The sequence below is a fragment of the Dermacentor andersoni genome, chromosome 1 (genome assembly GCF_023375885.2).
Source record: "Dermacentor andersoni chromosome 1, qqDerAnde1_hic_scaffold, whole genome shotgun sequence".
NCBI lineage: Eukaryota > Metazoa > Arthropoda > Arachnida > Ixodida > Ixodidae > Dermacentor > Dermacentor andersoni.
In genome coordinates this window covers 229,664,053-229,808,231 of record NC_092814.1, presented here as the reverse complement: position 1 = coordinate 229,808,231, position 144,179 = coordinate 229,664,053, and the positions used below count along the sequence as shown (strand labels likewise).

General features: G+C 47.9%; 2 long non-coding RNA genes and 1 other non-coding gene across 3 annotated transcripts in view; 2 read left to right on the top strand and 1 right to left on the bottom strand.

Annotated features, from left to right (window-relative positions):
* LOC129380990 (uncharacterized) overlaps nucleotides 1–38,047 on the bottom strand; it is an 85,108-nt gene extending 47,061 nt beyond the window's left edge. Inside the window, exon 1 of the long non-coding RNA XR_008609222.1 lies at nucleotides 37,920–38,047. This is a non-coding gene — a long non-coding RNA (uncharacterized lncRNA). The remainder of the gene's footprint in view (nucleotides 1–37,919) is intronic.
* A 26,804-nt stretch (nucleotides 38,048–64,851) lies between these two features.
* On the top strand, nucleotides 64,852–131,634 carry LOC126547633 (uncharacterized). Its single transcript, XR_008609221.1, has 2 exons — nucleotides 64,852–65,805; nucleotides 131,302–131,634. It is a non-coding gene; the product is annotated as an uncharacterized lncRNA (long non-coding RNA).
* On the top strand, nucleotides 116,274–116,359 carry TRNAY-GUA (transfer RNA tyrosine (anticodon GUA)). The gene is given in 2 exon segments: nucleotides 116,274–116,310; nucleotides 116,324–116,359. It is a non-coding gene; the product is annotated as a tRNA-Tyr (tRNA).
* Nucleotides 131,635–144,179: the final 12,545 nt, after the last annotated feature.

Below are 144,179 nucleotides of genomic sequence, written 5' to 3'. Positions count from 1 at the left end.
CTGCAGAAGGCTGTCACACAATGGTATTCCTACCTGCTTATGAAAGGCCTAGAATTATCCTCAGAAAAGTGCAGATTAGTCGCATTTACACGCAGAACCATGCCTACATATGCTATACGCATAAGTGGACAAGTAATTGCTTACGAAACAAAGCACCGTTTCCTTGGAATCATCATCGATCGTGAATTGTCTCGGATGCCCCATATTTCATAAATGAAGAAGAGGTTGACTGCGATAGCACATAGATTTAAATTTGTCACCGGAAAGTCTTTGGGCACATCTGTGCAAGCGATATTGTATCTGTACCATGCATCACTTATGGGCTTCCTAAGATACAGCCTGCCCGTGCTGGGAAGCACAAGTAAAACGAACCTTCGCGCACTTAACAGTATACAAGCCTAAATTCTAAGGACGTGCATCGGCCTCCCTAATTGTGCATCCACAACAGCCACAATCGCCATCGCGCGTGACCGTTCTATAACAACATACATTGCATTCGACGCTCTACGAGTGCACATTCTAGATGTCGCAAGGACACCATTTCCCCATCTTGCTTGCCTGACAACAACTAGGCCTCATACGAGTTTCAGCCGTCTCGTGACTACTCACGGAGTATCGCTACCATCGAATTACTTCTAAGCAGCATGGCCTTCGTTGCCGGTGTGGCATCAGCATTCACCTCGAGTACGACTTACCATTCCAGGTATCAAGAAGAAGGCATAAATGCCGTCAGCAGCATTGAAGCAAGCAGCATTATTACTCTTACATGAAGTCCATAGTGACCGTTTACATGTTTACACCAATGGGTCGGTCATGCACTCTAGTTCAGCAGTTGCAATATTTGTCCCAGTAAAATCTACAGGGATAAAATTCAGGACATCGCACTTGACATCAACGAAGGCTGTCGAACTTGCAGCTCTACTTGCAGCATTTCAATTGGTCAGTCAGGAAACGCCCCAGAAATAGTCCATCTTCTGCGATTCCAAGGTCGCCCTCCAGGGCTTGCTCTCCGCAATACGCCGTGGAACCCACAAGCGCGTGTGCTAAAAGCGAGTGTGCTTTTTAAAAGAAACGGGACTCAATGAACAACTATAGAATGTGCGTCCTTTTTTTTCTTTAATCTTCTCTTGTTTTCTAATCTTCTCTGCGCTTACCGAATCCTCCTGTGCAGAGTAGCCAACTGGACACTTAATTCGGTTAACCTCCCTGCCTTTCACCTCCTGCTTTCCCTCCTCCTGAACGGAATGACTAATGTAAGCATTGCCTGCAATGCCTGTGGCTGCGAAAAGACCGTCATCAATTTTTCTTTTTTGCGTCAGATCCCGACATAATATATCCCACTGATCCTTCTTCATTGTTTTCAATAGTCAGATGAGCACCATCTGTCTTTAAAAAAAAAAAGAAAAACAAGAGGTATATTGACATGCACCTAGGAGGGCTCTGAAAGTGGTAAATACATTGCCGCGATCTCGGAGGTCACAGCGCGAACAGAAACTCAGGACCATGAATGCTAGTCTGGCAAGTATCAAATTGCACCATGTCGTCTAATTCCGAGATGTTTGAGTTTTGAGCCAATTAGAGAGGTGTAGCAGCACTGTGAGCGAATCAGAGCTGAGAATGTGCCAATTTCCACAATATGGCTGAATTTCAGAATCCCCAAAGTACTATTCCTACTGCCCCGCCCGTGAACTGGCTTCCGGATTCGAATAAGGTTTACGTGAACTCGTACACCTCCTGGTCGAGTTGCCTCATCGGCATGGACACTGGTGGCCGGGTTCATGTAAATGCTAGAGCGTAGCGTTGAGCGAATGGGCAGGTGTAGGGCTGGTCAACGCGCTGATTTAATCGCTTTGCCTCGAGTAGATGTGATTGCGGAACTGGTAGAGTTGGGCCAGCGTGGAGAGAGAGAGAGAGCAGCTTTTTAATATTCGCTTTGTTTCATTCCACACGCACACATGCACACATGCACAGAAAAGGAGAAGGGGTGCGTCAGTCACCCTTTTGTTTTCCTCTTTTCCAAACAGATGCGGTTTTGTGAGGCGTGTATCATCGACGTTGGCGCCTTTTATTTCCCTTTTCCATTTTAGATCGAAACAGCCGCGCATGCGGGTACCAAATTCCCATATATTTTATGACGTCGTTATAGAATAAATTGTTGAGAGTACCACAATAACCTTGTCCGCTTTTTTCCGCAAGGATGGGGCGGTCTGTCCCAACGCGAGATGCCAATTGCTGTCAGATTGTGAAATCGGGTTCGTTTAAACGTGAGAAGGGACGAGTCAGGACGACTAACGCTGGAACCGACATATGAAACCGGTATGGTCAATCTTCTGTGACTCCAAGGCAGCCCTACAGAGTCTCAGCACTGCGCCATGCATCACATGAGCAGCTCGTCGCAGAGATCAGAGATCATCACATAGTTGACGAAGGACACGGGATAATATATCAGTGGTTGCCTAGTCAATGTGGCATACATGGCAATGATCGAGCAGACGCAGCTGCCCGATCTGCCCGTGACGGCGTCAACTGCGTTGCCATTCCTCTTTCGAGAGCCGACGCAGCGAAAAAACTTTCCGCAAGTGCGCGTGAATTAACACTAACTCAATGGAATTCATCCGAATTGACAAGTGCACGCCTTCATACCCTGGACCCTAATGTACTGCTCCGTATTCCGCCCAACCTTCCACGCCGTAACTGCACCCTTCTAGTCCGTCTATGGCTTGGAGTAGCATTGTCGAATGCGTACTCCTTGCTTATCGGAATGACTAACGGCCCACTTTGTGACTTCTGCAGGTGCAACAAACAATCGCACACCTTCTTTGTGAGTGCGCTCGTTTCAACCCGCAAAGAACAGTCCTCTTAACCACCCTAGACAAACTGGACAAGCACCCACTAACGGAAAACAACATCCGGGGAAATTGGCCTACGCGAACATCAGCGCGATCCGCTATGAAGGCACTGCTGTGTTATTTAAACGAGACTTTGTGACAAATTCTGACTGCACACTGTGTGACGTAAAATTGGACGGTGACACTGCGTAACACTAGGAACGCCTTCGCAGACTGCGTGACAGTGCCCACAGGAACAGTTCTGTGTCGTGTATATGTGTATGTGTATGTTTTTTTAATTCTTTTTCTCTCTCTCATCTATCGCATCCCTTTGCCCCTCCCCCGGTATAGGGTAGCCAACCGGAGATATTCTCTGGTTAACCTCCCTGTCTTTCCTTTACCTTTTCTCTCTCTCTCTCTGAATCTGACGGCTGATTCCGCCCCTACACGAAGCGATCATGGGTCATCTGTCCCTTTGAAGACGAATTGGTCTAATCCGCCGACACATTTTCCACTCGGTAGCGTTTATATCAAAGTGACCTTCTCCGACCCTATGAGGCCCAACCGAATTCCCAGTCGTGTCACGTAAAATCTACTTTACTTTTCTGGTGGTGCTGTTGTTGATGCTGGTGTACACTCTCCCCCCTCCCCCCCCCAGCCCTCCCCCTCGATGAATCCTTGTCTTTCAAAACAATTATTTCTGGCTGTTCCTGTTCGCCAGTGCAGAAAAGAAAACCGTGTGCTTTTCTCTGTAATGCCCCGCTCTGCGGAGTTTCTTGAAATCCGCCAGCCTCTGTACCGTTCGTGACTCAACCACGAAGTCCTCCTTTTACTATTTTTCTCCTTTTTTCCATTGCCGAATAGCCAAATGTGTTCAGCCTACTTAATTAAACCTCCCTGCGACCTTGTCTTTTGTTTTGGGTCTCCAGACCTTGCTTCTTCTTATTTAGTTTTCCCATCTTTTACTTTGAACTACAATAAAAATTTTGTCCGCAGTATGGCAGGATGAAATCGTCGAAGGCGGAGCGATGCTGAACGTGCTGGACCCCAATGTTTGCTTTATCCCGCGTATAGCGCTGCATAAAACATAAGCGCGTCGGTTGAGCAATTGGTAAAGCTGGTTGACAAAATACAAAAAATAAATAAAGATCGAATTCCAGTTCGTATTAGTGACAGTCAACTTAACGCTTTAGATCACGCCTTATAACTCTTAAAAAAAAAAAGCATCAGCAACTGAAATTCAGTTCCTCATATTCCCTTTATCCGAGTTGGTTGTATAAAGTGAAAGCAGTTAGCGTAACGTCATTTGATCAGCCGGGATGTGCTTAACTTAGCTCCTATTTTATTACTATTTATCTAATAAAGTTTTGTTTATGGCTCTTACTGTAGTTCCAACTTATTGACGTTACTTGTTTTCATTAAGCCTTATTTTTCAGTTTTCTTTTTATTTCTTTACACATATTATGGAACTATGGCAGAGTAGATATTATGTGTTCATGCAAGTTTTCAGATATCCAAGGCCACTCAAGCGTAGTTCACGTAAGCAAAAACAATCACCGTGCCACATTTGCCTTGGCTATGGATACCTTGGCTTTTCCCAGCGGTCGAGCGAGGTCAAGACGAAACATCGCATTGGTGATGCCATGAACTGCCTCGCATACTGAAACACAGGCGGCCGGCATCTCTGCCGCGCTTCGCGACACCGGCATTGCCGACGACGCGAGTGTCAAACACACATCGGGCGTGGCCACCGCACGTTCCGCGAGGCCCCCTTCTTTTACCTCGTGCCCTCTTCCCACAACACGCAACAGCTGGTAGACGGGCTCGGTCCGGACGATGTACGCGCATCAGCGCATGCAGCGAGCTCTAAATCTCCCGTAAAAACGCAACGGGGAAGGGAGGGGGACCACGACGGCGCCATCGATGCAGCTCTTTAGGAAAAAGGCGCTTTGGAGTGCGAGGCTGTCCTCCTTTGTTGAGCGTATGCGTGCGGCTGTCACGGCGAATTTGTGCTCCAGGCGATACGACTGGGCGAGGTGTTCCTTTTGTCTTCGAGCGGCAGCAGTAGAGCCTTGTCTCACTTCGCGGCGTAGAGCGTTAGGGAAGGAAGGACGAGGTGGGAGGGGGTGTAGCAAAAGGAAGAGGAGGAAGGGTGTAGCCCTCCTATTTCCCGGCCGCCCTAAGTCTGTGTATATATACTCGCGAAGACGACGCGAAGAATGCACCTCAGCGACGGGGCCGCACCTCCTCAGGCCGTAACGGCGCAAATGATGGCTGTTCGTGCCAAGCAGGTTTATGTACCTTTTATCCGGCCCCGACGTATTTACGGTCGCCGTTATAAATATATTTTATTATTACCCTCTATAAAAAATACGCGATCATAAAGCGGGGTTTTATACGCTCTCTCTCCGTGAGAAGGCGCGGCGCGGGACGACGACTGCTGCCAAAGAGAGGCGAAGCGTTCGTACATGGCGCCGTCTTGCCGCTAGTTCTGTGCAGCGGAATTACACTACATAAAAAAAGAGCGCCTCAGATATATCCAGGGAACATGGGGAGCCCCTGTCATGTGCAATCGAACATATTAGGCATGCTCAACAAGAAATTAGATGTAAATGAGGAATGAATGTCGAACTACAATTTTCGTGCGCCGAAAACACCCTACTGCGTTAAGGTTACCCAAGCTGCATGGAACAACCAAGTCCGTTGTATAGGATATATCTGGGTGATTCGCATTGCGGTGGTACTGTTGATACATTGGTTAAGCAAGCTGATCCCTCCTCTACGCAAAGTACTCTTGCATATCACACGCATCGATACCTATCACCGTACTTAGTTCAGTGTTGATTAGGCGGCAGTAGATTTCAGAGTAAGTGATTCGGTATCAGAACTTCTTGGGCCTCCCATATAGATCAGCGGGCTGATGCGCTCATATCGGTGCTGCACCGAATTAGTGAAACCATATAGGCGTTCTTGCCGCAAAAAACGTCGCCGTGCTCTTCAGCGGAGGTATCACACAGAGGAGGAAAGAGGCCGCCGAAAAGAGGGAGGCCGAGTGCAGGAAAATACTGGAAGAACGGGCAACACGTGATCTACTCCGGGCCTCGAAATTCGGGCCCCGACCCTCGGCGGCGGAGGCGGCAGCGGCGGCCATTACGCGGGACACGTTAACAACTTCGAGATTTACAGCCTGCCCTACCGCTGCCGTTTTTGCTGCTCCTCCTGCTGCTGCTACTGCTGCTGCTGTAAGTGGTAGCGGTAGTGGTGGCGCATCGCCCACGGAATTTTTTTTTTTTGCCCCCACCCCCTTCCGCATCTCTCTCTCTCCCTCTCTCTTCGCTTGGCCACCACGTTATATGTATAGCGATGCTGCTGCTGCTTCCGCCACGAGCTCCTGCTTCTGTCGCTCTTTCGGCGAAACGGCCTACGTTCGGTAAAGCATGCGGCGTCCATAAATTCTTCGCACGCTGCAGCACCCACCGCCGCCGCCACTGCTGCTGCGGCTGGCGCATGTGAAGCGGCGAACCAGAAACCGGCCCCCACCAGGAAAAGGCGCCCTCAACACACGAGGAGACAACTTCCTAGCAGCGTCTCCTCCCGACACTTCACGGGCTACCCGACTCCACTCCTCACGCCTCCGCTCAACGACCAACAAGAGCAAGCCTAGGGCGGCAATAAAGTAGACCGCATAGCGACTTTAACGACGCCTCAATCCACCATCACGGCGTGCCATGCGTGATGTGCTTCGGGCCACCGAGAGCAGCGCGCGCAGTTATACAAGGAGCCGCATATTCCACTGACGTCAAGGTCACGACATCGTTTCCCAGGCTATACAAAATAGCCCGTTCGCACCGTGTGTATTCTTGCAGTACGCGGTCATGTCCCAGTGTGGTTCGGCCGGAGAGAGGTACGCGTGACATATGTTCTTACGGCGTGTTCTGTAAATGAGGCTTCAGGGGCCTGAATGGACTTAAGTAGATCTATCCAACGAGGCTCAGAAATCAGACGTCCAGGCCAGTGAAGGGAAGGCGACCCCGTGCTACGTGTTCTTAAATAACACCTTTCTGGGATTCTGCACATGTAAGGCTATGAAATAAACATGAACTACAACTGCGCCAGCGACATATCCAGTTCATGCAAACCTTTAGCAACAATTTCTGAAAGCACAGTATTTCGTTGTCTCCAAACGCAGGCAAAACGTTACGAAACTCAGAGTCGTGAATTCAAACTGCTGTTGTAGATCGGGATCCACAAAGCCACGTGAGCCATCATGCGTGCTCGAAAACCCGAAATATTTAATATAGACCATTTCTATGTCGTTCACTGGTGGCGCTGTGGGTTTTGCGGTGCTGAGGGAGAGGCATTACTAAGTATACCGCAAATCCTCTTGCCAAACAATCCCCGCGTTGTGATAAGGCGTTTTACGTCAGTGGCCAAGCAAAAAACCAGAACTCTTCCAAAATTGTGTCAAGGCATTAGCCCTGACACGATGACAACATCGACCAACTGCGAGCACTAGGCTTGTTGTGGTTCATGCCTCAGTGCACGAGACAGGCTTATACAGGTTGTCCCACATAACCTGAGCCAAAGCTTTAAAAATGAAAGGCGCTCCGGACCCGAATTGAACCGAATGCATAATGTTGGCACTGGCCTAGAGTTGCTCAGGATGTTTTTCTTTTTATTTTCCCCTTAACTAACAGATTAGTTATGTTTAATTAATGAACTTTTGAAGTATTGGCTGCACAGCCCAAGTGTGATACGCAATGTTGTAGAGCACCTTGTGAAACCTCTCAATAAATTGTTTCCAACACGATATATCTCACGTGGTCCTTTTTTCCGCGTTCCAAAGAAAGCCCGTGAAATATGAAATACCACGTGACGGGGCACTTGCGCACTGTTGTTGTGCTGCTGTCAAGCGAGAGATGGAAGAACAAGGGCGGCTGCAGCGAGATTGGCCCGCGACAGGGCATTTGCACCGTCATGCGATAAGCACCCCGTCACGTGATGTTTGTTATATTTCGCGCGCTTTCTTTAGAACGCGGGAAAGAAAGGACACGTATGTGTGTGCATGTGTGTGTGAGTGTGTGTGAGAGTGTGTGCGTACGTGCGTGCGTGTGTGCGTGCGTGCGTGTGTGTGTGTGTGTGCGTGTGTGTGTGTGTGCGTGTGTGCGTGTGTGCATGCGTGCGTGCGTGTGTGCGTGTGTGTGTGTGTGTGCGTGCGTGCGTGTGTGTGTGTGTGTGTGTGTGTGTGTGTGTGTGTGTGTGTGTGTGTGTGTGTGTGTGTGTGTGTGTGTGTGTGTGTCGCGGGATCGAATGCCGGCCACGGCGGCCGCATTTCGATGGGGGCGAAATGCGAAAACACCCGTGTGCTTAGATTTAGCTGCACGTTAAAGAACCCCAGGTGGTCCAAATTTCCGGAGTCCTCCACTACTGTGTGCCTCATAATCAGAAAATGGTTTTGGCACGTAAAACCCCATAATTTTATTAAAGCAGGTATCCCATCGCTGCAACGCCGTGGAAATGAAAATATCTAACTCGTCGTCATTTTCTTCCGAATATGTGACGTCTTGCCACTCTATGAATTTCTCCTTCGCCGCCACTCCCCTCCTGGCCAATGCGCTTCCCCTTGTGGATAGGCTGGGCCACTGTCAAGGTCGTCACGCATCCTGCATTTGAACGGCTGAGCGCAAAGCTGACCTCAAGTGGAGCGCAGACGGGCGCGCCGGTGGCCATTTGTACCCTTTTTTCCGTAGACTAAGTTAACGTAGTACATACACTAATTGCTGGTTTAATCGCTTCGGTATGGGCGGCAATATTTATTGTCTACTGTTTCGTGAAGTTGATGATGGCATACCCGGGCCTACATTACGGGCCTGAATGAACACTTTGCTCCACCAGAGCCGGAAGCTCCTAGGCAGAGCCCCTGACCGGGGTCCACGTCAAATCTCGCTTACCCGGGCCGAACTCGAGCCTGGCTTTCGGGTAAGCCCGAGGCCGTGCAGTGCTCTCCCCTACCCCTCCTATATGAAAAACGAAACGAGACAGTAACGGCTGCCGAAGGCACCACTGTTTTACTTTTCGTGATACGGCAGCGCAGAGACTGCACTATCTGAGCCTTGGTCCATGCCCGAGCACGATGGGGGAGGGGAATAATAATAGAAACGAGGTTAACGTATTCTCCATTAAAATTAAAAAGAGGAGGCAGCACCACTCAGTAATTAGTGGATAAATCGGCGCTAGTGGTGCACTAATTGGAGGACCATTCGCTTACCACGCTCCCGTTCGAAATCCAATAATGTTCTTGCGCAACGCATGAGCTGCTGTCGTTTTATGTTCCCCCTGCTTCTTTCACTTCTGACATTTTATTTCTTGTCTTCTCGTATGGTGTGGCAAGCGTAGAAGCGCCTTACCTGCAGGAAAAAACATCAGGTCTGTTTGCAATTTTTCTGCTTCTGCGACGGCTGATACGAACCAGGGTCGCATGCTTGTTGTGCCGCTCTTTGCGAGCGCGCACTCGTGTGGTGCTACGAGATTTTGAAAACGCAATCTGGCTCTTCTTTCGCCCGAGCCTTCTGCACGGCAGCCGATACGCACGTGAGGATTGCGCGTGTTTATTAACGCCAATTACTGTCAGTGCATTCCTGCACTGCGAGGCAACTTCGCCATTCGGAATCAAATTAGTCGGCAGCCCAACTTCCCGATTACCTCACACGCTGGGCAACCCAACTTCCCGATTAGCTTATCGCAACGCAATGGTTTGCTCTTCGTCTCGATTTTCCAATTAATAAATTGTAAAGGAACTACAAGAAAGCTCTGAGTGGCTGCCGTAAAGCGATAAGGTGTGTTCTATTAAATTTACGAGCTCGAGGTTTTTTGTTCGTGAATCGTTCTTGGTCAACTTTCGCTGGGGATAGTTCTGGTGTCAGATTATGCACCTGGAAAGAAATGAGATTGGCGCGCAGGAAGCGGCGGACGTAATCATGTTTTCAACTACGCGGTGGGCTCGGTAATCTTTCTCAGCGTTAGGCTATATCAGCGTTTCTGCATATACCAATATGCGGGGTATACATAACCTGTCGTCCATGGCTTGGCGCCAACGTGTTACCGACCCCATGGAAGAAAGGAAATCAGACGGATAATGCTACGTCTTACTATAGCGCCCGTATATCTGCCGCCTCTAGTATACGCAACACACATTGCCGCATTGATCGCTTGCACGAATCTTGTGACACAAAGCAGCAACATCGCAATGCTGTCAAGACCAAGTGGTCACCTTCTTTGTTTCGAAGTTTCAATCCCGGCCATTTGTTTACACAATACTCCGACAGTTACATCGGAGGTTTCGGTGTCCACTGCGACGCCACCTGCAAGAAATGAACCGTGGCAGCTCTCCTTAAACGGACAATAAATAGGAAAACGTATTTCAGCTGTATTAGTAAACCACCCTTCTACAATACTAAAATGCCATGGCACTCTTACCGTGAGAAGTGTGTTTGTAAGCCGGAAAAGAGGGGAAAACAAAAGAGGGACGGCGAGGCCGCATTGAAGTTACCGCACTAGGTCCTCATGACGTAATAGGTATGGACGGCGTCTGCTGGGGCCTTGTTCATTTTTTTGTAGGTAAAAATGTACTATATATTGCATTGTATTGTATACATTGTATTCTATAGGCACCGAAGACTAAACTTAACCAGTTTCAAGAACATTTTACTGAGCCTGCACAACCCAAATTTGAAAAAGAAAAGCAAAACTCTTTGAAATAATTTGACGTCACTCCGACGTGCCGGCCCGGAGGTTTCGGTGCGAAATTAAAGAGGGAGAGAGAGAGATAGAGAGAGATTTGACCTACGTTTTGTCTCCTAATATTCATCCTATTGGACCGAAATTAACGGAAATAGAGCTTTCAAAGAATATCTTTTTCAGTCTAAATGAATATATATAGTGTATCTCTTTACTGTCCCTTTAAGCAGAGCACTAAAGGAACAAAATTCCCCTGCACCGCCCGAACCGTCTTCCATGGAGAAACCTGTGACGTTCCTGCACGGAAGACGACCTGTGCTCGCCAGGTCCTCGGGGCCGAAAACAGCTCCATTGGGCCGCATATTGAATTTCGGTCCCCTACTTTCGGCGATATTCGGACTTGCGCGGGAGCTATCGTGTAGCGTCATGTCTCAATACTGTGTGCCGTGGATACTTGGCGCTTCGGCGTTTCTGCCACTGGCCTTTTAGCCTGATCTGTGCCTGCAGACGACGGGATGGTAACACTTCACTGCAAAATGTGACTAGCTAAATGTTTCGTTCATACCCTTGAGCACCTCTGGTCCACTGCCTTGGCCACTTGGCGGGTATTGGCTGCGAACTCCACCACTGGAAAAGTTGGCGCCAGTGTCGGCGTGACGTGCTAGTAGGGATCACGTGGACATAGCGGCCGCGTCGGCTGCTTCGGGAGCGCCGAAGCGAGCTGGAAACGAGAGTTTAAATTCCCTCGTACGCTGCGGTCCTCTTTTAGTGGCGAGATTTTCCCGCTTCGAGTGTCTCCTTTACAACGATTGAAAGCACTAATAGGTAGTGGCTGCCTTTGAAGGCGCGCAACATGGTAGGCTACTGCTCGGTGCCGCAGTGCCGGACGTACGCAACGGAGCCCGGTGTCAGCCTTATTCATACGTAGCCGCAGGACAAGAAGCTGCGTGAAGCTTGGCTCGCGAAACATAAAAACGGCAGTCATCGGCTACAACTCGGATATGCAGCAAGCATAGACGCGAGGACGATTTCTGCTACGGCGCCGGGTCAGCGATGTTCGGAAAACCTTTCAGCTCCGCTCAGCCCGCATGCGAAGCCCGCGGCACTACGCGCGGTAGTCCACCACCCACGCTGAGCGGACGCTGCTCCGCGGTGACGTCAATCTTCGAGCGGCCCCAGTGCGCCGCGTGACGTGCACAACGCGCGCACGCGGGACCCGCTGCGTGGGGCGGCCCGGTCCACGGGCCGGAGGTGGCGGCCCCGCTCGCCTGCCACCGGGCTCTGCGGGGAACGTGTCGGCCTGCCGCCGAGAGAAACGAATGTCTCGCTGCGCGCACCCTGCTTAACCCCCGTCATCTTTCCTTCCCGCCGCGGTGCGCGCGTGGCCCGAGACAGCCTCTCCCGCGGAGACTCGCATACGGGCGGCTGCGGTGAGCACACACACGTGTACAGCGCGCGGGAACCGCCGCAGCATTAGTGGCCGGCCGCGCATCAAGTTGACCCGCGCCTGACCCGCTTCGTTTTTCAAACCCGGGGAAGCCCACGCACGCACGCAGCGCCTGCGTGCATGCGGGCTGTCCGCCGCCTGACGCCAGCGCGATGCATCCTCGCGCGCCCTTCGACGCTTTCTTCGCGTCAGCCGCCGGGAGACAGCCGCAATCAGTTTGGCGCTCGGCGTGGCCGCGCAGCTGCCCTGCGCGCGCGTATGAATTAGCGCCGTATGCGGTGCACGCGCTCTGGCAATTTTTCATCGATGTTCTGGAGGTAGACGTGTATATCTTGCACGCGAGTGCGTTTGGAATCCCTGTTGGTGCGTGTGCGCTTTGGAAAGGTGGGAACGAACTCGCATAATTATTCGGGTGTTCTGGATACATTTGTTACTTGCACTATTGGGACCATCGGTCTCTCCTCTGCATACCTATGCAGTGTTTTCTTTTAATTATTATTTCTTTTACTTTCTGTTTGCTTTCGTTTGAGCATATTCTTTCAGGAATCGCATGGAGCATACAGATAAATTCGGCTCGTTCAGGTGGATTAAGCGGACATTTCTTACACGACGAGTACCTAATTAAAGATATTCACTAATTAACCTTGCAATTATGCCCTTTCGGATACATAGACATTGCGAACTTGCAGCCTTGTTCACTTGCAGGAATTACAAGAATAGGACGACTAATGTCCTCCCTTAAAATGTGCTACAAGATAGTCATTCCAGCTGCCTCTCTCTAGCAATTTGGGACGTTTGTCAATGCATTTTTAGCAGACTTTCGGGACGTATATCTTTAAAGTAATGCTGGCCTTCAGATTTCTGTTCTGTTCTGTAATAAATAGATTATTATCGAGAGACTCAGATAGAAAGTGCGTCGTCTGCTCCGTTTCTGCAAGTTCTAGAGCAAGAATAAATAAATAAATAAATAAATAAATAAATAAATAAATAAATAAATAAATAAATAAATAAATTCACGCTGCTCAGACTTCTGGATTCATGGTACCGTAAGTGGAAGCAACACAAGGATAATGTTTACTATTCCAAACAATTTAAGAATCTGCGCAATAGATCCGTGTCGATGATGAGGGCCCGAAAAAAAGCATATTACATGCGTCTCGTTGAACAGGCTTCTGGCAATTCACAAAAGGTCTGGAAAATAATAAACGAAGTTGCTGGCAAAGCCAGTTTCCGCCGTGTTCTCCCAGAAGAAATAGATCACAATACTACAGAAAGATTTAATTCCTTTTTCACCAATATCGGCCCATCATTAGCTGCTCAACTTCCCGAATCACAACAAAATGCTGCATCCAATACAGTTCTCAATACTTTTGTAATGTTTGAAATCGAACCCCAGGAAATTACATCCATTATTCTCAGCTTACCAGGCAATAAATCTGCCGGACTGGACGGTATTTACCCACGCATACTTAAGGAAAACACTGATATCTTGGTCCCCATCTTATGCAAACTTTTTAATCATTCATTAAAATGTGCAAAGTACCCCTCTGTACTAAAGATTGCCAAAGTTGTCCCAGTATACAAAGATGGAGACCGATCCAACCCGTCAAGCTACAGACCCATTTCTGTCCTAAGTGTTATTAATAATATTTACGAAAAGATTTTATCCAGTAATATTTGCAAATTCTTAGAAAAATATAACCTACTCTGTCAACAGCAACATGGATTTCGAAAACATCATTCAACGGCATCTGCAGTCCTAAGCCTGACTCAATTAATTAACACAGCATTACATGAAAACAAACTGGCCGCTGTTGTATTTGTTGATTTAAAGAAAGCGTTTGATACTGTGGATCACGCTATTATGCTCAACAAATTAAACCACTATGGATTTCGCGGTGAAGCCTACAGCTTACTTTCCAGTTACATCGAAAACCGTCAACAAGCTGTAGTTATCAATAACATCATATCATCACTTAAATATTTACAGACCGGGGTTCCTCAAGGATCCGTTTTAGGGCCCATGTTATTTTCGTTATACTTGAATGATTTGCCGAAGGTCCTAAGTTGCTGTGATATTTTAATGTATGCTGATGACACTGCGATCATAGTGACAGCAGACAACCATGAGGATCTAGAAGCAAAGACAAACGCTGAATTGGAAAAAATTACACGCTGGTTTTTTACCAACAAGCTAACGATTAATTCAAGCAAAACCAAATATATGGTATTTAGTTCACGAGCAAAAGTCATTGACAGCTTCCAAATTGACATTTTCATTAACGGCCACTCACTAGAGCGAACACACTCATTTAAGTATCTTGGTGTCATTCTAGATGAACATCTTCACTGGAAAAATCAGATTAGCGCAGTCTGTTCAAAGTTGGCTTCTGGCTGTTATGCCTTATTACAGGCCCGTGATTATTTTAACACACATACACTGCGTACCCTTTATTTTACCCTTATTAACAGTCATCTAACATACTGTGTAGAATCATGGGGTTTAACATACAACACTTACCTTGATCCTATCCGGCGATTACAAAAACGGGCTGTCCGAATTATAACACAAAGCAAGTATACTGAACCAAGTAAACCAATTTTCCAGTTATTAAATATCCTTCCTTTCGATCTTTTGCGGTCTTTAAAGATAGCGCTGTGTGTAAACAACATAGTAAAATATAACCAACCTTTCAATGCCTCCCTGTTTCGCTCTCCTTCTCGACTCACGAGAAACCTCACACATAGTAACTTTAATCTGCCACCGAATAATAACATCTACAGTGAAAGATTGGTGCAGTTTTCAGGAGCCAAGGTTTGGAATACTTTACCCCCAGAAATAAAACAGTCCCACGAAACTAATAAAGCATTAAGAACATACTTTTTGAGCCTTATTTGATAGTCGTTCGCGGTTTGTGTTTGTTGTACAGTGTTGTTCATTACAGATCTTTATTCATTCTCCTGTAAAATGCATATTGTATTATTTTCTCCTCATTGTATAGTGTACTCTGGTCTTTCGCCGTGATTTTGGGCTTTCTATTTTACACAAGTGTTGTGTCATTGCCATCGTGTATTTTTGTATCTGAACCCCACACTAGCCTCTGGCTATGGGTTCAGTCAGTGTCTGATAATTTGTATGGCAAGAATAGAAATAAAACAACAACAACAACAAGCTGCTATTTGACAAGACGTACCAACCAGCGCAAATGTACACGCTGCTAAAAGCAAGGTTGTGTACGTACGTTCGTGTGGTATGTATGTATGTATGTATGTATGTATGTATGTATGTATGTATGTATGTATGTATGTATGTATGTATGTATGTATGCATGCATGTATGCATGCATGTATGCATGCATGTATGCATGTATGCATGCATGTATGCATGTATGCATGTATGTATGTATGTATGTATGCATGTATGTATGTTGCATGTATGTATGTATGCATGTATGTGTGCATGTATGTATGTATGTAGAGCGCTTTTTTAGACTATACAATGTTTTTAATAAAACGGCTGTGAGCGTAGGCAACGTGGCGTTCTTGCAGATGCTTTAGGGCTGAGCGGACATACTTTGCCGCTAATAACGTAATAATGTGTAATGAGCATTTGTTAATATTTTATTAGACCTTTGGTGGCAGTTGCTTATATGGTAAGTTTGGAGGCAGTCATTTCACTGCCATTCCCAATTTAAAAACAAACTTGAAAGTCGCACCTAATACGAGTTATTCACCGTTGAATTTCAAGGCTCCATCCAGGCAATACTAAAATCGAGCGCACCGGTAGTGCAGGACAGGCAGCCCACCTATTACGTCAGACGGAAATGCCCCGTGACGAAGGGCGTGACGAAGTTTTATTGATGGCATGTTGCGGCAAAATTGATACGCCACTCCACGGCCGTGTGAATCCTCATCGTGCGTAACCTTATTGTGCGTAAGGTGAATGAAAATGAGAGAGAGAGCTGAAGTTGAATTTATTTTCATCAGTAGTACAAACAGTAGTACGAACATGTGAAGTATAATTGGACAATCGGAGGTCTCGAAGTAAAAACCATCGGGAGGGGACCTCCTAAAAGGAACAAATGGGGGTCAGTACAATTGTGGCAACAGTAGCACGCTACATCATGAAAAGGTTGTGTTTGACAGCAATAATAAAAACAAAAGAAAACTGGATAAAAAGAAGAAGAAAAGAAAAAAAAACAGAGCTTTGGATACAAAAGTGTGGTATAGTAGTGTGTGGAACATGCAACGCGGAAAAGTCTTCATCGGGAAGAAAGAAAAGAAACAGTGTTTTAATGCAGAATTAGGTGGTGGTAGCATGGGGAACAAGCAATGCTGTAAAGTATTGACAGGGACAGAAAACAAATAAAAAGGTATAAGAAGGAAATTATGGGAGAATAAAGAAAATTAGAGAAGAATATAGGAAGGCAGTTGGTCCCCCCCCCCCCCCCCCCCCTGCCTTCCTATATTCTTCTCTAATTTTCTTTATTCTGCAATGCAACTGCAACCAACTGCAATGCATGCTCACTGACCTGGAGAGGCAGAGCAGAAGGGTGGGACTAAAAATTAATCTGCAGAAAACTAAAGTAATGTTTAACAGTCTCGGAAGGCAACAGCAGTTTACGATAGGTAGCGAGGCACTGGAAGTGGTAAGGGAATATATCTACTTAGGACAGGTAGTGACTGCTGATCCGGATCATGAGAGTGAAATAACCAGAAGAATAAGAATGGGCTGGGGTGCGTTTGGCAGGCATTCTGAGATCATGAACAGCAGGTTGCCATTATCTCTCAAAAGAAAAGCTTATAACAGCTGTGTCTTACCAGTACTCACGTACGGGGCAGAAACCTGGAGGCTTACGAAAAGTGTTCTACTTAAATTGAGGACGACGCAACGAGCTATGGAAAGAAGAATGATAAGCGTAACATTAAGGGATAAGAAAAGAGCAGATTGGGTGAGGGAACAAACGCGCGTTAATGACATCTTAGTTGAAATCAAGAAAAAGAAATGGGCATGGGCAGGACATGTAATGAGGAGGGAAGATAACCGATGGTCAATAAGGGTTACGGACTGGATTCCGAGGGAAGGGAAGCGTAGCAGGGGGCGACAGAAAGTTAGGTGGGCAGATGAGATTAGGAGGTTTGGAGGGTCAACATGGCCACAATTAGTACATGACCGGGGCAGTTGGAGAAGTATGGGAGAGGCCTTTGCCCTGCAGTGGGCGTAACCAGGATGATGATGATGATGATGATGATGATGATGATGATGATGATGATGATGATAGGAAGGCAGAGATGTTAACCAGTCAAGGGTCTGGTTGGCTACCCAACGCTGGGGGAATTTCCTCACTGGCTTCACTGCCGGTTATTTGTATGGTTGTGACTAACAAAATATCGAACGCCTCGGATCACCTTGTTCTAAATAATTGGGAGCTTTACGTGCCGAAACCACGATCTTATTATGAGGTACGCCGCAGTGGCGGGACTCCAGAATAATTTGCACCACTTGGAGTTCTTCAACGAGCACCTAAATCTAAGTACACGGGTGTTTTCGCATTTCGCCCTAACCGAAATGCGGCCGGCGTGGCCGGGATTCGATCCCGCGACCTCGTGTTGAACAGCCCAACTCCATAGCCACTAAGCAACCTCGTTCTTCTCGCTCATAAAGCAGAATGCATAAACGGGCCGCTCACAGTCGCAAGGGTACCAGCGTTGTGTCTCCACAATAAAAAAAGAAGAGAATGGTGCAAAATGAAAAGCAATGATTTTCTGCTGCTGAATAGCCAAATTTAAAATGTAGACCTGTGTGATGATTCGCGCTACACCGCTTGCGCTGCATTATTACTGCCACCTTTTTCAGCGCGGACAGCTTCGCATTCAGCCGCACTTTCTTTTTTTTTTTTTTTTTAATTTGAAGTATGATAAATAAGTTGCCCGAGAGAGGTCAACGTTGCAGAGCAACAATGCGTGCCGCGTGCAAGTGAGCACGCTATACAAATGAGCACTACACATTGAACATGCGTTAGTTTTACATTTGACAATGGACAAAAGAAGCACCGTACGTACTCGGGTTGCCGTGTTTGATCCTGCTAGAATGAATGAGGAGTGTTGCGATTATGAAAAAAAAAAAACAGAGAGAAGAAAATTAACAAAACGGGCAGCGCAGCAACGATCTTTACGTATGTCCGAACCAAGCCTGTTCCTTTTCTTGGTCTCCTTTTTTGATGCATCCCTGAAAAAGAAACTGCAGCGGGGAAGTGGAAAGCTCCTGATTAAATTTGGCCGCCCGACTTTTTTCAACTTGTGCCTAAATTCAAATGCGCAATTGTATTTGAAAAATCAAACCCGTGACCTCGAGCTCAGCACTTGACGCGCTCCTCATCGTCTTAGAAACGTACCTTTAGTAACTGAGCTATTATAGGAAGCCAGAGAACAGCTCTCCAAACGTTATTTGAACTTCACCTTGTGGCAGCTTCTTCATACAACTATAGTTGTGCTGGTTTCTCGCTCGATAAGAACTGAAGGGCTCTCTCTTCTGATAAAGCTACAGCTCACTTCCACTATGTCACTTTTATGTAACCTACAGCCGCGTCTTCAACACGGTGACAACATTAGCACAAAACTGTTGAATCACCTGAGACATACGTTATGAGCAACTGCTCTATACCCAAGGATAACCGTCCATGTCAAGGGAGGGCTTTCCGGCAGGACCGAATCTATTTCGGTACTTATCGCAAATGGTGATCAGGGAGGTGATGACAACTATGGAGTCGCTTATTGAGGTTTCCATTGACAAGATTGTCCGTGGTTGCAGAACCCTATAAGCTCCGCCAACACAGAAGTCAACACTTGAGCCTTCGAATTGAAAGCGTGCGCTATGACCTACCTCTGCAGTATTTCTGGCAGCTGTATTAAATAAAGATGACCTATAGAAGTTGCGATACGCAATATTGTTAAGATATCATTCTTTCTTTTATTTCCAGGGATGTGGATGAAAGCATTCTATTGTCCGGCTGCCATCATACATACAAAGTGCGCACTGCTGCGTGCCGACAAAGCAGTTAACGTCTCGGGGCAAAGCCCGGCAACGTTAATGGGTATACTTACGGCCACGCTAAACGTGCGATTCTATTGGTCATCTGGAAAGTTCGTTCCATTGAAGGGCACCTCAAATGAGAAGGGTTGCTAATTCAGCAGTGTTTCTGTGTGGTGCTTCGCAACCTGCTGAGAAGTTGCATGATTGCTTTCTTTCAAAGTTCTTGAGATTTCTGCTGAAAAGAAACTGAAAATGATACACTAGGCTATAAAAGACCAGGAAGTTTCCGCAATTAAGAGAATTTTTTTAGTGTCTGGAAGAATCGGGTGAGTCCTCAAAAAGGGCGGTGTCTGGGGAAAGTCGGTGAGTGAGCCAAACTGTACCCCCTAAGCTCTAGCAACGTTTTACAACTTGGTCAAGGATGCGGGTGGTCGAGCATTGTCGTGATGGAAAATGAAGCCCTTCCAAATCGACAATGCCGCATTGTCCTTAACTGCTACACTGAACGCATCCACTTGAGTACAGTACCTACCTGAATAGACGGCGTCATTGCTCTTACCGCGTTTTAAACATGAATGTGACAGCAGCGCATCGCCCTAGAGAGAGACAAAATGGGAGCAAAGACAGGGAGGTTAGCCAGTGTAAGTACTGTGGCTGGCTACCCTGTGCTGAGGAAAGGGTTAAAGGAAATACAAGGACACAGAAGAGAAGAAGGTTTAGAAAAATTCACACAGGAACGCGATGCTACGCGCTACAACATTCAAAGGCGGTCGCACAATTCATAAGCCCTTAAAAATTTGAACAGAGCCCTTAAGGCCTTGAGTGCCGAAACCCATCTGGACCAGCGTTCAAAACTTTTTCTTCTGCGAAGGGCTGATTGTCCAGTTTTTCGAGCGCGGTCGCGAGCCCTTCTTTTGACACATTGTGACGGCGACAGTCACAGAGGAGGTGCTCGATTGTCTCCTCGCAGCCGAAGGTGTCGCAAGTAGGGCTGTCGGCCATTCCAATGCTGAAGGAATAGGCATTCGTGAATGCCACGCCGAGCCACAGGCGGCACAGAAGTGTTGCTTCCGCTCGTGGTAACCTTGGTGGAAGGCGGAGTTGTAGACGTGGATCCAATCTGCGGAGGCGTGCGTTCGTGAATTCACTGGTGTTCCACCAAGTCTGCGTAAGCTGGCGTGCGAGGGAGCGAAGACTTGTGGCTGCGTCTGTTCTTGACAATGGTATTGGCATAATATGGGCACCATCGTGGGCCGTTCGGGCAGCGTCATACGCACTGTGATTTCCCGAAATTCCGTAGTGACCCGGTATCCACTGGTGGATGATGTTGTGCCCCTTGTAGACTGCGTGATGGTGGAGTAGTCGGATGTATGCGACTAATTGCACTTTGGGTCCGTGGCTGAAAGGGGACAGCAGATACTGGAGAGCTACCTTCACCCCAGCGCATTACTCAATAGTGTGCGAGTCATTGTAAGTGATCCCCGAACACATCCAGTAGTAACTCTAGCTGAAACCTATTTCCGGCGAGTGCGTTTTCCCGGTGAGTGGTGGAGAGCACAGGAACGCCGCATGTCTCGCTTTTCATATATTTCCCCCTTGACGCGGGGCGCCGTATGCAACGCGTCAGACAACTCATGCCATTCCCGATCTGCTCTCGTGTGACGCGTCAATGTGATTCGCCTTGCTAGCTCGTCGCTTACTGTTTGCGTGGTTATACGATGCGATGAGGCACTGTCGTGTTCATATATAAGTGTTTCAACGGTAAATATTTCCCTTGCAATGCCACCAAACGCAAACTAACACAGTTTGGATGTGAAGATCGTCTTTGGGCGCATTTCTTATACGCATGTCACATGTCTCTAAGCCGATGTTGTTTCTTGAATCGTTGAATGACACCTATTTTTTTTTATTTCTAATTTCTATCCGTTTCTCTATCAAGAGCTTGCTCTCTGCTCATGAGCAGGGAGTCATATGGCTATGCATGTAGCGCATCAGGTTGCCTTCTTTCGACTGGTCTGGTGATACGCTTTGCAGCTCATATGGTCCGCGGATTTTAATGCATCCGATGGTTCAGCTGTCTCTCGTGTTGTGTAGTGCGCACGACTTCTTTCAACTGTCCAGCTTATCTTGTCGTCAACAGCAGACGATGGCCGGACAGTTCTTCTTGAAGAGAAGAGTCTCCACCAGGAAATTTGTGGCACCAATTCTGGACACTGCTTTCAGAAAGGTCGCTCCTCCATCGCAACTGCACATACGCGTAGCTCTTTTGTAGTTGTTGGCGCACTTACCCCTTTGTTAAAAAACAAAGAACAAAAATTCTTTGAGCGCCTATATAAAGTCGCCCTTTCTGTCATTCATATATGTTCGTGCTGCTCCATACAGGCACGTATTAAAGAAATTAGCAGGAATAGTGAAGCTAGTAGCTGACGTGAGGATAATCCTTCCAACTTTGTGCTACTAGCCGGCCATAATAGCTTTATGCCATTATGCCTTGTTCCGTTTAATCATTCACTGCAATAAAAGCATGAACGTTCTGGACGGCCTATATTTTGTACCCAACAGCAAACGTCATAATTATTCCGCTGACACCCACTGTAGCCATAAGTAATCATGTTCCAGGTAAAACTGTATTCATTATACCCATTTGTCATCTGATAGTGTCAATCAAGGTAATGCTAAAATTTAGAAATATCAAAACGCACACATTTATTCACTATTATGAAAACGCTTGACTGTAGGAAATTTTGGTCCTCGGCGAAGTAAAAATCTATTGCACTCTCGTAGTCATACCTTGCATCCTGAAACGATAGTTTCAGTCTGAAGCGGCCGTTTAGCCTGAAGAGATGGCGCTAGCATATTTTTCTACGCTGTTCGCGGCACGTCGTGTTTAGATAATGTAAATGAAAATTACAGATGCTTGTTAAAGCTGCATACTTGTGGTTAAGGGCTCAACGCCCTAACCACAAGCATGGCCGTACCATAATTTTTCATGGGCAACATACTTAAATCATTTGTGAATAAGGGAATAAAAGAATATATTTTTTACTTATGATGCGCCGCTTACCTGTCTCCCCGATACGGACTAAACTAAGCCTATAACTTGAAGGAAGTCACAAAGAAAACAAGCAATATAAATAAATAAATAAATAAATAAATAAATAAATAAATAAATAAATAAAGTAGTTTAATGCTAGGGTGCGTTTTCAGACAGCTGGTATAAACAAAAAGGAAAGCGTGCGCAGAGACGCAAAAGCAGCTTATATGCACCGCATGGTGCTTTTGAAGCTGTCCTTTCTTGCCCATTTCTCTCTCCTGCTGCGCTGCCCACACGCTCTTTTCACCAGGGAACGGTCTCTTCTGACGACGAGTGTTTGCGTTACCTTCCCGGGCAATTTCGAAAGATCGTTTGAGCAGCTTCACTTGCCGACAGCGTACCTCCAAAGCGCTCCTGTCAGTCGCTACGCAAACACGCTTCGAAAAAGAAGAGGAACGTGCGACATTCACACACAGATAGACGGCCAAGAGAAGAGAGAGAGAGAAAGCGAGTTAGGAGAGGCTTTGGCGAGACGTTTATGAAAGGGCCCGAGCGCAATTTGGTACCCGGACGCCGCGGCTCCGCCACCGCTTCCATTCAAGCTGTCTAAGATGTCAGCCGCACACGTTTCTGCGTAAGCGCCGGCTCGCGTGTTGCCTTCGTCGTCGCCGTTGGCGTGCGGGGGCCGATCCGGCGCATTTGCATGTGAAACGCGTAAAACACGCGTAAAACACGCTTTCCCGCAGGTCGTCAGTTTCCAGTCATTCCCGGCTGCACCGCAGTCTCTCGCTAGCAGCCGCCGTCGCTCTGCGCTTCCAGGTTTTCCTTTTGGCCGCCCTTCTGTTTTCTTCACAATGCGTTCTTTTTCTCTCCTTCCGTGCTTTCTTCTTTTCACTGTTGCCCCGCGGCCATCGACGAAGCGCGCGCCTGCGCCTGATGCAAAGCGTCATCACGCGCCGAGAGTTGCCCTGCGGGACACGTGGCACTCGCGACGACGACAACTGAAGCGGCGCGGCAGACGCCCCGCGCTGCCGCCGAGAGAAACAAAAACGGCCGACACGAGAAGAGCGCGCTCCTCGTCGCCAGAAAGAAGCCGTCAAGACGTGGGAACGGAGCGCAAGAGGGGAGGACCTCCAGCGGCGATTGCGGCACTCAAATCACTTCAAATTGAACGAAACAGTTTTGCCTCCCCGGGCGCGGAACGTTTGACAGCTCTCAAACGGTCGCAGCGGGGCGTCAAGCCGCGTCCGTCTTCTCCCCCAGCGAGCGAACGAAGGCGCCAAATGAAGCGGCTCTTGTTTGTTCCCCTCGCTGCGTGGGCCGACCGACACCCATGCGGCGACGGAAGGAGGGAACGGCGTTTTTGCGCGCCCTGTTATTGTACCAGCACGCCAACTGGCTCTGCCGCAGCCAAGCTTCTGGTAGCCTGGGAAGACGCGGACCTCGGGGTGCGCGTATAGCTGCGTCTGTTCGTACGCGGCCGCTGTTCCGAGCCTTTCGCGTGACTCGCTTTTGTTGGCCTAAACAAAAGGAGCTAGCCGAACAGGCTTCGCTTCTATTCGTGTACGAAACCCAACAGCGTGTTGCGCGCGCGCTCCTTCATTGTGCGTCGCCGCCTTGTGTTGTGTGCGGGTTCCCGGTGCGGAACGCACATACTTATCGCCCCGGAAGGTCCACTGTTCTTTTTGCAATTCCTTGAGGCGGCTATTGTTTCGCTTTCGAGTTCTGATGCGCGTGCGATGACTGACGGCAGGAGGGCGGGAGCGTCCACGCGGACGGCTCCCGTCGACTCGTCGCAACCTTCATTGTGGGCAGCATTTAAAGCAGTGGCACCGCATGTTTGACGTCGTTATTAGCCATTGTGTTCACGCAAAATCCCGTTTCTCGTTACTGTCAGCTTCGATCCACCTGAATGGACGTCATGCAGGAGCCCCAGTCTGACGGAGGAAAGCAGTCGGCCTAGCAGGACGTCAAGAAATAGAGGGAAAGGACGGGTAGCGCCTATTGCGAATCAAAGCTGTTGAGCACATCCTTAGACGACAGAGTGCTTCGACTGCAAATCAAAGCACTCTGTTGTGGAAGTGAGGGTCGACTCGTTTTATTCGCTTGCACTAGGGACGAGCTTTTAATTATTTCTTCATTTCTTTTTCAAGGTGAGCTGGAGCGGTGCATTGAGCGACTCACTGTTTGTTCAAAGGCGGGGGCTAGCGGGTGCTTTCTCTGTGAGACATTCTCCATGAATGGTGCACGATAGATGAGTGGCGGCGCCTCTGATAAATCATTTCGGAGAATGTTCGCGCTCGGGTGCGCGCGTGAGCGATTCACGGTATAGTGTGTGCACACTCTTGGTAATGGCACGCCCGAACCGGATGTCCACTGAACAGTGCTGACATAAAATTTTCGGCATGCCACTTTTTTGCACTAAATGAAAGGCCGAGTCCTCGAAATTTTAGGAAGAATGGTGGGAAATTAACTAAGACTCACAGCTGAGCGAGTTCCTATGAATCATGTGTTTGTGTCGTTCAGTATCTTCCTGTGTCCATCTCCTAACTTTTGCACTGTTTTTCCACCATGAACACTGTGAGACCCACGAATAATTCGCTATGATCACTTTCCCTATATGAGCTAGTTTCGGTTCCGGTACACCAGGAGATGGATGCGTCATGCCGTCATGACACAGAAGTTTACGTTATGTCATGAGCGACTGCCGAAACAACACGATTTTCTGCGAGTAAATGAACTTCTCTGTCATTACATTATGGCACAGAATTTTACGTTCTCGCACAAAATCGAGATGTTTCACCAGTCGCTGTGTCGTCTGAGTACCGCCGCTGCCATTGCGCGGCTTCCAATTCCTTTTAATCGCTTCGTGCTCGGACACGTCTGTGCGCCATCTCAGGAACTGATTGTTCGTTTCGGTATATATGCGGCTCGCTGTATTATTTTGCCAGAAAAGCGTTCCACTCACTCACAGCAATAAATAGCCAGATAACAAGTTCTTGTTTCCCAATACTAAAACTCTTACGCTGGAACTGCTCGTAAGAGAAAAATTGAGCCAATCCTGATGCTGTATGCATTATTAGCGAAGGCGTCCGACCAATGGCAAAAAGCACTTACGAACGAAAAACTTTTTTAATACGGTACCTTGTGAAAAGGTAGACAAAACACCGGGCACTACGCCGACCCAAAAAAATTTTAAACGAAAAGAAGACGTTTCGGTTCCCACACGGAGCCGAAAGTTTTTTACCTGTGAACGAGGCTCCCGTGTGAGAGCCGAAACGTTTTCTTTTCTTTTAAATTTTACTTTGGTCAACCTTTTCACCATGTTCTATCCCGACCAGACCATCATCATCATCATCAGCCTGGTTATGCCCACTGCAGGGCAAAGGCCTCTCCCATACTTCTCCAGCTACCCCGGTCATGTACTAATTGTGGCCATGTTGTCCCTGCAAACTTCTTAATCTCATCCGCCCACCTAACTTTCTGCCGCCCTCTGCTAAGCTTTCCTTCCCTTGGAATCCATTGCGTAACTCTTAATGACCATCGGTTATCTTCCCTCCTCATTACGTGTCCTGCCCATGCCCATTTCTTTTTCTTGATTTCAACTAAGATATCATTAACTCGCGTTTGTTCCCTCACCCAATCTGCTCTTTTCTTATCCCTTAACGTTACACCTATCATTCTTCTTTCCATAGCTCGTTGCGTCGTCCTCAATTTAAGTAGAACCCTTTTCGTAAGCCTCCAGGTTTCTGCCCCGTACGTGAGTACTGGTAAGACACAGCTGTTATAAGCTTTTCTCTTGAGGGATAATGGCAGCCTGCTGTTCATGATCTGAGAATGCTTGCCAAACGCACCCCAGCCCATTCTTATTCTTCTGATTATTTCAGTCTCATGATCCGGATCCGTAGTCACTACCTGTCCTAAGTAGATGTATTCCCTTACCACTTCCAGTGCCTCACTACCTATTGTAAACTGCTGTTCCCTTCCGAGACTGTTGAACATTACTTTAGTTTTCTGCAAATTAATTTTTAGACCCACCCTTCGGCTTTGCCTCTCCAGATCACTGAGCATGCATTGCAGTTGGTCCCCTGAGTTACTAAGCAAGGCAATATCATCAGCGAATCGCAAGTTACTAAGGTATTCTCCATTAACTCTTGGAGAATTAACTCTTGGAGTGCCCGACCAGACCGGCTTCCGTCAAACACTGAACTTAATATGGTCCCTGATTTGCAGAGTTGACAGTTTCTTCAATAAGTGGCTATCAACATCTCAGCGCCAAAGTGGTGCTGTCGTTTTCTTTGCGCATACAGCCACCGCTCGTCATCCGCTTGCCATATCGTGGAAATATCGCCTCACTGACATCAAGAAACGCCGCAACGGAGAAAACTGCGCTACTTTGCGTGACTTTGCGTGTATTTAAAGCGTGGCTATTTCTGACGAGAGCCTGTACAAATGATTGAACCCCTTCGAAGACTGTTTTCCCAGAGCTCATCATTTAAAGGGAAGCTGAAGGGTTTTCCAGAAAAAATGAACGAAGAGCTGTACGTAATGGTTTTCAACCCTCCGCATTCGAATATCGCATCGAAATTGAGCGAAAAAAGCGCAAACAGATTTTATTTCGACAAAAACTGTAGCAGCAGACTCGGGGCAGCTCGCGCGCCTCGTTTCCACCTGTCTTTGGTCCGGCGCCTCGTGACGTCAACAATGGTGTTCTTCCGGACCGACCGCTGCCGCTACATATGAAGCACGGGGCAAGGTGGTTTGGCGCTGTTGTTTTGCTGGGACGATAATGGTAAATTTCGAGAGCTTACGTTTCTCTGAGGAGTTCGGCGTTGCTCCCTATATACATGTACGAGCCCATTGCGAGGAGCCGGCCTCTCGAAGAAGCAAGAGATGCTGGTAGCAAGCAGTGCTTTCGACGCGAACGAAAGCGAAATGTTAGTATCTCCTCGTATTAGAAATGTTCTTTGGAGAGTAAGTTTTTTGCAAAGCTGCTTTCAGCGATCCAATGTGTTCGTTGCCGGTGAAACAGTTGTAACGGTTATGTTCCTGCATGTCTCCTCGTGGAACGTAAGCGGGGATGCGAGCGTCGACATTTGCGCGCTTCCCCAAACCTGTCGGCAATACACACAGACGGTTTAAATGCCAGAAACGTTTTCTGGCTCTTGTAGCACGTGTAGTGACCTTCATAAGTGCGCCATCCGCACGCTACTCGTAACTTGAGCCGGAATTCCGTCGGTTACGTGCAGTGGCGTAGCAACGGGGGGGGGGGTCATATACGTCTGAAGACACCCTGAAATTGTTGGTATCCTCGCCTTCCTCGACTACACCCGGTGGGGGGGGGGGGGGAGGGGGTGACACAAGACCTATGGGCCCCGGGTGCCAGACGACCTAGCTACGCCACTGGTTACGTGAGACGACCGGTTTCTCTCTGTGCGGGAGGGAAGGGGGAGCACAGCGTCCTGGCGTGCGCCGGCTTTCATACACATGCAAACTTTACACTTGCACTGCGCTATGGTAGCTGCATGTAGGGTGTTTCACAACACACGTGTGAATAGAAAATTAACGGCGATTTGCGACGAAACCTACGTCAAGGGTGGGAGATAAACATGCACCTTCCGTTCAGCGTGCTAACACGAAGGGGCTGGCAGCAAATCAAAATCCAGGCTTGGACGAGTTCGTGTATTAATAAGGTCTTCCAAGACCAGTTACCATCCTTCCGCCCGCATTCGTCCCATCTTTGTGCATTCGGTGCCCCGACCTTTTCGCGCTGCGTTTAGAAAGCCTGCTAGCAGCAATTCGTACTCTCACTCATTCACGCATTATTGACAAATTCTGGTAGTAATCGTCGTCACGGAAGTGGTTAAAGCACCGCACTGTTGTTCTTGGGCGCTCGTAATTCTTCCGATTGACAGCAGCCTCCCACTTAGCCGAAAGCTTCTTGTCTCGCGGGAAGTAATGGAACATCGAAACATCGTCGCGGCCGCTGGTGTGCGAGCAACCGTAGGCTGCACAGAAAGCCGGCAGGATCGGCCCACTACTTCACTTGATGCTGCGCAAGTCAACTACCGCTCTACACACACACAAACAAAGGAATGCAGGGTCGAGCGAAGCAGATTATGAGGGCACGCACGCAGAAACAAGCACGGTCAGGCACGGTCACGGAGACTGCGAAGGAGCGGAACACCAGTGCTGACGTCACTACGCCGCGGTTTCCGGTCTCCGCTCGCATCGTCAGCGTCAGCAGCAGCGCGCGGCGCTCGACGGGGGGCGGAGCGACAGCGCAATTTTAACCGACGATTACGTCCCTCCTAAGTGAAAAATCCCCCCCAAAATTTTACCTTCATGGTTTATAACGTTCTCGCATCCGTATATGATCGTCTTATTGAATTTGACAGACCCTTCAGCTTCCCTTTAATAATAAAACAACATAGACCGGAGGGACGTCGCACAAGCTGTTGCTGACGATTTGGGCAGTTGGTGTTAGCGCTTCGTTCTCTTCGTCAAGCACACAGCTTGTGTATTCGTTAAGGATATACAGGGAGTTTCAGTGAACACTTTCAAATGTTTTAAAAAATCGCCTGTGGTAGATAGCGCAATTCTACTTCATGAGCTGGTGTACTCGAAGAGGTGGACAATACTTGCGCAAAAAATTGAGATGCATAATCGACCAATTAGCAAAAATGCACTCATCATCATCATCATCATCATCATCATCATCATCATCATCGTCGCCGTCGTCGTCGTCGTCGTCATCATCATCATCTTTTATGTCTACTGCAGGACGAAGACCTCTCCCTGCAATCTCCAATTACCTCTGTCCTGCGCCAACCGATTCTAACTAGCACCCGCGAATTTCTTAATTTCATCGCCCCACCTAGTCTTCTGCCGTCCTCGACTGCGCTTCTCTTCTCTTGGTACCCATTCTGTAGCCCTAATGGTCTATCGGTTATGTAAACTACACATTACATGCCCTGCCCAGCTCCATTTCCTTCTTTTAATGTCAATTAGGATATCGACTACACCCGTTTGCTCTCTGATCCAAACCGCTCTCTTTCTGGCTCTTAACGTTATGCCTAGCATTCTTCGTTCCATCGCTCTTGGCGCGGTCCTTAACTTGTTCTCAAGCTTCTTTGCCAGTCTCCAAGTCTCTGCCCCATATGTCAGCACCGGCAAAATGCACTGATTATACACCTTCCTTTTCAGTGATAATGGTGAGCTTTCACTCAGGAGCTGACAATGTCTGCCGTATGCAATCCAAGCGATTTTTATTCTTCTATGAATTTCCTTCTCATGGTCAGGGTTCCCTATGATTAGTTTACCTAGGTAAACGTACTCCGTCACAGACTCTAGAGGCTGACTGGCGATCCTAAACTCTTGTTCCTTTGCCCGGCTATTCATCATTATCTTTGTCTTCTGCATATTAATCTTAACCCCTCTCTTGCTCTCTCTCTGTTAAGGTCCTCAATCATTTGTTGTAACTCGTCTGCAGTATTGCTGAATAGAAGAATGTCATCGGCAAACCGAAGGTTGCTGGGATATTCGCCGTAAATCCTTAATCTTAGGCCTTCCCAGTTTAATAGCTTGAATATTTCTTCCAAGCACGCAGTGAGCAGCATTGGAGAGATGTGTCTCCTTGTCTGACCCCTTTCCTTACAGGTATCTTCCTACTTTTCTTGTGCAGAATTAGGTTAGCTGTGGGATCTCTGTAGATAATTTCCAACATATTTAGGTAAGTGACCTGTACTACTTGATTACGTAATGCCTCTGATGACTGCTGTTATCTCTACTGAATCAAATGCCTTTTCGTAATCTATGAAAGCCACATAAAGAGGCTGATTGTACTCTGCGGATATCTCGATTATTTGATTAATGACATGGATGTTATCCATTGCAGAGTATCCCTTCCTGAAGCCAGCCTGTTCCCTTGGTTGCCTAAAGTCCAGGGTTGTCCTTATTCTATTGCAAATTATCTTGGTGAATGTTTTACATACTACTGGGAGTAAACTAATGGGCCTATAATTTTTCCATTCTTTACCGTGTCCGTTTTTTGTGGATTAGTATAATGTTTGCATTCTTCCAGTTTTCTGGGACCCTTGCAGTCAATAGACACATCGTACAAAGAGCCGCCAGTTTTCGAAGCATTATGTCTCCTCCATCTTTGATTAAATCGACTGTTATTCCATCTTCTTCTGCTGCTCTTCCCCGTTTTATGTCTTGCAAGGCCCTTCTGACCTCATCGCTAGTTATAGGAGGAGTTTCTGTATCATGTTCATTACTACTTCGAATGGAGGCATCCTGGCTCCTCTGGGTACTATACAGGTCAGTATAGAATTCGTCCGCTGCGGTTACTATACCTTCGAGTTTGCTGATGATATTACCCTGCTTATCTTTCAGTGCATACGTTTGTCCGATGCCAAGTTTCCTTCTCACTGATTTCAGGCTGCGTCCATCTTTTACGGCTTCTTCAGTCTTTTTCACGTTATAATTTCGAATATCCCTTATTTTCGCCTTGTTGATCAGCTTTCACAGTTCTGTGAATTCTATCTTATCTATAATAAAAATATAACACACTAAACATAACTAACCGTAAAATGAAGGCATTGGTAGAATTTCAATTTGCGGTTACGCATGTCTGACATTGTACGAAGGAGCTATGCGAAAAATTGCGTGATGCAAACGAATCGACATATAGATTCACAGCTTGCTAGCTGAACTAAACCAAAAATCCATTCTTGAGAACGTATATCATGGCGTATAAAGCATGTACAAGCTCACGTTGAGGGCCACTGGAATCAACGCTCAAGGACCACCCCAAGCAGCTGCGGCTGTTCCGAAGACGACAACTACAGTGGCACGAACATGATTGCAGCACGACGCCACGAGAATGAGAAAGAGGACAATGAAAATAACGCTGACTGCGATGTCGATGACGGCGCTGGGTATGACGCGACAACAACACAGACGATACCGACCATGATGAATATTACGACAAGAACGGGTGGAAAACGAAGGCGAGACGATGAAGGCATGAGGGCATAACGAAGGCACGACGGTGACGAATAATACGCGAAAGTCACATTGCTTTTGTAAAACACTGACGTGTAAATCGGTGCATGGTCACTATAACCAACTACGTTGCTCAGAAAAAGCTTACTAAATAACCTTAATAATTACTTGGATACGTGATTTTTATAAATGTTGCGTTCTTGCGAAGAAGAACGCCAGCGCCTAACTTCCTTGCAGTCACGAACATCGAGCTTACGGGAATGACAGCGTCGGTATAAGAGAGAGAAACTGACGCGTCCGAGTTTGCGGCAAGTTGTTTTTTCATCCACTTCCATTTCGATTAATTTATCGTTTCTTTATTTCATTTATTAAGCACAAGTAATTTCCCCTATGTTGTTCTTTGTGTTCAGTGTTTGTTGGCTTCTTATGATATGACTAATAAAAATCGGGCCCCTCGGTTAACTCCCTTTCTTCTCGTTTATTACATAACGACGGTCTCGAATCCGGCAACATTGATGCCTTCAGGTAGCATGTGTGGGTTTATTGACCGGTTGCCTTCACCGAAAAAGATCACGTTCTCGTGACGCCTGCGGCAGAAAAGGATGTTCCACATCCGCCGCCAAGGTCTGTGAGTGGTGGCGCTGGCTAACACTCCCAGGGTTCTGCTAGGAAACAAATACCCAAGAAAGTGGATGGGGAAACGGCGCCGCGGTAGCTCAATTGGTAGAACATCGCACGCGAAATGCGAAGGTTGTGGGTTCGGTCCCCGCCTGCGGCACGTTGTTTTGTCATTCTCTTGTATTTCCATTAATTTATCGCATCTTTATTTCATTTATCAAGCGCAAGTAATTTCCCCTATGTTGTCCTTTGTGTTCAGTGTTTGTTGGCTTCTTATGATATGACTACTTGGGGCGTAGGGAATTCACACTGCCACGCGTAAAGTTGAACAGGGCTCAGGCAGTCACGCTACATTTACTGCAAACCGGAACGTACCCAACTCCGTATTTCGTAATTGAAATTCACCCCGAATAAGAAATTAGGGAAGAATGTAACGTGTGCGATGGCATCATTGACATCAGACACATGCTGGCGGGCTGCCCCGCGACTCTCGCCGACCCCGAAGAACAATGGCTTTACTGGCACAAGATTATATCAAGCTCTTCATATCAAGATCAACTACGGGCTGTCCATGAGGGTCCACGATGGCGCCATAAGGCTCGGCCTGACGGTGCCGACGTGGACGCGGCCCGCCTCGGTCTGAAAAGACCGGGCTTCAGGACTCTAATAAAGTGTTGTGAATGAATGAATGAATGAAACAAAAAAAAATACACGCAGCCATAGATATATGCAGCTTCGCTGTAAAAAAGAATACGGGTGCAGTAAATATTGGTTGTCGGTCTTTAAAGTTCCAGTAAAAATTATCTGGTTGTTATTAGCACGACATCGTTCGCAGAGAGAAACAGCTTCTATAAGGTTGGAACTGATCTTATAGCTGCATGAAATAAAACTATACTATAAATAATTTGCTCGGGCCAGTTCAACGCTCTAATTAAATTAAATTATGGGATTTTACGTGCCGAAAGCACTTTCTGATTATGAGGCACGCAGTAGTGGAGGACTCCGGAAATTTAGGCCACCTGGGGTTCTTTAACGTGCACCGAAATCTAAGCACACGGGTGTTTTCGCATTTCACCCCCATCGGAATGCGGCAGCCGTGGCCGGGATTCGATCCCACGACCTCGTGCTCAGCAACCCAACACCATAGCCACTGAGCAACCACGGCGGGTAGTTCAACGCTCTCTATAGTACACATTATGGGCTATTATTTGGCGTCCCCAGGATTCAAAAGGCGTGCATAGCCAAACGTATTTAGTCTCCATGTTGTTGTGGGGAAATAAACGTCGTTTATTCAATAGCCCTAAGCCTTGCGTGCTGTTCCCTCGATATTAAGCTTTGGACACGTTAATTGCAGAAATACTCAACCCACTTGCGACGTGTGGTTTCAACTAAAATGTTAAAGTATACGAAGGACACATCGCAATCGTGTAGCGAACTTAGGCAGCTGCGTGCAACTTAAATCCTGTTGAATATGTTTACGCGGCACTAGTCATCACTGGTATTAAAATCAGGATGCGCTTATGTGATTACACAGAGAGAAATGGGAGTACGGGCTGAGGCAGTCAGTGTGCGGGTGCTTCCAGCCTTATAAACGTGTGAATATGGCCAAATGTTTAAGGCATGTTGCACTAAGTCCAGCAGGTACCTTATTGCCATTTCCTAAATGGCAACAGATAGCAGAAAACGCTTCCTAGACATTATTAATTAACTTTAGATATGAGTTAACGTTGTTATCAGGGCCAAGGAAACAAACGTATTAAGACCGAACACGCAAAGTACAGTGATCGATCCCTTTATAGATTCTTGTGTTTAGTAAGTTACACTGCATAATTCGATGGCCAGAAATAATTTCTCTAGTACGATTTATGAGGGGCACGTGCACAATGGCGTCCATCTTTGCTTGATTTTGAAATCTGTTAAGCTCGTCGATTGTTGAAACCAAATATGCGCAGATGGCAGACAGTATAGACCAAGAGTACACGATACGCGGATTTTCTTGCTTAAAAGCAAGTGCGCCATAAAGCAGGTCATTTCTCTAAACACATTTTTCATGAGAGCAACAGAACGACGTATATATATGTATATATATGCTAAAGAAAATTCACGCGACAGGAACAACTCGCATGTGACTTTAAGAATGCATGATGGTCGAAGCTTTATTGTCATTGTATAAATAAACATCACGTTCATCCTTTCCTCTATAGCCGTCCAATCTCTAGACAATTTTCAATTTATTTTCTGCGAGTCTCTCTCTTTTCGTAGTACTGAGGCACTCGGCAGGACAGACAGACCTGGAGCCGTATTAAGTTATTACAGACTATTTTAAGCGCTGGTGTCAGTCAATGGTGATGGTGGCCATGTTATTAGGGAAGGCGGCTGGACAATGGCAAACAGTCTTTGTGAAGTAAAAGCTTTGTGAATCCGGCCCTTGTTAAGGAATATAATATTCTCAAACGATTGCTCAATACTGACTCCTTCAGCAGCTTAGAATTAGTGCCTGTTTAGACACGTGCTTTCTTTATCTTAATTATACAACTTCCTCATTCTACTACTGTCGACACAGGAACCTCAGGGCCCGTATTCACCAAGAAGTTATTGTCATAGAATGTTCGCAAGAGCATAAGCTAGCCAAACGTTATGTCGCATATATTATTACCGAAAGCTGCCGGCTAATAACACCCGCTGTGGTTGCTTAGTGGCTGTAGTGTTGGGCTGCTAAGCACGAGGTCGCGGGATCGAATCCCAGCCACTGCGGCAGCATTTCGATGGGGTCGCAATGCAGAAACACCCGCGTACTTAGATTTAGGTGCACGTTAATGAACCCCGGGTGGTCCAAATTTTCAGAGTCCCCCACTACGGCGGGCCTCATAACCAGAAAGTGGTTTTGGCACGCAAAACCCCATGGCGTTTTTTTTTTTTTTTTGCCGGCTAATAACGTCAAGCAACATTTAGGAACAAAAGGCTTTGTGAATTCGGCCCCAGATAGTGAGCATAATATCTTCTCATTTATGTCCACTTCTTGTATGGGCGCTGTCTTCGGTGAGTTTCTTCCATTTTACCATATATATTGGTTATCTCACAGCTTCACGGTCCTGAAATGTCTTTCTAAATATTGTATTTAAGCCTACTCTTAGGCAAACTTGTTTCTTCTTACCAACCAGGTGCCGAATTCCCAAGGCTATTCGTTCGCAAGTGTTCTTTGCCATTATTCGGTCGCCTGAAGTTTTCTCTTAATAAAAACTCCAGCGTAAGAGCTTTTTGTGAATATAGGCCCAGAACTGCATACCTCTGATCACCTTCCCTGCCTTTCTCTAGATCCGATCTCTTCTCTTGCCACCAAAGTAAATTGCCATTATAATGCCTTTTTGCAATAGCTCTGTCTATTGTCACTAAGCTGCCAAATCACCTCAAACTTTCCTTTTGAACACTTGCTTATGGCGACCAGACGTCGCGTTTTAGGGTGGTCCTGGGCTCGTATTCACAAAAAACCCCTTTGAAAGTATTGTTCGTAAGAGCCAATCGTGATCCTGGACACCAAATAACGAAGGCGATCGGTCAATGGTAAAGAACCCTTACGAACGAAACATTTTTGTATGTTCGGATCCTGGGGCCGAATTCACAAACATCTTTTGTACATATGTGCTCGTTGCCATTGGCTGGTATTCTTCGCTAATATGTCCATCGTCAAGATATTCTGGAATTTGCTTTTACGAAAAATTCTAGTGTAAGAGCTGTTTGTGAATACGGGCCCGGTTTCTTAGCTTCATTTGTCCTGTGCCGTATTTCTGTCAAAAGGAGGGCGAATCCTAAGTAAACTAAAAGCTAGTGGCTGGTATGCTGAGCGCCAAATGGGCCCTTGTAAAATGAGCCCGCTGCAGAATGGCCGTGTGCGTGGTCTGAGCTGGGCCGGTATTCCAGCTCCGGTCGACAGACACAGCCAGAGTTGTAAACCCTGGCCATGTATATAGCACAACGTGAACCTGTAATTTCCATTGTCTCCGATTACTTCCTGCGTCTTAGAGTTAGGTTGTGTTAGTCATGTTGCCTTAACAGACCAAATTTGTGAAACCACCTAGTGAACCTTCGTTTCAGCACTTTCGTCGTTCCGCAGAGCACGCTGTCACCTGCATGGGCAGATTGTGTTTCAAGGAGCATTCTGTACAATGCGCTCTTAAAACATCAATGAGAGGTTTAAACAGGAAAGCGACCACTGTTAGGCAGGCTTCGAGGAACCCCATTGTCATCTAGGGCGCTATAACGTAAAACTATTCCAAACTTTTCTATTCCAATTCTGCTATCAGCCCTCCACGATTGGTCAAAAACTTTTTTCGACCATCCCCACTTCACCTGTCTGTCACGCGACGTCACGAAAACCGCGATACCTCCCCATCTGATATGATGTGCACACACTGATTATGCATGATTATGCATGATTTGACAGAAAAAAGAAAATCCGTTATTTCTGATTCGACCCCTTTTAGCCATTAGCCCTCGGCTATTGGTAAAAAATTTTCGGGCTGCACCCACTTCACCTGCCTGTCACGCCACGTCACAAAACCGCAAGAACTCACCCCGTCAAAGTGACGTCTACCCGATAAAGATGCATTAATATGCCGAACAAAACTGAATTTTCTTCGGAATAACCGCAGGCTGCCCCGTTCCGAAAGGAATAGAAGATGGTTGCCACCGATCGGTCAGACGCTGGCTACTCGCACCTGCCGGAGAGCGTGGGTGTATTTGCGTATAATAAAGCTTCTTGCGTGGCCGTGTAACGTTTTCGAGCACTTTCAGCAAGTTTACCCCCTCATTCTGCCAACTCTTCTTTGCTGAGGGTCCGTTTTAGCGTCATTCTTGAGCTTCCGTTGCATGCCGCCGCGATTTTCGACCAGCCACCGCTAGGAGCTTGCAGCTTCAACGAGACATCTACTAGCAATCACAGCGACACTTTAGCTCCCGAAAAATTCCTCGATCCCTCTCACATGCTTCTTTTCCATATTGTTTCTGTGGGGTTTCCACATACTCGCTCTTTGAGAGTGTGTCATACATGTATTCAAACTGTCAGGACCAGACATATAAATTTTCTTGCAAGTTTCTGACTACGATCAGTTCGAAGATGTTCATGCCCATCATCTTGATCGAGCTCTAGTTTGTCAAACGAGCGAGATCTCATCGTACTGACTACTGCGTTCTGTAAGAGTCAAGTCACTGATAACGTTTCCTTCCGTGAATATTGGTTAGCGATGTTTATTTCCGAAGAAGTTACTTATTTCTTTCAAGTTATCGCAGTCGTTGATTCCCCTCCTTTCCTTGTAGGGGGCGACAAATGGATCGTGTCGGTTCATTTGGGATCAACAAGTTCTCACGAACGGTGCACGGAAAGAAGCACAGACAAAATGATAACCGGCAGCTAAGATTTGTTGAAGTTGCGCATTTAATAGCATGACAGAAAACAGACAAGAAAGTTCAAAAGGCAAAAGAATACAAAACCGAAGACAGACAGCTTGCTGATGTCGTCTCGCACTTTGGCTGGGTTGTATGAGCTTCACATATTTCACACCTGCTCAAATGCCGTGCCTTTTCAGACCACAAGTCCTATCGAACGCAAGGCCGCAGCCGCAAGAACGACAGTGTGGCAAAATGTAGCCGGCGTGTACAAGAATGGAGAACACATAGCTTACAGTTGCGTACTCACTGGCGACAAGTGTCTACGAATTCCCCTTTGTTGCGATAAAATATGGCAGCATGCAGCTGTCCGACTATAGTACAAGCGAATGCAATTCCAATGCGGAGTTTGTTTCTGTCTTCTTTATGTTGGTTTCGTTCTTTTCGCCCTATTATTATTCTTATTGTAAACTTTGCGAAACATGCTATCGCACGCTGACATCTTAATGGCCCAGGCTTCGGTTTGCAAATCACCACGCGATCTCTTTACGCAGTCCGAAATGCCAGGTATGGCTTCTCTCGCGACTCCTCTCTTCTACAGTGCCCTGAAATGAAAAGCTTGACCATTGTTGCGAATCCTCGCGCCATATTACTCGCAGCGCCTCCTACAGCCCCTTGAGATCACGGACCCCGCAGCTTCCCATGGAATCGTCCGATGGGCGTACAACCAGCATCGCCGAGAGAGGGACGCCAGCAGCTGCTCGACCGCTCTGCGTGTGTTCGGATCTGGCGCTTAATCCCGGCAGCGGAAAAACGAGAAAAGCCGCTCACCCCGGCAGAGCCTCGCGGTTGGTGTGCGCCCTCCACCGGCGAGGCTCGCAAAGCGGCTGAGGGGAAATGCCGCTCTCTCCCCGCTTTTGCGCGCTTGACGCGCCGCTTGTATCTTGCGCCGACGCTGCAGTTGCTGCTCCCACCGCGTTATTCGGCGCGTAGACCGATAAAATAATAAAGGGGGGCGCGCAAGCGCTGCAAAGAGGTGCCGGATGGGGGGCTCACACTCATTAGCATATCCCAGAACTCATCGCGTCGTCGACGTCACCGGTCAGGACCACGCCTTCGAAAGCCCGATTGGAGGGCGCTTGCCGAAAGAGGCGGGTCCGCTCCCCCACACGCCGTGAGGGCACCTCAGGCGCGCGGCCGTCTCCGGCGGTCTTTTCTCCGACGCCCGCTATTCTCCGATTCCATCGCTCGAGGTGGCAGCGAACCTGAGGAGAGAAACCCACCGGTTGGAGCATCGCCGCTGTTGATTTTTGTAAACCAAGACGATGGCCCGCTCAGGACGACAGACTGGTGGCGGGCTTTTGTTTCGCACCTTTTGTTGAAAAAAAGAAGGAAAAGAACAGCAAGTGGCGGGAAGTTCTAGATTCTTTCATCGTAGGCACATGTATTGCTGGAGATCCTGTTGAGGAAAATGCATTGAAGTGAAGTTGTAATCACGTAAGCAGCCGATGCAAGCAAAGGCTATCGAATCAACTTGCTTTTCGTGTGAATACGTCACAATTTTTTACGTCACTTAATACGTTGTTAGAGCACCGCTTCAATAACACCTCTGTTGCTTGTGCCCGATGGTCACGGCATGTCATTTTCTGGAACAGCCCGCGCTTTCTAAAATTGTCGCGAAACTCAGATATATGAAACGTACCATGTTCTTGCAGCAATTACAAGGTACAGACCTTCCTTGGAGCGTAGTACATCAACAGTACTTCCGAAATATGAAGACGCAGTTAGTCTATATGAAACTGACAGGGCAGTTATGAGTGTGTAACGCGAATGTTTGAGCGGTAGCTGTGGCCGTCTCGGGTTATAGGCGTGTTTAATCCCGCACTCGAGCTCGGCGAATCGCTTGGCGGTCTGAAGTTTCTGCTTCCTCCATGGCGTGTATTTTAGTGTGGAAAGGATGTTTTATAGCGTTCTCGTTTTAAACTACTACGCTCCTCTCCGATGCTCGAGTGTCGCCGGTTTTCTAAACGTACACTGGCGCAGCCAAGTGCGCAGCAGCTCGCCGAGCGAGGCACCGTCGCCGTTGTCATGCCATCGTCGTCGTACAATCCTTGTCATATCGTCGTCGTGATGTCGTCGTGGTCATTTCAGCTTTGGCATCCGACTTTCGACATGCTGTCGTCGTCACACTGTCGTCGTGCCATCCTCAACATTTCAGGAACGTCATCCCATTGTCGTCCTACCGCCTTAATCGTACCCCCATCGACGTCATTCCATAGTATTCATGCTGTCATCATTCACTCGTGATCATGCCGCCGTTGTCATGCCACCGTCGTCATTGCCGCTACCGCGACGCGTTAAAACTTCCACGATACTGGGGGATTGCGGGCGTAGTGGTGCGTAGAGTCACTGGAAAAAATTTCAGAGTACCGCATTCGTTTTCCCCGCGCCGCCGGCGCGTTCATTGGCCCAACCGTGCCACGTGACCTCTGGGGCGCCATACACCTTCCAAGCGCCGGGCGGGCCGGCTGAGTTAGAGCGCAGGCAGCGCAGGTTCCCTACGTTTTTTTGTGTTCCGATTGTCGCGCTCGCATTTGGTTGCAAGGAAATCGTGCCTGGCTGCTGCGCCTTCGGATGCAGCTACCGAACTGAGTCTGGAAAGACTTTTTTTTCTAGATTCCGGCCGGGAAAAATGACCGAGAGCGTCGTTCTGCGTGGTGACACAGAACCGGCCGGGAGAATGTCAAGCCTACAACAAACACCCGCGTGTGCGAGGTATAAGTATACCTTGCTTGTGCTTTTCGGCACTGTTTTAGAAGACACTTAAGCGAAGATCACGCGGTGTTAGTGATGCTACGAAAATAGGAGTTCATTGTAGGGATCGTTCGCGTATTGCACGCTTGACGCGTGTACACGTGTACGCGTTTGTTGCTCAACACACGCGGTTATTCCGTGCTCGTGGCACGCGAAGGCACACTTGTCGCGCGAGAATTCCACGTCCTCACGTGCACCAGGTACTCGCATGATTTCTCCGCGCGCTCTCGCCTCGAGTCACTCGACCCATATCGCACTTGTTTTTCGCAGATCGTGACGATCGCAGTCAATAAAAACCTGGTCAATACGAGGCCCATGATACTTCCTTTTTTCCACTTATCCTTTGCTCATTTATACATACGCATTTCGAGCTTGAGACCAATGGCCAGGTGGTATTCACAACACATGCTTCAAATTTTGAGCTTGTAAGCCGAGCACATGCAATAACTCAAGTTAGCATACATATTATGTTTTATGTTGAAATGCTACGGTATATGCCCAAATACTGTTGTGCTTGATGCATAACAAGAAATACAAAACAACAGAACACCCAGTAGCTTTAGTTTCACTCTGTCACTATGCATGTTACATAAACCGCTCTGAAAGCACAAGAATTTTATACATCGCCTATGTAATTTATAAAAAAAAAGTGCTGCGTCACCAGCCGGCGTTCCTGCTTTTTTTTTACACAGGCAGCATATCTTGGCAGTCTAAGAAAACAGTCATAAATAAGTTAAGAGTAGCCGCTCATGGACGCACTAGACAGCCGCGTTCATAAATTGCAATGTAGCAAACTCTCGCGCATTATCAGTGTACAGAAGTACATATACGTTGCTGTAATAACGCAAATGGCTCATATTGACCTTCCACAAGATTTAGTGTGCAAAATGGTAATCGAAGTTGGTTTTTACGCCTGCTGCGCACAGATCGTCTTATGATAACGGCCAAACACCGGTGCGCACACGGCAGTCGCAGTGTGTCGTGCGTATACGGCGGACGAAGTCGCCGGGCAGAGTCGAGAACGCGCGGTATCCGATTACAAACTAAATAAATGTATCCGATTTAGCTTGTGAAATTATACAATGAACGTACGTGCCGATGCCACTGTCAGGTGTTAGTTTCGTCCTGCTTGGAAACATTCAATGGAAGCCGACGGCGGTCCACGATGTTCATGCCCAAAAGCACAAGCTTGCCTCATTCCGGCTCGAAGTGACGAAATGTTTCCTACGTAGCTCGCTCCTCGGAAGGGAAAAAAAAACGCGTGCATAAGCTCCCGATAGCAGCGCTAAGCTGCTGCCCACAATCATAGCACAGTTCCAGCAGTAAACACGATCGGAGTGCAAAACAACCGCCGGCTGCATTACTTCGCACAAAATAACGTTTACTTTTCGTTCTTAGCAACCATTATCTCCGAGCACAAAGTATTTGTACTTCATTAAACACTCAACCCGATGTGTCACTGAATATCAAGCTCTTCCAACACGGCGGCCTCCACGCGACGCAGTCGGCTTGGAAGGTATATGGCGGTGGCCGCTCAGTGTTGCCAGTCAAATCCCGACCTTTGCGGTACTCTGAAATTTTTTCCAGTGACTCTAGTGGTGCGCGGACGGTAACACCATCTGGTGGTGTTACAGGGAGCTGAGTTTTAAGCCGCGTCTCCTGACACTTTTTTTTTATCATACTGAAGTACTGAACTACTACTTTCATCATAAATGGGGGCCAATGGCATTGTGGTCAGTGCGCCATGCAGTTTTTTTTTATTTTTATACATTTTGTTAACGCCGAACTTAAACATTTAATTTCCTGATCTTGCAACGTTCATTGTTCAGACTTTCCAAAAACTATTACGCTTAAAGCAGTTCTTTCCCTTCAAGCTTTTATTGTAGGATGCTGGTAATTTGTCGGGTGATATTGATTATTGTGTTTGTGTCTCGGTATTATTGTTGTAGATTTATTTTTCTCGATGCATTTCTCTTTCTTTGGATTTCGCGCTAAAACTGATCTCGAATTGCGAATGCCATGCATTTTTGTAAGCTGTCGCGACCGCTTGACTAACGAAGGCCAAGGATTCATTACATGGCAGTACTGCCATGCAATGGACCCTTGGCCTTCGTTAGTCAAGCTGTTGAGACAGCTTTTTTGCCAAGCTATAGGTGTCCCTTCAGTCCACTTCTTGTCCTGGAAAAATAAAATTTGAACGGAAAACCACCCGCCAGAATGGTCTCAGGCGCAGATCGAGTCGATTTGTGAGTTGAAAACAAGCGCACTCCATGAAGGAAGAAATAGTCCCGGGCGCTGTCGTTCTCTGCAAACTCCTTTGGGGGATATTGCGTAGTCTAATCAACTTGGAATATACCTTAGGCGTGTGCACTAGAGCACCACATTTGTCGCTTTTGGCTACGTTTTAAACACTTTGCTGACGTTCACAACTTGTATGACATAATCCGGGTCTGAATGTACCTAGGTTACTACTGCGACACCGCTGGAGGGTGCTTCACTACCTCTGCGGCATAGCGAGCCTCCCGAGTACGACGGCAATACATAGCACGATCATTTATAGCACATGCGACACGTAATATCTGCAGGTTGTACGCCATCCTATATAGACGAGACGGCTCCCAGGGTATGCGGCGTGCAGGTGTGGCTGCAGGTTGCAGCATAACAGGGTCGTGCACGCGTGATAAATGTGGCCGATGCTTACGGGACAGGAGGGAAGGCCGTGCTGCTTGATTACTCGCTCGTCGTCGCCCCGCTACTGGGCTGACGGAAGAGGGCGCGCGAAGCCGACACGGCCTTTATGCTTCACATGACCACGTTTGTTGATTTGTTTTTCACTTTTCGTGCCTTCCTTTATTGAAATCAATAAGAGAGGCTGGTGCCTTTATAGCGGCACCGGCTACTCCATGTCATTTAGCGAAGGAAACAAATATGCGCAAAAAGAGAGAATAATGTCACAAAATATGGCACTCGGTAAAACAACAGATGTAGAAAAGCTGTACAGCCCAACAGTACATGAATCGCAAAGTAGTCTGCATTATTTCAGTGAACGTAGCACATATAAAGTCAAATATTTGGAATAACCAAACACAGAGCACAAGCAATTATACTGCAATGCACAGAACACAATTACACATAGCGTAAATATCACGATCACCACAACAATCAATTTTGAACTCAGAAGAGCATTTATATAACTCATTTAGCATATTAGGATAAACTGAAATTGAATGTTTCGCGAAAATGTTTGCGCCCTCGAAAAACATTTTCAAAGCACGAAGCGCTCTTTTCTGAAGGCCCGCTGGTGGCCATGGACCAAGTATCTTTTTTTTTTTTTTTTTTAAGGAGTGAATGGTCTTCTATTTAAAAGCAACAAATTTGCTTGCGATACCCTTCGTTGTCAATCCTATTTAGTGCACTAGGGGAGGAGATGATGCACATCTTCTCCTGGATGGCCACAAGAACACTGCGGACTAGACGCACGTTTTATCCTGTATGGAGAGTGTCGCGTAAATGCAGCACCAAGCCGCAGGCGGTGCACTAATGTTTCTAAATTTCTGTTCTCTCTCAGATTTCACGGAATTGAGAAGTTTATACATGGGTCTATAAAGTATAACTCCGAGTTGTTAGATTGCTTATCAAAGGAGGTAGTTTTGCGGAGGCGACAGGCTATCTTTCTCAGGAGCAGACTGTCTTCACTGCGCGAAAGAGGAAGATTGATTATCTCTGCGTTAATGTGCGCCCAATTCGCAGCTGCGGCCGCTGCAGTGTTACCAGGAATATTGCAGTGCCCGAGTATCCACTGAAATGCAATTACGCGATTCATTGCGCTTGCTTTTGTGTGTTCTTTGAGCGTCTCATACATTAGCAAAGTGTTCAAAGAATTTTTCTTATTGCTTTGTAGTAATGTGAGAGCGGCTTGCGAATCGCTAAAAATAACCCATTTTTGCGAATGCTTTTCTGATGTTATGAAATGCAAAGCATGCACACAGGATTGCAAACAGTTCTGTCATGGTAGAAGGTGTCTGTAGGGATAATTTAAATGTTTGCACTAGCACGAAATGAGGAATGACAAATGCTGAAGCCGAGGAATTTTTATAATATGAGCCGTCTGTATACACGTGGATGTACTGGGGATATTATGAGTAAATTTGGAAAAGTGCCAGTTGCTGTGCGGCTACCATGAACATGTCTCTCTTATAAGAGAGACATGTTCATGGTAGCCGCACAGCAACTGATATAAATCCCGTCGACAGATAATTCTATTTTAGGACTTGTTAACATCCAAGGAGGGTAACTGACATCCACTCGGCATAATTTAAATCTTGGTAATAATGATCTATGTTGTTGAATAGCATCGTGAATTTTGCTCTTGCTTCGTTCGCGAAGCGCGAGTTTTAATAGATGCTTCTCGTGTTGAGATAAAATGCGATAAATACGTCGGCATGGTTCACCCGGTTGTATGACCGAAAATAGCGAGTGACGAGCTTCAGCAATTACTAGAGAACTCGAGCTATAGCCTGCGGAACTCCAAGGTACATTCGCAGCCCCCTTGCCAGTAAATATTGAAGACGTTCCTCAGAATTTTACGATAAACCATGGAGAATAGGTGTCAAATAAGATTTTTGTTTTTGTTTTATGAGTGCGTTATGAACTTCTAATACAATGAAAACACTGTTCCCCTTCATGCTGTGCCAGCGAGCCCCCGAAGTACGTTTATTACAGTGTTGGGGCGCTATAACGTAAAGCTATTCCAAACTTTTCTATTCTAACTCTGCATCAGCCCTCCACGATCGGTCCAAAAATTTTTGAGCCACCACCCACTGTCTGTCACGCGACTTCACGAAAACCGCGAAAACACCCCATCTGATATGTGCACACTGATTATGCATGATTAGACCAAGCGAAAGAAAAATGATAGTTTCTAATTAGACGCCTTTTTCACCATTAGCAAAAAAGCATCGTTTGACCAATTACTATGGGTGAAACTTTTTCGGGCGGCTCCCACTTTGTCTGTCTGTCATGCGATGTCACAAAACCGCGAAAACTCACCGCGTCAAAGGGACGTGTACGCGTGAATGACGCATTAATATGCCGAAAAAAGCTGAAACTTTTTCTGAATAGCCGGAGACTGCCCCGTTCCGAAAGGAACAGAAGATGGCTGGCCACTGTTCCGGTGCGCAGTAACGACCACGCAGCATGGAAACAACAAGAACAAGAAGTGTGTTTTATTCATGGATGATTACAGGTATATATAGCTTTCGTTGACTGCCCGATAACAGACACGTGTTTCGTTGATCAGTCCAATCGGAAGGGACAATTTCAGGAGCGCATGCGTGACCTTACGATACACCCGCCGATCACTGTGGCACTGGCTACTATAGTAGCTGTCGGAGAGCATGAATTTATTTGCACATAATAAGAGATTTTGCGTGTTAGTATAACATTATCGAGACCTTTCGGCACGTATACGACATTGCTCTGCCAATTCTACTTTGCTGAAGATCCGTTTTAGCGGCATTTTTACTCTTCCGTTGCACGCCGCCTCGGTTTTCGACATGTCTCCAGAAGCACAGTAAGGGGAGGTGGACCAATCGCAGACGCCGGCACCACCCTCCTCGTCCAGTTATCTACTTTGACTGTATTGCCTCGGCCCCATCGAAACTCTCTCCACTTGAGCGTCCTCTTCCCCTCTTCTTAGCCAATTAGATAAGAAAAGCGCCCGATGTAGACAATGCCATTCGCTTTGAACGCAAAAGAAAGTCAGGAATAACCCCAAGAAATTTGTGCTCTTTCGCGAATATCAAAGTTTTCCCATCAAGCGTAAGCTTGAAATTATTCAGCTGTCCTCTAGTGAAAAGAAGTACGACTGTCTATGCTTATAGAGTGCCTCTTTCTTTTAAAAAAGGTGTCGATAGTATCAGGAGCCTCTTGCAGCGTTGTTCGAATGTCTTGTGTATGAGATCCAGAGGCCCACATGCAGTTGTCATCTGCGTGCAGATAATACTGTAGGCCAGATGGTAGTTTTATGGTAAGGCTGCCATGACACAGTTGAATAAAGACGGACTGAGAACACTGCCCTGCTGAACGCCCTGCGGGTTGATGTGATATTTACTCTGCTTTGTTCCTTACGCATTTCCTGCTCAGCGATCGTTTGTGGCAGGGCTTACGTTCAATAACTTTCTGCATTCTGCCTCGCGAGACATTTCAGGCTCCGGCGCTTGCCTTACCTCTTCATTTGCTGGTGTATTTTCCGCATTATCCCCTATAGGGCTGTCCTGTTCGGTACTGGTTGACGAATCAGCTGTCAAACCTGTTTCCTCCACCACTGGACACTCATACACTGCCTTGGCCGCGAGCTCCCTTGCCTTGGAACGAGTTAAGGCTTGCACTTTTCCCTCACCAAACCCGATTCCCTTGCGTCATAGCAAATCCTCTGATTTGTTAGAAAACAAATTCGGATACTGCGGCGGGAGATGTGCTGAGACGGCGGCCTCAGTGTCCAGTACTCCAAAAGGTCCTTCGATACGAATCTTGGCCACAGGGAGACAAACACTGGAAGCCTCTACGGCTTGCCTTATCGAAGCACATTCCCCTGTGAATTGGCCTTCCTCTACGTGCGACGGATGCACTACGTCCATTGTGGCTGCCGAGTCGCGATGCACTCTACACGGTTTGCCGTTTACCACGAGGTCTCGAATGTATAGTTCCAGCAAGTTCAGATTTTCTACGTTACTACTTAGTGACATCAATACTAGTTTGGGATTTTTGCACCCCACGGAGATATGCCCCGTTTGCTGGCAGTTGTAGCAAACTACTGGTTTCTTTGCCTCGAAAGTTTTTTCCTTCTGCCTTTCTGCACTCCGTTCGAGTGGTTCCTTTTCTCCCTCGCTTTCCTCGTCACTAGTTTTTACCGAATCTGACCTTTCAATTGTTTTATACCGACTCGACTTTGACCATCGCTTTGGCTTGTCGGGTTTGTATTTACTCATCTCCTTCTTAGGAGCTTCGTTGCCTTCGTACGCACGGCGGGTTACGTACTCCTCAGCGAGATTGGCCGCTCTCATGATAGTGTCTAAGCCTGGCCTATCCTGAACCCAATGCTTGTTGTTTACTGACAGCCGGCGGTAGAACTGTTCTAAAGCAACGCACTGTATTGTCTTTTCGGCGTCGCGGAGTGCACCCTCTTCTGTGAGCCATTCCTTCAGGTTTACCTCGAAGGTGTATGCAAAATCTGAGTATGACTCGCTTTTGGTCTTCTCGACTTCCCTGAATTTTCGCCTGAATGCTTCTGCTGATATACTTTTTAAGCAGATTCGCTTTGACTTCATCGAAGTCCTTTGTTTCTTCTTTCCCCATGCGGGCAATGATATCAGCTACCTCACGTGGCAGTAACGTAAGCAAGCGTCGCGGCCACGTGTTTCTCGCGAATTTTGCCTTTTCACACGTGCGCTCAAACTGTACCAGAAAAAGACCTATGTCCCCTCCTACTGCGTAGGGTGCCATAAAGTCTGTCATTCTGCTCTCGCTTTCACGTGCCTCTGGGCTAGGTCTTTCAGAATTTTGAGCTTTCAAGAGCTCAATCTCTAGGCCCTTCATTTCGAGTGTGTCGTGGGCAACACGCTCTTCCTTTTCCTCTAGGCGCTTACGCTCTTCTTTTTCCTGTAGGCGCTTACGCTCTTCTTTTTCCTCTTTCTCTAGGCACTTACGCTCTTCCTCTTTCTCCTCAATGCTCTCTAGGCATTCCGACAGTCCATCATCGTCTGCCCCGGTCGCTTCGATCGCCTCAATGATCTCCGGCTTTCTCTCTGATTCAGCAATTTGGAGGCCCAACTCTTTGGCCAAGCTCAACAATTCCGGCTTCTTTAGTGCCTTCAAGTTCATGGCTGCCTTTAGTACTGCTAACTCTTCACTCTATAACAACCTTGACGTACTCAAAACTTCCGTCAATGGTTAAATAAAAAAAATCACTGCACTGTACTTTCCAAACAATACGTAAAGCCAAGTGATATCTTAGTGAAGAAAATACGTGCACTCACCATATGCAGTCATGAATCCTGACATCTTCCTTCCGAACGTTGTCGCCAGGACGAAGATGCTACGATCTCGTAGTTGTCGTCCAAGTTGGGGTTTCCAGGGTTCCGTATCTCAATCGCTGCCAGTCAGTTTGTTGCGTACTCCAGGGTAGCGTATCGTACTGCTGCCGAGTAGTAGCGGTGCCTGCCTATCGAAGCTCGACCGACGTTACTTATTGGGTAGCGGGGCGTCGTCGGCGGGCTGCAGGCATCCGGTAGACCATAGCGACCAAGCAAGGGCGAGACGATTTCTAGTCCGAAACTTGCACGGTTTATTCAAATGTAGATGAAAGAAAATGAGAAGAGCATGAAGTGATTAAAAGTACACTTCGGAGCCCCTTAAATAGGCTCTCTACAATCGTGGGCGGGATCTTGCTTCCGTCGACGTCACGTGACCGGCACAGAAAGAGGGCCCCTCATCCTCTGGTTATACCGAGCCTGCTGAAAGGAAGAAGTCGTCCCACCTCCTGGAATTGTAGACGCCTGTCCGCCTCTTATGCGCGTTGCGGGTTCGTGGAAGTTCTCCTCTAGGTCCAATTCGAGAAAAGGGTCTCTCTAAACTCGCACACCCACACGCACATACACACGCAAAAGAGGCCTGTACACTGCGGGGCTTCCGGCAGACAGGCAGACACTCGAAACGGTCAGGGCGAATTAGAAAGTCACGCTTCATTTCGACGAGGCCTGGTGGAAGAAGGTCGGGTGAGAGAAAGTTCTTTCTGCACGTGGAGCGGGAGGCCAACAATAGCAGGGAAGGTACTGAGCTTAACAGGCCAGTACCTTCCAAGTTTGGCTACAGCGTCGTTGCAAAGACTGAGAGGCTGTTGCTTCAAGCGAGGATACAGGACTGTCGTGACAGTATTAGGAAACTTGAAAACGAGGCGTTTTTTGCACGTCGCCGCCTGGAGGACCACTGTCCAGATCATTGTGCAAGCATCCAGCTACACGCAAACTTTGAAACCAACATACGTGCCCGTGATGCGGGGTTGGTGCACAGTGTCAAGCTTGCCAGACTTTGGAAATCTACCAGACCATACCGGCCGTACAACCGACGAACTACGGTATACAACCTTTCTTCGCACAGCGTCCACCCAGCCGAGGCCTCGGTCCTGGAGCTAGGTCAGAATTTCAATGTTGCACCTGCACCTGACGTCCGAAAGGTTGTGTGTGCGGTGGAGTGCGCGGTTAACCAAGTTGCCCCGTCCCGCCATGACGAGGCTCGCACCCGCGCCATTGGTGTCCTTTCTGGTCTGCACAGGAAAAAGTTTGTTTCCCCTCTTTCCGCTGAGGAACGAAAAGCTGTCAAGCGACATCAGGCGAGCACTGGAATCGTGATTCTTCCCGCTGACAAGGGGAATGCAACTGTGCTAATTGACACGGCTGTCTACAAAAACAAGATGCTGGCTATGCTTACTTACGTCCGGCTCACTCGGGACCGGACCTTGAAGGTTCAGAGGGACTTCCAGACTCTCCTGGCTGACGTGTTCTGCTTCGTAGCTCCCGAGCACAAGTCTTTGTATTTCAAGCTTCTCTGTCATAACGGTGCTGCACCCGCACTTTATGGCTTGCCGAAGGTTCACTAGCCTAACGTCCCCCTAAGTCCAATCGTCGAATACACTCGCTCCCCTCTCTACAAATTGTCCGCATACCTGCACCAGCTTCTGGCTCCACTCATCAGGAAGAGCTCCACGCACGTGAGCAACTCCTGTGACTTTATTGAAAAAGTTCGTGACGACGACGAGGTGATGGTTTCGTTCGACGTGGCGTCGCTGTTTACCTCAATTCCGACTGACTTGGCTGTGGAAGCATGCACTTCTGCTCTGGAATCTGACAGGACCTTGCCAGACAGGTCGCCCATTGACGTTCCCCAACTCAAGAGGCTCCTCTGTTTTTGCCTTGAAAACACGTACTTCTGTTTCGACAAAGTCTTCTACAGGCAAGTCCACGGTACGGCAATGGGTGCATCCGTCTCTGTTACTGCTGCCAATCTTACGATGGAATGTTTGGAAAGGCGTGCTCTCGTGTCCTTCAGTCCTAGGCCAAAAGTTTTTCTGTGCTATGTCGACGACTGTTTCTGTCTGATTCAGCGCAGCGCTTTGGATTCGTTCACTGCGCACCTAAACAGTCAGGAAAAGGCCATCCAATTCACAGTTGAGACAGAGGTCGACAGCAGACTCCCTTTTTTAGACGTACTTGTCACCAGACGCGATAGACGGCTCTCGTTCAGCGTATACCGTAAGGACACACACACTGGCCGCTACCTGAACTTTCAATCCGTTCATCCAGACGCTCACAAAAGGTCGGTAGCTGCCTCACTGCTCAACCGTACGAACCGCATTTGCACCACAGCAGAAAGTCGTTCCACTGACATGGACCACGTGCGAGGTGATCACTCGGCAAGCGGCTATCCCACATCCTTTTTGAGTGCTGTGGAACGCCGTCTGTCCAATCCAGCTCATCCGGCTAATCCCCGACCAAGAAAGCGTGCTGCCATACCTTACGTTCCAGGGATAAGCGAAACCTTGTCTCGCATTCGACGCAGTTATGACGTTGAGGTGGCGCACGTGCCCGTGTGTAAGCTGAGGCAAGCACTCGTTGGCGGTAAGTACAGGCTTCCGAGAGAATTGTTTCCCGGCGTCGTCTATAAGATACCCTGCGCAGATTGCGACTGCGCATACATCAGTGAATCGGGCAACTTCAAACAGAGACTGAGGCAGCATCAGAAAGATGTCGAAAAGAAACGTACAGTTTCGAATGCCCTTGCTGAGCACACGGATGCAACGGGCCACAAGATTGACTGGGATCGCTCGAGAATTATCGGCCAAGAAAGAAACCTGAAATCGCGGCTGTATCTGGAATCGCTGGAGCTACAAAAAACACATCACACGCTCAATCGAAATGGGGGACCCTCCCCCCGTCATACACGCAGCTTACGTCACGTTCTGAAGTATACATAAGCTTCCATGAACCTTCCGTCATCCCACTGTGAATAAGGCTTCCGTAGCGAAGCCGAAACGTCTTTTAGATTTAGTCATTTTTTAGCACTTCTGTTGGTCGGTGTCCTTCGTTTTATTACTTCATGCTTCATCCCGACCAGACGGCCTTCCGTCGAACCCTCGATTTCAGGCGAAGTCACGCCTCATTTCGACGAGGCAGGGTGAGATAGTCGGTTGAAATTCCTTTCAACACGTGGTGCCAGACGCCAACCCTAACAACACTCCAATATAAGGTTCTGAAGTGTCTCGCAGCAACCGCAAGACGTATACGATGGACTGGCCACACGTCTTTGTCTGTTTAAACGTTCGCACACGTTGATACAGCCAACCCACAGCTTGAGTATAGTTGCGCGCTATAGCGCAACGAGGCAAGCTTCAACCGCGAACACGGGGCAGGAACATTCCATTTCCGACGCGCTGATCTGGATGCTGCTTGAGTAGGCAGCGGCGAATCAGCAGACGAGCGTCATCAAGCTTTCACAATATTTCAGGGCAGACACAGTTTGTTACGGGCGCAAGTTGAAGCCAGTCGATCAGCCTCTTCATTTCCGGTGATTCCTACGTGTGAAGGTATCCATTTAGGAACGAGAGATACCCCACGCTCTCGCACATGTTGTAGGAGCGTCCTCTTATATCAGCTAAAATGGCAGTAGCTCCGAGGGCTCTTGCATCGAAGTGGACCGCCGCTCTGCGCAGCTCCAACCTCAAGACACAAGAGCGGGCAGTTCAGCGGGCCCGAGAAGTGGCGACGAGGCAAGGCCTCGAAGTCCCCTCATGGGAGACCGGAGCCCGGGTTGTTAAACTTTGCCGGAGTTACAATGAAGTTGTTTCCATCCATCCACACCCCGCGTGATGAAATTTTGTTTGCAAAGTGAGTAATGCTGCGTACAACTGGGCAGTCAATCTCACGGCGTTGTAACCTGCTAAGGGCAGCGTGGGAGTCCTTAAAGATGGCAATCTTCGGTGTAGTTAATTCCTCTTGCACATATTTCAGTGCAACATTAATCGCTGCTAGCTCCGCAGTTGTTGACGAAGTTGGATGAGGTGTTTGAAAGATACGCTGTACTTGAGTCGAAGGGCAGAAAAAAGCTGCAGAGGCACCTTGACCGTTGCTGTGTACAGATGCATCTGTGAATACTTGAAGATAATCTGGAAACCTTTCGAACATGTGAGACTGAGTCAATTGGAATATTGCCAAAACAGGCATATCAGACTTTTTGTGTATGTCAGGGATTGTGAGGTAAATGGGGAATACGTGTTTGGTGACATCTTTGGGAGGCGGAGGCGTAACTAAAGCAGCATGTTCAGAAACGTCAGCGATGTTCAGAAATAATGCCGCCATTTTTCCAATGCGAGATAACGGGTGGTGAATGAGATGATCAAGGAGCGATTGACCATTCGATGAGCGGTGTAGATGCCCAATATGATGCATAGCTCTCTGGTCTGCTTGCAGCCTCAGGGGTAACTGGTTCGCTTCAGTATAAGTAATGCTACAGATTGCGCCTCACGAGGTAATCCAAGCATTAGTCGAAGGACAACGCGATGATCTCGTTCCAGTTGGGCCATGAAATTAGGCGGTAGGTTCAGGACTGGTAACGCATACAATATGTCTGAGAGTACATATGATTGGTACACCTGGAGAGCCGTTGTTTGGTCGCAGCAAGCACCTCTAGCAGTCAAGGCGGCCGCATACTTAATGAGGTAGTGCAATTTTCGTCATCCAAATTTAACGGCAGGACGCCAAGAGATGCGATCATCGACAATTAACCCCAAATAAGGGTGTTGTAGCACCCAGCTTATATGCGTTTCGTCAAGGTACAGTCGACTCATTGTTCAACCAGCGCGTTATTTCGGGTGATATGCTATTGCAGCGGACTAATCATGTGATATGTGCAGACCAACTTCACCCAAGTACTCCGAAGTCGCGTTTAGAGCTCTCTGCAAGCCTGCACGAAGCCGCGGACCAAGGTGCGAAGGGCCGCTTATCCAGAGCAATGTCTTCTGCGTATACAGCTATTCTCACAGGGAAGCCACTGTCCCGAAGCAAACGACTTGGAAGCGGGGCGAGCACGGTGTTAAACAGAAGCGGCGATAAAACGCTGCCCTGTGGGACAGCATACTTCACGTCTCGGGATTCACTTGTTATTCCTCCGACACGCACTTTCATCCAGCGCTCCGATAGAAAATGGTGCACAAAGCGGAGCAGACGACCCGAAATCCCCGCGGTTGCAAGAGCGAGAACAATCGCCTTCTCCGGAACCGAGTCGAAAGCTTGCTGTATGTCTAGGAAGAGCATGTAAGCGAAATGCTTGTTTCCTTTAGCAAATTCGAGCACTGACACAAGGTCTGAGATGCTGTCCAGAGCTGAAGGGCGGCGACGAAAGCCACTCATGACATCAGGGAAAAAAAAAGAAAGCCAGTTCAACGCAGTGAAAACTGTCAAAACAGTCAAGATGGTGGTCGTTTTCTCAAGTTTGAACTCGTGTTTGGCGCGATTTTCATGAGCCTTTTGTCGTGTTGTCGTCGTATTGCTAGATTCGAGCTTCGGTTCCGGATTGAGCACAATGTTCAGCTGCGTGAGGTTGTGATCAAACCACAGCCTATCAGACACCTTGCAGCTGTGGTCGCACTTGGGTCAACTTGGGTGACTGGGTATGCGGCAGTAGATGTGTGCCGCTTTTCAATGAGCGTCTTTGACGCCAGATTGGGCGACTATATATATATATATATATATATATATATATATATATATGTGTGTGTGTGTGTGTGTGTGTGTGTGTGTGTGTATGTGTGTGTGTGTGTGTGCCACTAGGAATATGCCGCTCTACAATGACGAAAAATATCCCTTAAATTTCTTTCATGCTGAGCGGAATGAAGCCCACGTCATAAGAGTTCCTCAAGGACAGCAACCTGGGGCCCTATAACGTAAAACTATTCCAATATGTTTTTATTAGAATTTCCTGACGTCAAATTTACGTAACCGCCGACGCAAGCATCTGGCGGTCACCCGCAGGGTTGTCTGAGCAGACCAATCAAATGCTCTCCTCGTTTATAGAAGGTCACTTTTGTTTGCTTGAAAAACGAATAACATTGCCTAGACAGAGCGGCTTGTCTTATCTAATTGGCTCACAAGAGGCGAAGATACGCTCAAGTGGAGAGGGATTCGATGGGGCCGAGCCACTGCACTGAAAATCAATAACCGGATGACGAGGGTGGTGCCGGCGTCTGCGATAGGTCCGCTTTCCCTTATTTAGCTTGCGGTGGCTCGTCGAGAATCGCGGCGGCATGCAACGGAAGCTTAACAATGATGATAAAATTAATCCTCAGAAAAGAAAAGTTGGCAGAACAAGGTCGTAAACGTGCCCAAAGTGCTCGAAAACACTACACGGCCACGGAAAAAGTTTTATTACGCGCAAATAAACCCATGCTCTCCGGCAGGTGCGAGTAGCCAGTGCCTGAGCGATTGGCGGCAGCCATCTTTTGTTCCTTTCGGAACGGGGCAGCCTGAGGCTATTCATGAAAAAATTCAGTTTTGTTCGGCATATTAATGCATCTTTAACGCTTACACGTCACTTTGACGCGGTGAGTTCTTGCGGTTTTGTGACGTCGCGTGAGAGGCAGGTGAAGTCAGTGCAGCCCGAAAACTTTTTACCAATAGCCGAGGGCTAATGGCGGAAAGGCGTCGAATCAGAAATAACTATTCTTATTATTCAGTCAAATCATCCATAATCAGTGTGTACACGTCATATCAGATGGAGAGATATCACGGTTTTCGTGACGTCGCGTGACAGACAGGTGAAGTGGGGGTGGTCCAAAAATGTTTTTGACCAATCGCGGAGGGCTGATTGCAGAATTGGAATAGAAAAGTGTGGAATAGTTTGACGTTATAGCGCCCCTGATGCTTTAGCAGGCTGCGCCACAAATGCACAAGGTATGTGCCGTTTTTCATTAACTTCTTTCGTGCCATTGCTTTAGCGAGCTGCGCCATGAATGCACTGGGCATGTGCCGCTATTAAATTGTGTATGCGCGACTGCAGGTGGGCTGAAAGCGAGGTAATTATCAGCGTTCTCAGCCATTGGCGCACCAGGCTTCACGTCTCAGAGGCCACGCGCGTACTTCTGGGCAGCGCCATTAGATGGCGCAGCGTGTCCAGAAAAAAGTGCGACAGATGAGCCCGCTACAGTACACGCCTTACACATAACTCGTTTCGACGGTGGCAATGCGTTGAGTCCTATATTGGTTCAATGCTTAACGCATTAGCGTCAACAGTCATCGTGAGCTGCGTTCTGTCGCATTTCTTGGCATTACGGCCTTCCCTACAGCAAAGACATGGCGTTTTGGTTCTATAAGATAAATAAATAAATAAATAAATAAATAAATAAATAAATAAATAAATAAATGGCTCATTAGGAGTGATATTGGTTGCTCGCCTGCATGCAGTTAATATCTCTATTTCCATCATTACACCATGCCACCGATTTTGCCCAGCAGAAAACTAACAAAGGGCGGGGGAGGTGACCCGGAGAAGCCGTGCATAATAGCATGGAGAGCTTAATGACTAACTTTATCTTTTTCTCCTTAAAGACTGTAAACTCTGACCTTACATTTTGTGCTATCTTGATATCATAGCTTTGTGTGGTTGTTCTTGTGATCTTGCTTCTTCTACCTTTTTCTTCTTTTTGCTCGTCATAAACGAACTGCACAGAGTACACACCGCTTTATTGGAACAAACAGTTGACCATAAGAACAAATGTTTCCCTGTATGCAGTTGAGAATGTGATCTGCCAACTGCAAAAGTTCGCCTTGCTCTCCGATGCACCTTCCACGCGCTACCTCGATCCTCCTATCTTTCGACTGAGCAAGGCAAAGCGAATGCCTTCAGTTTTCTAGTTTTCCGAGTAGCGTCAGAATCGCGTCCGTTTTTTGAAAAAAAAAAGGACTTTCGCAGTTTGCCATGTTTGCAAACGGACTGAGTTGGTTTCATCTCCCGGCCCCGGCATTTTTTTCACGACTACAAATTTGCGACTCAATTTGCAATGCCTTGGGAGCGATTGAATCATATCAGGGACTCTGGAGAAGAAGTCGAAAGCAAGTTCTGCGTTGCTTAACATCGTAATGTCGCCTCTAAAGGTGGTCATCATAAAAAAAAAAAAAAAAAAAAAAAAAAAAAAAAAAAAAAACACGACGCTGCCTTATCATGTCCACTTGGAGGCAGAACGGGTTCTTCGACACTCCCTTAACCATCGATAACATATTTAAAAAGTCAGGAAGTCAGAAAATGCCCACTTACAGCTGCATCAACGAGAGGTCGGGGAACTTACAGCGACCACCTCTAACGATTGCTTGCGTTGGCACGCAGTGATCGCAGTGATGAACGAGGCGCTACAATGTAAGCTAGTACCGCTCCCCGTCTTTTTCTTGCCTCAGTGCGCTATGATGCCACGACAAGTAATTTCAAGAAGTTTTAACACCTGCTGTGTTTTGCTTGCGGTTTCTGGTCCCAATGCCCTGTCTTCTGTATTAGCGTGCTGACGGGACTCGGGCACCAAATGCGGCGTTCACTTTGCTGCATGCATACGCTCTCCTTCTAAAGTTCATAACCCATGGAAGTCAGTCGCGATATTTGTTGGCTAATCACTTCGGCGACGTGTCTGGTACCCCATCTACGCATCCTGTCCGTGCATATATCCGTTAGCGCACTAATGTTGCGGCCGACGGACGCCATAGATTCTCGCAGCGGGTGAGCTCCTCAGCATTCGCCGGCTCACTTACTCGGGCATATACCGCACCAGCCATTGGGAGCGCCGTAGCAAGCCGTCCTGGGCAGTTCCCTCCTCCCCATCTGTATAGCTCTGTAAAAGCGATCACGGCGCTGAGTGCTCCGCTCAGTTGAGGAAGGACGACGAGCCATTCTTCTCTCGGCGTGGGCCTTCCTAATGCTGCCCTTCCTGCGTTTTATCGCTTTCTTTGCCCCCACGCGCCATCTCTTGGAGCTGAACTTATATAACCTCAAGCGGGAGCCGGCAACACCTGCCGATTTCCGATCTCCTAGCAAGAGTGTATCTATCTCCCCCACGAAGCGATCGCCAAACGTCTCGAGAAGGGCAGCGCATCGCAGCGGCTATGCGGAGGGCCGTCCGGCACGGCTTCGGATGGGCTATGAAATGAGGCTATAAATATTCGAAGCGCATCAGCTCTCGCGCTGTGCGCGCCGCTTGGAGACGCGCACACTCGCGTTCCCAGGCGGATGGCACGAGTTGGCGGGAAGAGAGGGCGGGTCGGTCGGGGAGAGCAGTGTTTTATATGCCCCGCATCCGATGCGCGCCCAGGATATGCAGAGAGGAAGCTCGCGCGCACGCGGTCCGAGCGAGCCCCGTGCGGCGCGGCCCCTAAATTACGAGGAGACGTGTCCGCGATGTTTTTGATAATGCCGGAGTGCTAAAAGATAGCGCGCGGAGAAAACGGCCGGAATAAGGATCTCAAGGAGGGGTGGGAGGTGCTCATTGTCGGCCCACGATGGCCGCCCGCAGGCGCCCCTGCTAACAAGCACAGCCGCTGAGGACCCATTAAGATTTAAAGATGTCTGCACGCCGAGAAAAGCCCACACCGCACGCACGCACGCACGTCGCGCCCCGCTGTGTGTTTCTGCGGCGGCCCGACCGGCCACCCGCGGCAGTTTTATGGGGCTGCTGCACGACGTGGCTCGTTTTCATTTGGAGGTGGCCACCCCCCGCGCACCGCTGCTGCTGATGCTGCGGGCGACGTGGGCTTTATTGCTGTAATGCCTCCCGATTACAGGGTTGCCTAATTTATCGGTACATGGGAGCGCGAGACCACACGGGTTGCGCCGACCCCCTTCCTCATTTGGGCCCATAAATCTGGCGTGCGCCATTCCGCCACTGCTCCCGGCGTGCGTTGCGAACTTGGTGCGCGTCCAATACCGCGTTTTGGCAGCTTTTGGCCGTTTCACTACACAACTCCGCTATACTTTACTGCACTACGCTTTCATATGCAATTCTTAACTCCCGTGGATCAATTGCATTCTGTAATCCCTCTTGGCAGCAGATACTTGCACGACGTCATTAATTGACCATAGAGAGCTATAATATCAGGATCAACGATCACAAGGAGAACTCTTTTATTGAGGCGTTCAGCAACGAAACCGAATACCACGCCTCCGAAAAAGGAAGATGCGCACAAATAGTTGCTCCCATTGAGTATGTCGAACAGAATGGGGTATGCGCTGAGTCGGTCTGCATCGTTATCATTGCAAGCGAACAGTGATATCGCATATCCGCACGCCTTATCGTTATAACGGAAGATATACGGCAATACGGAACTGCGTTGGAAAGCCATGGCAGCACGTGTTCGCGGTTTTTGCCGCCGGCCGAGAATTCCGCATGTGTACCCGGCTGACGCCTATGTATACCATATGCACGCGGCGTCGCAGCACTACTGGCTCTCCCTGCATGCATGTGGTGTGCCTCGGGGACGATGCAGCTGCAGACTCCCCGCCCTTCCTGTCCTTTAGCTCATTGCCGGTGCATTCTAAGTGCGACCACCTCTGCCTTCTTCGAACTCCGTAATAACGTTTATGGCGCATATGGGCGAGCCTAGCTGGGCGGCACCTCGCACACGGTGCCGTCGTCGCCTGTGTCGCGCGGCAGTGGCGGTCGCGTTGGTGCTCGCCTCCGCGGTGTGCGTAACTTGTCCGAAGCGAGCGAGCGTTCGGGTTTACTTTTCGAGGTTTCGTTACTGTGCACGGGACACCTGCTGATTCGATCACACACACACGTATATATATATATATATATATATATATATATATATATATATATATATATATATATATATATATATATATATATATATATATATATATACATACATATATATATATATATATATATATATATACATACATATATATATATATATATATATATATATATATATATATATATATATATATATATATATATATATATATATATATATATATATATATGTATGTGTGTGTGTGTGTGTATATATAGTGCGTCAGGAGGCCGACGCGCCCTCCAGAACGGATAATTTTGCCGTGTGGCGCACGGACATGTATATTGTTCGACGATGCCTGTTCAAAGCCTGTGAGGTCAGGCCTGGTGAAAAGTATCGTTATTATTACTCCTCCAGAATCAGCATGCCCGTTTAAGGACACTTGTATTAATCATATTACATGTCATATGCTTCCACTGAACTCCTCTTAACAAGTGTCGTATGCGAACTTACGCTGCTGCCCATAAATGAAACTGATGATATATGTGTGTGTGAGTGCTCCACAGTTGTACTGATGCCTCGAGCACTGCTGCGTGGTTTCGACAGGTGGCCGTGCCACTGTCGCATGTTGACGAGTGTGTAGAGCATAACGGCATCCGTAAACTGTAAACGATTTTGCCGCATGTTCCGAGTAATGTCGGCATTATATTCTGAGCCTGTAACAATAACATATATACCATAATTGCCAGCGCCCCTGACGCATGGAAGTGGTCTGGTCATCACGGTCATGTTATCCGTGAATGATAATTGGGAAGCCGACATGCGCACCAGCGTAGTTTGCATATGTCGTGCAATAGCTACAGCTAGAAATCTAAAGGCGTCTGTTTATAGTGCTTGCAGAACGAAGTCGTTAACAGAGAGCGTTTTGCGCTGAACTTTATGTAAACGAAATAAAAGAAAGACAGTAAGCCAAAAAGGTGCAATATACCAGTACGGGAAGTTCTTGTTTTTTGTATTAAATGTATTTAAGAAGAGGTTGGTGTCTATGTCTAGCGCCGGCTACTCCTCTTCTCTGACGTGATAGTTATCGTCGGAAAGTAGTCAACAATCGCCAAACTGGAAAAATAAACACGTGAACGATCATTCATATACTGCAATATAAATAAATGTTCGCGCAAGAGAACAGTCCACATAGCATAAATACTCACAAAACCGAAATGTTCACACGCAACACATGACTTCACACAGCATAAATGTTCAGAAAACCAAGATATTCACACAGAAAATGTTGGGCACTTGAATGCCGCACTCTAAGTGCAACAAATACAAATGCTACATGAACATGAAGACACAATCAACATGTAATTAAGATTACCTGTTAATCATAACAATGCGAGCTATAACTATTGTATGACTTAGTATTTTTGTGATATTCTTGATTCCTCCAAAAATTTTACTAAGCCGCGCGCAGCGATGGTTTGAAGTTTTTCTGTTGTCCATGGACCTAAAATTTTTCCTGAGAGTAGTGGCCGTCTATCCAAGCCATGTAGTTTTTTCGAGAGATTCTTGCGGGGAGAATGGTGATTTTTACGGTGTAGAAGAAGGTGTTCTATGCCTTCTTCAGCCTCATGACATGAGCATGTAGCACCGTTAGTTTTTCTTATCCTATACAGGAAGCTTTTAGTATAGGCAGTCCCTAGTCGAAGCGTATGAACTGTTTTTTCAACAGATCGACGAATTTTAAAAGGAATATTGAATTATATTCCAGGATATATATTGCTTGAATGTGGTTTCATGTACTTGTGTATCTTGTCCTTTTTTTTGTAATAGCTTTTGTAATAACTTATTGTATTCCTACTGAATTATTTGTCAAATTGTATTTTTATGTTGAATTTTTTTTCTCTTGTAATACTTACTGTTTGAATTTAACTGTAACCCAGTCCCCTCTTGTAAAGCCTTCACAGGTCTTGAGGGTATAATAAATGAAATGAAATGAAATATAATTGAGAGTTCTGTGCATCCTTTATGAACCAAGTTTCCTTGGACAATCTACCGCATAGATTGTTCAATAGACATCACTCGCCGCTAGAGCAACTAGTGATAATTCATTATCTTGATGTGCTGCACGTGTCATGTGATAAGATGTTACGTTTCCCATGATTTCATAGTGACTTGGAGTCCACTGGAAAGTTATGTCGTGCCGTACATCTTTCGCTACGGCGTATGTCTTCCGTATTTCGTATGTCAATGTGCTGTTTGCTATTCTTAAGCTGATTTCTTTTAGGCCCAGCAATGAGGCTTGTGAGTCACTCAGAATTACCCAACGAAGTGGTTCTTACTGCTGACATATGTAACGTAAAGCAGAAAGAATTGCGTAAAATTCTGCAGTTGTGGACGTTGTAAAGTGGCAAAGCTTATAAGGTCTTTTTCTCTTGGTATGCAGGTATATAAAACGCAGATGTAGAGCTTCGTTTCCAGCATGATCCATCGGTACACACGTAAATGCGATATACGTACTTAGTGTAAAGATGTGATGAAGTTGATTACTTTATCGCAACTACGGGCATATCACATTTGCGACCTACTCCAGGAATTGAAGTGACTGTTCCTGGAATTGCTAGTCGCCATGGGTGATGAGTTGCGCAAGCAGGCCAGTATTCGTAAGCAGGCAGTAAATTTTTGCACCGTCGTATTTCTTCATGTATGCGTGCAGCGGTTCTATCCTGAAGGTCTGGGCATAATGGATGATTAGCGTGTTGTGTAGTCAAACGAAAAAAGTGACGACAAGTTTCCATAAATCTTAGTGCATGAAAAATTGGTTGGCGGAACTCAGCAATTACCAAAGCTCTGGCAGATGCGCGCGGAACACCAAGACATATGCAAAGTCTTCTGGTCAGCAATCTTTGGTTTCCTCTAGATTGCAGGATATTCCATGTAGCACAGGAGCAGAGTATGCTATTCTTTGTCTAATAATTGCCGAGTGAATGCGTAATAAGGAAGAGGTTGAGCTACCCCATCTCACTCCAGCAAATCGGCGGAGAATGTTGATTAGGGAGCTGACTTTCTCCTCTAATGCTTTTGTTTGGGGAGCCCATGATAGCTGTCCGTCTATGATGATACCCAAGAAATTGTGTTGTCGCACCAGTTGCAGACGCTGAAAGTCTAGCAAGAGCTGGAATCTCTTGAGGCATTTCCTTGTAAGAGGAAGTACAGCAGTTTTCTCATGTGAAATAATCATACCTCTACTTCTCAACAATCATTAATTAGAGTTAGGCCAGCTTGTAGCTTTTACTGAACGGCTTGAGCACTCGAGTCAGGTGCCCATATGCACAAATCGTCTGCATATAGTGAATAATTCAAGGTAGCAGGCAGGATATGGTGTAATTTAGCCATAACACAGTTAAATAGAAATTGACTGAGTACACTACCCTGCGGAATACCTTGATTCACTTTATGCTCTGTGCTTTTGCCATCAGCAGTTTCAATAAAGATTTTCCTGTCTCTTAAGAAATCCGCAATCCATCTCAGTGTTCGGCCAACTATGCCCAACTGAATTACCCCATGGAGTACGGGAGTGTGGCTGGCTGTGTCAAGTGCGCGCTTTATGTCTAGAAACGCTGCAATAGTGATTATTTCACAGCTCCTCTCATGATCTACATATGTAACAAGATCTAAAACAGCATCTATCGTACATCGGCGCCTGCGGAAGCCCGCCATAGTTTCGGGTAGTGCGTTGGTGCATTCTGTCCACCACTGCAGCTTAGCGTCTATCATTTTTTTTTCATAAGTTTACATAGGCAACTTGTCAGACTGATAGGGTGGAAAGAATCTAGCGATAAAGGAGTTTTACCCTATTTTAGTATCGGAACCACTCATGCAATTTTCCAGGAAGCAGGAAGACATTCCGATATCCACGCATCGTTCACTAATTTTAACATAGTTTTTGTGGCCACGGTACTCAGGTTTTTCAGTGCAGCATATGTGACCCCGTGAGGTCCAGCCACTGTCCTCTGGCGGCACGATACAAGCGCGTTCTTTAGTTCTTCTAATCAAAGCGGCTGATCTAGGTCATGATGATTAATAACAATAACATAACGAAGCGGACATTTGTGCACATGTATACATGACAGACGTTCCTTTTTCCCCTTATTAGCTATAGCAAGAACTTTCTTCTATTCTTTGCTTTTCCTTTTCATTTGTTGCATGGTACTACCAGCGCCCTATGTAAGCAGTGTCAAAGTGCCCTCCAGACTAGATAGCCTTCCCGTTTAGTGCTCTCGCCAATTATTGACGCGCCTCAGGGTGTCCTCTTGCGGTTTTCTCTGAGCGTTTTGCATGAGGTTTTGACATAAAGATTAATTTCGAGTCTAGATATATAATTGCATGGCCGAAGGCCAAGAATGTATTACACTCTATTCAAGGGAAAAACATCACTAAGGCCGTATTAATGACCCAGTGCGCGTCCCCTCTTTCCCCTCCCCCCTTCCGTCTTCCTAGGCATCCTTGTATACCGTAGTCTTTGGTACAGCCCCCTTCGGGCAAAAATGCGAGTTCGATAAAGGCTGCAAAAGGTGGCCAGCAGCTACAAGCAGCTCGTGCTCTACAAAAAAAAAAAAGTTCCTAATTTTTAGAACCTAAAAAAAATGGACCTTCACGAGTCTTCCATCTCTTTAATAAACGTCGGACAGACTCATGCCCTTCAAGCCCTCGACATGTTCACAAGCTAAAATTATACCGAGTAATGTAACCGCGCTACAGACCTGCAATTATATACTTATATTCTCTAATTACGTAGGCAATGAAGCAAGGTGATAAGCGCGGTTGCGCTGTTAAAAGCCACTCCTTGATTGCGAAAATCGCTTCCATTCAGGAAGCTCGCCGCTTGACAGTCTTGCATTGCCACTGCTTTTATTGGTGACCTCTTGACGCTCGTGTGTTCCTTTCCATCACACACATAAATCGGATGTAGCCGTGCTTCTTTCATCAAAAGTAGAATGACTATTGTGGATCATGGGCGGAATTCACTAAACGATCTTACGAAAAAAAATTGTGGTGTAAGAAAGATCTTACGAAAAACTGTATTCACAAAGCTAAAACCGTTCGTAAGATTAGCCAGCGTGCGATGCCCGCCGCTACAAAGACGAGTGCTGTAGTCGAATAAGAGGCGTGTATGTATCAACAGCTCAGATGCGAACTTGAATAATTGTGCCCATAGTAAACGTAATTCGTCGCAGCTGTTAACGTAAGGAGAAATTTCTACGATACTCAGGTAGCAGTCCTACGAACATAATTTTGTATTTCTGCTCGACTCGAGCTGACGGAGGTAAGCGATGGAGCGTGCTGTTTCGGCGGATTAATTCAACAGAGGTCACAACTGATAGCCAAGGATGGCGCGGGCATTCATCTCTGAGGCGCGCTCTGATTCATCATCTCAGTCAATTGAGCAGTTTTAATGCATAATTATATTGGGCGTGTGCTCCTCTGGAAGGCAGTAACGTTCATGCTGTGCTGCGAACTACTGCTTAATGTCTGATAGGCTAGCTGTGTTTCTCTATGCGCTCCGTAGGCTGAATTATCATTCTCGTTATGACACCTTATCGGGTGGCAGAAAATGAAAGTATGGTGTCCATCCCTGACAAGCTTCAAGTTTTTCCTTGAGGTATTGTGAGCACTTCTGTTATTTTTTATAATCAGTTTCACTCGCCCATAAGGCTGCGAATGATGATTTTTCCAGACACTTGTGAAGCTATAATTCTCCATGGGAGACGAAACACCGAATAAATGCCGAAACATCTATAATAATTAAAGCTCGTTGCTGTTAGACAATTCCTTTTCGTGTACCATGCTGTTAGCCCTAGCCTTTTGTTATATAGCTCATAGTTTCGATTCAGCGCTAAGTCGAACAGACGTAGTGTCCGTGCCCGCGGTATTGCTACATAAAAAAAAATGGTGAATAAAATCATACACCCCCATTCCTGCGAAAATCACGTATACTTCTCGAACACGCGTGATGCTGTGGAATAAAATGCATCTCATGAACGGAGCAAATTATCGCCGCGCGAGTCATCTTGTAGCTAATCGTGTTTTTGCTCAGCGGTAATGGCGACGGAAACAGTCGTCTCGTGGCTAACTCCTATCGTCTGACTTTGCAGTTACTGCCCAAATGTGGTTACCGATCGGCGCCTGCTGCCCCTTTCATTTCTTCAACGCCATATCAAGAATCCGGGAGCCGTATCAAGAATCGAAAGCGCCCCCAACGTGACCTATGTCACCAAGACGCTTCTACAAAACGCGCTATCCAGGCACCGGAGGATCATTTGCTCAGCGGTGGTGGCGAGGGAAACAGTCGGCTCGTGACTAACTGCTATCGTCTGACTTTGCAGTTACTGCCCAAATGTGGTTACCGATCGGCGCCTGCTGCCCCTTTCATTTCTTCAACGCCATATCAAGAATCCGGAAGCCGTATCAAGAATCGAAAGCGCCCCCAACGTGACCTATGTCACCAAGACGCTTCTACAAAACGTGCTGTCCAGGCACCGGAGGACCATTTGCTCAGCGGTGGTGGCGACGGAAACAGTCGGCTCATGACTAACTACTATCGTCTGACTTTGCAGTTACTGCCCAAATGTGGTTACCAATTGGCGCCTACTGCCCCTTTGACTTCTTCAACGCCATATCGAGAATCCGGGAGCCGTATCAAGAATCGAAAGCGCCCCCAACGTGACCTATGTCACCAAGACGCTTCTACAAAACGCGCTATCCAGGCACCGGAGGATGATTTGCTCAGCGGTGGTGGCGAGGGAAACAGTCGGCTCGTGACTAACTGCTATCGTCTTACTTTGCAGTTACTGCCCAAATGTGGTTACCAATTGGCGCCTACTGCCCCTTTGACTTCTTCAACGCCATATCGAGAATCCGGGAGCCGTATCAAGAATCGAAAGCGCCCCCAACGTGACCTATGTCACAAAGACGCTTCTACAAAAGGCGCTATCCAGGCACCGGAGGACCATTTGCTCAGCGGTGGTGGCGACGGAAACAGTCGGCTCATGACTAACTCCTATCGTCTGACTTTGCAGGTAAGTGTACACTGTATCTACACCTCATTAAAATTGTCGTTGTCTGCCACTGCCACCACGGCTGTTACAATGGCTTCCTCCTGTTGGTGATCATTGTAGCTTCCTTTCAATGACCACTGTTGCCGTGAGACTTTTCTTTTTGCTCTGTTCGATATGTCCGAGTCCGACGCCTGCTTAGTTTTTGAGCCACTCCTATAGAGTGGTACATATCCAACCTGCTCTGAATGCAAAGATGGCTATCACCTGGGAGCATGCTGGGGTGTGAGTAATACGACCCTGAAAAAACACGATGCCGCAAGGAAACCATGGAAGTGCCAGACATATCTTGTTTTGGCGGCCCGAAGGGCACGTGGTGAAAAGAGCCACACCGGCGTGCATAAATTCACCTACGAGAAAATACTTATTGAAATTAATAAGAAGCTGGCTCAGATACCTGACATACAAAGCATGGAGGATGCACTAATGGTATTAAAGACTGCAATGGACAAATTGGAGCAGTCTGTTCAGCATTTTTCTGATCATTATGATTCGGTGCTTGCTGAAATGCAAAAACAATCAACTGAAATAGTAGCCATTAAAAAGGAGCCAGATTCTTTCGGGACATCTAACACCAACATGAACGTTCTTGAGTAACAAAAGGAAATTGATGCCCTAAAGCAATACAGCAGACGACGAAATATTGAATTTCATGGCTTACCTGTCACCCAGAATGAAAATTTGCTCGGGAAGCTGAATAATTTAGCAACTAAGCATACCCTTCCTGGATTGACTAGCTCCGAAGTCGAAGGCGTGTATAGACTGCCCCCAAGAACTGCCAAAGTTCCTGAACAGAACAAAAAACTTCTCTGACTAATGAAGGCAAAGGCTGAGGAGTATCATTATCAGGTTGCATTGTACAAAAACTGCATGGTTTTTGTGCGCAAGGTGTTTGGTGATCGAGCACTGCGCATCGACAGCGAAAGCGACCTTGATAAGATTCGCTCAATGGCTTCTTTTCCTTTATTACTTGCATTATTTCAATTGCTAGTCTTTCTGCTATGGCTATCTTCCATGAATCCATATATCACGATGCTGAATCTTTTAAATCTTTTGTGCAGTGCCCCTCTTTTAAGAATCGGGACAGAATGTCGATTTTCCGTTTAAACACACGCAGTCTGAGAAACAAACCGATGTACTGCTTCATCCATTAGATTATACGTTTCATTTCTTGGCCTTCACTGAGACCTGGTACTCATGTGCGTCCGATGTAGTAATTTTCGAAGGATAAAAACATGAAGGTGTGTATAGACCGAATCGTATAGGGTGGTGGAGTGTCACTATATATCAAAGATGATGTGTTATATGAGGTGCTTCCCGAATTTCGTTGAGTTTGCGCGCATTATGAATCTATTGCCGTTAAATGTGTAACATCTCTGATTGTCTCAGTATATCGCCCCTCATCAGGGGATGCTCAAGACTTTTTTGGATTTATAACTTTGGTTTTTGAATATGCGTCCTTAAGGAATTTGCCTATTGTCCTTGTTGGTGATTTTAGTATTTACATGCTATTATTTAGCCCACAAAGTATACAATTTTTGATGTCATTGAGTCTTTCTCGTACACAAACTTAATAGTATTGCTTACTAGAATAACACCTGTAAGTGAAACTCTACTAGACCTATGTATAACTAACCATGATAGAAATCACGTCAATGCCGGTGTGCTAACAACTGAATTGAGCGATCACTTATCAGTACTTTTTTTTCCTGCGGCAAAGAAAGAAAAAAAAACATGTTAACGATGCTCCTGTTGCATATCGCTTTTTCAATACCAATGCCTTGTCTACATTTCGTCTAGTATTGAATGTATTGACTGGAATGATATGTACAGTGAGCAGAACCCTAGTCTATCGTATGATTTGTTCCAACAATATGTAAAGAGCTGCTATGATGCTGCCTTCCCACTCCAATATTATAAAAGGCACAGCAAGTCCAGGAAACGATGGATTAACAGAGATCTTTACAACAGAATTAGAGAACGAGATAAAGGGTAAGGCGTGCAGGCACTGACACAAGAGAAGTGGACAACACGAACGCCTATACCATAACTTCATTAGAATAAGAGACGTATCTCTATTACATGAATACAAAAACGTTCGCACCAATTAAACTCAGACTTGAAGAGAGCTCGTATTCAATATTGTCAGGCAAGATTCGCTGGGGTCTGCTGTAATCCCAGGAAAGCTTGGAAGTCGCAAGTCTGCTCATAGGGAAAACAAAGGATAGCCTTCCTACGGCACTAACGATTAACGGCGTTGAGTTCACTGAAGCCAATCTAGCGGACATATCCAACAATCATTTCCGAACTTCAGGTGCAGCAGGTCAGATAAGTCATGCAACAAATGACTGTGAAGCATACACTTCTTCCTGCGCCAAATCAATTTTCTTGACTCCGTGTAGTGAATTAGAAATAGTTACCTACCTGAAATCGTTAAATAAAAGTACTGCCGCTGGTTATGATAACTTTAGGGCTGATCCAATTAAACATGTTGCTGAATTACTATGCGACCTACTGCAGCATATCTGCAATCAAGCTTTAGCCACGGTACTTTTCTTTAAAGTATGAAGATAGCTAAAGCAGTAGTCATGCACGAAGGTGGCTCTCACAATGACTGAAATAACTATCGGCCTATATTTGTGCTACCTTTATTTTCGAGAGTGTTAGAATATACACTAAAATCACGATTAATGAAGTTTCTTGGCGACCACCAAATGCTTTCCAGGTAACAATTTGGCTTCCGTGAAAAGAAATCAACCGAAACGGTACTCTTGGATATTAAAGAAAAGTTAGTTATTAATGTTGATAAGCAATACATTCTTGGATTCTTTCTAGACTTTAAAAAGGCGTTTGATTCTATTAAGCATCCCATTTTGTTTCGCAAACTCCCAGACTACAGTCTTAGTGGTTTGGTATTGAATCTGATACGCAGTTATTTATCCGGCAGGGTGCAATTTACTAGTCTAAATGGTTACAGTTCCCAATTACAGCTGATAAAATATGGCGTACCACAAGGTTCCATCCTTGGACCATTATTCTTTATTCTTTATATAAATGATATTGTGAGCATACCGTGAACTCCTGACATAATTCTCTATGCAGACGACACAAGTATTTTTTTTACAGATAAACACTCAACTTGAACTTCAAAATGCAGCTAATATATGGTTAAATAAACTATCAAACTGGTTGCATATTAATCAACTTCAACTAAATGTAGAAAAAAACTAAGTATAGTGTTTTTAAAAGCCGTAACAAGCCTGATGACTATAGTACTTGTATTAGATTTAAAAATTGTGCTATCGAACGGCTTCCTACTTAGAAATTTCTATGGGTCGTCTTTGAAGAGAACTTGAACTGGACACCACGTGTGAACAAAATCCATGCAAATATATGCAAGTCAATTTCTATATTGGATAATTTCAGAACCTTGGTGCGAAGATGGTTAAAACTACAGTTATACTATGCCCTTGTTCATTCACATATACACTACTGTCTACTAATTTGGGGTACAACTACTAAGACAAATTTAGATATGTTAACAATCCTATAGAAAAAGAGCTGTGTGTTGAATAGAGAACCTTTAACCGAAGTGACCACACAGGACCATTCTTTTCCAAGCTAAACATACTCGCAATACATAATCTATTCCAATTAAGGCTTGCTGTGTATATACATAGGAAAATTCTGCATAACCCAAATACCCTGTCAACATCTTCGTCACCTGACAACTCACAATATCACCTCAGGCATAATCGACTTAGAACATCTATGTTTACAACCAAATATCGTACTCAGACACTCGCTTATCTAGTACCTCATTTTCTAAATAATCGACAAATCGCTAACATGATACAGGAATGCAGGTCTGCTTACAGTCTCAAGAAAAAGCTTAGGAATTATCTTTTGCTACGCTCCTAACTGTACTTAGCCCTCTTTGCAGTCTCGATATCTTTTTCGGGCGCTGACCCGCAGCATTGTTTGAACAGCCCAATCAAAAGATCTCCTCGTTTGTAGATCGCTTTTGTTTACTTTCAAAGCGAATGGCATTGCTTACCTTGACGTTTTTTTTAATCTAAATGGCTGACAAGAGGTGACAAACACACAAAAGTGGAAATGGTTTCGGTGCGGCCGAGCTACTGCAGTTTAAAGTAGATAACCGGGTGAGGATACCAGTGCCGGCGTCTGCGATTGGTCCGCTTCCCCTTACTTAGCTTGCGATCCCTGGTTGAAAATGGCGTTGGCATGCAACGCGAAGTTAAAAATTATGCGAGAACGGGTCCTCAAAAATGAAGAGTTGGCAGAGCGATGTCATATGTCGGCTCGAAAACGTTATATATCCACGAAGAAGGTTTTATTATGCGCAGAGAAATTTATGCTCACCGCCAACTCCTATTATCCAGTACCAGAGCGATCAACGGGCAGCCATCTTCTATTCTTTTCTCAACGGGGAATTCCCCAGCTATTCTAAAGAAAATCTGTTTTATTCGACAACCCGCCGTGGTAGCTTAGCGGATATGGTTTTACGCTGCTTAGTACGAGGTCGCGGGATCAAATCCCGTCGCGGCGGACGCATTACAATGGGGACGAAATGCAAAAAACGCCCATGTCCCGTGCCTAGGGGCTACGTTAAAGATACTCTGGCGGTTGTAATTATACCGGAGTCCCCGACTACAGCGTGCCTCATAAGCAAATCATTGTTTTGACACCTAAAAGGCCAGAATTCAATTCTATTCAGTTTCGTTCAGCATATTAATGCATCTTTAGTGCGTACACTTCACTTTAGCGTTGTGAGTTTTCGAGGTGTTGTGGCGTAGCGTTACAGACTGGCGAAGTGAGTGCAGCCCAAAAATTTTTGACCAATAGCGGAGGACTATTGGCGAAAAAGGTGTAGAATCGGAAATACGTTTTTTCTTTAAACTCGGCCTGATCATGCACAATCAGTGTGAGTACGTTATTTCAGACGGATAGTTTCGCAGTTTTCGTGATGTCGTGTGAAAGACAGGCGAAATGGGGTACTCCAGATTTTGTTTACCAACCGTGGGCGTCTAATGACCGAAATCGATTAGAAATACTTCTGTGTTATAGCTCTGCGTTATAGCACCCCTTATTTCACTTCAACTTCTGTGACCTGTCAGATAATTAAGTTGCTTTTACTGGGGTATGAAACTGCAGCAGCATCAGCACGGATGCAGATTGATTGATTGATTGATTGATTGATTGATTGATTGATTGATTGCCTTCACTCACGACTTGAGTGGCCGAAGACAACGTGCGCATCGAAAGTTCATTGTTCTTTTTTCTGGTCAACGAAAACCGCCGTCGGTAGGCTTCCCTCGCAAAACGTACATACTCTCGTAGACCGGGCTCGTTCTCTTATCGCCATAGTCTACGAACCCTGGTAAGGCTTTCTTGTATGCAAATACGAGCTCCGCGTCGTCTGTCAGCTACTCAGGATGAATGGAGGGCGCGCAAGAAATAAGACGCAGTTTGGCAAATATCGACAGGTAGCATTGACCCGAACCGCGACCCAGCAGCATACCAGTTATACGCAGACAGATTTATGATGCTTCGCCAAGCAGGAAACAGAGAAAGAAAACAAAGTCCCGTCGCTGCCGCTTTTGTCGGGTGTCGAACGCGCGCCAGGGGCGTCGGAGCGTGTCTCGTAGGTCGCCGGCAATTATTGACACAGATACCGGCCCAATCGCTGTTTCCCAAACAATCACGTTGTGTGTCAGAACGGCGTCTCGCTTCACGCCCGGTGCTTTCTCAACGTCAAACGATGCCGGTGACGGCCTCCGCTGCGTGACAACCAGCTCCCGGCGTATAGCGACATGGCACGTGTTGCCTCGCGCGGTCGGTGCCTGTACTTGCGCGTGTTCTGCGATAAGCGTTCGTATACTCCGCGTGGAGCCCGCTCATGCGTGGGTGGCACAATGCGCGCTGCTTCCCGTATGGGCGCAGCGACGTGACGACGCTTACAATGGACGTGGCTGAGAAAGCGCGAAGATATTCCAAACAAACATTCACAGGCTCCGTCAGAGTATACGCGTCTAAACTCTTCGCGCACACATTTTTCAGCTCGCGTACTGATGGGCCTTTTCATTGTGAGTCAACTAATACTCAAAGAGAATGTTGACACGTCTGCCGAGAGGATCATTACAAATATTTGGGTGGTGCGCCAACCCCCCCCCCCCCCCCCCCCCCGCCTGTTTAAAATAGCTTCATCCGGGCATGGCATGCAAGTAAGCATTAGTTACAACAATGTGAAGCGAACAGACAATGACGCCAGAGAAAACATTTGTGAAATTAACTGTTCTGTTCATTTCAAACTTACGAAAAAAAATATGGGGTTTTACATGGCAAAACCACTTTCTGATGATGAGGCACGCCGCAGTGGAGACTCCGGAAATTTGGACCGCTTGGGTTTCTTTAAGGTGCACCTAAAGTTTGGGAAAAAGAAACAAAAAAGAAAAGAAGAGGGAAATGAAGCTGGACGAAAAGATAGCTTGCTGCTGGGGCGTTAACTGAGGGGTGTTATACACGGAGCACATTGGTGAGTCCGTCAGTTGAATTATTCACTTGAAGTAGTCCGTGTAGGCCACGTTGAGTATTATACGGTGAAGCCGTGTTTGCTCTTGTCTATTGAGGCATCGAGGCACATAAAAGCCACAAGATGGAACCCATGAGAATTCGATGTCAGATCATGATCTCTCCACTAGAGCCTATAGGCTGCTTTGTGATGCAGCACAGCCTACCAATAAAATGCATCACGAAAGCTTCAATGCGTTTTTCTTTTCTAGTACGACCAAGTGGCATAAGTTAACCCGACTGGTGCTGTCCACTTACAAGCGGTTATTCACATGGAAGAATACTCGTATGCTCTCTATCCCAAAAAATTGGCTGCGGAATGACGCGTCCACTTGTGTGTTCTATCGGATCGTTCTGAGCTTTCGAACTATCCGTGCCATGACCGCATCGCTCGTATAAGATTTTATTCGCATTTTTCCTTTTCATGTGCCACCAAAGAGACGTCCTGTTTCTCATCATAAACAGAATTGCCACCCGTTCGTATGCATGTAGATCCCGAATTCGCAAGCAACATGACAAAGCGCGGGCACACGTATTAAGGAATTGCAAATTACTTTTCCGACGCATAGACGCTGTAATATAATGGCGTACTGAGACTATTGGAGCATAAAAATACCGGACGTTGTCCAGCGGCAACCGGTTTTGGGGCCAAATTCATAAAGCCTTGCGGTGGTTATTGCGCTTTGCCATTGACCAGCCGCCTTCGCTAAATATGTGCTCAGCATGCGGATTAGCTGAAATTTCACCTCACGAACAATTCTATCATAAGATATCTTTTTATGAATAAGCGCCCAGGTTAATTCACTGACGAGCTTTGGTGATCTTCATGGAGGGATACCGCATTTCTAGCTACTACGACACCACGTAGCGCGCCTTTGCGAGCAATAAAAGCATGCTAGGCTATCGAAACCCTTGACGAACATAACTTGCCGGACACTAAGCACCAGATGAACCATAACAATCTTTCCAGCACAGAAATAATTATAACGTGCATGTTTAGGTCAATCATACGTTAAAAGCACGCGCTTTCAGATGGCCTATCAAAGCGCGTCCGCAACAAGAAAGCACCTGTCACCCTCAACTATCAGTCGTGGCCTCCCACCCAATCTCCTGCGACAGCGGGTTCCATGGCTTGCCAGCTGTAGCTCAACCTGCGCACACCGGCATCATGACGTTCGAAAGGCCGCTGCTTCCCTATCACATAATTTCCTGCTCACGTCGGCAGCTTTCAACGGCCGTGTTGCGAATCGACTTGAGCATAATTTTGGCGCAAGTACGATAGTTCGCATCTGTGGCACCATTAGAATGCTCGTCTCTTGTCGACTACAGCGATTGTTTTTACAGCTGTGGGCATTGCAAGCTCGCTGTCTTTACGAACGTTTTGAGGTTTGTGAAGCTGCTCTTCTCGTACGATTTTTCTTGCGTCAAATGTTGTTCGTCTTTAAGAATTTCTTCCCAAGGCCCATATTCACAAAGAAAGCTCTTACGCATGTACTATACGTAAGTGCAGATGCTTGTCAATCAAAATCATGGGCATCACAGTAATTTCAAAAGAAGAGCTCTGTGAATTCGGCCAGAATATTGTAGAACTTGGGGTACTCCCACATGCGCATCCCTCACATGACGACGATGGAATGACAACGGTGAGATGACGACAGTATTACGAGGGTGGCGTGGCAACAATGGAATGACGACGATGCAGTGACAACGATGTCTTCACGCCGGCTGAATGACAAGGCCAGAGGGACGACGACGCAACGACGGCGACTGCGGGACTATGACGTAATCACGACGACGGCATGACAAAAGCATGTCAACGACGGAATGACGACGATGGACTTACCGCGAAGGACTGACGACGCTAGAGTGACGACAATGGCATGACAATGAAGTAATGACGAAGATGAAATGAAGGCGACGAAATGACAACGAAGGTATAACGGTGAATGCATGGGGACTATTGCATGACGTCTATTCAATGACAACGGCAGAGGGTCGACGACGCAGTGATGCCGACATAGTCAAGACGAAGAGTGGTGACTATGGCATAACAATGAAGGAATGACGATAAAGAAATGACGACGATGGAAATGAAGGTGACGAGATGAGGACGACGGCGGGGCGACGAAGGCGTTTTTGTGTTGGGTGTGGCGTTTGCGCTTACATCGATCCCCTGTCGTCGCGTGCCCCCTTGCTTTGCATTGTATCCGGTACTGGGTTACACCATACCCGGCACCGACCAATCGTGCAAGAGAGCAGCCAGCACAGAAAAAGTGCGGGGAATTTAGTGTGTGGTAGCCCTATTGCTACCTGCTCAAGGCAGAACGCGAGGTGCGGTCGGTGGAGAATCGGTCGGTGGTCGGTGGAGAGCGGAGAACCATATGCTTGCTCAGTAACGATGCAGTTACAACCCTGAGACCGTCTTCTTTGTCTCTTCGGAGCCAATGCCCTACCTCGGAATCCTTCAGTAAATGGAGACGGTTCAACCGACCTGGCCGTCTTCAGAAGTGCATTATTGATTTAGTTGTTCGGGGGCTCTATAACGTAAAACCATTGCAGTATGTTTTTATTCCAATCTCGTGACGTCAAATTTGCTTAACCGCCAACGCAAGCATCGGGCAGTGACCCGCAAGGTGGTCTGAACAGACCAATCAAACGCTCTCCTCGTTCATAGAAGGCCACTTTTGTTTGCTTGAAAAACGAGTAACATTGCCTGCACTGGGCAGCTTGTCTTATCTAACTGGCTGACAAAGGGCGAGGAGCACGCTCAGGTGGAGAGGGATTCTACGGGGCCGAGCCACTGCACTGAAAATTGATAACCAGATGAAGAGGTTGGTGCCGGCGCCTGCGATTGGTCCGCTTTCCCTTACTTAGCTTGTGGTGGCTGGTGGAAAATCCTGGCGGCATGCAACGGAAGCTAAGAATGACGCTAAAATAGATCCTCAGCAAAGAAGAGTTGGCAGAGCGAGGTCGTAAACGTGCCGAAAGTGCTCAAAAACGCTACACGGCCATGCAAGAAGTTTTCTTATAGGCAAATAAATCCGTGCTCTCCGGCAGGTGCGAGTAGCCAGTGGCTGAGCGATAGGTGGCAGCCATCTTTTATTCTTATCGGCAATGGTGCAGCCTGCGGCTATTCAGAAGAAAATTCATTTTTGTTCGGCATATTAATTCATCTTTAACGCGTACACGTCACTTTGACGCGGTGAGGTTTTGCGGTTTTTTGACGTTGCGTGACAGGCAGATGAAGTGGATGGATGGATGGATGGATGGATGGATGGATGGATGGATGGATGGATGGATGGATGGATGGATGGATACAACATTATTGTACGTCCGGCAAGGTTTTGACCAATAGCTGAGGGCTAATGGCAAAAAGGCGTCGAATCAGAAATAACTATTTGTCTTTTGTTCTGTCAAATCGCGCAACATCAGTGTGTACACGTCATATCAGATGGGGAACTATCGCGGTTTTCATGACGTCATGTGACAGAGAGGTGAAGGGGGTGTGGTGCAAAAAAGTTTTGACCGATCACGGAGGGCTTATTGGAGAATCGGAATAGAAAAGTTGGGAATAGCTTTACGTCATAGCGCCCCTGGCTACGTCCAGCAATGTAAATGGTTGTTGAAGAGCTGCGGAGCTGACAAAGTGAACAAACCTATACACCTTCACGGCACAAAATATACATCAATATATGGTTATAGCAAGTATATCACGTATGACGCACGGAACCGACTGCTACATGGCGAGTCAAATGGGAATACACGCCGTCGTGAGAGTGACTTCAATGAACTCAAGCGGTTGTTAACTAGCCCTGGGAGCCGCACTGTAACCATCTCCGAAAGCCAGTCCTCTCTAAAGATGATAATCGGGTGCCTCTAGGACAAAAACGGCCAATCCGCTTTGGAGCTCTAGAAGGGATTACAGACTGAAGTGCTTGACTGGGGGGCGAAGCAAGAGTAGCTACAGTGCTTCATGTCTCCCTGTCTTCGTACCCGTTCGCATCCTCTTCTAGGTTATTGAACACCAAATAAAGTTTCCTCAACCATGTTCCTTTCAAAGCGGATGATCTCAGTGGCCCACGACCAGCGACCTGTGATCATAGCCCGAGGATCGGGCGGTAACTCTATCTGTGAACAATTTTTATTTCTCTCCTAACCTCAGGTAGATTTAGTGCCAGTGTAGAATGTGTTCCATCATGGACTCATGAAATTAACAGACCAACTTTACGCGATTTTCTTTCTTGGGTGGAGAGGGGGAAGATTAGTGTTTTGCCGATCGTGCTGCGCACGGTACCAGGCCTCTCGCCATGGTGAGGGGTGTCTGTCCTGTAGCAGTTCAAAGCACTGTATATTTCTGAGCGCAGGTTCATACATACGCTCAGAAAGAGCTGTTTGAAGCGGCATGGTTCTCCATAAGTGTTACAGGATCGCGGCGTACAAATGAAAAAATAAATAAAAAATGAACTGATGGACGTTTCAAGCACTGAGGTGATCAGACATCGTGAGAACAGTGCGTGGACTTCCTATGACAATTTTAAATGAAACACACATCTTCAATTACCGTTTTACTATTGCCGACATGGCAGAATGGCTCACAGGATCTACGCAAATAGAAATTTTTTTTTTTGCTCCCAGTCCAAGGACTTCGAACCGCCACCCGAGGCCACCACAGCAAAAATTGCCGGACTATTCTTTAATAATGTTTCTTCTTCTTCTTCAAACAACCAAGTAGCCTTCCGATACCATCTCAAATGAGATTTCATGTAAGCAATCTCTCTCCCTCCCTCCACCCCCTGTTCTTGTTTGCTTTTTTTTTCTTAGTATCAACACCAGCTGTCAGTGGGAAGCCAGCTAATACTGGTATTTATTTATTTGTTTGTTTGTTTCCGTTGCGCTTTGGTTCATTACGCACGTTACGACCTCAGGTAAAAAAAAAGTTCATGGACACCTTTCCATCCGTAATTCGTTTACTGCGCAAAACAGCATGATGATTACGACGACAGGACATCAACGACTTCAATGAAGACTACATGAACGACTGCGGCAATATAAGACGACGACGAATAGAATGGCATGAACATGACTACGATGACCACACCAAGATGATGATGATGACTTTCAAAGACGGCAGTTCCTTGATTGACATCTATTACCTGGAAGAGCTGCCCTTGTGAGAGCAACGCTGAGAGTGACTGCTCCGCTGAAGTCCGCGCAGCGAACGACGGCGCTCCCCTTGGGCATGAAATAAGCCGTATTGAAAAATTAATTGTCACCATAGATGATTTTTCAACTAACTTCGAGCGTTAAAACGCTAGTTTACAGCGTTTCAGCTCTCCCTATGCGAAATCTTATCTCCGTATTTCGATATGTCACTCGACGTACCTAATACATGTAACTTGGGAGTACACTAAGCACCCTCGTTGTCCAAATAACAGTAACACAATGGGGCAGTGAGAAGCCCAGCTCGCCCGCTACGACCTGGCAAGACAAAAGTCTTTAATTAGCCAGGTCCGACAGGCGGCAGAGGCCAGTGGGGCCCTGGACTGAAAGGCTCTGACCACCCCTCCTTCAAATCTTTTCCGCTCTAATAGAGGTTCTATATATATATATATATATATATATATATATATATATATATATATATATATATATATATATATATATATATATAATCTTCGCCTGCCCATGAGAGGAGCGTGAACGACACTTTGAGACTTACACTACAACGTAAATTACTTTCGCGGCGTGGTAAGAAGGGTATAACTACTTTGCGGAGTAAAAGTACATGTAAGCCCCCCAGGTATACATGGATCAAACCAAATCACGAGTCTTCAGGCCTACTATTCTAACCACGGCGTCACGGACGATTTTGTACCCTCTCAATCTCGTTCTACATATAGGTTCCACTAAATAAATGGAACAAATCTTCAAAATTTTTCCATTTACTAAGTGAAACATAACGTAGCACGAATGTTCTTTAGCGTCGGCTTCTGTCGTTTTGCGTACCAAATTTTGCAACAACCAAATGAAGCAAACAGACATAGGCCAAAGAAAGCGTATAGCCAAATTAACCGTTCATTTTAAATTAAATGTAGAAACATTTTGCAAACACAGCATACGTGCAGTTTTCTTGTGGCATCGAAACTGTAGACGTCGCCTCGTGATGAAATCACGCGCAAGAGACAAGCCCCAGCCCTCGTGCAGCTAGCAAATCGTATTCACAATGATGATGATGATGGTGATTTAATGGCATCCCCTTTGCAACAGGGCGGTGACGAATAGTCGCCTGGCCTCCTTGAGTTAATCAGATATGCTACAAATGTCTTTTATGTAGCGTTTATATGTAAATCTCCTTAATACTTTTTCCCTTCAAAATCTTCCGTGTACCACAGCTATGACTGTCAGAGGTCCGGTTGTATCAACCTCTTCCCTGCTTTTTTTTTCACCAATACCCTAAACGTCTCTAGCTTACGTTGATTGCTTACCAGTTGCCGCCTCCGTCCACTTTAAACCCAAGCGCTTCTGGAAGGTGTACATTACCTGCAGTCCTCACTTGGCGAATCCCTTCACAACTTATTAGGATGTGCTGAGTAGTCTCTGGATTTTCGCTGCAGCACGTACGAGCCTCATCTAGTTCCGAATATTTGCTCCGGTATGTTTTTGTCCTTAGGCAACCGTCTCGAGCCTCAAATAGCAAGGCACTGCCCTTCATGCTATCGTAAAGATTTTCCGATCTCATTTCTTTCTTCTTATTCTTGGAAATATACATGATACTTTTTTATTTCCATTCTTTGCGTCGAATTACCTGCCTCTGTTTCTCTCCCTTTCTGATGACTCCTGGTTGTCTATATACAGTTTAAATTACCCTGTACTTGGCTGCCAACTTTCTTGACCTCTTCCTTTATTCTGCGTCCACGCTTTTCAGGTACAGATACATGTGCACTTTAGCCGCCCGTTTATATTTATCTGTTTCTGAGTCATTCTTCAAAACTAATTTTGCTCTGTGCTTCTCTGACTTCAAAAGAGGTCCAACCCATATGACCCTGTACTGTCTCATTTGTGGTTTTATTGTGGGCTCTCAAAGCCAACCGGCCTACCGATCTTTGGTTAACTTCCGCCCCTTTTCCCTTTCCCCAGTGTAGGGTAGCCAAGCGGGCTCAGTCCTGGTTAACCTCCCTACCTTTCATTTATCATTTGCTCTCTCTCTCTCTCGCTCCAACCCCTACAAGATATCCGATGTTAAGCATATAATGGCATTTACGAACGTTAGCACTGTCCCCATTACTCCTTTCCAGATTCCACGCACCACCTCATATTTATTGTGGCCTGTTGTGAAGTAGGGGAGTCCGTGCGACCAACGAAGTTTCCATGGATGGTGCCGTGCCAGGTGCCGGGACAAAGGGTTCCGAGCGACGTTTAAGAGAATGAAAAAAAGGATTATATTAAAAAAAGTACATGGTTGAGTTTTACAGTACGGCTCCAACTATCGGTACACACTTGGTAGCGTCTTTGCATGTCCGAGTGCCCCACTGTTTCCGAGCGTCCCCCCTCTCTTTTTCCCTCACAGCCATCTGGATCCGCTTTTTATGCCCTGCTTGGTCATTGTTCAGTCGCTTCCACCAATCCGGCGTCAGAAGACCGATGACCTCAGGTCCCAGCAATCCAAAGGTTTGTTGCCCCTTTCCCTCCGACGGGAGTTTTGTCGAAACACACTCAAATCACTGGGCACAAACAGGGGAACTGGGATGGTGCGCTGACTCCGTCTCCGGCGTGGTCGTGCTAATTTGTGTGGCTGACAGGTGTGAAGAATAGTAGCCTTGCACGGACCTCACCTCCGGCGTTCAACATCCCATTTGACGAGACTGTCGGCTCGTTTCCCATAATTGCTTCATCCGTGACCGGATATTTGTCGCGTAGTGAACGGCCAACCATAACGGCCTTGATGGGCTCTTCATCGCGCTCAGGAGAGACGACGTTGCTATCTTCAAGCGAGCTGCCTTGAAGTACAGGATGAGGCGTGACAACTGCACGTCACCGGGGTGGCATCCCCCCGCTCTGAAGCAACGTCGGGCACCACAAGCGACCTGCCTCGAAGTGAACGATGAGGGGTGACAACTGCATGTCGCCGGGGGGTATCCCCGCTCTGAAGTACCGCCGGGTACAACAGCAAATGATGAGGGGTGACAACTGCATGTCGCCGGGGTGGGATCTCTGGCTCTCAAGCGCCGCCGGGCACAACAGCAAATGATGAGGGTTGTCAACTGCATATCGCCAGGGTGGCATCCCCCGCTCTGAAGGGACGCCGGGTACAACAGCAAATGATGAGGGTTGTCAACTGCATGTCGCCAGGGTGGCATCCCCCGCTCTGAAGGGACGCCGGGTACAACAGCAAATGATGAGGGCTGTCAACTGCATGTCGCCATGATTGCATCCCCGGTCTGAAGGGCCGCCGGATACAAAATAAAATGATGAGGGGTGACAACTGCATGTCGCCGGGGTGGCATCCCCCGCTCTGAGTGGCTGCCGGGTACAACAGCAAATGATGAGGGGTGACAACTGCATGTCGCCGGGGGGGCATCCCCGCTCTGAAGTACCGCCGGGTACAACAGCAAATGATGAGGCGTGACAAATGCATGTCGCCGGGGTGGCATCCCCCGCTCTGAAGGGCCGCTGGGTACAACAGCAAATGATGAGGGGTAACAAGTGCATGTCTCCGGGGTGGCATCCCCCGCTCTGAAGGGCCGCCGGGTACAACAGCAAATGATGAGGGATGACAACTGCATGTCGCCGGGGTGGGATCTCCGGCTCTGAAGCGCCGCCGGGCACAACAGCAAAGGATGAGGGTTGTCAACTGCATATCGCCAGGGTGGCATCCCCCGCTCTGAAGGGCCGCTGGGTACAACAGCAAATGATGAGGGGTAACAACTGCATGTCTCCGGGGTGGCATCCCCCGCTCTGAAGGGCCGCCGGGTACAACAGCAAATGATGAGGGGTGACAACTGCATGTCGCCGGGGTGGGATCTCCGGCTCTGAAGCGCCGCCGGGCACAACAGCAAAGGATGAGGGTTGTCAACTGCATATCGCCAGGGTGGCATCCCCCGCTCTGAAGGGACGCCGGGTACAACAGCAAATGATGAGGGGTAACAACTGCATGTCGCCATGATTGCATCCCCGGTCTGAAGGGCCGCTGGATACAAAATAAAATGATGAGGGGTGACAACTGCATGTCGCCGGGGTGGCATCCCCCGCTCTGAAGGGCCGCCGGGTACAACAGCAAATGATGAGGGGTGACAACTGCATGTCGCCGGGGTGGGATCCCCGGCTCTGAAGCACCGCCGGGCAGAACAGGCCCCAAATTTCTGTGTCTCGCAACTGGTGTATTCCGCTCCCCATTTATTTTCAGAGTCTCTTGGTAAGGGCTTGAGTAAGTGTTTCCTTCGTTTTGTATACGCCGAGGTATTTATATTGCTTATGCTGCTTGACTATGGGTATGACTTGCCGTTAAATTAACACCACGTATTTACTCGTCGCTTCATTAAAGATCATAATTCCTAATTTCTCTGTGCCAAGCTTGAGGCCTAGGTTTGTCGCTTCATTGCCACAGATATTCGCAAGTGTCTGTAAATTTCTTTCATTGTCCGCTAGTAGACCAATGTCCCCATACGTCAGTACAGGGAGCTTCTGTTGCGCCATTTGTCCATTACGTGTGTATGATAAATCAAACCCTAATTCGCTGTTTTCCAGTCGTCTTCCTATGCCGTTAACATAAGAGAAGAGAAGTGGTTCTTGTGGGAAAGGAGGAAAGGCAGGCCCTATCTTCTGCAACCCATGCGGGAGCACGGGTCAGCGCCAGCAGGGTGGGGGAAATGGGATTAAAAGAAAGAGAGGGTAGGAGGGAGAAGGTAGATAAAGCGCGAACAACAATGGAGATAGAGGACATCCTTGCTTCAGTCCTTGGTGAATTCCCACCACTTCATTGCCTTTCCGACCTTCCCATACAGCTTGTACTCGATTGTCTCTATATATACCTCCCTCAGCAGTTCCCTAATATCGTCCTCTATGCCTTCGTCGTTAAGAATATCCCATAACAATTCCCTGTCCACGTTGTCATAGGCTCCTTTAATATCTACTTTTTTATCACTTCACCTCCCCTTCCCCTCTTTAGCCGGCGTAGGGTAGCAAACCGGATCTTCCCCTCTGGTGAACCTTCCTGCCTTTCCCCTTTCCTCTCTCTCTCTACAAATGCTATCGATAAAGGTCTATTCTGAGCTACTGAAATCTATATGCACTGAGTTAGTAGAAACATATTATCCTCAAAGCGTCTGCCTGGCCTGAACCAATTCTGCAGTTCCCCCTGTACATCACTTCGACAGTTCCAATTTTATGGCTTGCTTTGCTATTCTATATATCACTGACGTTACCGTAACTGGCCTGTACGAGCTCGTCTTACCCTTATTACCTTTGCCTTTGTAGATGACGATCATCTTGCTTTCACGCCATCCAACCGGAATTTTCTTCGTTCTAATCCCTTGCTCTATAGCATTAGTCACCAGTGCCTTGCTCTTTGCACCGAGGTTTTTATTAGCTCTGATGGGATTTCATCGGGTCCTGCTGCCGTGTTATTAGGGACATTTTCTTGTGTGTTTTTTTTTTTTTTCAATAAAATCCTTCTATGCTAAATGTTGATATCTCAGGCTTCTCTGTTGTTGCTGGATCTGTTTGAGTCTGAATTAGGGTTTGTTTCGTGCCGAAGTTATCCCTAATAACGTCTGTGATGTACCGCAGCGCATCGTCTCCTTCCAAGATGTTACCGTCTTCTTCCCTTATAGAAGCTTGCTAATCTTTAGTTGGAGCTCCTAGTGCTCTTATATGGTTGCAGAATATTTTTTGGGCGGCTTTGTTTCTTTTGCGAATGTTATGCACACAACGTTCACTTACGCATTCAATTTGCTCTTGCACAAGCTCGCTCGCCACCTTTTCTTTTCTCGGTATTTGTTCCATCTAAGGAGCACCTCTTCGTGTAATCCCAACTTTTTGGCTTCTCGATGATCCCTAGACGCCTGCTTACGCTCTTCTATAGCTTGCTTTATTTCCACCACTTACGTTGTTTCCTCTTTCCTATCTCGAACGATTGAACGATGACCGGCGCCACCATTAGTTAGGCATACATGCAGTGTAAAAAAGCGCACTTTCGGATTATGTAAAGAGTAACTGTCTGTTTCCTCCCGTCCACTTTCTTGGGTATTTGAGCAGAAACCCTAGTGCTGGGAGTGTTAGCGAGCGCTATTCATGAAAATGGCGACGGATGTGCAACATCCTGTCGCAACCGCACGCGTCACTTAATATGAGAGTATAACACCAGCCAACAAATCCTCAAAGGTTACCTAAAGCCATCAAGGCAACTATAGTGGAAGCCCTCGCCGTGCAGTGAGCAAGGAAATCAGCAGAACTCAGGTTGTAAATTTATTGCAGCAACTAAATAAGGCCAAACAAAGCATAGGGGAAATGCACGAAACACGGCGTTTGGGAGAGGGGTTGACGCGGGGGAGTAGGATAGATGTGGCACACAGCCGGTCGCTAAACAAGCTGTATCCGCAAGAACTTCATTCCCAAGTCCGAATCACGTCTTCGTCATACATAATAACACTAGTGAACCTGGGAGCATGAAGAAAATATTCTGGTTTATTTTTATTTCTTCTCATTTCGGTTTATGCCAACAGCGCGATAATTTAAGCCAATAATGGGGTCCCCAAGGTAGTGGCGATCACGTCTACTGCCACAGGCAGTTTTTCAGTTATTTAAAGGGCTCCTCACCAGGCCCCATAGCAAATTTTGTTTGTACGCTGGAAGTTGTTACGTGTCCTCCAGAGAGCGTTCTGCCACAAAAATTTTTCAACTCGGCTCATTATTCGCCGAGATAGAAATATTTCAGTGCCGCGAACCCATGATTTCAGGAGGCGAGCTCCACTGCCAAGCGAGACACTCTCTCCCCTCGCCCTGTCTAGCCTCCGCAGGCGGAACTCCTTCCCTGCGTTCTCCCATACCGAATCTCGAGGACCGCGTGACGCAAACATCACGCGATCCGCCTTCTTTTTTTTTTTTTTCCTCGCTTTTTTGCGCTGCGGCGCACTTCCGCTGACGGCGTCGCCCGCGAGCTGTTGTGTTTGTCTCGTTTCGCGCAGCGCGCAATTTTGCGCGCTGTGCACGAGGACACCTGACTAGCGGTATAATTCAGTGCTACACGAATACTGAGGCAGACAGGCAGACGCAAGCGGATCACAGAGCATGATCCCGCGCTGGAACACGGTAGGAAATGACATAGTTTCGGTGTGCGCGCGCGCGACTGCACGACAGACGAAACGGAAGTACATCTCTCTTGATGCGGTGCGAAGTAAAACAAAAAAAAAAGAACATGAATACATTCGGTTTGTGTGTTTCATTATTTCTCTAAGCTCTAATTCGTTCACTCAGGCAACATATTACACAAATAACAGACGTTGCCTTGAATAATTCTCGAAGCCACGCGTCATCACGAGCGACGTCGCAGTGCAAACACGTGTACGTAGGCGTACTAGCACGTGTACATCCTCCTCCTGCTTGAAGCGCGGCGGCAGCGAGGAGAAGGGAAACTGCGTTTGGTTTGAAATTTCAGATCTTTTCGCGGCGCGCAGCGATGTAAAACTTTGCAGACATGGTCGTTATCGCGCAATGTATGATGTGCGCTTATCAGCTCAAGATGGCCAGACCTGGTGAGCGGCCCTTTAACGGGTCGCCAAACTCTTTTTTTTTCACTCTCTGATTTTGTACTGCGGACATGCCGTCACCACATCGCAACAGCGAAGCACAAGCGCAACCAACCATAGCATACATCTTTAAAGCAGCACTCGCGTCGATAGCTGGGCACAAAACCACTATTCCTCCAGAATGACGTTGCAAAGCTCGTGCAACAATCTGTCTCTTCGCACTAAAGGAAAACGGAGGCCGGGCCAGGGCAAGGGACGGGAGAGGGTCTCGACTTTTAACACGAATGAGCAGCGGTCCACACACGCGGCAGCACGGCGCCGCAGACCGGCCGGGCCAACGCGACGCTCGACATAAATCAGTCGTCGTTGAGAGGCAGCCGCGCCGAGTGCGCCGAAAATAGAAGACTTTTATTCGTCAACAGTCGGCGGCGCAGCCCCTGGCTCGCTTTACGGCCGGCCAGGAAACAACTGGAGCGCTAAAGGCGAGCAGTTAAAACATGTGTCAAGCTCGATCTGCGTTAGCGAAAAACAGACGCGAACGCCAGCAGCCGTTCTGCTACCGCGCCAAATGTGTCGGGACGAGGTGCATGGTACCGAATGTTTCCAGCCGAGGCGGGGAAATGTCGCTAGGACATCACACTGTACTCGATGTATACGCAGGTCGTTGATAATTTCCGTATCGAAGGGAAAGAAAAAAAACAATCGCCTATGGGTTACAATTTCGCAAAGTAGCACTTTACACAGAATAACGAGTTGAAATAATAAAGAGGTATTTTTACTGTCTGCTGTTTATTTAAAAGAAAGCTTGTATAACTAAAATGACAGCGACTACATGAACACGTCTGGGCTGCGTCTCTGCAATGAATGAAGAAATAAATGAATGAATACATGTTCAATTCCAGAGGATGAACCAATAACTAATTGGGCCGATCGGTACACGAGGAAGGGTACATGCATAATCAGTTATTATTGTTTCTGGTGGCTACACATGGTGGCTACATGATCGCAAAAAAGTACCATATGTGACTACATTGCTTCGCGCATTCTGGATAATGCACATATCTGACGCATCTTCAGTTCGCAAGCACAGTGCCTTGCGCATTGCATTGAGTTTAATTCCGTTTATTTCATTTGCCTATTAAGACGTGGGGGGATGATGAAAGAAAACGCTCTTGTGACAGGCTCAAGGACGCTGACACTCTGCGCAACCAGGGTAGATGGATACTTGCGAACATGTGATATTTAAATAATTCACCTGGAATTTCATAGATTACTGACCGACTTTTTGAAACTAAAGGTTAGGGAAAGCATTTAGTGGCAAGCTTCAAGATGTCCAGAATATTCAACTGCAGTATCGAGTTACTTTTGTGCTTCAATGCATGAAACGTCATTTTGTTAAGAAAGTAAGTTGAATGACAGTGCATTTTTACCGCAAGTTGGACGGCGCATATCTCGTAAGCGGTGCCATCCACACAATTCTTTTCTAGTGGATATGCCTTGCAGTCTCACCCGCCGAAGCCAAAGGCGCCTTTTCTGAGCCTCGAAAGCATTTGTCAAGTATTGCGGAGGGATAATAAAAATTCACCCGGAACACATTTGTAACAAGAAACGCAAAGCATCTTTAATGAGAATCGCGCTAAGATCAGGCGACAACTAATCATGATTTTCGACATATTAGGGAAAAGGCTGGCCAATTGCAAACAGGATATAGTTAAATGAGCCCCTGGTATATTGCATTATGTTAGCGTGTGGTGAAGAGTATGTATAGGACAAAGTGGACGTGGCAATGAATGACTGTTTAAGAGAACGTAAGAACTGCGCGGCGACCTATGGAGCTCGTCCTTCGTTGTACATCATGCGGCTGTGAGCCGCTTTTTTGCCTCGAGTGTGCTTTTGTCAGCGGGAGCAATGAAAAGCTCGCACGTCAACTAACAGAAGCAGAACCGAGATTGCAGTTTGGTTCTGGTTGCGTAAGCACTCCTCTGTGACAAGGAGTGCTTCAGATAAGAAGTTACTTTTCCTAAGCAAGAGGTTCGCTTATGCCAAGTGGCGATATACCCGGTGCTGTATAAATACGAGGCTGAAAACAAGCCTTTCTTGATACTTAGCACTTGTGTGTATTCTTTCTTTTTCTCTCTGTGTGTCTGTGTGATGCGAATTTTCTTAACCCTGCGTTCAAACACATCACGCATTAGTCGGTAGGATAAAAAAATTGAAGAAATAAGGATGAACAGGAAGAAAAGAGGCCCTCTAGGTTGTTGACGCAGTTCCCCGCGCATCTCCCATTGGATTTCTCGACAGATGGCGCTAGCAGGCTGAAAAGGAAAGAGCTTTAGTCAGTGATGTAGTAGCACCTTCCAATCGGAGTGCGAGAACACGTCCTGCTGGGCTGTTGCGCGGGGGTATACAAAGCGCACGTGCGTTATTTGTAAAGTGCTTTTGAGCAGAAGATGCTCATACGCGCTCACAAAAGTGGTACGCGCATGAGGAGGAGCTGTCATGAGGAGCGCGCATGAGGCGCTCCGTGGAGCTCTCGCTGGGAAGACTTTATATGTGCTGAGCAGGCGAAAGGGTGCGCATTTCTTTCTCGCCTGCTTTCCGTGTAGCGTGTGATACGCGTCCATTACATCGTCGTCCGAACGCGCCGCACTTGTCGCATAGTGTATCTGTGCCTTCGACGTCACGAGGGACCCTCGTCGCATAGATCATCGCGAGCGGATGTGCGGTGCATGTGAACGGCTTAAAAAAGGAGCAGGAAAGAGAAAAAACTCGCGCCGCATTACACATGCACGGGCCGCGTGAAATATGACGGCCTCTTCGTTTCCTGTACGACCCGTCTGCCTTTGGAATAACAACAGCGTTTCAGTTTTCCACCGCGCGCTGCATGCCTTTTCCGGCCGTATATACATCGTGCCTGTCTCCGCTTGTCGCTAGTACATGTGTGACAAGTAAAAAAGAAACGCCGCCAGAGAGAGAGAGAGAGAAAAAAAAAGCTGTGCCAACCTAATAGCAAAAGGAAACAGAAGACAGTTGACGAAAAGAAAGAAATACTGGGCAAATAAGAAAAAGAGAACCGGTTCGAGAGTTCCTTCAGATGCGGAATGAACAGCTTCTACGGCGGCCTGCATATGCATCGAGCATCTGCAGCGGCGACGCCGTCACGCTCGTGCGGTCGATGAATGAAGGGCATTAAAGCTGCAGCGCCAATGGAGCGGGCATATTTGTGGGCAGCACACGCGTGATGTAATTTACGTCGCCCGCGGCGGCAGTCCTCGCACAGAAGGCGGCAAGGTTCCAAAAGCCTTCGGTTACGGTCGCAAAAATGGGCTTGATTCCGATGCTGATAACGGCCCGAGGTAAATCAAGTCCGCGGCCAATCTCGTCGCTCGCGGTGAATGATGGCAGCTTTTACTACGTCAATATGCGTCTAGTTTGGGCGTTATTATGGCCGCTTCCGCCGCCTCAAAGCATGTCCGCGTCCACTCCATTAAGGTCACGTCACCGGCGATGGTACACATGAGCCGCGCATGTCAAACGCATACGGCGGCGCATCTGCGCGAATCCTCGTCGAAAGGAGCGAATTGACGGGTGCGCACGGCTCGAAGTTGGGGCGCCCGCTTGGCAGGCCGTGACTGTCTTGACTCTGGGTTTCCCTTCGTGTAGCCGACGGTGTCAGCAGGCAAAGGTAGAGGGATCACCCCCTTCAATCGCTCTCTGCTCGATCGTTCCTTTCAGTGAACAGAACCATGTGGTCCGCGGGGAGAGTTTACTATACCGTTCCATTGCCTGTACACTTAATTACAGCAACCAAGCAGTGTAGCGTTACGCTGCATAATTGTAAACAAATTAAATAGCAATATTATTGTCATATCTACCGTTTGGCCAAGTCTTCGTGATTCTCGTTTCACTTCTTATATTTAGTGAGGCTGAAATTTTTTTTTACGCTTGGTCTGCGTTAAAGAACATCACGGGGTCAGAATAATCTGGGACCCTGCACTACGGCTTCTCTCGATAGAAAGAATCCGTAGTGATGTTTCAGCTTTCAGACCTTACCTTTAAGAAGTTCCTTTCCAATTGGAGACCTTAAAGCCCATCAGCGAAATCAATAAATCAATCAATGAATCAATCAAGCTCATCCGTGCTACATCCGATGGGAGCGAAATGCGAAAACACCCGTGTACTTAGATTTAGGTGCACGTTAAAGAACCCCAGGTGGTCGAAATTTCCGGAGTCCTCCACTACGGCGTGCCTCATAATCAGAAAGTGGTTTTGGCACGTAAAACCCATAATTTAATTTTTTTCCGTGCTACATCCACTGAAGCCTTAAGTACACCATATAGCTGATAGTAAATGAGCTCCTATGTCGCGAACCGAATTCGTGGAAGGTAGGTCTTCTCCATTTTCTTTTGCTCGTAAACTCCAGTGACATGTCTCAGCCAAGAAAGCGTAAAAAACGTAATTAAACGTTGAATAGACAGCAACTGCGAAGAGATAATCTATTTTCTCTGCTTTTCACGACGCCAGCGCTGAATCAATAGATACGTTCTGAAGACGTGCTTCTAGTCCTGCTCACGGTGGGAATACTTAGTGGCGTGCTTTCCATTTTTAAAATAGCTTTGTTATCTCTATCCACTGTTTTCGTGACCGGCGGCTTGAATTCCTCCGCTGATAGAATGAGGAAGTAGTAGTGTCGAAGGGAGGATGAGGGGACTGCTACGGCGACGGAGCCAGTAGTCAGAAATTAGGTCGCCGAGGGTGAGGGAAAGGCGCCCATGTCTCCGGACAACTCGTTGGTTGGTCGGAGAAGCGCTGACGTTTCGCCAGAGATTGCTGAACCTTGCAGGTTGTGAAAGCTGTCCCGCGTGCTGGGGATTTTATGCCAGCGCCAACTACAAACAAAATATTGGCCGCCGAAGTGCTTTCAGGGTGCTTGCGGTACATACTCTGCTCGTTTAAATATCCGAAAATCTGCTTTTTAGAGCGTAGCTCTTGGGCGCCCGTTCCTGTGGCGAGCGTCGGCGTCGTCCCTCGGCGTCCTCGTAACCGAGCAAAGCGAAGGATGAAAGAGCGAACGCGGAGCGCAGGTGAAAGACGACGATAGCGAATACAGCGCGAGGAGGAAAGTGAAGGAGGAGGGTATGGCGAAAGCGTGAGAAAAATAGCGTAGTGCCGCGCAAGACGGGCTTTGCGGCGACGATGGCTTCCAGGTGGCGCCAAAGTAGCGCGCGTCGTGTGTTCACCGATGGCGCGACTGATACCATGTATAGAAACAAAGCGCTGCATGAGCGGAGGTCTATTGCGGTGGCTGCTGTGAAACGCGCCCACGCGTCACCCACGCGCCGCCTTTGGCGATCTGCAGATTCGCGAGGCAGTCGTGCCACACTTGGCTCCGTTTGCAACGTGCCGCACGAGACAGATTGTCCGCGCTAGCCAATATATCAAGAAATGAAAAGACGTATACAGCTGCGCTCAAATTTCGCATTAGGTAGCATCATAATCGTCGGTGACTTTTCTTACTGTCGATCTTGTATGCTTTTCTTGACATTGCTTTGGTCGAATCGCCCTTCTTTTGTGGCGCTTCCTTTCAGTGTATGGAGCAATCTGTAACACACGGAAGTGAAATAAAAATTTGGAGGACGCTTAAGCTTCGCCTTTAAGAGTGGAACGCGATAGCTTACAAAAATCCCTGACTGCTTCTCACGCTTCCCGGCAACTGGAGCGTATGTAACCGTAATGTTTACCGGGAAACGCTATGCACGAAGGCGGGCTTTGTGGCAGAAACACGCCCTCTTGCGTAGGTCGCGATGCGGCGAAGGCGGGCGCCAGCTGGAGGAACTGCAAGGAACCGAGCGCGCCGCTCCGTGCCCCCGGAGACAGAGACGCGCCGGGGTGCGCAAATGGCGGACGCCGTGGCCGGTCTGTATAAACGGTATAAACGCTGGAAAAGGGGTTTCTTTGAGTTTTCGTGTAACAGAATTATGTTTTCTTGTTTAGTCAAATTACAATCCGAGAGCTATCATATCTGTAGATTGTATGTATTTCGTAGTTTACGATGTTTCCACGTATTTTAGCTGGAGAAATTCAGTTAGGTCAGTAAGTTCCTTGCGTCTCATGGATGACCTGGGTATGAGTGGCTCGAAAATATTTTTGCCAAAACGACCTCCGATGCCGGCACTGGACGCCGACGCGGGAAGCCGGACGCCGACTGCGGGTTTTCTGCGATACGGGCTCCTTAACGCTATCGTGTTGATATAAAAACTGCCGCGATTTATTCATTTCTTCCGCGATGTTCTTCGTCAAATTGCGTAAAAAAGGATCTGGCAATCAGCGGTTGTGGGGAGCAGGCTATCTTTTGAGATTCCGCGAACAGTTTCACAGTTGAAATACAGAACATGCTCATGTGTCGCATACTCACTCCACGGGCCACTTAGTTCGCAGTGCTATAAAGCCCTTTCTGATTTCATCTAACGTACACGATCATGCATTAGCCTTGTTATTGTTGTTCAGTTGCTCCGAAAGTACGAAGTACGGCATTGAGGGGCCGGCTATCCAAACACAGTACCTAAGAAAACAAAACTCTAGACTGAAAATGAATAAGAGCGAGGAAATTAAGAGATACACAAACAAAGTGACTATATTTCTTTTTATTTATTCATACCTCAAATACCCCATTTGGGGTTTTACATGAGGGGTGGGCATATCTAGGTTATATTTTCAATGAATGCCTTGAAGGATGAATGACTGGAGTGGTGCACGGCTTCAGTAGGTAGATGATTCCCTTCTTTCGCTGATTGAACGAAAAAAGAGTTAAGATGAGCGGTGTTGCGAGCTGGAGAGGGATAAACACCCTTTGAATGGCTAATGACAGGATGAAGTGCGATGCGCAGGCGTGATGTCGGTCTGGCGAAGCAGCGAGTGATAAAACTTGTAAAAGAGACAAAGTCTTGCTGTCTTGCGGCGGTGCTCGAGGGTTGGAAGGTTCAGAGAGGACTTAAGTTTAGTGACGCTAGTGTGGTAAGAATAGTCGGAGTGAATGAACCTCGCTACACGATTCTGTATGGATTCCATTGCTGTTGCCAGGTGAAATTGATATGGGTCCCACACTGAGCATGTGTATTCCTGTTTGGGTCGAACAAGTGTTAAATATTCTAGTCATATCATACGATGCCAACAAACACTGACACCAAGAACAACATAGGAAAAATTACTTGTGCGTAATAAATGAAATAAAGAAACGATAAATTAACGGAAATGAAAGTGGATGAAAGAACAACTTGCCGCAGGTGGCGAACGATTCCACAACCTTCGCATTTCGCGTTACATAGTACAAATATACTAGTAGTATTACTGAAGGGGGAACAAGGCGTAGATTACGGCGCAGGTAGCATAGTACACGACTGGCATCATTGCTAATACTGCAAATGTGGGAAGACCAACCAAGCTTACTGGACAAGCTAATACCCAAGTACTTATAAGAAGTCGCAGCACATATTTTAGAACTGGAATAAATAAAAGGAGAACGAGAGGAAAGAAAATCGACAGGCTTCAGCAACTCTTGCGGCTGCGAGTTCATTTACTGGGACAGGCTATCACAGTGGGGACCGCCAGATGGCGGTGTTCACGGGGCCACCACGTGCGATTTCTGTTATGTAACGAAGACGCCTATACTTAATACACCTAAAGCCGCAGTCTACTTGGCAGGGCTCTACTTGGTTTTTCAAGTTATCTCATTAACATATGATATAATTATGATTTGTTGCACTTGAGAGAAATTGAAGCCCCATGCCATGATTATGGTGTCGACAGCTCTCTAATGAAACGAAAAAAAAGTGCGACTAAAATCAATCGGCCATTTCTATGCGACTGGAGTGGGCATTCGATCATGCTACTGCAAGTATTAGACGACATACGAAGGTTAAGTCCTGCCGTGGTAAGGCTTATGAGAGGCGGAGCAGTAGCTCTTGTCCAAGGGAGAATTGAGACGCTGCCTTGGGAAATCAACCAAATTTAATTTACGCAATGTAAGCTTGCGTGCAAGCACAGAAAACTTACTCTCTGGATCAGCTCGAAAAAAAAGAAAGAGGAAGAAGAAGAAGAGTAACATTGGTTGGCATTGTATTAGGGAAGTCGGGTGGATGCAACTGCTCGGTGATTTTGAAATGACACCACAGTGGCTTAGTAGCCACAGAAAGACGATTTCGTATATTTTCTGAATTGCCTGTGGTGAATTTTCCTATGTCCGCGACAAGACCATGGGATCCAGGGCGTTGTGTAGAGAGTGTTGTAATCGCACCGCTGGCCCGAGTTGTTGGGGTCTCGGTGCTGACGCCCGTTATTGCCAATGGGTCGCAAGCCCCAAGGGTAGCGTTGGCCTGGCGGCCTGGGGCACTGGAAGCATCCGAAGGTCCCGGCAAAGCATGAGAAGACTGGTAACAGAACAACTTGTTTATTCTAACATAGTAAAAGAGCGGCCGGTCAGGTCGACCGAAGTGGAGAGACGGGAGAGCACGTAACTCAACAGTACAAATCGGAGCCTCTCCTTTGGCGTCCGGGGGCAGCTGCTCTTATACTCCCGGCGTCGCGGTCCAAAAGGGAAGGAGGGAAGGTCACGGGCTGAAGGTCACGGGACGGCGCAGCAGGAGCCCACGACGGCGCGAACTGTCGGGCCGAGAGACCTGCTGAACCGAGTGTAGTGACGCATCGCCAACCGCCCACACGACGGCGCGAACTGTTGAGCCGAGAGACCTCCAGGCTCCTCATTCGGGGAACTCCGCTCCCCGGCTGCCGCGCTTTGACAAGCGAGGGCACACACACACACACGCACACACGAAGACACGTGGCACTGAAACACGCCTGGACACGCTTGGCGGGTAGGCGTCGCGGCGGCGTCGGACGGGCCAAAATGTCCGCCGCTTTGAACAAAGCCCCGGCGTCCGTTGCATCCGCGCCGGCATTACCGCGCGTTGTAGGCGAAACGTAACAGACCGCCCCGCCGGGGGAAGGAGATCCCGATGGTCAGGGGACTGCATCCGCTGTCCGGAGGGATGTCGCTCGATGATGCTCATAACCGAAGTCGGGCGTCCTTTGGCGTTTCTTGAGCGCAGCGCACAGAGAAGGCCTCGTTCTCACGTTCAGGTGCACACAGGACACTGCAAAGTGACTTCGGGAGAGTTGACATTTTTGTTCTCGTTTCCGGCAAGCGTTAGAACCACGCCAAAAGTCAACCGCTCAGTCAGCAAGCACGGCACAACCCTCACTAAGCCCTGCCAGGCTCTTTCCCCTTTTTTACTGCTGCCTAGTTCCTTACAGTAGTTTAGCAGCACTCAGAACGCGTCCACAAATCGGAAAATTGCACTAGAAAGCACATCATCACTTTGAAACACTACACAAAAGCAATAGGTTAAAAATCCTGCCTCAGGAAGAAAAACATCAGTAACAAGCAATTTTGAGGCTGATTCCCACGTTAGGGGCTTCGACTTAAGCCATCGGCGTTACCGTTGAGACTCCCCTTTTTGTAACGCACCTCAAAGGAATATTGTTGCAAAGCGAGGCTCCAGCGCAGGAGGCGGCCATTTTTGGGAGAGATGGTCTGCAGCCATTGGAGAGGGCAGTGATCCGTTTCAATGATAAACCTCGAGCCGGCTAGGTAACATGACAATTTCTGAACGGCCCACACGATACACGCACACTCTTTCTCGGTGGCGCTATACGCCTGCTCACGACTGGTCAGCTTACGACTAGCATACAGGACGGGGTGTTCTACTTCTCCATTTTCCCGTTGGCACAGTACAACGCCCATGCCTCGCTCACTAGCATCACACTGAACAACGAACCCTTTTGTGTAGTCGGGCGATCGTAGCACAGGCTGGCTTGTTAGGGCGCTCTTTAGGGCGCTAAAAGCTCTTTCCTTCGTCTCATCCCAGACGACTGTTTGCGGCTCTGTCTTTCTTAGAGCATCCGTCAAGGGAGCCGCGATATCCGAGTACCTGGGGATGTACCTCTGATAGTAGCCGGCGACACCTAAGAACGACCGAATATCGGTCTTCGTGCGCGGTTGCGGGAAGTCTCGCACAGCGGCCACCTTTATTTCAGAGGGGCGGCGACGACCCCGACCAATCACGTGTCCGAGGTAGACAACCTCGGCCTGTGCTAACTGGCACTTGGGAGCCTTGACTGTCAAGCCCGCATCGCGCAGGCGGGTTAGCACTGCCCGCAAGTGCGCCATATGTTCCGGCCAGGATGCGGAGAATATCGCTACGTCGTCTAGATACGGTAAAGCGAATTCTTGCTGTCCCCGCAACACTTTATCCATGAGGCTTGAAAAGCAGTATGGCGCGTTCTTCAAACCAAAACTCAAAACTTTAGGACGGAATGTCCCCATTGGTGAAATGAACGCCGCATACCTACTAGCCTCTTCTGTAAGTGGAACCTGCCAATAACCCCTGACAAGATCTAGGGTGGAAATAAACTGAGCGCTACTCACTCTCTCAAGGCGCTCCTCGATGTTAGGGATCGGATAAATTTGATCCTTAGTGATGGAATTAAGCCTGCGGTAGTCGACGCAAGGACGAGGTTCCTTGCCCGGTACCTCAACTAAAATCAAAGGGGAGGTATAATCACTCTCACCCGCTTCAATAACACCGAGCTGTAGCATTTTCTTTACCTCAGCCTCCATAATATCGCTCTGGCGGGGTGACACCCGGTACGCCTTGGATCGTACTGGCTCTGGGGAGGTAAGTTCTATGTCATGAGTAAGGACAGAAGTCCTACCAGGCCTCTCAGAGAACAGACCTTGAAACTCTTGTAAGAGCTGGTGTAGTTCGGTTTTCTGCTCAGGCGACAGCGATGCTTTACTTATTAAGTCACTAATGACTTGATCGGTGTCTTTCCTGTTCGTCACTGAGCCTAGTCCCGGAAGCTCGACCGGAAGCTCTTCGGGCACGTTTACCATCATGCACACCACTGCTTCCCGTTGCTTATAGGGTTTGAGCAGATTACAGTGGTAAACTTGCTGTGCTTTCCGCTTTCCTGGCAGACTCACCACGTAGTTAACGTCCGACAGTTTTTGAACAATCCGTGCTGGGCCCTCCCACTGCACGTCGAGTTTGTTCTTTAGCGATGTGCGCAATATCATGACCTCATCGCCCACCTCAAAACGACGGGCCCTGGCTGTCCGATCATAATAAACCTTGGCCCTCTGCTGGGCCTCTGCCATTGCTTCACCTGACAACTCCTGTGCCCTTCTTAAGCGTTCGAGGAGCTTAAGCACGTACTCTACCACGACTGGGTCGTCGCCCCTGCCTTCCCATGATTCTCGAAGCATGCGAAGCGGAGATCGCAGCGAGCGACCGTACACCAGCTCAGCTGGCGAGAACCCCGTAGCCGCATGCGGCGCGGTTCTTAAAGCAAACATCACTCCAGGCAGACACAGCTCCCAGTCAGTTTGATGTTCAAAACACAATGCTCTCAACACGCGCTTCATGACGGAGTGGAGCTTCTCAACGGAATTCGACTGGGGGTGGTGCACTGAGCTGTGTAACAGCCTTACCCCGCACCTTTCGAGAAAGGCTGTCGTCAAAGCGCTAGTAAACACTGTACCCTGATCTGACTGGATTTCTGCAGGAAAACCAACTCGCGCAAATATGGACAGTAGTGCATTGACTATCTCAACTGAGCTGAGTTCTTTAAGCGGCACTGCTTCAGGGAACTTTGTCGCTGGGCAGATCACAGTCAAAATGTGTCGGTACCCCGTGGCTGTTACCGGCAGAGGTCCCACTGTATCAATAACGAGCCGTCTAAAAGGCTCCGTAATGATAGGTACCAACTTCAACGGCGCCCTCGATTTGTCCCCTGGCTTGCCCACCCGCTGACAGGTGTCGCATGTCTTCACAAAGTGGTCTGCGTCCCGAAAACACCCTGGCCAATAGTACTCCTGCAAGAGACGGTCCTTAGTTTTCTTAACTCCTAGGTGTCCGGACCACGAACCCCCATGCGACAAGCGCAACAGATCCTGACGATAGCATTGAGGCACGATCAGCTGATCGAACTCCACTCCCCTGCGGTCTAGATACTTCCGGTACAGGACCCCACCTCTTTCCACAAAGCGAGCATTTTTCTTGGCGATACCTTCCTTGATAATGCAGCGTATGTTTTCTAGGCTGCCATCCTTCTTTTGCTCGGCTATCAAAGCCGACCGGCTGACTTTTAGCAACCTGTTAAGTCCGTCTGACGTAGGCGCGATGAGCAAATCTGGAGACAGCTCTTCTAACTTTCCCGTGTCGGGAATTTCTTCTCCAGTATCTGCTGCCTTTAACGCTACAGGCTCAATTTTATTCAGTTCGGGCGTGCTCTGAATACCAGCTTGCTGCGCCTCTGACCCTCTCTCATCGTTCAACAACGTCGGCCCCGCAACTACCGCCTTTGCAGCGAGCTCCCGAACCTTCGATCTGGTTAAGGCCTGAACGCTAGCCTCACCAAACAAAAGCCCCTTCTCGCGCAGGAGGTGATCGGACCTGTTTGAAAATAGGTACGGGTACTGGGGGGGCAGCATAGATGACACTGCGGCCTCCGTCTCAAGTGCTCCGAAAGGTCCTTCAATAAGCACTTTTGCTACCGGCAGACACACGCTATGAGCTTCCACTGCTTGCTTGATCCATGCGCACTCGCCCGTGAACATATCGGGTTCTACGTAAGAGGGGTGAACTACATCCATTGTAGCTGCGGAATCGCGAAGCACTCGGCACTCTTTCCCGTTCACGAGGAGGTCTCGCATGTAAGGCTCGAGAAGCTTCATGTTCTCGTCAGTGCTGCATATAGACAAAAACACGACTTGTGTTTTTGTTTCTGGACACTGCGCCGAAAAGTGACCCGGCTTCTGGCACGTATAACAAACGCGCGCTTGCCTCATCTCGAACCGCTTTCTGCGTTCGGCTTCGGTTGCCGCCGTCTCCTTACGTTCGGTCGGACTGCTTTCACTCGCATCCGCACTACGTGTGTCCCCCTTTGCTCTCATGGGCGTGAACTTTGGCCTCTCAAACTTGGAGCCAAATTCACCCTTTTGACCGTCCTTAGCTCCACGAGCCCGACGCGTCACAAACTCCTCGGCTAACTCAGCGGCTCTAGCCACCGTACTAACGTCTGGCCTATCCAAGACCCAGTACCGCACGTTCTCAGGTAACCGACTATAAAACTGTTCTAGCCCGAAACACTGCAGAACTTTCTCGTGGTCACCAAACGCTTTCTCTTCTTTGAGCCACTCCTGCATGGTTGACATAAGCCTGTACGCAAACTCTGTATATGACTCACTTCTGCCTTTCTCATTTTCCCGAAACTTCCGACGGAACGCCTCCGCTGACAGCCGGTACTTTTTTAGCAGACTCGATTTCACTTTGTCGAAATCCTCTGCCTCCTCTCTCTCCAAGCGAGCGACTACGTCGGCCGCCTCGCCGGGTAGCAAAGTGAGCAAGCGCTGTGGCCACGTTTCCCGAGAGAACCCCTGCTTCTCGCACGTTCGCTCAAAGTTAACCAGGAACAAACCAATGTCCTCTCCAAGCTTAAACGGCCGCATCAGGTCAGTCATTTTGAACAATACTCGTTCTCCTGCACCGTGTGCCTGACTTCCATTACGAGCGCGTTCCATCTCTACCTCGAGACGCTTCATTTCCAAAGCGTGTTCGCGCTCTTCTTTTTCTTTCTGTTCTTTTCGTTCACGCCCATATTTCTCTTTCTGTTCTTTAAGTTCAAGCTCCCTCTCCTCAATGGTCTCAAGGCATTCCGACAGCTCGTCATCCTCAGCTTCTAACTCAAGAATAGCCCTTAGCAGTTCTGGTTTTCTGAGTTTGTCTGAGACATCCAGACCCAACTCTCTTGCAAGCTCCAGCAATTTCGGTTTGCGCAACGACTTCAAATCCATGGCTGCTCTGAATGCTGCTTTCTCTACTGTCTACTATTGTCTTGCCGCAAACTAACCCGGTAGCAACGACAACCACAATTACCAGCTCTGTTTCTAACTCTAACAAAAGCCTGGCAAAACTCAGAAGAAGAAAGTCCCGCACTCACCAAACCTCGCAGCCAAGACTTCAGCGCAGTCGTTCCGCTGCAGGCAACCAGTCATCACACAGGGCTCGTTGCGCTGCTCCCGGATGGTCGTTGAGCTGCTCAGCATACAGTCAACCGCATCTCTTCGCTGCTGGCCTCCGTTGTCGCGATCCCACCGCTGGCAACCAGATGTTGTAATCGCACCGCTGACCCGAGTTGTTGGGGTCTCGGTGCTGACGCCCGTTATTGCCAATGGGTCGCAAGCCCCAAGGGTAGCGTTGGCCTGGCGGCCTGGGGCACTGGAAGCATCCGAAGGTCCCGGCAAAGCATGAGAAGACTGGTAACAGAACAACTTGTTTATTCTAACATAGTAAAAGAGCGGCCGGTCAGGTCGACCGAAGTGGAGAGACGGGAGAGCACGTAACTCAACAGTACAAATCGGAGCCTCTCCTTTGGCGTCCGGGGGCAGCTGCTCTTATACTCCCGGCGTCGCGGTCCAAAAGGGAAGGAGGGAAGGTCACGGGCTGAAGGTCACGGGACGGCGCAGCAGGAGCCCACGACGGCGCGAACTGTCGGGCCGAGAGACCTGCTGAACCGAGTGTAGTGACGCATCGCCAACCGCCCACACGACGGCGCGAACTGTTGAGCCGAGAGACCTCCAGGCTCCTCATTCGGGGAACTCCGCTCCCCGGCTGCCGCGCTTTGACAAGCGAGGGCACACACACACACACGCACACACGAAGACACGTGGCACTGAAACACGCCTGGACACGCTTGGCGGGTAGGCGTCGCGGCGGCGTCGGACGGGCCAAAATGTCCGCCGCTTTGAACAAAGCCCCGGCGTCCGTTGCATCCGCGCCGGCATTACCGCGCGTTGTAGGCGAAACGTAACAAGAGTAAGCTCTGGAGGGCTGCCTCGAATTCGCAGAAGATGGAGTGTTGGTTGGGAGCTTCTTGATTGATGAATTCAAGCAGAAGAACGCCGATGAAACTTGGAGCGGCGGACGAGAATAAATGTTCGTAGGCAGACCAAAGTCGAGACCTTTTCTGACAGGTCATGCGATAGCTATACTGCGAGTCATGAACTTCGTATATGTGCTCAAAAAATTATTCACAGCAGCAGTGCCTTCGGTAGTATAAAATGCGCTTTTACTCGAACTCAGTGTTTCTGACTGTATTTTTTGTTGGTGTTTATTAACTACAGCAAAAATGGGAAAAATATGCCCCTTAAAGATCGCCTTTGGTGCAACAGCAAACATCAAACAGTTGTGGCTGCCATACAATAGTCGTTTTCGGGGACGTTTGCCATGTGGGAATTGTAGTAGTAATTGTACTGCGCTCCGGAAGCTCGAAAATACAGAAATGTAAATTATCAGCTTTTCGAGTAGCAAGAACGTTTGAACTTGAAATCTCGAGTATTTGAACGCCCTTGCTTCTTTTCAAGACTATGGAGTTGCAGCATCACCCCGCTAGTCAGTTAATAAAGGGGCTGGTTTAAGTCTGCCTGGAGGGAGTGGTACATTGCGGAACTATACCATCTGTGTATCGTCCTCACCGTGACGCAGACTCTCGCGGTTCTCTGAAGAAGTTTTTCCTGGAGCGGATGATTGTCGCGATGTGATGACTAATTAAGAATACAGGGACTATCGAGGAAGGGCAAAGAAGTCGACCCGCGGGTGAAAGAAATCAAGCCTGCAGCTCTACTCATAGGGAAATGAAAGATGAGAAAAAGGGGGAACCTGTAGCGACAATTAGGAGTGGCACAGACAGTGAGATCCCGTGATACCTTTATAGGCGGACTTGAGCTATCACGAGACAATCCAATGCTGAACGAGTCAGTCCGAGACACGCAGGCTTTGCGACTCCGTGCTGTCACACTGATATATTGGTGTTGAGCTTCGTGGGAATAAAATGCGTGTAACAGTGCTAAAGTTGGTACTATGACTCAAAGAATAAAGGCGCATACAGATTCACGTGTGTAACTTAATCTATATAATGCAGCAAGGTTGACAAGTTACTTGGGCTATAAATGAAGCTGCGCCCGTGTGCGGAAAGGATAAAATCTGAGGGGCAGGCATAACCATGAAGTGATCACTATAAAGACATATTTTTTTTCGCACGCGTGACTTTATAGCGCAAGATGACTATTTCTTTTACTCGTCAGATGCTTTTTTGTTATTTATTTCTTCCTTTTCATTGCTTTGCTTTTTTTTTTTGAGGCAGCATATTGCACAGACCTATCAGGGCCTAAGTAGAATCCGTATCAGGGATCCATCGCGAAATTTCATTTCACTCCTCAGATCAGCATCACTGAGGATTCTGGCTCCGCTGCATTGATGTATACACCCTGACCACGTTCACACGACAAGGCTTTTCCAGGAGAGGGGAGCAGCAGCGGCATTCATTCACTCCCGCTTTGATATATCATCGTGTATGTGCGCTCGTATACCAGCCGCGGCGATGAACGCTAGCGGCCCTCCGAACACGGGCAGGAATGCGCACACAGGCGCGTTATCCGCGAACACAATCTCTCCGTCCCTAATGGACCGGTCTCCTTCGGCGGCGTCTCCTCGGGCCGGTATCGCCTGTCCATCGCTGGTCCAGCTTCTATCGCGTCGCACGCGGCGGAATTCCGCGCTGATTGCTTCCGTCGTCGCACGTTGTCCGTAAATCTTGCGAACAGGCCGAACAAGCTATCCTTCAGCAGCCACGGGGACCGCTACGAGCGATAGCCCGTAAAATGCTGCCGAGGCCGAATTCGCGACTGCCTTGGATGCGTAAATCATTTACAAAAGTAGGCGGAATCAAAGGCAGGCCTCTGGGAAAATTTGTTACGCGTAGCTTGCGCGGACGTTTTGGGGAATTAGTCGCGGTGAAAAATTTCAGACAGCTCAGATCTACAGCTGCATGCGACAAGCGTCGGACATGTCGTACCAAGTCGAGAGATTAATAATACATGATTATAATCGGCAGGCACTGCAGCCTTTCAGCGCTTCCCTATGAGCCGCGTAGGTTCCTGTGATAAAATATGGATACCACTGTCGCGACGATGAAGCTTTAACGACGCGAATAGGATGCGCAACACAAGGCACGTGCATGACGCCACTTGAAAGGTTGGGAAAGTCACGGGAACAAGCTCTAGTGCACGTAAACGCTTTGGACAGATTTCGTCGAATTCGTCTTGTATAGCCCAACTGCTGTATCGCGCCCTGCGCTGCGTGTCACGGCTAATTCAAGTAAGCTGACTTGGAGCACGTCCGCGAAGTACCGAACACAGGGGATTTAATTCGTGCACATTTCTACTGATGCATTCGCGTCTCTGCATGGATGCCCTCCATCTCTTACGAGTTCCTTTAATAAGGCGCGAGAGTTTTCGCAACTTAAGCGTTCATATATGGGGCGCGCAGCTTGGCGCTGTCTTTTTACTTATTGTTATTTAACTCGCTCCCACAACAAATTGAATTGATTTGTTTTATTTATGTATTTACAATACCCCTAAAGGCCCTCGAAGGAGGGTATTACATAGGGGGAGTGGGGGGGCTACAAGAAAAAGCACGAGTGTACATTCAGCTACAGCATACATAAAAAACATTTACAAGAGATTTTTACCGCTCAACAAGGCAGTGTAGTTATCATATTGAACCAAAAAACAAAAAAGAAACAAAAAAAAAACATTGTACATAAAAACACCAGGAGCAAGCAACAACTCACAAAGCATCAAAAATATCAGGGAAACACACTTAATAAGAAAACACAACATTTTTAACAGCACGTCACAGTAGTGCAAATTATTTCCTTAAATTTGGTTATGTCAGTTTCCATGGCTATGTATGAGGGTAAATCGTTCCAATCGATGATAGTACGTGGTACGAAGGATTGAGTGAAAGTTGATGACCGACACAAAATGCCTTTCACTTTATTAGGGTGATCGCGGCGAGGAAAGATAATCGGCGGTGACTGAAAAAAATCATCACGAAGTGAGGAGTGGTGGAAGATCTTATGAAATAGTGATAAGCGAGAATGTTTTCGATGAAGGGTCAAGGATTGCAAATCGGCACGTTTCTTTAAAGATTTAACGCGGTGAATGTTGAATAATCTGAAAAAATAAATCGAGCAGCCCGGTTCTGCGGGGCTTCAAGGTTAGAGGCTAGATATACCTGATGGGGATCCCAAATTGCCGCAGCATATTCAATTTTCGGGCGAATGATTGTGATATATGCCTGTTTTCGTACGAGTGGTGGCGCTTGCTTGAGGGTTCGTTTAAGTATTCCAAGAGTGCGGTTAGCCTCTGCCAGGGTTAAATTGATATGGTGATGCCACGTTAGGTCAGGCTGGAAATGAAGGCCAACATATTTGTAGGAAGTGGAAGACTCAATCGTGCTGTTGTTAATGAAGTAAGTGTTGTCAATTCGAGACTTTCGGCCGTTAAATATCATTAACTTGGTTTTAGAGATATTAAGCGCCATTAGCCATTTGGAGCACCATAAGGTAATTGCATCAAGGTCAGATTGCAAGCATTGGCGATCGATATCAGAGGAAATTGTGCGGTAAATTACGACATCATCGGCAAAGAGACGAACCCGGGACGTTACGCAAGAAGGAAGATCGTTAATATAGGTTAAGAAAAGTAAAGGACCTAGCACGCTGCCCTGGGGGACACCGGAAGTAACGTGGGCAAAAGAAGAATTGTTGTTGTTAGCGGAAGTAAACTGGAGCCTGGAGGAAAGAAAAACTTTAACCCATGCGAGGACGTTAGGGTGAATCTTTACGCATGCAAGTTTGAGAAGTAATCTGTGGTGTGGAACGCGATCAAAAGCTTTTGTGAAATCAAGGAAAACTGCATCTGCTTGTAAACCAGTGTCAACGGATGAGTGTAGGTCATGAACAAACCCTGCAAGTTGTGTTTCACCAGAGTAGCCCTTGCGGAAACCGTGCTGATACTGGTATATTATGTTGTGGCTTTCTAAATTTGGCAATTTGGGAATGAATGCCGTGTTCCATGACCTTGCATATGGTACTTGTTAGCGAAATATGGCTGTAGTTGCATGGTGAAGAACGGTCGCCTGACTTGAAAAAGGGTGCTACCTTGGGTATTCTCCAATCATCAGGGATAGTGTCTGTCGCGATGGATTGTGAAAAAGGGGCTGTCAGAATACTACAGAGGCCTTGGCGTGTATTTTTCAGTATATTGTTATTGATACCATTATGATCACATGCAGAAGAAATTTTCAGTTTACTTAAAGTGGAATATATGCCCGCTTCGGTTACATCAATTTCGGGCATGTCGATGTCAGATATACAATGTTTCATAGGTGAATTGAATTGAAAGATGCGTTTATTGTGAAAGCAAAGCCCGCCGTGCTGGGTGAGGGGCGCCACTTGGGCCTCCTCGTCCTCGCCGGTGAGCAAGGTCATGCAAACCTCCGATCTGAATGTTCACATTCAGGCACAACAAATAAATTCTGATTCGATCTACTCGTCTCGACTGCAGCATTTCTCTGTAGCAACAAGCTGCCTGTGCAACATATTTCTTTGAGTCACATACACTCTACTAGCACGAGAAAGCCCCGATACGCTGCACATTTGATGCTTCCGAATACTCTTGGTTTTGCTGAGTGCGGCCTAAACATTGTGGTATGCGAATATGTGAGTGGTTCTGGTCTTTCTTTCAGCGTTAGAAAACGTTGGCACAGTCTTATGTGACAGCTCTGTGACTATATTTTGCCGATGCAGAGATGCACTACGCGTTGTTCCTTGATGCGCTGTTTGACGTTTGACCTTCTTACTTCTGTGATGAATTCATGAGTTGCCGTTTACGAATACTTGTTAGCGCAAGCATGCTGGGAAGTCGAAAAAAATACTTTACTTAAGCGTGGGTGCTTCATTTTTTTTCTCGCTTTTTTTACATTGTTAGCTGAGGTATGATTCTAGAGCAGTAGCTTCTCAAGTTGTTAACCATGTTTATTGTGCTTGTGTTAACCCAACCCAATGAAAAGAGAGAGAGAGAGAAAGAAAAAAATAACTAATTATTTCATCAGTAAATGTGACCCCATTTTACAAATGACATCTAAAACTGAAATATTCCAAAATGGACTGGCATAAGTGGTCGCGTTATTTCTACATTGTGCAAATGTCCCATTTCCACTATGTAGCTCTGAGCAGTATGAAATTTTCTAGGTAAGTTGGATCTATAGTACGACGATTGCCCACTCGCCTAATATTAAAATAGCTGAAAAGGAGCTTGTGGCCATGCTTAATATTATGCTTTCTGATCACCCCACTTTGTGTTTGTCTGATTTTTTAACTTGACCTCCTCAGTGCTGCCACAACCTTTTCTCCTCGTGCCATCGTGCCGTCTGGTCATCGATCCCGGTGATATCTTCTTCGATTATACGCATTCAGCCGTTCTGTAAGCACGGAAAAAAAACACAAAAGAAATTAGGAATGCGAGGAGGCGTGTTATCGCTTCGAATGTCCCGAGAAAACTTCCGTAAGCATTCGTGATTCATGCGTGACTTCCTCGTTCGGTGGGAACACTTTATTCTGGCATTGTCATCGCTGTTACTGTGGCGCCAGTTGCTGGGTTTTGTCGCATGGCATGACGCACAATTGACGGCGGAGTTCGTCGTAGTCATTTGTCTTCGGCGAAGTTGAGTTTGAGCATGCCCCGTAAGTTTAAATGGGGTTTAATTGGAGAGGTCGGAAGTAGTATGCCCTCCGGCTACTCTGATTCTATTCACACGGAAAATATAAATGAGCATGATGATCTGAGAAATTAAAAGAATAATATGAAAAAAATACTACAGAGGACACTTTAGTGCGTGCAAGAACTAACTGATGCAAGAGCAAAAAAAAATCTAGACAACTAACGCCAGTTAAAATCGTCCCTAATATTTTGAGAACATGTCCATACTAATGAAGAAGTATTTTAGTGCAACGAAATCTGTCCTTTCAAGGCAACCAGTTGGCCATGGTCCAAGTAATGTTTCAAGTGACAATCGGTCATTACCCAGAGCGATAAGTGTTGTACTAGCTGTTGCCTCTGAGTGGATTATATAGGGAGCAGCCCAAAAACATGTGAATTTTGTTCTCGTCCGCCGCTTCACAGAAATAAGACGCGAAACTTGCGCGATAAATGTAAAGAAAATGAAGTCCATAGCGTAGTTAACATGAAGGCGAAAGTGTGAAAGAACATTTCCACACTTTCACAGTATACGCCGAATTTCAGCCAGTGACCTACGGTATCAAAAATTATCTTCTGTCCTCTTCTACCGAGGTGTCCTGTCAAGTGTGAAACGTATAACGACCTCGGCACGCACGTCTTAAAAGACCCGTAGGTAAATTTGACCAATATAACTTCAACACATCTAGGTGCCCATGGTCTCACAATATATTAGTCTGCAGCTTGAATCAGGGGAACTACATCTTCAGTTGAGAAAAATTGACTCGTTTGCACTTGACTCTTTACACCATGGTCCTGTCCCAGAACTATCAGGTTCCTTGGCCCTTCAATGTTGAGCTGCTTTTCAGAAGACATAATCAGAAACCATCGTTCGAGAATGAGAGAAAACTAGCTTCTTTCGTACGAACACACGGATACCCCTAGAACGAGCGCTTTCGTTTTTGACATCCAGACGGGTGGCTGTAGGTCCGTGTCAGAGGCGGCTGCCATAATGAACTTCCCATCACCGCGGGCCGACACATGGGCTGGCAAAAGAACGGCTCCGCGCGAGTGCGCTGCATGCGAGCTCTATTCTCGCGCCACGGAGGCCGCGCACACCTCGTGTACAACAACCGTGTGCGTGCGCTGCACGTGTGGCCCGCGGTGGCGGAGGTGTATGGGCTGGAGCGCGAGTGGGCCGCCTCCGCCGCTAACCCAGTTACATTCTTGGCAATGATGTATGGAGCTTCCTATCTCGGCCTGTTGTCTCGACTCTGTTCCAACGTCTCTATCAAAAGGACCGCGCGGTATTTTGCAATTACAATTACGAAGAGGAGACGGCGCGCAGCGCTTGTAATGATCTTTTCTGCGGTGTTCTACGGACGGGGCCGTGCAGCACGTGGGAACGCGTGTACGTGAACTGGTTGCGAGCCACGGCCAAGTCGTCTCTGCTGTTGTTGTCTGGCCTCGCCTCGCGCTGTATACAAATGAAACTGGCAAGTGATAAGCGGAAACGACCGGCGGGAACGTTACGTTACGCGCGCTGCGGCACCTCTTGTTTATGTATACATATGCAGGTCCCCGATCACTACAGCGCGCGCGAGGGCGAGAGTTGAACATGCGCGTGCAAGATAAATCGCTTGTGCCTGGCTCCCTTCCTGGTTGGGCACCGCCAATCGATCACCCGCGACATTTTCACGGAGCCGGTGCCTGTCCGCGATTATCAATGGCCTCCCACTGGCTGGGCCAGGCCGCTACTATTTCTTCAGATAGATTATTATCGCACAGTTAATATGCGAATGCAGGCGTGATCACGACGCGTGAAGGAAGAAAATCCCTTCCAGCGACTGCGCTGTGGCTAGAAGCAGAGATGACGAACAGGAGGCAGTCAAGACAGGTGAATAGGCCCATACACTGCACGCTTGCATGTGAGGTGTGTCGAACGTGGAGTTGCGGGCAATTTGAGAATGCAGTGTTACCGGCTGACTCCACGCAGCAAATCATGCAAGCCTCTTAAAGCTCGGAAAAAGTGAATGCTTATGACATCGACACTTCGGTGTGATGCGCTTTCCTCGTGTCGTTACTACGTGCGGGATGTAAACAGCATGTGTGCTTTATGAAGAACGCTTCATGGTATTGACATTGTGTAAAAATCACTTCACTAACCGAACTTATCTGCAACTAAAAAAGTCTGCAGTCCTGATTGCTTGTATCTATAACGCTGATGTAAAGCTCCACATGTCGGTCGTGGTATAAACGAGAAAAGAAAGCGTGGACGTCGTACAGGACAGTCGTCTTATGAGGTAGTGCAACTCCATGCCGTCTCGAAGGGTGCGAACGCATGCAGCTGCCTGCTCCTGCACACAGCGACTCCCAAAAGGCCCATCCGTGCCCGTGCGTGAGTAACGCTGGCGGTAGAGATTTCCATCGCTTCGATTCTTCGCGGGCTCCTACTTTGAAAACACAAGCTTAGCGCGTTCGTTTATTGGCCATTCGTCATAGGCGACATTCGTGCGCGTACGCACTTGTCCACCCACCTCATCTCTCCTTCAGCGCCTCTTCTTCCCGCGGCCCACAAACCTTCTGGCTCGCGCGAACACGCTGCTCGGAATCCTCGCGCTGCCGCGAAGGACTCGTAGGCGGGCGCGGCGGCGAAATTGAGAAGTCAGGCATGGGTTCTCTGCAGGCCCATCCCGCGCGATGATCTATCACCCAAGCGAGCCGCGTATACACGGCTGGCGGCCCACGGTATACTACTGCCGCGTTTCTTCGCGCTCGGTCCCCCGCTCTGTCAGCGTCGTCAACGCTTTCGGCGAACTGGGCGCGGCCGCCGCCAAGAGCAATGGTCCACCGCGGGCTGACTCTGTGGCGCCCGAGAAAAATGGATGAGCGCGTTCGCGCTTTGAAATTGCGCCCCGTGCGTGTCGGGGATGAGCGCCGTGTTGTTGAGCAGCGCAGATATCTCCCGGCTCCTGCTCCCCGCCGTCACTCCACAACCCTTACCGCGTTATTGCCTCTTGGTGAGCATGCGTTGGCGCCTCCTACTCTCTTACATCCACGCAGTTCCTGGGATACACAGGCCTCAGCGGCGGCTCCTGTCCTTCGGACTTCCGATGAGCACGGTAGGTATCCCGAAAGACTTTTCAATCATCATTCGGCACACTTAAGACTGTGTGCTGCGGAAGTGTGTAGCTCGAGCTCCTACAGTTATGGAAGCGGACTGTATAATTTAAACTCTGCGGCTTCTTATTTGGCTGTCACGCACAGTGCAAAGCACCTTTACTTTCACGACTATTCAGGTTGATGGAATGCGTTTTTTTTTTGTATGTTAGCAAACGACGGTTGCCCTTAATCCCCGATCAGTCTCGCCGATACTCGGAAATCACCACTCTTAAGAATCCGGTAACAAAAAAAAAAAGTGGGAGGGAGGGGGGGGGGAGGGGAAACGACACAGCGAGATTAAACGTCGCAGGGAGGTATGCGAGTTGTAAATTTTTGGGGGAAAATTGAATACCTACCGGGTTAAAAGGTACTTCTCCTTTTCCCTCATTTGTGGGTATGCTTGATATAACGCGTTATATTGTCCGTGTTGTCATTACTGGAGTCCGTAGTGCGCGTCGGTGCCTTCAAGTGATCAGCTAGGCGCTCCTAGGCCTGTTCTTTTGTCTGTTTACTTTTGCAGTGAACTGGGCGTACTTTTAATTTCGCCCCTTTCCCCTCCTTCTTGCTTTGCCTCATTTGAATATCCTTCTGTGGGATGCCGTCACTTCAATCCACGCTTCTCGATATACTTCTCACGCACACCACCAATATTGGAGCATCGGGAGAAGTGTTTTCTGCGCTGAAAGCTGCGACAATGAGCAATGTAAAACCACTAAGGGTAAGATACAGGTCACTAAGGCAGTAGCTCAAAAGAACCCAGCACTTTCCTAGCACGAGGGGAAAAAGAAAATATTTTATTCTGTAATCTGCGAGGAGTCACATCGTCGTTTTGTCGACTATTCGTGGCGTCATTTTTTAAACTTGAATCGTTCTCTTCAATCGCATACGTGTTTGAATCTTGGCCAACCCCGAGCTTCACTCACCTGTGATCGTCCCAAGAATTCTTTGTTGCATGAACAATCGCATAGCTTCAGACACTTTACTGTTGCATACATCTGCTCCGGGCAAAATGCATGGCAAGGAACGCTGGATGCAATTAATGTAAACGCGGCCGCACTTCTATGGAAGCGAAATGCAAGAACGTCCGTGTACCGTGCGTTGGATATGCAGGTTAAAGAACCCTAGGTGGTCAAAATTAATCCGGAGCACCTAATTACGGCCTGCCTCATATTCATATCATGGTTCTGGCACGTAAAATCCCAGATTTGATTTGAAATTTTAATTAATGTATGAAATGGAAGCACGATGTACTAGTGGACATCTTTAGCTTAAATTAAGGCTGCCTAAAGGCGGTTGAAGAAAGCACCAAGTTTTCATGTGTTGCATAGTTACATCACTTCAAGACTACGTACCCGCTATGTGGCAAGAACGTATCAAGTGTTTGGTACTGCATATAATTTTATGGGTGCATAGCAAAAATCTGGAAAAGTGGCACCGGTGATGGTTCACAAGAAAAAACAAGAAAACGAAAAAGAGAGAGAAAAAGAAAACGAAGGTTCCCCGCCCCCCTTATTTAAAATGACTTAGAAATGAGGCCCTGGCCAAACCCTGTAAGATCGAGCGGAACATCACTTAGGCGATCTAGCAGATATCGGAGCATGCACACGCACTCGGCATGATAGCCAAACAGCAAACGCTGTAAAGCGCAACTAGCCCTGCTTACGCAGTGCTTGTTCCACTGCACAGTTTTACGGACGATTTATTACTGCGTGTGACGATCAAATAATCTCCAAATTTGAAGCTTCGTTCTCGTAATAGAATAGGCGCACTGGAATGTATCAAAAGGCAGGAAGGTGACTAATACAATCCTCTGCTGTTTCGCGCATTTAATTGTCAGTAACGAACATACAATAAAAAAATGTAATAATCGAGAGTTCACCCAGTACATACTCAGCAATTTCCTTGAAGGGCTCCACTTCTCCTGCAACAACAGACAGTATCATATGTGTAAGCTCGCGCCGAAGTCACCGCCTCCGGTGGCCGTGCGGCGCCCGAGCCATTTTTCACGCGGCGTGAGTCGCGCTGTGCCTCCGCATCGCGGAAGCGATCGCTGGGCTTTGGCGCACGCCATTTCGAGCTTTATGAACACAGCGGCGCCTTCGCATGGATGTGTGCGATCAGGAGTGCATGCCCGCGGGGCGCCGAGTGTTGCGCTGCCTTCTCCGCCGCCAACACTTGGTGCTTCTCGCGAGCGACGAGACGCTGCGTAGCGGCCTGTGTGGATCCGTCTTGAGAGCCCGCTGGGCCTCGACAGTCTCAGCTGATGCGAGGTCCTCCTACGTCACTCCATCATCATTGGACGCCGCTGTATTGCCGCGCAGGCAATCCTTCAAACGGCGAGAGAGCACTTTCGGGCACCCTTTGCAGCACTGACGGCGGCTCGCGCCGCTCCCCCACTCAACCGACCTCGCGCACCCCGAAAACTTATTTCGTGTGCCACGTCGTTCCCCTTCCGCAAAGATACGTAGATGTGGGCTGTAGGCTGGCGTTGTTCTCAAGACAAAGGGAATATCGACGAGGAACAGAGGAGCGGTACGAAGCGGACTAGCGAATGCATGTTTTCCATTTCTTGCCGCGCGACCTTCGTACGTTCTCTATCGCCACAGCGGTACAGAGGTATGCGCCAAAAGCCAGAGAACATTGCTCCGCATTGCGAAACAGTGGGCATGCTCATCCTATCTAAGAAATCTGGCGTATGGGACAAAGAGAGTGAAAAAAAAGAGTAAGGGCAGGTGGGAGTTGGGAAAACCGGTGTCTCCCGGTTTGCTACCCTACGCACTGCACAAGCGCAATTATCTATGTACAATGGCGAAGAACGGGAGGTTCTACATGGCTTGGACAGACTTTCTCCTCTCATTTATTGTCTCTCGCCTTAATCTGGCTCCGTTTATAGCGCACACCCTGAACCTGCGCGCGCGGTCACAGCCAGTATATACGCGCATCGGTCCGCTGTGTACACATCCACGTGTCGCGGTGTGCCGGCGCGTAGCCAAGCATAGCTAGGCGTGCACGTTTCGCTGCGTCACTACCATGCGATACGCCCGTGCGTGTAGTCCAGCTTCCAGGCAAGAATCTCTCCGGTCGCAGCAACAGCTATGGCGGCAACCGCGCGCTAATCGCGCCGCGGGCGCGCCCCAGCTTTCCCTTTGTCGGCGGCAGGGCTGCGGGCCAGGAAGACAAATCCAGCTGCCGAGGTGACAAGCGAAGCGAGGCGGCGAGCAGCCATCCACGTCTATTTCACGTTGTTCCCCGCGCGATCAGATACCGGCGGCTTCACTTTGTCTCGCGGGCCGAAGGAGGCGCCGACTACCCGCTCACCTTCTCCCGAGCGGGGCCCCAGTCTCGGCAGAGGGACCGGGCGCCGCGCGAGCGATAAATCGCAGCCGTCAATGCGTCGCTGACAATTATTCGTCCCAGCTGCGTGCGGGTACGTTCGGACGACCACCGGCGACGACAGACCCGACAGCGGGGAGCCGTCATGCGCAGCGCGGCAAGAGGTGTGAACGTGGCGAGGTGCGACAGTTGGGCAGCAACAACTGAAGGCAGCTGGAGGAGCGACGACCCCTCTGCAAATACACGCAACCCGAGTGGCGCCTTAAGAAGGTCAGATTCTGTCGGATTATAAGGCACCAAATCGCCGTCTGGTTTCGCCTCCGCTGAAGGCGGGCTATACATGACGACGCATTTAGTTTATCGGCGCTCTTTGATATTCTGCAGAGCGTTGCGCCGTATGCAGCATTACCTGACGTTGGTGAATTAGTTATGGAGTAAGATCGACAGGATTACCGACTAGCCTGACAGGCCCACCCAACTAGTGTCCGGTCAATTCAAGCATCGTGGCGCAACACATAGGTGCAGTTCAAACTGCGCACTAGCACTAAGCACAGCGCGGCGCCTGTGCCCTCTCGCAACGCCGATGACACCGCTAGCGCTCGGCGCAGAAATGGGCCTGTCGTGCTTTTCCCCAGCTGCAGAGAAGGGGCCGACACATTTCTATGGCACGCATTGCCCGCGATCACCACCGGAGTTCGCGACGTCGGCACGTTCTGAATGGCCGGCGGGCACGGTTCGTCCGCGCGCGAGTAGCATTTTCTGGCTGACCTGTCCGCACGGTGGCGCGCACATTCAGCGCACACAGCTAGACGATAAAATAGGAGAAAGCACGTTACAAAAAATACAAAGAAGTAAGGAGGGGAGCCGTGGTAGAGAGCATAACAGTAAGCTAGGCTGGACACGCCACCAGGACATTGCAGTTGGCAGCGCATAATGCATTGCAATATATGTATAGACCGTTTTTTCGTAGGCGCCGCCATATTGTGAGCGCAGTGGCGCCGCCTATGAGCAGCGCCATACTGGCTTGGGTGAAAGCGGTCTTTTGCATGGCAGGTATACGCTCGGCGGTAGGTTCTGGCGTTTGTTTTCGCGGTCGTGCGGTCTGTTTGGTATGACGTGCGCCTTCTACGTGGTAAACGGTTATGTGAGACGTGCTGAAGTGGTTAAAGGCGTCATGGCTGGAATTTCTGCTGGCGTTGAGGTGGACGGAACACGCAGCCCGATGTGTGCGCGAATATTTTTGCGTATACAATCAGCTTCCGAGATCAGTTATGTATTTCTGAATGTTCCATTCACTAATGTGACCTTATTGCAGTATTATCCTCTATTTCTAAGCTGCGGTTTAGGAGCCATGAAACATACGCGACGATCGTAACAGAGTGGGTACCGTTCTGCTACGGTAGGAGCTGTGATGTTATACTTTGACAAGCGTTCAAACTGTTCGCTGCAGGTTACATTGCGTGACTACTTGGTTCGATGGATGAGGTTTCCGCCCCTGAATAAAAGAGTTTTGGCAAGTAACAGCAGCATACCTTACAGTCTGAATTAAGCTTGTCCAGCAAATGGACTGTTTACGAACTGCGCGAGCGTCCTGAGCAGTGGTAGGTGCTGGATTAGATATATCTTTGTTCTATATACTGCATGGCCCAAGCATACTGCATCAGCGGTTATATACTTATAAACGTTGTGCGGCGTGACTATGCGAGGTCCTATTGCGGTGTTAACCCGTTGTCTCTTGCTTTTTCGAGAAAGTGGATGACAACCGAATTTTTTTTCGGTTGTGTTCATTCCGTTCTCTACGACGCACTCACACGTATTGCGGAAATTTTGTCCTCAAAAATAGGCATTGCATTCTTTTTATGTGATCCATGTCATATATTATGGCTGTATGCAGGCCAAAAAGGCAATGCCGAAGCGCACAGCTTACATATGTATCGTGCTGGTTCACCAAACGCAGTGATCGCTGTGTTGAGCAGCGCCCTCAGCCTCATGCAGGAAGGCTAGCGTAGACATATGGTAATTTGAAGCCTACTAGACTTGAAATGCGCGAGAACGATGCCGGTGCATCACAAATATTTGATAGCGCCTGCCGTTTGGATGTTTCGTGGTTGCCTTAGGTTGTCCGTGCACGAGCATGCGCTCTTATGCTTTATGTTTTACTCCCTACGCCAAGCGATCAGATAGTGAGCAGATTTACCATTTCATGCTGCTAATACAGAGACACCGGTTTTCTTTGTTGAATTAAAACCGATATAAGCAAAATATTTCACAACACATACACACACCGCGACTGACAATGTGCGTACACCGCGGCTGATTATGCACGTCACATTTTTGCGCCCCCAAGAAATGTTTCTGCCTACAGTAGTTACCGATGCACCGAAAGGCTTCCCTGACGACCTTATATGAACGAACATGGCGTAAATTTCACAAAGTAAGATCTAAAACATCTCGAAATCGTTCCGCAGCACGCGACAGCAATATTTTCAAGCAGCGCCGCGCCGGATCGCCCAAGCCAGAGAGGAGGAAAGGCTCTCCACGCGCCCTATCCTCCTCGCCCGATGAAACGGTCTATAAGTAGGCAAGCCAGCGCTCCTCTCTAGCACCCTGACATCAGTGGCAAGAGTTCCGCCACTGACTCGTTGTGAAGCCACACCCGAGTGACGATTTGGCCCGCCGTTGGAGAAAATTTCCTGCTTTATTGATTGAACTTACTGCATCACGAACGATGCACGACAGCATAGATGGGGCGCCAATTCTGCTGCTCTTAAGGTGAAGCTAGCTTCGCCTAGCTAACCGCCGTTTCGTCTATGTTAGTCTGTCCGTATTTCGCACGATACGTTTACGAATATACAGGGTGCCCCAACTATTATGCACCAAGATTTTCAAAAAATATGCAAATGCCACGTAGCTGGTAGCACCAATGTAATGTTGTTTGCCGTCAATTGGAGATGCCCAGAGGATTTTTTTTTCATTTCACCGGATTAGATAATTACTCTTGATTAATTAATCACCTTCCCGGGTGTTATAATTAGATGGAAAGTGTAAATGAGAAAATTGTAGAGCAACATGAAAAACTTCCCATACAGCTTTCTGTTGCTAATACGTGCTACATAAAAGTGTTTTTTCTGAGCGTGATGGACGCCCGCAAATGCACGCAAAATTGCCGCACGACGGACGGCTCGTGGCACTTTGCGTATATTCGCGGGCTTCTCTCACGCTTTACATTGCCCATCTATATATAATATTTGAGAAGTTGATTAATCAATCAAGGCTAATTATCTAATTAGGCGGAATGAGAAATACATACTCTGAGTATCTGAAGCGACGGCAAACATTACCTTGCTTCTATTCAGCTACGTGGCATTTGCATATTTTAAATCTTGGTGTATGATAGTTGGGACACCCTGTACATATATTAATTATCACCAGCCTCCACAATCATTTCATGCTCACCGACAGAGCAGGACGAATGAGCGCACCTCTGTACTGCTTAATCAAACTTAATATCGCGACATAAAACTTGCACAAACAATAATGTGTTTCAAAAGCGCACAGGCCTTTCAATGGAATAGTGCAGGATTTTCAACGGCTTCTTTGATTTTTCTATATTTTTTATATTTCCTTTATTTGTCCTCCCCAATTCTTAGACCACTAGACATGTGCCACTGTGATAGATAGAGCATAGTAGCATTAAATGTATTTACCTGTTTCGCACTTCTCTCCGTTAGCATTTTTTTAACCACTTTTACCCTCGACAAACATCATACATCGTCTTCGTGACCTTTCTGCGTCGACAATATACCGAAACAGTTGTAAAACAAATTAATGCTGCGAATTGAAATAAACCAAAGTACCAGCTTTGATATATTTGATGTAGCGTCTTTGAAAAGCGCGGTTTCGCTCCGTCGATAGCTCAGTTGGTAGAGCGGTGGACTGTAGATGCGTAGCGGTAATCCATAGGTCGCTGGTTCGAATCCGGCTCGACGGAACTTTTTTTTTCATTCCCAAGAATGTGGCATCTCATCAACATTGCGTGAAGAGCATACGTTTACATGGCTCGAGATTTTTGTGCACCATGATTCACAATTTTTCGATTTCAACTATACGCTAAGCGACGTTCTCCGATATCCCTATCAAACGATTGTCGCCTTGAGAGCGTTAATTTGGTGTTTGACAGGAAAAAATAGTTTTCCTTTCTATAAGCCTTTGTCGGATGTACTTAACGTTTACATCATCGCTTTTGTTTTTCATTTGTTTTTGTTCGGGCAGGTTACTACACGGGATATTAAAGGGGAGAAGGTCCAAAGGAAGATTTTTTTTAAAAAATTGGAAGATGGCGGATTTTTTATTATTCCTATTTACACTTATTCAGACATGTGCATTGATGTTTGCGGCACTTGTGGCAACACAGAGCCATTGATCCCAGAGATGGGATCTTGCATCTTCATTGTATGTTCTTACGTTATGGTGCATATCCTAGGGCGCTGTCCAGGTTATTCTTTCTTTATTTTTATTGCGATATCCATTATATGGACACTCCCGGCGCATATCTGCCGTCGCCGTCCCTGTGAGGTTGCGTGTGCAATCCAAGGGCGATAAAATCGTCGCCGCCCGCCGTAGGCTGCACGTGCGAGTGAAGGCGTGCGAGGATTAGGGAAGGAAGGAAGCGCACGCAAGGGAGGAAAGCGGGAAGGAAACGCGCCGTCTTCCGTCACGCGCGCTTCAGACACTGCACGAAGGTCAGTTCGCTCGCTGCTGCCGCTGCCGCGCTTCTCCACTCCAGCGCTTTGACAGGGAGTTTCCGCGGTCATCGAGAGAGATGAGTTCATGTTTGCTTTTGCGCGCGTGACACCGTGCTTGTTAATTTAGTGTGTCTATGTTTACAAGTTTATACGGCCGATAAAACCACTATCCTTACTTCGTATAGCTGTACGCTAATTTGCTATCGCAGTCGACGCTTCGCCTTTCGGGCGAAACTGCGACTTCTTTTTTTCACATGGACTGCAGTGGGCTTGTCTTCTTGCTTGTGAACTAGTATGCTGTATGTCATGACTTATGAAGCACTAGCGGGAACTCATTCGTGAGTGTTTTTGTATTGCTATGACTTTGTTCTTGCCAAAACGTTCCTTTTCTATGATTGCACGTAGGTGCAAATGAGTAGGCGGTGCCTCTACGATGCTCCAAGGTCTCGCTACGTACATATAACTGTAATAAAAGCTGACGAAATACAAAGTCTTCCTGAGTGAATTGGGGGTGAGACAGGGACGGAGTCACTGCGAACCGCACTTTATCGCGTCACTCACGTGGAGAGAGTCGAAGAAGCGTCGGACTCGTAAATTTTTTATTGCACTATCTGCGCGATCGGCACACATTGTGAGACTGTACTTTTTTTTGGGGATCGGCCCACATGTGACGTATAACGGCGAGTTAATTAATTTTAAATAATTTCCGTTATTTAACATGTCAAAACTGCGATCCCATTATGAGGTTCACCGTTATGGGGGTAAAGCATCCGTGGCGTAACTTTTACGGTATCGGACTTCTATGCTAGACGTCATCTGTTCGAATCTGGGCGTTGGACAATTTTATTAGTTGATTTATTTAAAAGATCACAATTTCTCTATAAGGCGAAGCAATGAATGCGATATCAACATCCTAGAATATTACAGGAAGTAAGGCTCGTATATATCTTTACTGGCCGTGTGAATTGCAGTGCCCATGAGCTGGCTAAGTAAACACGCGTGGTGTGACGTGCGCACGCACACATGCAGAGAGGACTCGATGAACGCGAGCAGTATCGGCTAGAACAAAAGAATCTTGTCGGCGTCGGCCTCGCGTTCTTGTACTGTGGCATGCTAACGGCAGGCACAACGTGCGTCCGCTTCGCGCGTTGTCGCTTAGTCTCGGCCGCCTACACACACAGCACCGCGTCTGGGCTCCTCCGGCGTTGAACTGCAGCGTGCGCCACACACGCAGCAGTACACACGTTGTTCTTGCGTCTGGACCATGGAGGGGTCTCGCCTTGTAGACCTACCCTCCATGCTTTAGTGCGATTAGCGTTTCACTGGAGCTCCTCGGCTGGCGCACTGACAAATGACAACTGGGGGTATGTTTGCGCAATGTGAGGAACGCGGTGCTTCGGTGCAGAAACTCCGCACTGACAGGTACTACCATGACTACTACGCGGGGGGAAAACGATCCAAACCCATTCATTGAGGTACTGAACTTTGCAAGACTTGTCCACCAGAAAACACGCTTGTGTAGTATTTCGCTGCTGCTTTCTGTAGCTCTACTCTGCACGTTGCTGTCATAAAGCTGTAAGCTCGACACGAAAACAGTAATACTGGCAAAGCTTCTTATGCAATGGAACTGTGCGGGTCTTGCGTGTCATACTGTCGCTTTTCTTACGTAACATGTCTGTGTCAATATTGGGCAACTATCCGAGGCTGGCCTTCCAAGTTCCAGATCAATTGCTAGTTATGACGCACATGGAAACCAAAGTATTCCGACATTTCCGAATGGAAGTGCCAGGCTATATGTCAGACTTGAAATGCCACATTTAGCCCTATGAGGTCAAGACCTTTACAGAAGTGCTTTGGAGGTCACTGCTGTGCAAGTGTGCTTGGGTAACCGAAGCCTCAGACTGGCGTCCGTATATGTGAGTTCTCGTCAAAAGGTCGTGATGGGATAAATCATGAGAGACTTCTGCAGCCGCTGCCCTGCTCCGATGATTATATGCAGGGACTTTAACGTGCACCATATTCTCCGAGATGACAAGGTGATTGATACTCGTGGAAAAAAAATTGTCAATGTTTTAGATACTGGAGGACTCTGTGTGGCGAATGACAGACAGCCGACATTTTCCCGACCGCCGGCCTCTTACAGTGTCATTGACTTGACATTACACTCAACGGACATTCTTGCATCATCAACGACGAGTAAAGATAGGATGGGCAGCGACCATTTTCCTTTCTTCGTCAACATTGCTGGATTTCGAACCACCAGCCGAAGATCCTGTCCTGTGAGGCATTGGCACACGTACAGGGACGGTCTAAGCGAATTTTCTGGATACTTGTTCGCGGATATGCTACGTAGCAACAGATTAGCTACCGCTGAGCTAAAGCTGCCGGACCACTTCCCCGCTCCGGACTTAAAGCTCAAAAATCTGTGCGCTGCCCGTGGAAGAGCGGAACAAACGCTTATGAGGACGAAAGGCGACCCGCCAATGAAGACGATATATGACAGAATTAACGCAGTGATTCTCCGCTACACAAAGAAACTAAGAAGAGAGCAATGGGCAGCAATGGGTAGCATTATGTGCAAGCCTCTCGGTCTTCACGCCAGTACCAAGGATATGGTGGGTCTTTAATAAGCTTGCTGAAAAGGTTCGACCAATCCAGCCATTTGAAGCCCTAGCATTGAAATCAGGCGAGCCACTCGCTTGTCTTGCGAATGCCTTTGCTCAAGTATACTCTTCCGGCAGGTCAACAGGCAGAACCAACCCTCCTCCACCGCTATCGTCGTCTCTGATGGATGCTTCTTTCACACTGAGAGAGTCGGAACTAGCGATGAGCAGCCTTCAACGTCACCGTGTGGTGGGACCTGACCTTATCAGCAATCATATGCTGACTAACCTACTAGGTGAGAGACGACGGGATCTGATGAAACATTTCAACGAAGCGTGGGGCGAGAGGGGATATTAACATTTATGGAAGGTAGCATGGGTGGTATCGGTTCTAAAGCCTAGAAAAAGTCCGGCTGCTCTGGACTCCTACAGACCGGTATCGTTGACCTCCTGTGCAGCGAATCTAATGGAGAAGGTGGCTTGCAGAAGACTCACTTGGTACCTCGATCAGTGTCGGATGCTATTACCGTGCATGACTGGGTTTCGGCAGCGTCTAAGTGATCAAGACAATGTACTGGACCTGCTAAGTCACATACAACATTACAATTCAGACGGCCTGTCGACACTTGCTGTTTTTATGGATGTCTCCAAGGCTTACGAATACGTGTCTCAAATAGCGATCATCAGCCAGTTATAAGCTATAGGCATTACGGGTACATACATACGTTTCTCAATGATCGCCGCATCAGAGTTCGTTTCATACTTTGAGATGAAATTGGTAAATTTCGCAGCGTACCTCAGATGAGCGTTTGGTCTCCCTTAGTACTTACCATCGCCATGGCGAGTCTACCAAGAATACTAAAACATCAAACACCCATGAAGAAGTTTATATATGCCGATCATATCAGCATATGGCTCTCCGGCTACCAGCATCGTCACCTCGCAAGAATAGCCCAGGGAGCAGTAGATGCCATTCAGAGCCACTTGACAATTCTTGACTTATCACTATCAGCAGAGAAATCATCATTCACGGTATTTCATGGAATTAAAAGAAAACTTACACGCTTGAAGCCAAATTTGAACGGGTACCCGATTTGACAAGTGACCAACGTCCGACTTCTTGGCATTACCTTCAACCACAAGCTGCTCTGACGCCGCCGCGCTGTGGAGCACGTTGTGGCGTCATCGTCACAGAGGCTTCATGTGCTCAAGCGAGTTGCTGGCATACGTTGGAATACCCACCTAACATCGATGCTACGGCTACACCCAGTGTTGGTTACAAGTCGGATCCTATACCAGCTTCCTCTGATGTGACCCTCAGATAGCCAATACGAGTGCTTAGAAACCATGCACTGAAAAGGTCTTGGGCTGTGCTTGGGAGTCCCTCAGCCGGCATCGAACAAAGAAGTGCTCTACGAAGCTGAATCACACCTTCTGGGACTTCAGGCTTCCCACACTCTCACGACCCAGCTATAGACTTACTATGTTTGAGTGAATCTGTGAGAATAGGCGCAATGAGGTAGCCGCGGAAGTCACGGTTAATTTAGGCCGGCCAGCCATGGGTGCAGAGTGATCTCGGGAGCTGCGGATGCCGCGGCCGCTCAGGTGGAGCGCGCTAGCGTGTCCTATTCTAGCGCTACCTGCACGTGAGCCCATCTTCTTCTTCGCATGCTTTGGAGGCGATAGTCGCGCCGCAACAAGTCTTCGCCCAGCAAAGCCCTCTTAAGACGTGTAGGTAACAGGCCGCGCTCACATTCTTTTGCAGCACTGAACATGTTTCGAGTCTTAGGATTACGCTGCTCGATACAGGGAAAAGGTAGACCCTCCGTTGACATTCGAGGATATCACATGCAACTTAAGTGTACCACGACTGCAGTCAAAGAGCTGCATTCCAGCTGCGGAAGCCAAGTCACTAGTTCTGGAACACCTGAACACGACTTACCCGAATCACCTCCAAGTATACACAGATGGCTCTGTGAAAGTAGACGAATATCGCTGCACAGCTGCATTCTGCATTCCCTCTCTGAGATAAGCGTGATCTGGCCGTCTGGACTGTATAGATTCGTCGACAATTGTGGAAAGCGTGGAAATAGCTGCTGCTCTGCGCAAGCTAAAGACATTGCCTCCACAGAATGTGGTTCTCCTTACGGACTCAAAGGCCGCGTTGCAACAACTCTATCTTGGTCTACCGTCCACCAAGTTCCCGTGCAAATCACTAGCGCTCATGAAAGAACTCGGCAACAAAGGCTTCACAGGAAAGTTTCAGTGGATTCCATCCCACATTGGCATTGCTGGCAAAGAAAACGCTGATGCTCTTGTATGCGAAGCGCTCCATCATCCTCCAAAAGTAAAGAACTCAAAGAGTGATCAAGTTAAAAAATTTGACATTAGAAATCACTTTGGGTGACTGTGTTCCACTACATATGCCATGTGTAACCAAGAGATTGCGTCAAGAGGAAGCCGCACTTTTATATCGAATAAGGACAGGATCTGCTAGTACGCCAGCAACTCGCCCAGCTATCAGTTCTGCTGCATCAGCACGGTTATTTAAGACGGGGCGTATCAGTTATCCGAACTGTCCAACATGCGACGAGATAGGAGACATTGAACACTTTCTGTGGTCGTGCCCGAAATTCCCAGATGAAAGGGACACTCTCCTAGAAAATCTGCAACAAAAGGACCTTCCTGCAACACCTTGTGTTCCAGTTATGGCTCGCAAAGAAACTGCACGTCTCCTTATCGCATTCTTAATAGAGACGGGTCTGATGTACATGTGGTGAAACACCACAGCGATTCTATAAGAGACGCTCGGGTGGAACGATTGCCGGCCTTGATCGCCAGGCTAAACCCGCCTGTTATACAACTGACTACCACCACCACTACTAAAGCGTTAAGCCTCCCTCCCTCCTTCTCCCATTTTGGAATGCTTCCGAATAAAACACCTTAGTCTACTTTTATCGGCCTGGATAGATGTGACAGCGTGTCGCGTTTGTGCCGCTGCTCAACACGACACTACATATTCTATCATCTATCTGTGGATGAACGTGTAGTCATAGTGGCGACTGAATGTGTTCAGAGATTACCTTCCTTGGAGGCACTAAATCAATTGCACACGCGAAGTGCTACGGTTGTCGTGTAAATTAAACTGGCTCAGAAAATAAAAGAAGCGTACAAGGCACTTACTAATTGGGAACAAGCATGTGGCCATCACTTTGATGAAGCCAGAGCAAGTCGTAAATCCTATGGGCACCTTGCCGTTGAGAGGCGCTGTGTGGCGGCTAAATTCTTTTTCATGACTAACACAATATAATCAAGACGTAGAGAGACGGAAACGAACATAACCCTTACACGCCAAGTGAGGAGCTTGCGAACTGCGATGCTCAGAGATTGAATACAGGTTTCAGACAGGACAATGGCCACTACATGAGACAGCTGATATAATGAATTTGCGCACGCTCTTTTGACGCTTTTCCCGCCCTCAGAAGAGCGAACAAGAAAAAGGAAAGATGCGGGAAGAAGACGACGACGGAGGCCAGCATCATCATCGCTTCGCCGGAGAGGTTCCGCTACTTAACAAAGCGCCCCGCGCGCTTCTAGGCCGCCACACGCTTCTTCTATTGAATCGCGCTGCTCCGCTTAACCACCGTCATGGAACCACTTCCTGCACGTCTGGACCTCTCGAGGGAGGATAGCAGAACGCGAGCGCATCAACTCTCGTTAATCATTTAAACGCAATTAGGAGTGCTGAACCCCGTGCACGTTCCCCTTATTTCCTTTGAGCACTTTATCTAACCTCCTCCCCGCCTTTACGTCCCGGGAGCCCCGAAGCGCAGCCACGGCGAGTTGCTGAGCGGACACACACACAGCCTCGCCCAACTTCGGCGGCAGCTCGAGCAAGGCGCAAAAAACCATCCATCCTTCCTTTCCACTCGAATCGCTCTTGTCTTGGAAAGCCTTTTGTTGCTCGTTCCTTTGCACCTCGCCAGGCTCCTTCCTGTTCCGTGGGTCCTCTCACGCGTGCACGGATCCCGCGAGCCCAAACGACTCGGGCAATTATTTTCGCCCCTGGGATGACCATAAGCGATACAGGCTCGCGGCGGCGGTGCTAGGGGCGGCCAACCATCGTTAGCGCGAGGCCCACGCGGCGCACGTGAACAGCATATGCGGCGACATCCACGCACCGGCGATAGTGGCGCCCGCCAGCAACACCTCCTCGCCCTCTTTCCGGGTCGCACACGCAGCAGAAGCAGCATGCGGAAGGAATGCCGCCAATGGCTCTCACTAGGGAACGGAGCAGCAACGTCTTTAAACCTGGTTGGTGTGGACGCCCCCTCCCCTTTTTTTTAATTTTTACATTTATGGCGAAGAGACATTCGGCGACAGTACTTTTCTGAGAAGTTTAACCGCGAGTATACATGGCAATTTTCACCAATAATAGCGCGGTCTTTAGGACATCAAATGTACTGCTAATTAGTAATAACGTTTAGAATTAGCCGTAAGTACTTCTTCGGCCTGCGAAGTATACTTCGTGTCGGAAGGTGAAACAACAGTAAAAATATTTGCTAGTTTTATTGTTTATTCAGGTTTTTATACTGATAACATAAAAGCAAGCGTTGAATCAACAAAGAGATAATCACGATACCACTTGTTTAACTTGACCGCAGCTATGGAGCTTAGCTTATATTGTGTAGCACAGACCGTCTAATTGGAGCTGGGCTCAGTACAGACGTTCCGCACAGATTACGTGGCAAGAATAGCTGGCGACACGTGTCTTAATTAGCCTAAAGATTCTAAGTAAATATTGCAACCGCATTTGTCACAACTGAATGAACCCTGCCTGGCTTGTTTTCCAATTCACATCTGGCGAGACCGGCGAGTTGAAGCTGTCACGCAGGAGAAGCGCCGACCTGAGCAGTAGTCGCTGACGAATGAGGACTTCTGGTCGCACTCTTCTCAGGTGCACCTGTTGCAATGCAATGCAATGGCTACAAGAAGGACGAAACAGGTAAGAAGGCGCCGAATTCGAGTGACATTTTTCTAGTAACATTTCTTTCTCTTATCATTCTTATACTAGCACGTAGGCATGAAGAATGCAAAAGAACAAGCCTTGTTAGCCTTGTTGCAACTACGAAAGCCTGTCTTTGCCATTGTCATAGGAACTTTCTTTCTCATAGCTTATGATACTCTTTAGTAGCATGTGTAAATAAAGGGAGCCTTCAAAAACCATGGGTTTTGTTTATGCAATGATCTAGCTGTAGAGAGCGAGCAAATCCTTGCAACTTTCGTTCGCTCTGAACTCACCATGATTGCACATAAATGCGAGCCAGCCTATTGCCGATCTCATCGTCGCAAAAGGTGAGATCGGCCTTTCCCCAAGCATATTCACGAGGCTCTAGAGAACTGTTTCAAAAATGAGAGGTTAATCCCTCCGACAGCAGTCGGCTAGTCGAGCGCATTCACTTTTCGAGAACTAATTAAGTTCTTCAATGTGATAAGCGAAATGGAGAATGGAAGAACAGACAATGAAAGCCCAGCACACACAGCTGCGCGCAGTCTATGCAGGAGGTCACCCCCTCTTCGGAGACAGCCGCAGTAGTACAGGCAACATTTCTCCTTTGTGATTCTATTGCGCACCATGTAGCGGGCTCGATTCTTGGTGGCAGAGGCCGCATCGTGATGGGGACAGTATACTAATGCGGCAATGAATTGACAATTAGACGGCAGATTAAGGAGCAGGTGGTCAAGTTGACCACATCAATCCGGGAACCTCTGGTATGGTGCATGACGCCGCCATATGGCGTATTTATGGTGCTCAGAACATCAGTAGTCAATATCCAAAATACTATTACGCTCCTCGCTGTTGTCTGATACTGCATCGAGGGCGAACAGAGTTGCTATCGTATTTAGTCCAACAAACAAAGGTAGAAAAGGCACTATTTCGAAGACGAGTACTTGCGCTGCAAATATGGAATAATAAGGGAAAGGGTCACCTGATGATTGTGCTGAACATAGACTGTGTCTCTTTCCTTCGTATTGTCATATTCTTCAATGTAAAATATGTTTTTATGGTTTGCATACAGGCTCGTAATTTCTTTCGTAAATTATGCCGTGAGGGACGCTCCGTATTTAATCCTCTCCATAGAAGCGACATTGCACTAAATAATTTATTCTTAAGAATTTCACGAAACTGGTGGTGCGTTTCTCGGTAAGATCTTGTAGAAGTCTAGCTTGAATTTCGCAGGCTTGCCAGGTCGAGGTCTCGCTGTCTCGTGACTCTCACAGTAACCGAAGAAAAATTATCACACGTAACCGGCAGTTGCAATCCCGTGACCACTATTTCTGTTGATTGTGGAATGTAGCGATGTGCTTTCTGGCGAAGTTTTTTTGGGTTTTCAGTAACTGGCAGAGTGGCAGCTTTCAGCGTTTAAACTTCTTTCTATGAGAAAACCATGAGAAGGGAAACAGAGAGGCCTTTTTTTTTTTTAGGCCAGCAGGCAATGAAACAAGGAAAGCATAGGAGTAATTAGCTGGGGTTTAAAGTCAAATGTAGAAAATAACGAAGGGGGGGGGGGGAGGAAGGCGGAGAAAAACAGTGGAAAAATATAACTTGTCGCCGGTGGGGACCGAACCCACAAAATTCGCATTACGCCCATGAGCAAACGTTTCAACTGCACGCTATGCCCCAACCCGCATGTCCAGCCAGCTCTCACTCGGTAAACATCAGCCCAACGTTAACAAATAAATCCAGAGTACTACTCTTTTGTTGACGTCACTGTTCCGTGGATAGACAGTTACATATGACATTTGTTCACCTCGATGCTGTACGAAAGGAGCCGCTAGGTGCATCACTGCCATATAGGTATGTATACATTGCTCTGTGCTCAGCGGCGGTTGAGTCCAGGTATTGACACACTGCTGCTCATCAGAAGCAATGCGTGTGTTTGAAGACAACGAAGGCGGTGACAGGCGATCACGGACCGTCGGCAAACAACCACTTTGCGATTGTCTACCTTTATTCATTGTACTTCCTTGTGCTGTTTATGGCTGCATGTGTTATTGCTTACAGAACACTCTCTTGTTTCATGTGCACTTTCAGTGGCCGTTATCGATTGTTTCATAACATTGTTAGTTGCCTCGTAAAGAACGTATATCCGGGTGGCAGAATCAGTCGACGTTGTGGACATTACGTAAACGTGCAGCGGACGCCAAAACATGAACACACTCAACGTGTGGACAAGCACCAAGCGACGCTTTCTCTGGCAAAACATTCAGATACTTTGAAATTTCATAGCAGGAAGGCAAATGTCGCCTGTCATAAGGCTCATGCAAACTCTGCGTCAGCTTCCTTTTCTTCCTTTTATACCTTCGATGTACTTTTGTTGCGCTTTTCTCAGTCAGCAGTTGCTTCCATCGCGCATATGCATAGCCGACCGCAAGAGCTTTTGAAGCACGAAATCCCCGTGAAAGAAATTTCCTCGGGACTTGGACACTCAGCCTTAAATCTTACGTCAGCGATGTGGTGTTTGTACAGGACGGGAAACTATCTGCCATAGACTTCAATTCGAGGGCGTAGGCATTGGATGCGAGGAATTTTTGTTTTCTCTCGCTTAATACGTTTATGAAAACTGTGAAAATATTTCTAACAATTTTTTTGGAATTCTGGGGCGTTACGTGTCAAGAGAGAGAGGGAAGGGAAGAAGGAAAGGCAGGGAGGTTAACCAGACTGAGTCCAGTTTGCTACCCTACACGTGGGGAGCGAATGGGGCGTAAAAAAACACGATCATGATTATGAGGCGTGCCATAGTGGGGGACTACGGATTAATTTGGACAACCTGAGGATCTTTAACGTGCCCCCAATGCACGGGAAAAGGGCGTTCTTGCATTTCGCCCCCATCGAAATGCGGCCGCCGCGGCACGGCTTTCATCCCGCGACTTCGTACTTAGCAGCGCAACACCACAGCCGCTAAACCACCACGGCGGGTACCAGAAATTCCTTTAGCGACCCGATCAGTTGAAGTCATTGCTTTGTGTTTGTGTTGTGCGTCTCATTTTTGTTATCGGTCGCTGGGTATCGTGCACGAATGGCAACCAACTAGTGCACCGCTATACTGGGTGTTTCAGGTAAATCTCATGTTTTCGGCCGTTGCATCATGAGTCGCTGTTAGCTGTTCCGATGAGGAATGAATAAGTTTTTGGCAAACATGTTTGTACATGGGCTGCAAAAGCTTGTCGAAATGTATTTTGAGCCTATGTGAAGTAAAGACTAGTGTTGGCATCAAGGGCTTGGTTCTTCTGCGTACGAAATCTTTGCACAGCGGCTGATCAGCTATAGACTAGCCGGACGACGATCGGCAAACAGTTTTTGTCCGCTTCGTCGGCGAACCTGCCAACATCGAAACTGCAGAAGCAGCGGTTACGACTCCCTTCATGCACTTGTCGATCGTGTGACCATCGTTGTCGGAGTAGTACGAAAAAAGGATACTTCAGCGACGCTGTCTTCCAAGGAATCGGTCGATCGTTGGCGTTTCAATGGCATCAGTGTCGTGTTCGCCAAAATTAGACAACTAGCTCCTTGAGCATTCACTGCAGCTGCATGGAAGACTCGCAAAATGATCTGAATTAGGATCACTGTCTGCGTATTGTGTCTGCGGCTCAGCGAGATCTTGGTAACGTGTGCATTGAAGATGACATGCGGGAGTTTCTGGTGTCACATGTGGCTGCCGGCATTCAGCAACAACCAGCGTACGAAATTGTGCTTCCTGCAGGTGGACCGATCAATGCTTTATTCGAATTAAAATTGAAACAATATATATTGGTAATCTCTGCATAATTCTTATCATATTTTGCACACATCATACATCTATAATCAAATCATGAAATATCAAAGTGATAGACATTTTGAACATAACTAGATCCCCTGAACAGTTTGATTGTGGCCAGGTTGGTAAAGATGCTTCATGGTAGCTACAGCACGACAGACGCGGACAAAATGATTGGCAGGGGACATGATACGGTGTCCCCTTCTATTCTTTTTGGCCGCGTCTGTCGCGCTGTAGCTACGATGAAACTTTACCAACTCTCCCTATGTTCCATCTTATTCCATCTAATGCCGTCATCATGATACACCAAGACCGATTGAAATCGGTACTAATGACTTCAGATCACAGGGTTTTCACTTTAGAGAAGCTATTGGGGCCGTGGCCAACAAGCACCATGAACAAGTGTGTTCTAGTAGCTTTGAAAAAAACAATATGCTTGCTATTATGAGTTCATATACAGCATGAGATCCTCTTTTACAAATCTCTCAGAACCGTTTTGTTCATATCAGTGTTTTTTTTTTTTTTCACTTATACTGTCGTCTTGCATGTTATGTGTTTTATTGTTATTGGCTATATTAACGGTTTTTTTTTCGCATTGTGGTTTGGGCTTGTAATGTTGATGTGTCTTTCTGAATCTTGTTTTAATGCTGTTATGTGTGCCTTAACTGCAACATGGTCAATTTTTCGAGATGAACTGTGGGCGTAAGTGTATCTGAGCATACTTGTACTGCAGTTCCTGTTCATGAATCCAGGAACTAGTAGCCCACGTTGTATTCCGGCGTCGTCAACAGCCTCAGTTAATCCTGCCGAAAACAAAAGTGCATCCCTCGCACAGCGCGCGTCTGCTGTAACAACATCCGGCAGGCTGCTTCTCCATATGAGGGGGAAACATCATATATATATATATATATATATATATATATATATATATATATATATATATATATATATATATATATATATATATATATATATAGCTTTGTGTGGTACTACAGTTTGCTAAATGTCTCCCAGAATTACAAGGGGTATCTTCTCAAGATCACATGGGAGAGTCTAAAGGTATCGAAGAGTCGAGGGCTCATAGCTGCAGTTCACAACCGAGGTATAAGGGAATCAGAGTTACTGAACTTCGCGTTTTTTTAGTCTGCTAACCCTCTTGTGTCATTGTAGTTGAATGGTGGGATCATTGACCGCACTGACACTACGGAAAACTACGGAGAATCCCTGCCTTTTCAATCTCGTTTCTCTCTCTCTCCAAAGAACTTTTCAAGACAATACATGTTCTCTCTACTACCAGCTTGGCTGAGCAGTTTTGCCCAGTGCTGCATTTCGTCATTGCGTTCTGTCCAAGGCTGCGCTTTTGGTCTCTGATGGCATCTAGTGCCCTACCTGTGCGAATACCTGTCAAGCACCTCTTAAACGAATGACTTTGGTTTCCGAGATGTAAAACACCGTTGTGTAAATATCGACGTAGCCCTTAACCGTTGCGCGTGCGTGCGTGCGTGCGTGCGTGCGTGCGTGCGTGCGTGCGTGCGTGCGTGCGTGCGTGCGTGCGTGTGCGTGTGCGTGCGTGCGTGTGCGTGTGCGTGTGCGTGTGTGCGCGCGCGCGTGTGTGTGTGCGTGTGAGAGACAGAGAGAGAGAGAGAGAGGGGCGGGACGAAAAAGAAACAAACCCGCCGCGGTTGCTTAGTGTCTATGGTATTGGGCTGCTAAGCATGAGGTCGCAGGATCAAATCGCGGCCACGGCGGCGGCATTTCGATGGCGAAATGCGAAAACACCCGTGTGCTTCTAAGCACTTCTAAGAAGCACTTCTAAGAAGCACTTCTACGCATGAATATATCTCTCTGCTGCAACACGTACAGATCACTGCCGGGGTAAACGAGCCTGTGCGTCTCTTTTGCAGATTTAGGTGCACGTTAAAGAACCACAGCTGGTCCAAATTTCCGGAGCCCTCTACTACGGCGTGCTGCCTCATTATCAGATCGTGGTTTTGCACGTAAAACTTTTGCACGTAAAACTTTTAGAAGAAACAAACCAATTAAGTGACCACGCCCCTGCGCTTGTCACGTATGTATGACTACTAAGGCCAATCGAAAACAGGTGAAGAGGATATTACCAAAATAAAGTTTAAATAATAGAAAAGAAAGTGTCTGTTCAATGAGAATCAGTATACGGAAAACCTTCGGCATTCGCGGCAGTGGTCCCACCTTGTAAACTTTCAAGGAAAAAAAAGGGCTATATAATCACGCACTACGGCGCAATGTCGAGTCGTCAAGGAGAAACAGTACAGAGATGCAACGTGGTGAATGTTTCAGAGATACTCTTTATGCCAGGACTTTGATAGTCGCACTTGCGCGAGCAGTTCCATTTTAGAAACGGAACCCAAGCAGAATTAATATCTCTATTTGCTGCAACACGCGCAGATCACTGCTCGGGTAAATGAGCCTGCGCGTCTCCTTCGCTCCATACACTTGAAGCAATGGACGCGCCGCAGTCTCGGGACTTAATCTTTCCAGGAGACCATTAGTTCCGCGCTGTTTCCACTTAACAGGTATACGCTCAGAGCTGCAGGTGTTCGTTTTGTTTTCAGCGTTTCGTGACGCAATCATGTAGCGTGCAACCTTTTCCTTTGTGATTATGCACTGCGGCACAGTATTCTTTTTCCTTTTTTTTTCCGAGATTTGGAGAACTTTCAGAAGCCACTTCACTTCAAGGAAGCGTGAAGTATAACACTTTTCCTTTTCTTTGTTTTTTTTCCTCTTCAGAGAAAAGAAGAGGGCGCCGACCTGGCATCAACTCGCTGCGGCTTGCTCTGGTTTAATCAAAGCTTCTTTGGACATCAAGACACCACGGCTCCGGTGGTTGAGCCACGCGCAGCTGGTGCTGTTAACCATGCGTGGCACACCACACTCAGTTACTCTAAATACGTGCAGCAATGTATACATACGGCGGAGCTAATGACAGCTAACCAAAAGCTGAACGCGAGAAGCTGCTGCCGCTACACTGAAGGTCTTAATTGACAATGCTAAAAACCAAGCAACAATCAAATCCCATATGTACACTTCATGCTAGTAAAAACTAGCCTTCACTGGCCCGAACTATGGCTGCTTTTGTCTCTCAACTATGACGTTCTGCCGTCAATCGCGAGTGCGTTTGCCTAGAAACAGCTTCCTGAACTGAGCTTCCTATAAAGTGACGCTCGGTTTTGTGTCCCCCTCAACGCCTCGAAACGCTGCACGAAATTTGGTGAGACTGCTCTAGCCTGCATGACCTGAGGCACGCCGGTGGCAGAGGGGAAAATAAGAAATTTTACGTGGCTCGTTCAGGAGGTTTACGTCATGCTCTGAAGTTTGTAAACGCGCAAGTCCGAGCTAAAGCACCCGGACATTGCACAATTACCAAATACGTGCACGTGTTCCTGTTTTCTGCTCATGGCGTTGGAAGAAAAGAAAAAGCAGCTTTATTTTATAGTTTCATCCATTGCCGTGGGTCAGCGTATATATGGCGTTGCGCTGCTGAGCACGAGGTTGCGGGCTCGATTTCAGACCAGGGCGGCCGCGTTCCGGTGGGGGTGGATTTCAAAAACGCCTGTGCACCGTGCTTTGGTGCACGTTAAGGAACCTCGTGAGGCCAAGTTTAATCCGGGATCCCCCGCGACGATGTCCCTTATGAGGCATAAACGACTGTGTTGTTTCAGGAGGTTAAACCCCACGATTCTTAATTTTTGCAGCTTCAAAACAGTTACAAACCTTGATGCTGGTTTTAGTGCCAAATTTTCTAAAGTTCAAATTATGTCGTGTGTGTGTATACGTACACGTGCATCACGCACCACCGGACCCAGACGGCAGAAGGCGGAAGGACGGACGAACGTGTGAAAAGGCATGGTATGATTGGCCTTTATCAATAATCAGACTGGAAAAGCTGTGTGTCCTCGGATACTGCATAGTTTGCCCATTGATTGACATATTGTAATATGACATAGGGACTTACACGTAAATGCTGCAAGTGCCCATTTTTGAGATGATACTCCGAGACATTGATTGCGAAGATAGTCGTCTGAGTTACAGCTTTCTGGAGCCTTGCTCGCGCCTGCATGCGCATTAAATTGATCGCCCAAATGCAGATAGTAGCCGCATACATCGATAGTTCAACTGCAGGTTGAAAGTTATCAAGTAGACTAACAAGCGTTATATTAAACAGTGTAGGGCTGAGCACACCACATTGCAGGACACCGCCGCAGCTGTAATGTACGGTAGAAGGACCATCCTCGGTGCCAACACAGAAAGATCTCAGGACGAGATATCTATATCCAGCGAAAACATCCGACCACACACTCCTGCCGTTTACAGAGCGTCGACGATAGCTACGTGTGTGAAATTGTCGTACGTGCCCTTAACTTCGAGGAATAAAGCAGTGCAAAGACGCTTACAGCTTTTTTAGTACTCTACGTACATTATTTGGTCGATGACATTGTCAGTAGAAGAACGGCCACGCCGAGAACGTTCCATGGCGTCTCGATAGACATCGTGGTATTTAAGATACCACTGCAGCCGTACAAGGATCATCCTCCCCACCATCTTGCCCACACATCTGGCCAATGCGATTGTGTGGTATGATGAAGGTTCCAAAGGGGTCTTTCCAGGCTTATGAAGTGGAACTATACGACCAGCCTTCCAGCCTAGTTGAACCATGCCATCTCGCCAGGGTTGTAGAGATCAAAGAATCCACCTGGCACCTGCGCAGGGCTATGTAAAAAATGGCATCAGGTCGGTTGATGGTGTACGTGGGCACAAAGCAAATGCCGCCTTGAGTTCTTGGATGGAATATAGGAGGTTCATATGGAGATCACGCAGTGGCGGATGTCTGATGGAAGCTGGTAGTATTGGCGGGAGGTGTCATCCAGCTGTCACTTGGCTGAATAGTCTCGCGCAGAAATATTATGCCACAACAATATCGGGTCGGCATTGGAAGGCGGCTAAAGCCCTCAACGGGGACCACTTAACGGGAAACATTAGGAGGCATCGCACCGTCCTCCATAAGTGAAAAAGAGGCTTGGGGCGGTCTAGCGACTTGCGGCAGGCCATCCAACGCTGTATCGCGAGCTTGTCAAAACCGTGTTGTATCTTCTTTTCTAAGCGTCTGGCTCTTCCAATGTCGGCGATTGACTTCGCACGTCTGTGCCTTTACTAGTGCTAGAACTTCGTTCAGCACGACGTCAGATCGCTCGAAGGCTCTCTAATCCAAAATCAAATTCCGTGAATTGTTCAAACATTTATCGTAGGTCGTTTAGCCAGAAACAAGGGCAGTGAAGCATACCTATTATAACGACTAGATATAATTCCATGGCAAATTACTTGTATGCGCAGTCTGCTGCGACACTTCTCGTTAACGCCGAGCCATTAGCCTGGTACATGAGTTATTAAAACTGAATTGAACGTTTCCACAGCACAGGGAACTCTGCTCCTGCTTGGTGCACATGCTCGCCTTTCTTTATTATTATTGTTAATTATTTTCTTATTTTCTTCCTTTCATTTTTTTTACCTTTCCCAACTTCATGCCCGGTGGGCACCACCTCGCCTTCTTGTCTTGCGTTCAGTGCTCTTCGCGACGCAAAGCTAAACGAACAATCACACGCATACTTCTCGTGCGGCGGCTTCGTAGGCACTAGGTCGTCATCGTCGCGCTTGCTTATCTAAATGGGACAGAACGAGCACACGCTGCGGCCGCAAAGAAAGGAGATGAATGCACGCGGCGGAGCGCGAGGGCCCAGTCTCTTCAGGAGGGAGTTTTTAATTAGACTCCCACCATCAAGCGAACTCCCCCCGCGGGCGCACCACGGTGCAACCTGTAGCTGCGCGCGGGTGTGCAGTGCCCCATAACTGTGCCGCAGTGTCCATCCACACTCGCATGCGTTGTACGGCCGGCGGGCTTCGCCTAATGGCGGGAAGCTTGTTACCGCAGCCGACGAGCGTGCATGACACACGACGCGACAACGCAAGCAGCCGAGGGCCCGCGCTGTTCCCTACACGCCGGTGGCTCGCTCGCAGCAAACATTGCGGGCTACCGCGGCGAGGATGCCATAGATATACGTGAAATGAATGGCTTGCATATACATACCCGCCGAAGAAGGGGGAGGCGGCGAGAATGAGGTGCAGAGCAAAGAATAAAACACGTATAGTAGAAAGAGAGGCGTCCCAGCACCCTGTTAAGGGCCTCTCGGCTGGGTGTCTTCCTCGCGGTAATGAGCTTCGCCTGGAAGGTCGTGACTTCCGCGTTTCCTGCAGCCGGGACCCCTCTCAGACTGTAATTGATCCTTCGCCGGCGCGAATTAATCGGCGCTTGTCCTCGGGCGGACGGCGTGATTTACCGCCGGGTTAATTGTTTGAAGGTTGCGCGGGTGGACGTCTCTCGTTGCAGCCGCTCGCGACCGCTCCTCCCCCCCCCCCCCCCACTCTACCCCCCTATCCCCATCTGCGGGACTCTCGCACCGTTTGCGGTGCCCTGTCCTTAATTCCTACGCTTGTCGTTTTGCGAGCGACCTCGATTTCGACTGTGTCGGGCGCACTCCAGAAGAAGGGCACAATTTTCGTAACGCTCGGGGACACTTCCTTACATAAATATATGCGTATCAACCAATAAATTACCCCCGATGAAAAATTCACAACCCCTATTGTCCACCTTAGTGTCCACCCTATTGTCCACCCCTATTGTCCACCTGTACTCTTGCACCTAATGGACTGATGGTAATTCCTTTTACGCGGGAGTAAATTATTGTTCCATATTTAGCTCCAGTTGCGGTAGTTTTCGAGCTCCACTATGGAGTACCTTTATGCGTCTCGTTTATCTTCTCGGCAGCTTAGAGAAGTTCGCTGGCCGCCAATAGCTGATGAGACGGTTACGGCACAGTAACTTACAGCGAGTAACTTTTTTTGCAGTCATGCTTTTTTTTTTTGAGAGTGCAGTTCTTAGGCACCCGTTCCTGCGTTTACCGTAAGGTATTTTCAGATACACCCCCATAGGGCCTGATGTAATTTTATGGAGCGCGTCGTGTCACGCGTTCCAGACAGACAGACAGATTTCACAGGGAAGTAACTCTCGAATGTTTACGCTTCAAAATCGTGCTGCTATTCAAAATCGTGCTACCTTTCTTATGAAGCTGTTCGACTTTGATGCACGCCCCCCCTTATGTAATGCCTTCGGGCCCTTAAGGTTGAATAAATGAAATGAACTGAAATTGACCACGCTTCGGTGCAAGAAGTTATCATTAACCGCAATATCAAACAGCTTTATCAATGTGCGCTGGCGATGCGAATTAAGTTCCGCACTTTGTATAAAGAGACGCATGGTGGGAGTTCCAACAGTCATTAGAACAGCGTCCTCCTTTCCACTTTGTTTCCTGCGGCTGCCGCCACGTAGCGCCCATAGCAGGGTGCGAGGCTATCTGACACGCGCTCCTGAGTTCCCGTTTATATCCCTCACGATGTACATGAATGATTGGTCGGCTACTCAGCTTGGGAACGAGAATGAGAAGGAAATGGGAACAAATTTCAGAAAAGGAGATTGACGATGGCGATGTAGACGTGGGCGAATATCCAAGGTAGTTCAAAAGAACAAATCTCACGTCGAGTGCATATATATATATATATATATATATATATATATATATATATATATATATATTGTTACGTTTCGCCTACAACGCGCGGTAATGCCGGCGCGGATGCAACGGACGCCGGGGCTTCGTTCAAAGCGGCGGACATTTTGGCCCGTGCGACGCCGCCGCAACGCTTCCCCGCCAAGCGTGTCCAGGCGTGTTTCAGTGCCACGTGTCTTCGTGTGTGCGTGTGTGTGTGTGTGCCCTCGCTTGTCAAAGCGCGGCAGCCGGGGAGCGGAGTTCCCCGAATGAGGAGCCTGGAGGTCTCTCGGCTCAACCGTTCGCGCCGTCGTGTGGGCGGGTTGGCGATGCGTCACTGCACTCGGTTCAGCAGGTCTCTCGGCTCGACCGTGCGCGCCGTCGTGGGCTCATGCTCCGCCGTCCCGTGACCTTCATCCCGTGACCTTCATCCCGTGACCTTCCCTTTTGGACCGCGACGCCGAGAGTATAAGAGCAGCTGCCCCCGGACGCCAGGAGAGAGGCTCCGATTTGTACTGTTGAGTTACGTGCTCTCCCGTCTCTCCACTTCGGTCGACCTGACCGGCCGCTCTTTTGCTATGTTAGAATAAACAAGTTGTTCTGTTACCAGTCTTCTCTTGCTTTGCCGGGACCTTCGGATGCTTCCAGTGCCCCAGGCCGCCAGGCCAACGCTACCCTTGGGGCTTGCGACCCATTGGCAATAACGGGCGTCAGCACCGAGACCCCAACAACTCGGGTCAGCGGTGCGATTACATCTGGTTGCCAGCGGTGGGATCGCGACAACGGAGGCCAGCAGCGAAGAGATGCGGTTGAATGTATGCTGAGCAGCACAACGACCATCCGGGAGCAGTGCAACGAGCCCTGTGTGACGACTGGTTGCCTGCAGCGGAACGACTGCGCGGAATTCTTGGCTGCGAGGTTTGGTGAGTGCGGGACTTTCTTCTTCTGAATTTTGCCAGGCTTTTGTTAGTGTCAGAAACAGAGCTGGTAATTGTGGTTGTCGTTGCTACCGGGTTAGTTTGCGGCAAGACAATAGTAGGCAGTAGAGAAAGCAGCATTCAGAGCAGCCATGGATTTGAAGTCGTTGCGCAAACCGAAATTGCTGGAGCTTGCAAGAGAGTTGGGTCTGGATGTCTCAGACAAACTCAGAAAACCAGAACTGCTAAGGGCTATTCTTGAGTTAGAAGCTGAGGATGACGAGCTGTCGGAATGCCTTGAGACCATTGAGGAGAGGGAGACGGCAAAAAGACAGGAGCGTGAACGAAAAGAACAGATAGAACGAGAGCAACAAGAGAAAGAAAGAGAGCGCGACCGTCAACACGCTTTGGAAATGAAGCGTCTCGAGTTAGAGATGGAACGCGCTCGTAATGGAAGTCAGGCACACGGTGCAGGAGAACGAGTATATTTCAAAATGACTGACCTGATGCGGCCGTTTAAGCTTGGAGAGGACATTGGTTTGTTCCTGGTTAACTTTGAGCGAACGTGCGAGAAGCAGGGGTTCTCTCGGGAAACGTGGCCACAGCGCTTGCTCACTTTGCTACCCGGCGAGGCGGCCGACGTAGTCGCTCGCTTGGAGAAAGAGGAGGCAGAGGATTTCGACAAAGTGAAATCGAGTCTGCTAAAAAAGTACCGGCTGTCAGCGGAGGCGTTCCGTCGGAAGTTTCGGGAAAATGAGAAAGGCAAAAGTGAGTCATATACAGAGTTTGCGTACAGGCTTATGTCAAACATGCAGGAGTGGCTCAAAGAAGAGAAAGCGTTTGGTGACCACGAGAAAGTTCTGCAGTGTTTCGGGCTAGAACAGTTTTATAGTCGGTTACCTGAGAACGTGCGGTACTGGGTCTTGGATAGGCCAGACGTTAGTACGGTGGCTAGAGCCGCTGAGTTAGCCGAGGAGTTTGTGACGCGTCGGGCTCGCGGAGCTAAGGACGGTCAAAAGGGTGAATTTGGCTCCAAGTTTGAGAGGCCGAAGTTCACACCCATGAGAGCAAAGGGGGATACACGTAGTGCGGATGCGAGTGAAAGCAGTCCGACCGAACGTAAGGAGACGGCGGCAACCGAAGCCGAACGCAGAAAGCGGTTCGAGACGAGGCAAGCGCGCGTTTGTTATACGTGCCAGAAGCCGGGTCACTTTTCGGCGCAGTGTCCAGAAACAAAAACACAAGTCGTGTTTTTGTCTATATGCAGCACTGACGAGAACATGAAGCTTCTCGAGCCTTACATGCGAGACCTCCTCGTGAACGGGAAAGAGTGCCGAGTGCTTCGCGATTCCGCAGCTACAATGGATGTAGTTCACCCCTCTTACGTAGAACCCGATATGTTCACGGGCGAGTGCGCATGGATCAAGCAAGCAGTGGAAGCTCATAGCGTGTGTCTGCCGGTAGCAAAAGTGCTTATTGAAGGACCTTTCGGAGCACTTGAGACGGAGGCCACAGTGTCATCTATGCTGCCCCCCCAGTACCCGTACCTATTTTCGAACAGGTCCGATCACCTCCTGCGCGAGAAGGGGCTTTTGTTTGGTGAGGCTAGCGTTCAGGCCTTAACCAGATCGAAGGTTCGGGAGCTCGCTGCAAAGGCGGTAGTTGCGGGGCCGACGTTGTTGAACGATGAAAAAGGGTCAGAGGCGCAGCAAGCTGGTATTCAGAGCACGCCCGAACTGAATAAAATTGAGCCTGTAGCGTTAAAGGCAGCAGATACGGCAGAGGAAATTCCCGACACGGGAAAGTTAGAAGAGCTGTCTCCAGATTTGCTCATCGCGCCTACGTCAGACGGACTTAACAGGTTGCTAAAAGTCAGCCGGTCGGCTTTGATAGCCGAGCAAAAGAAGGATGGCAGCCTAGAAAATATACGCTGCATTATCAAGGAAGGTATCGCCAAGAAAAATGCTCGCTTTGTGGAAAGAGGTGGGGTCCTGTACCGGAAGTATCTAGACCGCAGGGGAGTGGAGTTCGATCAGCTGATCATGCCTCAATGCTATCGTCAGGATCTGTTGCGCTTGTCGCATGGGGGTTCGTGGTCCGGACACCTAGGAGTTAAGAAAACTAAGGACCGTCTCTTGCAAGAGTACTATTGGCCAGGGTGTTTTCGGGACGCAGACCACTTTGTGAAGACATGCGACACCTGTCAGCGGGTGGGCAAGCCAGGGGACAAATCGAGGGCGCCGTTGAAGTTGGTACCTATCATTACGGAGCCTTTTAGACGGCTCGTTATTGATACAGTGGGACCTCTGCCGGTAACAGCCACGGGGTACCGACACATTTTGACTGTGATCTGCCCAGCGACAAAGTTCCCTGAAGCAGTGCCGCTTAAAGAACTCAGCTCAGTTGAGATAGTCAATGCACTACTGTCCATATTTGCGCGAGTTGGTTTTCCTGCAGAAATCCAGTCAGATCAGGGTACAGTGTTTACTAGCGCTTTGACGACAGCCTTTCTCGAAAGGTGCGGGGTAAGGCTGTTACACAGCTCAGTGCACCACCCCCAGTCGAATTCCGTTGAGAAGCTCCACTCCGTCATGAAGCGCGTGTTGAGAGCATTGTGTTTTGAACATCAAACTGACTGGGAGCTGTGTCTGCCTGGAGTGATGTTTGCTTTAAGAACCGCGCCGCATGCGGCTACGGGGTTCTCGCCAGCTGAGCTGGTGTACGGTCGCTCGCTGCGATCTCCGCTTCGCATGCTTCGAGAATCATGGGAAGGCAGGGGCGACGACCCAGTCGTGGTAGAGTACGTGCTTAAGCTCCTCGAACGCTTAAGAAGGGCACAGGAGTTGTCAGGTGAAGCAATGGCAGAGGCCCAGCAGAGGGCCAAGGTTTATTATGATCGGACAGCCAGGGCCCGTCGTTTTGAGGTGGGCGATGAGGTCATGATATTGCGCACATCGCTAAAGAACAAACTCGACGTGCAGTGGGAGGGCCCAGCACGGATTGTTCAAAAACTGTCGGACGTTAACTACGTGGTGAGTCTGCCAGGAAAGCGGAAAGCACAGCAAGTTTACCACTGTAATCTGCTCAAACCCTATAAGCAACGGGAAGCAGTGGTGTGCATGATGGTAAACGTGCCCGAAGAGCTTCCGGTCGAGCTTCCGGGACTAGGCTCAGTGACGAACAGGAAAGACACCGATCAAGTCATTAGTGACTTAATAAGTAAAGCATCGCTGTCGCCTGAGCAGAAAACCGAACTACACCAGCTCTTATAAGAGTTTCAAGGTCTGTTCTCTGAGACGCCTGGTAGGACTTCTGTCCTTACTCATGACATAGAACTTACCTCCCCAGAGCCAGTACGATCCAAGGCGTACCGGGTGTCACCCCGCCAGAGCGATATTATGGAGGCTGAGGTAACGAAAATGCTACAGCTCGGTGTTATTGAAGCGGGTGAGAGTGATTATACCTCCCCTTTGATTTTAGTTGAGGTACCGGGCAAGGAACCTCGTCCTTGCGTCGACTACCGCAGGCTTAATTCCATCACTAAGGATCAAATTTATCCGATCCCTAACATCGAGGAGCGCCTTGAGAGAGTGAGTAGCGCTCAGTTTATTTCCACCCTAGATCTTGTCAGGGGTTATTGGCAGGTTCCACTTACAGAAGAGGCTAGTAGGTATGCGGCGTTCATTTCACCAATGGGGACATTCCGTCCTAAAGTTTTGAGTTTTGGTTTGAAGAACGCGCCATACTGCTTTTCAAGCCTCATGGATAAAGTGTTGCGGGGACAGCAAGAATTCGCTTTACCGTATCTAGACGACGTAGCGATATTCTCCGCATCCTGGCCGGAACATATGGCGCACTTGCGGGCAGTGCTAACCCGCCTGCGCGATGCGGGCTTGACAGTCAAGGCTCCCAAGTGCCAGTTAGCACAGGCCGAGGTTGTCTACCTCGGACACGTGATTGGTCGGGGTCGTCGCCGCCCCTCTGAAATAAAGGTGGCCGCTGTGCGAGACTTCCCGCAACCGCGCACGAAGACCGATATTCGGTCGTTCTTAGGTGTCGCCGGCTACTATCAGAGGTACATCCCCAGGTACTCTGAGATCGCGGCTCCCTTGACGGATGCTCTAAGAAAGACAGAGCCGCAAACAGTCGTCTGGGATGAGACGAAGGAAAGAGCTTTTAGCACCCTAAAGAGCGCCCTAACAAGCCAGCTTGTGCTACGATCGCCCGACTACACAAAAGGGTTCGTTGTTCAGTGTGATGCTAGTGAGCGAGGCATGGGCGTTGTACTGTGCCAACGGGAAAATGGAGAAGTAGAACACCCCGTCCTGTATGCTAGTCGTAAGCTGACCAGTCGTGAGCAGGCGTATAGCGCCACCGAGAAAGAGTGTGCGTGTATCGTGTGGGCCGTTCAGAAATTGTCATGTTACCTAGCCGGCTCGAGGTTTATCATTGAAACGGATCACTGCCCTCTCCAATGGCTGCAGACCATCTCTCCCAAAAATGGCCGCCTCCTGCGCTGGAGCCTCGCTTTGCAACAATATTCCTTTGAGGTGCGTTACAAAAAGGGGAGTCTCAACGGTAACGCCGATGGCTTAAGTCGAAGCCCCTAACGTGGGAATCAGCCTCAAAATTGCTTGTTACTGATGTTTTTCTTCCTGAGGCAGGATTTTTAACCTATTGCTTTTGTGTAGTGTTTCAAAGTGATGATGTGCTTTTTAGTGCAATTTTTCCGATTTGTGGACGCGTTCTGAGTGCTGCTAAACTACTGTAAGGAACTAGGCAGCAGTATAAAAGGGGAAAGAGCCTGGCAGGGCTTAGTGAGGGTTGTGCCGTGCTTGCTGACTGAGCGGTTGACTTTCGGCGTAGTTCTAACGCTTGCCGGAAACGAGAACAAAAATGTCAACTCTCCCGAAGTCACTTTGCAGTGTCCTGTGTGCACCTGAACGTGAGAACGAGGCCTTCTCTGTGCGCTGCGCTCAAGAAACGCCAAAGGACGCCCGACTACGGTTATGAGCATCATCGAGCGACATCCCTCCGGACAGCGGATGCAGTCCCCTGACCATCGGGATCTCCTTCCCCCGGCGGGGCGGTCTGTTACGTTTCGCCTACAACGCGCGGTAATGCCGGCGCGGATGCAACGGACGCCGGGGCTTCGTTCAAAGCGGCGGACATTTTGGCCCGTGCGACGCCGCCGCAACGCTTCCCCGCCAAGCGTGTCCAGGCGTGTTTCAGTGCCACGTGTCTTCGTGTGTGCGTGTGTGTGTGTGTGCCCTCGCTTGTCAAAGCGCGGCAGCCGGGGAGCGGAGTTCCCCGAATGAGGAGCCTGGAGGTCTCTCGGCTCAACCGTTCGCGCCGTCGTGTGGGCGGGTTGGCGATGCGTCACTGCACTCGGTTCAGCAGGTCTCTCGGCTCGACCGTGCGCGCCGTCGTGGGCTCATGCTCCGCCGTCCCGTGACCTTCATCCCGTGACCTTCATCCCGTGACCTTCCCTTTTGGACCGCGACGCCGAGAGTATAAGAGCAGCTGCCCCCGGACGCCAGGAGAGAGGCTCCGATTTGTATTGTTGAGTTACGTGCTCTCCCGTCTCTCCACTTCGGTCGACCTGACCGGCCGCTCTTTTGCTATGTTAGAATAAACAAGTTGTTCTGTTACCAGTCTTCTCTTGCTTTGCCGGGACCTTCGGATGCTTCCAGTGCCCCAGGCCGCCAGGCCAACGCTACCCTTGGGGCTTGCGACCCATTGGCAATAACGGGCGTCAGCACCGAGACCCCATCAACTCGTGCCAGCGGTGCGATTCCAACAATATATATATATATATATATATATATATATATATATATATAATATAGCCTGCAGCAGGAAGTGTGACTGATACCACCAACAGGTGTGCTCACCACGTGTTTAGCTATGGCACCAAGATCAATGTTTCCGATAAGGGACGATTGCGCAGACGCTCTGAGAATGCTTCCAGAGTTCCAGTGGCCGCTGTCCTCACCATTGCTGAAGAAAACCACAAATCATATATTGGTGTATAGCTTCCAGGTCCTGCACGCATGTAAGAGTTCGGGTTGCGTCTTCAAAGCCATTGCGTTTAGCATTGCATAACGTTTAACCAACGCGGCGCCCAAGCTAGCCCGTGTATTAAACTTTCGCGACTTCCCGTTTTTCAGGCGGTGACCCCAACGTAGTTTTATCAAATCTATGAAGGGGAGTGTGAAGGTTATGAAGCTGAGACACATTAATGTCACACAGCAGGATCTGTCCGTGCCAACGTCAGATCTTCAGAACCGGGCATAAATCGATGTGACATCCCTAATAGCCACCTTTTCTTTTGAGTGAGCCAAGTAATTATATTATCTTCCTCGGCTTAGTTTGATGAACCCAATGAACCAATATTTTTATTCTGCGCTCAGAAACTATAAACGCACATTTCTGTTGTTTTTTTCGTTCCACCAATATAGGAATGCAATCGCCGTGACCTGATGTACGACCGGCGACATTGTGCTCAGCGGCTTAACCACTTAAATATGCAACCACAGGTGGCCGTCCCTTTCTATATTTTCCTTATTCAAAGATTATCCAGCTGTGCCCAAGAACGTCATGCAGATCAGAGGGTAACCAGTAACGAATAGAATACATCTTCGTTTACACAATGCACTTGTTTCTCAGTCAATCTGCTGCACTGGTTTACTGTTCGGCGGAAAATTAGTTAGCATACATGTTAGTCTTGGTCTGGTACTCTAGGATATTGCAATCATGATCATTATGCGTTAAGACAAAATGAGGTTCCTTTATACATAAGTTTCCGTGTTTATGCCAGTCTTACTGTTAAATACGAAATATAGACGTTTCAGTGTCAGTTTTCTGCGCTGTGCATAAAGTGATTCGCAACATAACTCACTTTTCAGTAGCTTGCAACTCTCTCCTTCCGTACGAACCTGACAGCTCGGTTTTTGCACGGAGATTTTCGCTTTGTTTCGTACCCTTCACTGAGAGGGAAAACACGGAAAGGGGATGAAAAGAATGAGATAAGAACAAAAAGTTTACTGTTGATGTCGCAGACTTAGCTGTAGAGCCACAGGAGCACTTCTGT